The sequence below is a fragment of the Argopecten irradians genome, chromosome 11 (assembly GCF_041381155.1).
Source record: "Argopecten irradians isolate NY chromosome 11, Ai_NY, whole genome shotgun sequence".
In the NCBI taxonomy this organism is placed as follows: Eukaryota; Metazoa; Mollusca; class Bivalvia; order Pectinida; family Pectinidae; genus Argopecten; species Argopecten irradians.
In genome coordinates, this window is record NC_091144.1 from 37550084 (window position 1) to 37672532 (window position 122449).

The window sequence follows — 122449 nt, forward strand, 5'->3', positions numbered from 1 at the left end:
CGACGACGGGAAACATAAGACGACCCGCGTTATGAAAATTAATATTTTATTTATTTTGATTAAATTGATCAGAAAAACGGTTGATTAATAACTTTTGCAACTGTGCAAAATAATCGAAAACGATCGTGTTTCACATTCCCATTTAAAAAATTAAAAGCCGTTTCGGACAATCTGATTAAAGTGTAGATCTCTATTCCTCTATAACCACTAACGTTACGTTCAATAGAGGATCTGACAACATCCCATCGGGGTCAGCGGATGACCTTTTTACCTTTTCTACACATTGTTATATCAATTGGTAACTTCATTTCGTCCCAGTATACTTATATATTTAGCATTGCTGTGCTCTTTGGGCGAGTTGACTATATATACAGGAAAATAATTCTGGCACCTTTTTCAAACTATTTCGTCCCCAGTCAAGATTCTGGCAGCAACAATTTGATTGGCCATTTCCAAAGGTCGCCAGCACGTGACCCCTTATGGGATGTTGTTAGATCCTCTTATCAATAAGGATCTGTATTTTAATCAGATTGAGTTTCGGAAAGATAATTGGCAAGCACATGGACGAATTTCCAACCAGCGGTCAATTTATATCATAATGTATAGTAGATCTAGTGCCTGTTGCTGGGAGAAAGCGGGTTAAACATATATCATCCTCGACATTCCAGGGGTTCCGATCACTTACGATAGATCGTAGGTGATAGGAACCCATGGAGTATCGAGGATGAACATATATATGACCACACAGGCTTTTGATTCTATCTGCCTACCCTGACTGATAATTAGTATACATTCTGATCAGGGCGCGAAGCAAATAAAAAAAAAAAAAAAACAAAAAAAAAAAAAAAAAAAAAAAACCCACAGTAAACCAGGAAGCTCTATATACTAGATAATTTGAGCACCTACATGTACATTATACAGAGATAAGGAGGATGCGGTGGGGATATTAATTTATCTTTTTCACGTCGTCATGTCATATACACTGTAGTATGTCAGCGGCGTAGCTAGGTCTGGATAGGCCTGCATGCCTGGGGGTGCAGGGGGCGACAGCCCCCTGCTCAGGGTCCAGGGGCTAAGCCCCGGTAGGGGGGTATAAAGCTGACGGGAAATTGTTGCAATGTAGTAACCATTTTACTTCTTTGGTAACCTTTAACGTATATACCAATGGTTAAATGGAGGTCATGATATTTAGGTGATAACCATGCAAAACTATATACATTGTATACATACTAGACTCCCGTGACAAGTGCTCGAACAAAGAACATGGATTTTGGCTGTAAATATTAAACTAGTAAGTAATGGGAGAAAAACTTATGGAGAATATTTTAAACAAAATTAAAATTAAGTTTACGTGTTGTTTTATTTGTGACAGCGAGTCAAAGACCACTGTCAAAATGGTGGAAATTGCGTAAGAAGGGACCAGTCGTCGACCACCTCAATAAAAAAAAAATATTGTATTAATGACCTATTTTTCTACTTATTCTGTTCTATTTCTAACAATTACAACAACAAAAATTCTTTTCTAAATAAAAAATCTGTTCATATTCGACAAAAATAAAAGTCAACTATTTCGTGACACCGGAAATCACGGATTAACACGCGTTTTAACGGGGCGGGAAATGAACCAAAATTGATCAATTCACTTTTTTCGTTACTAAGGCCAAGAACATGTTGCAATTGCTTTAATTAAGTTGTTTTGCTATCATTTTTAAGATGATTATATGTTTTTAGAATATTTCTAACTTTTCATGCGATGTTGTTTATTTTGGTATTCGTAAATGTTTCCCGATTCAAAATCCACAATTGCTTGAGGGATTTTGGTGAAGAAGTCTTCTTCTTTAGTTTAAGTCTAATATTGTCTTCGACAAAAATTCAAACATATTTAACAACTTGGTAATCGGAAATATATAGACTATTCTAATAAATTTCGAGAATGGCCAATCTTCAAGAGTCTTTCAAATGTGCACAAAGTTATGTCAGGCATACAGTTGGGCATATCATATGTATTTATACATAATTTATATTCTGTAGCGTTACGTGTATTCAAATGTTGTGGTTTTTTTCTGACTGTTCAAAAATGTAAGTCAGATTATTTTTTGCATGCTTGAGCATGCAAGCATGCACGGGCGCTACGCCACTGATAGTTCATTATTTTTTTTAATTTTGTTACTCAGAGAATCTTTTAATATCTCAAATCACAATACATATGAGCGAAGGACATAACATATGTATATACTGCATCTCTCACTCTCATTTTCTCTTTCTATCCGGTTTTCTCTCCTTCTTCTTTCCTTTCTCTCTCCCTTTTTTCCTTCATTTTGTCTTAAAACACATGCATATATATATATATATATATTGCCTGGTGTGTGGATTAAGTCAACACGATAGTTGAAGAAAAATCTTGGTAAAGAAGGATTTCCGCCTCCCTTTTACCAGAAGCGTGTACCATATAATGCTCCCACTGTCTATTGTGTTAATTGAATTCATACAATAGTGTATGCACATACATGTATTTTTGCATTCCGAATGCTTGGGAAAAAAATCGATTGAAAATTGATTCTGTCTTGACAGTGATTTATAGTTAAGAACTATTCAATGGACTGTGAATATCAATGAAGACGGCAATGGGCGATGGTCATTTTAAGCCAAAAAAATGTTTGAGAACAAATGAGAGACGTGGGTGATATTACTTGTACGGGAAAAAAATAAAAGAACAAAAACATAAAATTCGATGAATTCTGCATGTTCTCACTATTTTTTGGTTTTCATTTTCTTCTTTTATAAATACATCGAAAGTGTAATTTATTTGGCTTAAAGTGAACAGTCGGACAAGGATGGCTTAGTCGGTAAAAATGGTGTGAATGTATCCAGTATAATTTCTTATGAAATGGAAAAATAAAATCTCTCGTCAAAATCTGTCTGCGTACGAAGAAATTAATTTAAAGTATGGAAATTCTAAAACGTCCTCCCGGCTCACTATGTCCGTGGTTACATTTCCACGCAGCCTCGCTTTCAATGCTTTCAACTTTTCTTTACTTTAATGGTCAGAACTGGGAAACTAAGCAGAACTTGACCGTCGTATTAATATGTGAGAACTTTTGGAAGGCCAATGAACGCATTTATACTGGTTTTCTTTGCCCGACTATTCACTTTGACATTATTATAATTTATCGTTTTATAACCCATTGCGAACCAAATCACATAATCTTATATGGCAACTCACTTTCGATTAGTCGGATACATTGTATATGTGCGCGAAAGGGCTAGAATGGGAGCTGGAATCCGGAGTGCCCGGAGAAAACCAACAGGACATGTGATGTCGAGAATATTACTAGGGCCGTTTTTGATTATTCGGAACAACAGATTCGATCGCGCGATCGTTTGTTAAAGTCATTATTTCAAGTATAAATCCTGACGGACCTGTAGTTGTTTTTTTTATACAGGTCTGTGAGGGCTTTGTCAGGGCTCTTCTGAAAACAATATAAAATTACCAGATCCGTATTTAATTTATAAACGAACAACTAGTTCCAACAACAAACAATATGGAAGCATATACATTGTATACCGTATCAATTATGAACAGATATCACTTAGCCTACTTTAGAACCAGACATTCATGTACACACATCTTTCTGATTCACATTTAAAAATGTTAACATGTTGAAAAGTATTATGATTTAAAAAACAAAAAAACAAAAAAAACTTAATCCTATTTGGACTTAATTTGTCACGTCACTTAGAAACATACGAATAAGCGCTATTTGTAAATAAAATATATTCTATAAATATCCTTTGAGTGGTGATATTGTGAAATATTTTCCGGATATTACACACCGCACTGGGTCAACTATTTTATTTACTTTGTCATTAAAACGTTTGAATCGTACAGCGGAAATACATTTGTGAAGCGTCAATAACACCAAGATTTATTGTTGTCCTTCTGCCATGGCATTTCGCAATTTAGAGCTGTAATTTTCGAATTTACAACTCAAATATGCTCGATAAAAGCCAAAGTTCGCCTATTATTTTCTATTTAAACTCCATCGGATTCCGTAAAAGTTTCAAACATGAATCAAAACGACCACAAATCAAATATGGCAAGGAAAAGTTCGAAAATGAAAGGTGAAGATGGACACTCTTCACTCGAGTATCTGCCCGATGATGTACTTTACGTTATCTTACAGAAACTAGACATACAGTCTCTTGGCAGAGTATGTTGCACGTGTAGGAGACTGCGGAACTTGGTGGAGGCGGATTTTGTATGGACCAGACACGGGAACAAGAAAACATTGATTCAAGAATCCAAATGGTGTGACAAGAAACAGAAAATTGTGTATGCATGTCCTTTCACCTGTTCACCTTATTCATAAATTAACTGATAACTCTTGTCGTTCCAATTATTCCGTCTTGTCGATATGATGATAAATTATAAATTCATGTTAACCAGGTGCATATAAGCTGTCTTGAAACGTTTAGTAAGATACAAGACTTGGTCTGTTAAGTGAGACTACTTGTAACGTTACATGTACATTGGACTTGTACATGTATATTTAATAATTGAATTTGGTAACCCACCCACTGTATATAATACATTTATGTAAACTCATATATCGACTTGAATAGTGACTACCTCTGAATAAAGAAAAACTGTTTATACAGACCACTTCATATAAACCTGGGCAAAGCAAAGGGATCTGAGAAGTAGGTACATATTACATAATCATGGACCCACCAGAGTGCCCTAAGACCATTTTTAGACGTTTTAGAGGTCTAGATTAGAGGGCGAGGCATCCGCTGCAATCTCTACAGTTGTATATCATTTGAATATAACGGTAAAATCCATATATATATAGACGCACAATGTCCCGAGAAGAGCGAATTTTTATAGCCGACAAATGAGATTGCTGCGGAGGCCTCGCCCATACATATTATATAGGCCACACAAACACTATGGATTTTAATTAGATGATATTCAAGAGACTAGAGTAATGTTTGTCATATTGGGGCTTAAATCGTCTTAATGACGGCACTTTTTATAAATGTGTAGGATGATTTTGAAAGGAAAATAATCGCTCTTTCCGACGGTAGTATCTGCTTTTATGAAGATGTGCTAGAAATGTGTTTTTATAGCTGCTAAAGGTAGGCGGATTAAAATTTTTTAGTCTTTTAGCTTGCCACCCTTCTCGTATATATAGTACCATGTAGAGTATGATTTTCAACGTTTTTTGATCTACACCTCTAAAACTAGTTTTAGGGTACTCTGAAATGACCATATACAAATGTAGCTGTACTGTCTAGAAAGAACATTTTCTTTTTCTTGTGGGTGGTTTTTATAGACTGGTTAGATTGTGCATGCAAAGGGACCTAAATATATGCTGATCCACGGGAGGTAGTCAGAAGCATTACAAGTATAATATTATAATCATTAATAAAAGATTTATATAAAGGTTATCTTAACTTTAATGTCACTAATGTTTTCTACAGATCAACACAGTCAGAATGTTCATATAAGGAAAAGGTGCGCCTCTCCTATAATTGGAAATCTGGTGTTTTTACAAGTACAGTCATCACACAGAATCATGTAAAGTAAGTAGTCATTATATTATTTACTATGGTAATATAATGGTATAGATATGACAGTGTATTTAAAAATAACAAATCAGTGACACAAAAATTCTGTTGAAATTATTTCAATACAAAAGACAATACAAATGTAGTAGAGGTATTATGATGCCTACCTTCTATTGAAAATAGTTTTGTTACTTATTGACTCCATGGTACTCAATACTACAGGGGTTTCAATATCAGGCGGTACCAGCTCTATTTTGCCTGTTAAACATCAAACTGTACGTGGTACCTTCTGATTTGAGCTAAATTACATTAGATAGCATACAGATAGTAAAGAAAAGTACCCCCTGAAATTGCAATTGTATTGCCTCTCCTGAAAGATAATGAAACCCCCGATACTATAATTACCAGGTATTGTCAAATTCCTTCTGTTCTATTAGTAAGAGTTACTTCCCTTTATTTCATAATGATTTGTGAGACGGTGAGATTTCAGAGTCTAGTTAACTTGATTTGCCCTCTTTTACTTCTAGACTACAACTTCTGATCCTTAATTTTTAGCTCTTATCATAAAAAAGACACAACTTGATAGACTTATAGTTTAACTCATGCATCCCTGAAGACACATTTAGAACCTTCTAAATCAAAGACTAGACCAGTCCATTATGACATTTCAGGGTTGAATGAGTTAGTATTATACAAAATCTCTGGTTTGATTTTAGACAGATGCCATGGTTACAGTATAATGAGACAGGACTATGGGCCTCTTCAGAACAAAACATCAAATGTTTTAACACCAAACGACAAAGGAGTTCCAAACCTCTTCATACATTGAGTGGTGTCAAACACGATGTCACACACTTTGTTCTAAAAGATGATTCTGTCATAGCAGGCTGTAGGTATGTGTGCTAGTGAATTTGATCTTTTGCGTATTATTTTATAAAAAACTGTATTGTACCCAACAAGTGGGTGTTTCTTAACTCAGTCATTGTGAAATTCTAAAATTGAGAGTTGAAGGCTTAGAAATTTTGTCTTTTCATTTTACACTTGTCTGTTATTGCAGATGCATCATTAGTTTATGTATTTGTGAAAATTAATTTTTCTTTGATAATCAGATGTACATTTGTAAAATTTTAATGTAATCAAGGTTCAAAGTTCACTTTGTCAGACAAGTAAAACATGTTAAGAGTTTATATTTTATTATTCACAGGGAGGGGGGGGGGCGGATTAAGGTAACTGCAGCTACTCATACGACAGTATAAAATGCAGTTACTCTAATCTAGTTCCCCACCTCTGATTATTGCGCAATAGTATTTATAAAAGGAATATCATGCATATTATTCCATGAGTAGATCTAGGATTCAAACATTTTATATATAATATTATCCTGTGAACTTCATTCTCTATTTTGTCAGCGATGGAAGTATTGTGAGTTGGAACAAGACATCAGAGAATCCAACATTTACTTATAAAGTACACAATGGTCACGTACACAAGGTGGATGTCAGAGAAAACCTGGTCTTCTCAGGATCTGCTGATAACACAGTCAGGGTAAGCTTTCTTCACGATATTGTCCACCAAAGTCACATTCTTTGTAGAAGTTTTGTTTTTATTTTGTTCAACACTGTATTAACAGACCAGGTTAAATTCTAATGAAAACCTTCAACATATGCAATACCCTCAGTATGTGTCTGTAGTTAGGGCTTTTTTATAGAAAGGAATAAACCTATTTTATTTTAATGTGAAAATCAATCTTAAAATGTCAGCCCACTCCCTATAAATATATATAAGCAACTATCCGTGTTAAGAACTCAGTGAATGTGTTAGCTTAAGAACACCTGGCAAATGTCCAGTAATGTTTTGAACTTGCAACCCAGAGTGGAGGGCTGCTAGTAATGTGTCATCAGTCTGAACACCTTTGCTGTGACCTCTGACCCCTCTGCAGTGGCTGTTGCTATTCATCCATTCTCTGTATCATTCTGGGTCACTGTGCCACGGTATAGAAGCTTTCGAGATATCTGACTTTCCACTACTTCATGTAATCACAGAAATTTTGTCCCACAGATCACTAACACCGACGAAGCAGCAGAAAACCGAGTTGTAAAAGTGTTTGATGTAAATGAACGAGTATGGTCTGTGGCTGCTTCACCAGATGGCAGGTCAGTATATCAAAGCATTTCTAGACATCCTCCATACTCCAGGGGTCATAATCACTAACGTTATATATCCATCTTGACACTCCAGTGGTTGCTATCACTTATAACTAACGCCTCAATACCCCAGGGGTAAAGTTGCAATCACTGTCAATCATTAATATATCCAACTCATCCTTGATACTCAAGGGATTACTATCACTGTTGTTATACCCAACTACATCCTCGATATCCTAGTGGTTAAAATCACTGTTGTTATACCCAACCCTTCTTGATACTCAAGGGGTTACTATCACTGTTGTTATACCCAACTACATCCTCGATACCCTAGTGGTTAAAATCACTGTTGTTATACCCAACCCCTTCCTTGATACTCCAGGGGTTACTATCACTGTTATTATACCCAACCATATCCTGGATTTTCCAGAGATCACTATCTTTCTTATAGTTATATTTCTGTTTTGCTTTTAACAACTAGACCTCAAAGTAGAAATCAAAATTAATGGATACGGTATACACAATTAAGAGTAATATTTGTAATAACAAATCAATCTGATGATCGCTTGAACACTTATTACGAGTCTAATTAAGAAGGACAGTGTAATTGATTAACCATATAATCTGTTTATTTAATAGATGTTGTGTCGGAGGCACGGCCGCTAGCACCAACGAGACTCCCCCGTTAGTTGTATGGGATGTGGAAAGGTTTGTTTCTTTATTATCATTTTATATCCATCATTGAATGAGCATTCAAATGTTATTTTGTGGTGGGCTCTTCATGTAGTAGTTGATGACTACCTGATCAAACAAGTGGGATTAAATACTCCATTGTAACAGCAGAGAAGCAGCCACAGTGACAAAGTGGTTTAGCAAATTTGACATAACCACTAGCCAACTACCTCTGAGATTTGATTTACAAAAACAGTTTCCACTTCAATTAAGCTGTGATAGTTTATGATGCTGATGAAATAGAAAAAATTTGTTTAAAAAATTCGTCTGTTGAATATACATTTTTTGTTCAATGTATACACTACAGTGTACCTTTGTTTCAGTTTGACAACGTTGTGTTACCTCGGAAAACAACACAAGAAAGGCGCGGGGGTGTATGACATGAAATTTGAGTCCCCAAACCTTCTACTCACCAGCGGTTATGATACAGTGATACGGTTATGGGACATGAGGACACATGACTGGTGAGTACGCATAGAACATACACATCATGTGCTAGCTCTTGATGTGTAATGGTATTTATTTCACTCTCCTTAGTTTTTTTCCCGAAAAGTTACAAGAACATTAGTATCAGTTTTTCTTTCCTTTAATTTCCAAAAATGTCTAACTTTAAAGTGAACAGTCGGGCAAGGAAAGTTAAAGTTGGTAAAAATGGTATGAATGTATCCAGTATAATTTCTTATGAAAAAGAAAAAAAAATCTTATGTCAAAACCTCTCTGCATGCAAAGAAATTTATTGTATAGAAATCCTAAAATGTCCTCCCAACTGAATATGTCGGTGGTTACATTTCCACGCAGCATCGCCTTCAAAGTCTTAGGCGAATTTATTTTTAGAACTTTTCCTTATTTCAATTGTCAGAACTGGGCAACGGAAGCAGAATTTGACCGTCGTTCTTATATGTGAGAACATTTGGAAGGCCAATAAACGCATTTAGGCTGGTTTTCTTTGCCTGATTATTCACTTTAAGAAAAGTGAAAAGAAAATACAGTATAATTTCTTATTGTTATGACTGTTTCTACCGCAATCAAAAGAAGATATATTTGAACCATTTGATAGATAATCCAATTTTTAGTTGTAGATCACTCTGTCAGTCCGTCAAACTAAAACCACAGAGAAACAACCAAAAAGGAGTTAAGCAAGCAAACAAAAATTAAAAAAGACATGCCAACAATTGGTATTTAATTTTTGAACTGTTACTTTGTTTACAGTGTATGTAATTGGGTGGAGCCATTCGACTACGCCATCTTCTGTATTCAGTCTGATAACAACATGGCCATGTTGGCTGGTACAGCTCGAAGCAGCATGACCCGCCTGTGGGACAAGAGAAAGACAAATCCTGTTGGTGTAAGTAATCTGAACAAATATCTAAATGAAAAAAACTAATTAAGTTGGTGTATATTTCTCAAACAAATGGCAGATCCAGTTGGTGTATAAAGGTATGTGAACAAAATCATATCTGGTTTGATAAAGTCATGCTAACAAAAGACTTTTCATGTAAGTTATCTTAAAGAATTGAATACATTTCAAGTTGGTGTAAATTACATGTACATGTATCTTTACAAATGACAATTTGTTGTATTAAGAGTCACAGAAAGGGAAAAGAGTGCTAATGTGGTATTAACGACAAATTTATGTCAAATTTGTGCTAATTGTTGTATTCTACAGATACTGTAAAGAGACTTTCTTTCACATGTGATCTACTTTCAAGAATTTTGCATTTAAAATAAATTTGTGAATTTTTATCTCAGCGAATGTATATATACCTTATAGTGATTCAATTTTTAAATACGCAAAATTTCATCTTCGCGATCATGTTTTGACATTGAAATCACATAATTTAGAAGCTGCGAAAGAAAGTTAGTTTACAGTACAAGATATTATGTCAATATGTGTTTTAAGTGAATTGTTGTATTCCACAGATTTACCATCCTCCATGCAGAAGACGAGACAGTCCAGTATACTCGATCGCCCATGACACTTCACGGTTGTTTGTGGCTCTCGATCTTAGCGTCCACATGCTTGATTTCTCGGTAAAACAATAAAAAACTCAGGAATAATAATTGACAACTAAATCAGGATACCAGACACGAGTCGAAATTCAATTCTGTATTTACCGAGTTATCTGCCCTTGCAGATAACTCTTTAGACTGAAATATGCCAAGATGGTATACATAGCTTTGTTGCATTATCATTTGAAAGATTTCAATTTTTTTCGTAAACAATATTTTGAATCCCCGCATCACAACTTACAGGTATAGATTCTCTTCCGAGTTTTCATGCTGAAAATCTCTTAGATCATCTTAGGATAATTTCTACAAGATATTTTACAGCAATATTCATCTTGTATCAAAGATAGGATACAGTCATTGTTATAAACATGCCTGGACTACATGTTTACCATTATTATATTAAAACTGAAAGCTCAAAAGGAAATTCAAACATAGTTCACTATATTGATTTGGTTTTGAAGGCGGGATTTGAATCTATGTAATCTTAAAATAAAGCTACATCATGCAAAATATTTATGCAGTTTATGTTTTTGATTATGACTTTGCCTTTATGTGAAGGAGAAAATTAAAGGAAGAGGTACTAGAATTATTTACATAGCTATATACCAGATCATGAATATTTGTGAAAACAAGTGAAGGCTCCCCCTCCCGAAATGTAGCCACTTTTAATGACTAAATATGCTGTGTCTGTGATAAGCATGTTCTGCTATCTTATAATTTATTCACTACTATATTTGTTAATAAATTATTACACTGACATACGATGTTGTTTGTTTTATTATACCACGATTATACAGTATTACCTGCCTTATCGACCACCTCTGTATAAAGACCACCTGCTTAATTAGACCACTTTCTTAGGGTCCCAAGTGGTCAATTATACCACAAGCCGACCTGTGTATAAAGACCACTTGGCTATAGAGACCTCTTTTCCTTTGTGGTCTTTCTAAGCAGGTTTGACTGTATTTTTTCATTTCAACTATAAAATGTATTTGCAAATTTTTCCAGAAGAAAATATTCAAATAATCAGACTATGTACACACATTGTTATATTCGTTTAATGTATCTGTGAAATAATTTTTAATAAAATCAAACTACAGTAGTATGCTTCAAATTCTAAATATTTTAATTTTAAAGCAAATTTTAGTTATTTGAAGAAAAAATACCATGATGAGCTAGCTTCGATTCCTGTTACAAAATCTTTAATTACATCTGATCCGGTGAATACGTGAATTACTCTGTAAATATAACACTATATACAACATCAAAGTCATCCAAGATCTTAGTAGAGGCTTATCAATTTGAACTTAAAAGGAATTTTTAGCTTATTTGCACAGTGCATTTTTCAGATGAAATTCTGTGTAATAGTTTCGAAGTAAAAGAGGTGTTCACCAAGGTGATGCCAATGTCCCCTCAATTTTTAATCATGAAGAGGAGACTACCATGTATAAGGAAATACTTTTTTTTTCAATAAATAAGTGAAGAAATAAATTGATGAATATGAAATAAATATCGCTAGTTCTGCGAGTATTGCATCATCATAATTGCCTGGCCAATTTTACTTGAGAAGAGCTTGACATAAAATTCAACAAAAAATTGGGTCTACCTTGCATGTAGAAAGACAAACGTAGCAGGGAATTTTTTTCGGATGCATTTAATTATCTTTTAATATTTTTATCTTGAAATAAAATGAGAGGCTCAAACTTTTCAATGGTGGTAATGGTTTAAAGCAAATAACTTTTGTAACTGAAGAAATATATAATTAGTCTGTTCCTGTTTTTGATAGAGAATTTTTTTTGTCAGCGGTGGAGCATATTTAATCGTGCATTGCTTATCAAAGTCATTCTATTGTTTTTAAATTGAGCCTAGCAATTGTTCGTTATTCAATAAAAAACATATTTTAATGGATTAAAATTGGTTAGGCGAAAAAAAATTATACTAAATTGTGTGTCTATTTAGAGTTGCATTGGCAAATAAAAAGGGTCGGTAGGTCGGGATTTTTTTTTTTTTTTTTTTTTGTGCACAGGGACCTGGCACGAAACTTTTTAACCAACATATTATATATATGTATATTGTTGGTTAAAAATTTTCGTGTCAGGTCCCTGTGTGTGTGTGTCTTTCACTCTAAAATAATGGACGGAACCGGAGTCTGAGATCGAAATCCCGACTTTTAACATTTTTTTTCTCGTTGAAAACTGGAAAAAAATTAGGGTCGGGGTTAAAAATCAGGGTCGGCCGGGTAACCCTAAACAGACAATTTAGTATATAACTAAGCACAAGCTATGACATTGACCTATGTGTAAGACTATATAAATACCAAACTAATGACTGATTTACGTTAACGTTTTAAACATAAGAATCTATAGATTTTACCCGCTGCTTTGTCGCCGTTTTCTTATCGTAATTTTCCCGCCATTTTGAACTTGAAACGCGAATGCTATCGTGTTACTGATGCTGATCCCGGACTATTAATGTTGATAATATCGATTGTTCGCTACAGAGCCAAGACGATTTAAATATAGTAGCCATGACGACACGTGAGCTTTGATCAGCGAGATTGTTTCTGCACACCTGCCCAATAAATGGCGCTCTTTAGGATCCTAATCGGGCGCCGTGATAAAGGTGTCACCACGCACCTGTAGCGACTATCGGCTGATGGAGTTTGACACAGATGTCTGTGAAAACCATCTAGGTATATATGATTTATGTTGACCATTTATGAATGATTGATTTGTCAGCGTGTATATCATGGCACTTTCATTTTCATATTTTCATTATCTTACGTAATGGCAATTGACTTATATTTTTTACTATTCGTGTGGGTATATTTTGCAAGATTGCATCATAGATGCTTAGCTAAGTCAAAGACCATAAAAAGACTTAACTAATTAATATCTCTATATCTACCTAGAGTAGGTGTACGACTAATTAATATCTCTATATCTACCTAGAGTAGGTGTACGACTTACATATACATGTACTTAATAGTGTTCTAAAAATCATGATTGCATCTTGATATTGCGAAACTTATGAACTGTGTCCAGGTCAAATTCTGGTACGACAGGCCAAATTCACAATCTAAAACATCTTACGAATTATTCTTCGTGCATGGCAATTATAATGTAAACAACTCGATTTCATTTAGATGCAATTCTTCTTACTCCGGATGAAAACGCGCGAATGGGTAACAGGTACATTGGGAAATCGAATCCCGTTCCTCATAATGCAAGGCCAGTGCTTATGTCACTCAGCTGTCGACCCAATTAATGTTGGTTTTATCAAATATTATTAAGAATCTTGTCCTATAAAATTACACAACTAATGTACAGTGCATCGTATAACATCGATCGATTGCAGCATTTAGTGGAATCTTTAGAACAAAGCATAATAGATATCTCTCTCTTTCGAAAGATTTGCTGTCGACTCCATTTCATAGTTGCTTCTGTTAAGAATGTACAAAAACCTAAGGAAATTCTTAGTATGCTATGCCTTATACATTTCCACAGAGATATATCAGACAGTTTTAAATTAACGATCTTTTAAATTAATAAATTACTTTAATATTTTCTATTTTTTTTTTATTTTTGAATATCTTTGGTAATGTCTGTTTATATGAACATACGTTCCTAGCAGAGGAATTTACGATGGTGTCGTACAGGGTTCTGTTTTGTCCCTAGTACATTTGTATGTAGGAAATAATCAATTAGTGGTTTTTTTTGTACCCTTTGACTATTGATAGTAATATAACTTCTTAAACGATATTGAATGTATTTTCTTTGGATAATAAAATCTAGATATGCAAATGAAAAATGTTGTATATAGACAATATTCCTTCACCTGAACCGAGGGGGGGTGGGGGAAGATATCTCACGCGAATTTCACATCACGAATATTGCCTCTGTATAATTTTACTGAATTTTGAGTTTAAAAGCGCATGAAAACGATCTATGGACACATGGATAGCTATATACTAAGGATCAAAGATTTAAACTAATTCAAGTCACCCGTACTCGCAGGAGTGATATAATCTGATTTCACTGACTTTACCGACTTAGTACTCCCGATAAATATCGGAAACCAATAATGTCTACTGAACCATCTGTCGGTGAATAACACTTCCGGGTTCCCGAGTACCGAGTCTGCAATTAGCTGTTCTGTTTTGTATTTAAGTATATATATATATATATGTAGTATGCCCTAATGAGGACGGTTTGTTTATTGGACATCGGGGACTGACTTGAGAAATAAATTAACGCTAACGTTTCAGCTCAAAAAATCATTGAATAGCGCCATAATTACATGTGCTGATACTCGTATTTCTACTTTTAGCAATGGGTAGGTTATTGTACGTGATACGAGACAGAGCTTCGCGAGGATTGTCGTAGATATTGTACAATTACGGACTTTCTGTTCAGTGTTTGGTTCTTTTATTATACTGCAACACGCATTCTACGTGTAAAATTAGCATGGTAATCCAACAATATGTCGTGTCTAACGATGTCGACATTGCCTATCAGAAGTTTCTCAATGTCTAATATTGGTCAGGATGACCTATTCAACGTCATCATGCACCGTCCGTCGTTGTGCGCCGTGTGCCGTCCGCCAGGCGTAAACTTTTCATTCAAACGACTTCTCAATAACCGAAAGCAAAAACCCAGGGTACTGGTATTTGGCCTGTAGCATGCTGGGATGAAGGGCTACCAAGTTTGTTCAAATGAATGACCTTGACCTTCAATCAAGGTCACATGGGTCAAAAAGGCTAAAATCTTCAAACAACTTCTTCTCAAGAACCAGAAGGCCCAGGGTACTGATATTGGGCCTGAAGCATGCTGGGATGAAAGACTACCAAGTTTGTTCAAGTGAATGACCTTGATTTTCATTCAAGGTCATAAAGGTTAAAAAAGCTAAAATCTTTAAACGACTTCTTCTCAAGAACCAGAAGGCCCAGGGTACTCATATTGGGTCTGTGGCATGCTGGGATGAAGGGCTACCAAGTTTATTCAAATGAATGACCTTGACCTTGAATCAACCCGGTCACTGGTCAAATAGGCTAAAATCTTTAAACGACTTCTTGTGAATAAATAAGAGGCCTAGAGACCTTGCACTGGGCTTGTGACATGTTCAAATGAATGACACTGACCTGCATTCAAGGTTACAGGGGTCAAGTAGGGAAAATCTTTAAAATACTTCTTCTCAAGAATTGAAAGGCCCAGGGTACTCATATTGGGCCTGGGGCATGCTGGGATGAAGGGCTTACAAGTTTGTTCAAATGAAGGAACGTGACCTTCATTCAAGGTCACAGGGGTCAAATAGCCTAAAATCTTTAAAACAACATCTTGTGAATAACTAAGATGCCTTCAGTTCTGATATTGGGCCTGTAGCATACTAGGAGAAAGAGCTACCTTGTTTGTTTAAGTGAATGACCTTTATGTACTTTTGAGATCAAAGTCACAAAATAATTTGGAAACTTACAGCTTCAAATAAGGGGTCTGTTGTCTTAATTGCTTGCCCCTACTGTATACTGTGACTACCTTTGTTTTGTGCCAAAAGTGGGCCTCTTGTTATACAAACGGTGGTAAGCCCTTAGCATTAAAGCTGCCGCGGAAAGGCATACATGTATACAACGAATGTCAAAATTAATATTGATAAAATAAACCCATCTGGAATTTGACAAAACGAAGCACCAAATACGTATCGAAAAATTAAAAAAAATCACACTTAAAACACAAAAACATTTCTGTATGCCCATACGGATTAAGGTATGATTCTAGACAGATTGTATATTTATATGTAAATGCATTCATAGATACTATAGTTGTGTTATGTCTGACATTGTATCGTTTGACTTAGAATGTACAAATCTAAAACTATTCAAAGGCAGTTTTTAATGAATAAGCAACCAATACACTGAAGGAAATCGAAGATAAATTCTTACCAGACTATCTGGTTAGATACGTATATACAGAACTCCGATGAAAACATACAACAGGCTTATGCCAAATTATTTTAGTAATCTATAAAATAGTAACCTAGGTATTGAGAGGTGATCTATAGGAACGAATACGGATAAAATTGACTCGAATGCTGTGAAACACAGCACATGGTTTGATAAAATCATATAAATTACTGAATCTGTCATGATTCTAACTCGGGACCTCTGGGTTACTTAAGAGAAGCTCTCTGTAGCCGAGCGGTATATTGCGGCTAGTAGTACACCTGCACGTGCACGTGTATGGCATATGAATAACAATCATCCTAATTACAGTTATTAGTTAGTATGACAGGTGGTGAAGCCTTTACAAACAACCTGATTACATTTATACAATCATCCAGTCATCCTCCTCGGAGACTTTAGTGACTAATAATTGATTTCTAGTTGTCCTGGTTATCGGACGGGTGTAATCACGAGCTTGTCAGTAATTCAGACAGTGTATTTTTAAAAGTGATGCTATCAAGGATGTGACAATTGCTGTTTATAGCATTGTTCGGGTAGAATTTCAAGAACGATGACCCATGTACATGTATATCAAAATGCATGATGTATCTGAGGCTAGCCATGCTCTGAATGACGCACGTGTGTCGATTCCCATGCTTTATATAGGGGGTTGGTCAGTGCAAGGTAACAAAGCACAGCAAAAGAAAAATGGCTTCACTTCCTTGCACACTTGAACTGTCATAACGTATTGCATAACCATCACGGGTTCATAATTTTTTAAAGTTCAAAGTATTTTCAAGATCGCAATCGTGTTGGCGATCAAATATGAATAAAATGTTCAAATGGACTAAATTGCTCTCCTGTCTCAGCACAAGAATTGGATTCTAAGTTGATGCAAATTTTAAATTTTTGCGTTTGAAACTCAATATTACAAAAAAGAATTCTTTAAACTTTAGCTTTTCGTAATAAAATGTTTGTACTTAAAGCCTTAGAATACATTTGTTAAGGATATTTATTTCTTAATCAAAGTGCATATAATGACGTAGTGTATTGAAAACGTCGTTTAATAGAATTTTGTGCCTCGTTAGTTGTTTTTAATAAAGGCGGAGATAACTAATTTATGTGTTTTTCGAGATTTGAGAACATGTTTAAATCATTTACAAGCATTCTAGTGACGAGCATTTTCATTGTCTTGAAAATTTATGTTATCGTGTAATGCCGCACAATTTTAAGTTGTCAATTGTAACGTTGTTTCTGATTTGCTGAAATAACAACAAAAAAAAACAAAAAAAAAACCAAACAAAAAAACCCAATGACATGAGTTCCAAGAATTTTTTAATTACGCGAGATTGGGCATAGAAATTTGATTGCTTACATCAGAGGAGTTACACAATAAATCGAGTGATGTTTTACTTTTATGTAAAGCCCAAGGCTTATTTTGTGATCAAAATATAAAATTAATCTATTAAACCGTGAATTGGGCCCAGTTTCAAGAGCATTCCTTTAACTTTGAGGAATCTCTTAACTTAAAATTCCCTATAGGAAAGCATTGCATAAGCTAATGAAAATCTTGTTTAGATCTGTATAATGCTTCCCTATGGAGAATTTTAAGTTAATGAATGTTTAAGGAATGTTCCTGAAACTGAGCATTTGTGATATAGTCGAGTAGCAAGCTGTTTTTGTACATAGCTCTGATACTGACGTTCGTCATTGCATTAGCACAGTATTAGACGTTTATGACATCATATATCGATATACTGTATTGGGAGGCCTTCCAATCAATTGCAAAATTAAACAATGTTATGAATTAATGTACCTGTTTTACAGGACGTCTTGTGATCTCCGACAACAATGTGTGTGTCGGTGTGTGATTAACATGCTTGTCGTGAACAAGGTGTTTAATCATTGTTAAACTGCATGATATATAGATATATAGGCTTTTACGTATATACATCAAGGGCTTTAATCTAATTATCGAGAACTGGATATATATCAGTTTTAGAAAATGGTCGGTGGATATTTGTATTAGCGGTTTTAATTGGAGGTACTTTACATGTCGGAGGATCGAGAGAGAGTTTATCTAACAGTAGTTAGACCGAGATATGGTATGTATTTATAGATAGAGTTCAAACAATGTGTATAATACTTTAAAATATATGTGTGCCATTTAATTAAACAATTGTAAATGTAATTAATTCTAAACACATAATATATTTTAAAAGAACAATGGGGTTACAACGGAGCATAATAGCTTCAGCTTAGAAACCCGTATACTTTTAGAAACATCTACGTACACCTATAGGCCCAATAGACAGTGTATAGTTCTTAATTATTCAGGAATAATTTCCAAACAGCAAGATACCTCTATATATCTCTTCTCATTATCACAAACACACACACCTCTTTCTCTTTCTCCCTTTCCCTTCCTCTCGCCCCCCGCCCCCCCCCCCCCCCCCCCACACACACACCTCTTTCTCTTTCTCCCTTTCCCTTCCTCTCGCCCCCCCCCCTTCCCACTCTCTCAAAACCTGCATCATTTCTCCTCTAAATTTATTTCTTTGTAAACCGAAACGTACCCGAGAAGACAGTATATATGCTTGTGAAGTTAACTAATTGAGTTAACGGGTACCTATAACGTTTACATGGGAAGATAGCTCAAGTCTTTTTGTATCTGTGAACTACTTGCGAATTTAACCTTTGGGTTAGTGTACTTTTGATTTTACTACAGTTGAGATATCTAAAATGTTAACATTGAAAATAATTTATACGTTTTACTGAAGTTTACCTGTGAAGTTTGCCTATAAAGCTTACCTGTGAAGTTTACCTTTAAAAGGTTACCTATAGTTTACAGGAACAATGGCTTTATTTACTTGGTTGATAGGAACTTATTCAATGAATATCTTACTGACTAATAAAAATATTGATTTGACAATGTACACCCTGGAAGAGCTTTAGCTTTTTATAATGGTGAAGCTTCGCTGTGGCAGAAGTGTTAAGGTATAACGTATGAATGAATATAAACAGCGAGCAAAGAAGTGGTTTGTCCTTGAGCATTTAATATCTCCAACAATTATTACTATCAACAAGTGACAATAACGGACTTAAGGTAGCTCATTTTCACCCAGATTGGCACTTGATACTTATCGCTACCAGTGCCATGTGAACTTTCGCCTCGAAATATACACCGATAATTCCACAGGGACCTGACACGAATGTCTAACCAATAGTATTTAAATGTTATATTATGCAATATAGATATATAATATATTATTGGTTATAAATTCGTGTCAGGTCCCTGTGGATACTTCATCAACAAAGTTCCTTCTTAGTGGTGGAGTGTTTATGAGTCGGTATCATAAATGACGAAACATAAGACAATTAAGATCTTTCGACAAGTTTTCAATTATTCTCTGAGAAAGGTTGATTATTTTTCTTTTTTTTTTTAATTAATTTTCTTAATTTAATATATAAATTTCGGATATAAGTTATCTTTTATTTTCGTCTGTGTGGCCAGAGTCACACGCCAAGGGGAGCTTTGTCATTTTAGCATATGCTTTGAAGTTCAAAATGTCTCCAATAATCAAAACCATAATGGAATTCGATTTAGTCGTTGTCTACATTTGTTTTTGGACATACTCCATTCACCAGGGACTATAATGAACATTGAATAATACTCTGAAGTGTACGTAATTCGACGTTGGGTCAGATTTTTTCTTAAACAATTACAATGTGTATAACACTATTTATTTGGCGAGAATTTGTCCTGGATGTAGGAACAAACAATGTCTATTTGGCGCGAATTGAATTTAACCTAAATTATGAAGTTGTCCTGATCATGAGCTCTGAACAATATCTCGTTCAAAAGGTCGGGATGAGTCGACCCGCTTATGACGTCACCAAATAAAACAAAATCAATTTGAATACCCATTCAAGACTGATTAAACACATTTAAATACCAGTTTTAAAGTCACGGTCGTCTAGTCCAAATAATACCGTTATGTTACCATTGACCGATTGCCATTACACGTGGCACGAAACAGATTCAATGCCGTGTCAATTTAACAATTTAAAAAGCTGCATTAAAACACACAAAAAAGTTCTCAAAAGTTCGTCACCAAGAAATACTTTGTCAACTCTTCCTTGCTTTAGTTAATTTCAACTAATTTTATATTTATATGAAACAGTTTTTAAATTCAAAAGATTTAGATGTGTCCTGAAAGAAAGAACGATTTTTTATGGTGAAGCTGACTGGGTTTCGAAGAGCAGGTAGCATTCTGTGAATGGAGTGTCTTTATTTACTAGTTACAGGTTTATTATTGTGCTCGAAGATCACAATGGTTCAGTATCAAGTACGGTATATCAGCGTCTGAGGTCGACACGACAGGATTGTCTATTTTATCACCAGGCCAAAACCTTGCCAGTTCTGGCTACCCCTAAAATAGAGCAGAACTGGCAACTAGAAATGAATTAATAACGCTTTGATTGATTCAATCATGTTTTATTAGTAAACAGAGACAAATTTCGTTAACTCGAATGAATCTGAACAATGGCGCTTCGAGTTATCCGAGTATTCGCAATTGGACAGGAAATATTTATTACAGTGTAGGACCGAAAATATACTTTGAATAAAACACGTTTCCATGGTCATAAACATTAGACTTAAGTTAAACTAAGTACGTAAATTCACATTGACAGAACTTATTGTAACATCATTTGTGATTGGCTAAATCAGACTTGTAGGTAAGTCTGTTTGATGATCATATGATCATGGAACTAGGTGTTCTAGTGAAACGAGTTCAAGTAAACGATGTTCTAGTAAACGATGTTCAAGTAAACGATGTTCTAGTAAACGATGTTCGATGTTCTAGTAAACGATGTTCAAGTAAACGATGTTCAAGTAAACGATGTTCAAGTAAACGATGTTCTAGTAAACGATGTTCTAGTAAACGATGTTCTAGTAAACGATGTTCAAGTAAACGATGTTCAAGTAAACGATGTTCAAGTAAACGATGTTCAAGTAAACGATGTTCTAGTAAACGATGTTCAAGTAAACGATGTTCTAGTAAACGATGTTCGATGTTCTAGTAAACGATGTTCTAGTAAACGATGTTCAAGTAAACGATGTTCAAGTAAACGATGTTCTAGTAAACGATGTTCTAGTAAACGATGTTCGATGTTCTAGTAAACGATGTTCGATGTTCTAGTAAACGATGTTCAAGTAAACGATGTTCTAGTAAACGATGTTCGATGTTCTAGTAAACGATGTTCTAGTAAACGATGTTCTAGTAAACGATGTTCAAGTAAACGATGTTCTAGTAAACGATGTTCAAGTTAAAATAAACATACGGATGACATGAAAACACGTTTCAAAAGTTTATCATTCTTCTTCAAATAATGATTGACCAGGCTGGTGTTAATCTCTATTTTGTTAGTTTGACATCAGCTGGGTGGTGTTGTCTTCTAATGTGCCTGATTTGTGCGCTTTTTGCGCGAGAAAAAAACGCTAATAAGGTAATTCAAAGAAGTGCATTTTATTTTTAACTGCAAATACCACGTATTACCTTTCTCAAGGAAAAAAAACCTCTCTAGCAGAAAAATACTACTTTTTCAAAAGAAAAAAATCTACTATGTAATAAACAAATCACATTTTTCTTGCAGTTGTTAAAGTAGATCTAGAGCGTATACGTGTACGCAGTCTTTCGTTTTTAATCTTGCCTAATGCGGAAATAGAGATATTTATTAATTAGTACATATTACATCTATGTAATGAAATTGGACGATGCATAGATTCTAATTAATGTCCACGAATTCCTTGATTAAAACAGACACAGATCAAAGCTCGCAGTGAACAATATACTGTGGTCATCATCATGCTTCTGTCTGTATGGTTCATTGTGCCATTCGCCAGCTGATTGTAATAGCCACGTGCTCTGTGTATATAGATATATATACGAATGTCTTATTTAATGTACATATAGCGACTGACTAACCATTGGAACGGAACAGCTATAGTATCTGTGACCCAGAACGATTGACAATTAACGGCATTACATACATCTACCCGTATATACACAGTACATAAAGCCGACACGCTCGTTTGTGCCTTGTCTTGTAAAACGTTAATGACATAGTTCAGAAATCGCCATCAGGACTAGTTCTGTATCGTGTCGTCTGCTGCGGAAACTTTGTGTACAATGCCATGGCAGCGACGAGTAGAGACAGTTACATAGTTGACATCAACATTTCAAGAAGTAAACAGGTTCACATCAGACGGATGCTTACCTGTATGTGTATACCAACAATGACGGATTTATGGCTATAACGTCGCGTACACCATGTTATGGGTAGGTAAAGATGGTGTTTATAAACACCCGTTATTTCTCTGATCAGTGGATGGGTTACCATGTTCTAGGGTTTTATGGACAGCTGTTCGTGATCGACAGTGGGGTTAAACGCTAAGGTAAACAGGTAAATAATCAAGTTATCTGTACAATGCACTTAACGCCTAGCAGCAGTGGTGTATTGGGATTTCTAAACTGTCGCATGTACCGTAAATATAACGGTACCGCTGTGATAGTCGCTAACGACAGGTGATCATGAGGGCTGAGGATGATAATGGTCATAAATTAAATCTGATCATCACCGAGTCTTACAGACGGGCATCCTCGATACTCCAGGGGTTACTATAACTGATGCTATATCCACCCCTGGAACAGCCTCAATACTCCAGGGGTTACTATAACTGACGTTACATTCGCCCCAGAATTATCTCATAGAAAAACTGAAGGCAGTTCAGGGAGACAATTCTGACCAATCACAAGGCTGCAGAGATATCCTTTGATGATCAGAGAGAGAGGATGCCTATCTTTAAAGCAACACAGTCAACCACAATGAACATTTATTCGATTCCTTCGATGTACATAAAAGGATCAAATTAAATGTGTCTTCTGTTGCCTTCAGTTTTTCTTTGACATATTTCAGGAGTGAATATAACGTCAGTGATAGTAACCCCTGGAATATTTAGGATGGTGTTGAGTAACAAAGTGGTATTCTTTATAAATTAATTTGTTATTTCTGTAAATCAGTTGATAGGTCAGTGAAAGTCTGTTTGTCCTGCTTCTAAATGAAATTCCTTTACAAGTTGATGTCTGGAAACTGATGCTTTTGTCTTAAATATTTTTTCTATTATTTCAAACCCTCAAAATAAGTTAAAGTTGGACAAATGTTTTGAAGAATTTGTCTTCCAACTTGAATAAGAATTTTATTATCACATTTGCCCCTGAAGACACTTATAGACTTTTCTGATTCAAAGGCTAGAACAGTTCATTTCTATTTTTCAGGGGTGTATTTATTCATTGTTCTACCCATTACACTGCATCACAGGATTCAGAGTGTGTATAAACCATTTTTAGACATACATTTGTGTTCTACACAGTACTATTATAGTACTACATGTATGTAGTCATAAAATGTTTAAAAGTGATTTATACCTCTGGTGGCCGCGGGGTCCATAATGATTTAAACTATTTAATTCTCAGATCCCTGTGGATATAAATGGACATTTGTGCAAAATATGACATATTCTTGAAATGTATTTCAAAGTCTGAACATTAATTCTGGTACAATTAAATGTAATTTTAGGGTTCAGCTATTTTGACACAAATTAAACACATGTACATGACTTCAGTTCCTTGTGAAACTGATACATTATAATACATTACATAGCTTATGTTAAGTGAGATTTCCAATAAGATAATCACAGCTTTTTCAATAAATTTTATGTAGTTAATGGTTTTCAACCCAATAAGCAACAAGGATGTGCAAAAAAAAGAATAAAAAATGTCATTGACGCTAATATTGATTGTAAATTGTTCCTTAAAGGACTCTTTTCATGTTTTTCATTAATAATGCTGGGAGTGGGTTTGTATTTAAAAGCAGGAGAATAGAGTGTAAAAAAGGCATTAGGTTTACATATACATATCATTACTCAATTACATTATGACGTCAATATTACTTAAAAGTAGCAGTGAGGGACAAATATTCAGCATAATTATAACATTGTATATCTGAAAGTCTCTGAAAAAGGTGAAGGAATATGAATGCTTATTGATTGAGCAAGGTAAACAAGTTTTCTGGCATTATGATTACAAGTCCATTGCAAAGGCCCAGTGGGCTTGTATCCTTCACCAGCTATCTTGTAATGATACTTAAGACATAAGAGAGTCAATAAGAATTTCTATGTATAACCCAGGTAATATAAAGTCTCTAGGCCTCTTGGAAGCCATTTGAAATTTCCAACCTATTTCACCCCTGTTACCTTGAATGGGTCAAGGTCATTCATTTGAACAGACTTGGTAGCCATTCATCCCACCACCTTTTGTGGTTTTTATAATCAGGTATGGATTTTCTGATATTTAATTCTTAAAAATGGGTTTCCACATATTTTTGCTCAATTTTTACTAGAGATGAATATTTACATGTCCTTTCAATTAAATTTACTTTAATAACTTTATACAACCAAGGAAAAATAATAATAATAAAAAAAAATGAGGGAATGAACCAATATGTTTCACAAAGACATGGAAAACTCCAAACCATTATATATTCATCTGTACAACTGGGTAAATAAATCTGTTCATTACAGACGTAGCTTGATTTGTAGGGGTTCAGTCAATGTTTAATCAAGAATTTTCTGGAAGATTTATTTCATTAAAATAAAAATTCAATGTCTGAATCCCTAAACCACTTGATTTAGTTTTACTATCGACTAAACATTAACCACCTTCCTGAACAACAATGTTTATTTTGCGTTAGTAATTCACAAGAATAGAATATTAAACTTGAGTCTGTATTGATTTTAACAGAACAGTCGTGAAGATCTATATTAGTATAGGTATATACACAACACTTGTAGGTATATATACAGGTATAATGGAAATTTCTCGTAGTCTATAACCCACAATGCCTATTTACCTACTGAAGTATATATATGATTTACATATTAGAGCCCATAGATGTTTCCTATTTAAACAACATTTATATGTATTCCATTTACCTTGTATAAACATATATCTGGGACTGTGTGGTTAAAGTGTTCTGACATATTACCTCTATTAGCCATCCATTCCACTTCAGGGATTCAAGTTCAAATCTCACATGTGTCAAGGTACAATTGCCATAAGATGGTGGTTTTTCTCCAAGTACTACGCATACATCAAAACCTGTCATGTCCTAATTAATGACCCCGACTGTTGATAGGCTGTACAACAAAAACAATACAAACAAGATTTATACAATATGATTGTAGAATACATGTACATATGATACATGTATTTCAGCATTAAACAATGTATTTTACTTCTATATAGATGCCAGAGCTTTGCAGACAATCAGCTCATAATGCGTGTGTGAGATGATTATCTGGTAAGCCCTAGCATCTGTATACCTAAAGACTAGGAAAACCATTTATCAACAACGTTATACTCTACAAGATTTGCTATGACACATTCCAGGGGTAGGTATAATGACTATGATAGTAACCCCTGGATTGTCAAGGATGGAGTTGGATATAACGACAGTGATAGTAACCCCTTGGGTATAAAGGATGGTGTTGGGTAGAATGATAGTGATAGTAACCCCTGAAGTAGTCCGCTAAACCTGCCTATTAGGCTTTTTATTTTTTTAATTTTTTTTTTTGCCTATATATTAAGCAAAACAAAAATTAATTAAAACAGCCTAATAATATCAGTATAAACTTTATTTTTTTTACATCAATTGAGAAACAAGTTATACAACTTATATAAACCTCTCTCGATGGCCTGGATGAAAGCGTGCGAGGGGTCTTCATGTGGGAGGAAACCGGAGTGCCTGGAGAAAACCCACGTGATCGGGCAGGTGACCCCTAACCTTTTCACGTCCGTGCCGGGGATCAAACCCCGGCCGGCTAAGTGAAAGGCGATTGGCTTAACCACTACACCACCCGAGCACCCCTAATAATATAGGCAGGTTTAGCGAACTACCCCTGAAGTATCAAGGATGGGGTTGGATATAATGATAGTGATAGTAACATCCCGAGTATCAAGAATGGGTTTGGATATAATGATAGGTGGGTTGGTTTGGATATAATGATAGTGATAGTAACATCCCGAGTATCAAGGATGGGTTAGGATATAATGATAGTGATAGTAACATCCTGAGTATCAAGGATGGGTTAGGATATAATGATAGTGATAGTAACATCCCAAGTATCAAGGATGGGTTTGGATATAATGATAGTGATAGTAACATCCTGAGTATCAAGGATGGGTTGGATATAATGATAGTGATAGTAAACCCCTGGAGTATCAAGGATGGGTTGGATATAATGATAGTGATAGTAACCCCCTGAGTATCAAGGATGGGTTGGATATAATGATAGTGATAGTAACCCCCTGAGTATCAAGGATGTGAATATAACGACAGTGATAGTAACCCCCTGAGTATCAAGGATGTGAATATAACGACAGTGATAGTAAGGATGTGAATATAACGACAGTGATAGTAACCCCCTGGAGTATCAAGGATGTGAATATAACGACAGTGATAGTAACCCCATAAAACGACAAGAGTATTGAGGGTGATCTTAACACATATATTGAGGTCCAAAGTATACAGTGGTTTGTAAGGCTTCCCAACACTAGCCTACATTAACCAAATTTAAATCTGCATGAGAACCCAATATCATACAGCTGCCATATCATATTTATGGTTGGGTGGTGTTTTTCACCAGTGAACTGCAGTTTTTCTTCACCCCCCTAATCTGGCATGCCTTAACCAAACCACATATATCAATATATTAACAAACTTATAATAGAGGCTGGAAAGATTGTACCAAACCTGATGTATCAATGTATTAACAAGCACCTTTTTAAAACAGAGGCAGACTCAGACTCGGAAGAATTGTACCTTGCTCACCAGGCAGCAGCTAATGGTGACACAACCCTGTTGATTCAGGCCATACAGAAGGACCCTAGTGTTATAGAGCAGGAGGACATTGATGGTGAGTTTGTCACTCCATCTCATTACATACATCTGTATTCGTCCCAATAAACGCCCCTCTCCCTTATTTTCGCACGGCCTGTGTTGACCTCACCCTAGTAAACCCTTTAATATAGTTAAAATACACCAGTAAAGCCTTCATATCTCATGACATGTGGTATTTAAAATTACGATCACAAGTTTAAAGATGCTCCACCGCCGACAGAGCATAAATGATATCCATCACTTGAACAATAATTGGTGTTTAATCGTGTATATAAATGTCTTATTAACACAACAAATAATATAAAATTATTCATTTTGCCTTTGGTGCATACGCAATCAGTACTTCATTCCATATAGGATATAGTGCCACGGATTTTTTCTTTTTCTTCGGGATGCAATTAATTATTTTTCGTAATCTTAACTTGAAGTAAAATTAGAAGCTTATACTTTTCAATGGTGATAATGGTGTAAAGTAAGTAACTTTCATAACTGAAGAAAAATATTAAATTCTCTGCTCCTGTTTTTGATAGTGAAAAAAATACCATTTGTTGCCGGTGGAGCATCTTTAAACAGCTCAAATACATTGTGTAGGTAACTGTAAGTCAAACTAGAAATGCATTTTAGGATGTACAATGTATATATACAGTATATACATGAATATCATATTCAACCCAATAAGTGCACAAAATTTGATTCTATTTAGTTCCTCTTATTTGGTTCAGGGCGGCGCTTATAGGATTCATTGGTTTTATTAGTTTAAGTTTTAACGTCCTTTTTACAGCCAGGGTCATTTAAGGATGTTTTAAGGGCGCTATTGGGTCTAAAACCAGGCTATCAAGGACACCAAAGGGACATGACAAAAATGTTCTATATAGACAGGTGTCCTTTATACAGATATCAATTATAAATTAAAATGCACTGAATTGTGTTGATGACTCTGTCCTTTATAGAAAGGTGTTCTTTATATAGAGGTCAACAATAAAGTAAGTTGCACCAAATGTGTGATCAGTCTTTCCTTTATAGACAGGTGTCTTTTATAGCAAATTAAATAATTGTATCAAACTAATTGATAAATTTTGATAAAATTTGCACAGAACCCTGACATAAGGGAAAGTTTAGTAAACTATATAGGGTTCAGTCATACCCCCTATCACTAAATTTGTGCAGCAGGAGGTATGAGCGGGCCACTCTGGTAACAGTTCTAGATATTTCCTGATCTGGAGGCATAATAATGTACTTATGCTACTATTCATTTTGTTTTTCTTTTTGAAACACTGATTCATGTACAAAGCTAAATTTTGTAAAAACTAAAGGTATTTCCTATAACGAATCACAGAATTGGCTTATTAATAATATATGATGCCAATAGATAATAATTTACACTACATTAAAATAAATATGTTTCCTATATTCAAAGAATGATATTTTTTATAGTTCTACATATGTTTTGGTACAGGCTATACTCCATTGTCACATGCTGTGCGTGCTGAACAGCTTGGAGCAGTTAAGCGCCTTATAAAGATGGGTGCGGATGTGAACTCCCGCGATGGTCAAGGTCGTACATGTCTTTCCACAGCTGCCTATCAGGTTTGTGGTCTGCACCACTGCTGTCATGTGATTAACTTTTTATCTGTGTTAAGCTGTCATCAATGGATCAAACAAAAAACTAAGAATTAAAACAGTAATCGCCATGAATGGCATGCTAGTATTTATATGAACCTTTTGTGTTGTAGGGTTGGTAAAGACAGGTCATATAGACCTTTTGTTTGAGTTGTAGAGTTGGTAAAGACAGGTCATATGGACCTTTTGTTTGAGTTGTAGAGTTGGTAAAGACAGGTCATATGGACCTTTTGTTTGTGTTGTAGAGTTGGTAAAGACAGGTCATATGGACCTTTTGTTTGTGTTGTAGGGTTGGTATATATACAGGTCATATGGACCTTTTGTTTGTATTGTAGGGTTGGTATATATACAGGTCATATGGACCTTTTGTTTGTATTGTAGGGTTGGTATATATACAGGTGATATGGACTTTTTGTTTGAGTTGTAGAGTTGGTATATGTACAGATGGACCTTTTGTTCGTGTTGTAGGGTTGGTATATATACAGGTCATATGGACCTTTTGTTTGAGTTGTAGGGTCGGTATATATACAGGTCATATGGACCTTTTGTTTGTGCTGTAGGGTTGGTATATATACAGGTCATATGGACCTTTTGTTTGTATTGTAGGGTTGGTATATATACAGGTCATATGGACCTTTTGTTTGTGTTGTAGAGTTGGTATATATATAGATCATATGGACCATTTGTTTGTATTGTAGGGTCGGTATATATACAGGTGATATGGACTTTTTGTTTGAGTTGTAGAGTTGGTATATGTACAGGCCATATGGACCTTTTGTTGTGCTGTAGGATTGGTATATTTACAGGCTATATGGGGCTTTTGTTTGTGTTGTAGCAGGCCATCTTGACCTTTTGTTTGTATTGTAGGGTTGGTTTATATACAGGCCATATTGACCTTTTGTTTGAGTTGTAAGGTCAGTATATATACAGACCGTATGGACCTTTTGTTTGTGTTGTAGGGTTGGTATATGTGTTGTAGGGTTGGTATATATACAGGTCGTATGGACCTTTTGTTTGTATTGTAGGGTTGGTATATGTACAGGCCATATGGACCTTTTGTTTGAGTTGTAGAGTTGGCATATATACAGGTCATATGGACCTTTTGTTTGTTTTATAGGGTTGGTATATATACAGGTTATATGGACCTTTTATTTGTGTTGTAGGGTTGGTATATATACAGGCCACATAGACCTTTTGTTTGTATTATAGGGTTGGTATATAAACAGGCCACATGGACCTTTTGTTTGTGTTGTAGAGTTGGTATATATACAGGCCATATGGATCTTTTGTTTGTATTATAGGGTTGGTATATATACAGGCCACATAGACCTTTTGTTTGTATTTCAGGGTTGGTATATATACAGGCCACATGGACCTTTTGTTTTTATTATAGGGTTGGTATATATACAGGCCACATGGACCTTTTGTTTGTATTCTAGGTTTGGTATATATACAGACCACATGGACCTTTTGTTTGTATTGTAGGGTTGGTTTATATACAGGCCACATGGACCTTTTGTTTGTGTTGTAGGGTTGGTATATATACAGGCCACATGGACCTTTTGTTTGTGTTGTATGGTTGGTATATATACAGGCTACATGGACCTTTTGTTTTTATTATAGGGCTGGTATATATACAGGTCATATGGGCCTTTTGTTTGTGTTGTATGGTTGGTATATATACAGGCTACATGGACCTTTTGTTTTTATTATAGGGTTGGTATATATACAGGCCACATGGACCTTTTGTTTTTATTTTAGGGTTGGTATATATACAGGTCATATGGACCTTTTGTTTGTGTTGTAGAGTTGGTATATATACAGGCCACATGGACCTTTTGTTTTTATTATAGGGTTGGTATATATACAGGCCACATGGACCTTTTGTTTTCATTATAGGGTTGGTACATATACAGGCCACATAGACCTTTTGTTTGTGTTGTAGGGTTGGTATATATACAGGCCACATGGACCTTTTGTTTGTGTTGTAGGGTTGGTATATATACAGGCCACATGGACCTTTTGTTTGTATTGTAGGGTTGGTATGATGGTGTTATGTACCTCCTTAGGAAGGGTGCCAAGCAGAACATCTCAGATAAATCTGGCCGGACCCCACTTCACGCCTGTACTTACGACAAGGACCTCAGGTAAAGATGTTTAAAACTGTCGTGTCTATGAAAAATTAATGGTTCTCTCTTCGAAATACAATTAAAGGCTTCTTGCAACTAATTGCAGCAAGTTCACCTTTCATCTTTTCAATAGATGCACTGTCAGACTTTTAGCTACACAGCTCATACGTTCACAAAATACCTTTGAGTAATTAGCGAAAATTTCCCCCTTGTATAATTTCTACATTTTCAGTACTGTCTGTACATCAATGTGAATTCTATAGTAAAGCTTCTGTGTTTGTTACAGGATTATTGGTGCCTTGTTACAGACTCTTACTGGATCAGAGGTCAATCAGCCGGACAACGAGGTATCAATAAAAACATTCTGTCATATGCTTGCTTTAAACAAATGTATTACATAACTTGCGAACAACTAATGACCTTGTCCATGTAATATTTACTCTGGACGTAATGCTTCGGGCAGGAAATCCATTGTGACGTCATGTCTTGACATCAGAAAATATGTCATGATTTGAGGGCGTCATGACAAAATGGCAGCCTCCACTGTAGTGCGACACATTTTGACATTGAAATTTTTCAAAATGTTGCTTGTCATTGTTGTTATGCTATAAAAAAGATATCTTAAATTTGTGATATTTTTAAATTCATAGTATTTTAATTTGTGTTAATTTTAATTTCATGACATTTTAATTTGTGTTAATTTTAATTTCATGAGAATTTATGTCTACAAAAATGTATGAAAATGTATTTTTAAATTCATAGTATTTTAATTTGTGTTAATTTTGATTTCATGACATTTTAATTTGTGTTAATTTAATTTCATGAGAATTTATGTCTACAAAAATGTATGATATCATAACTAACTTTTTTCCCCCTTGATTTAAAGAAAATGACACCGTTACATTGGGCAGCGTTCCATGACCGACCAGAACATGTACAGATGTTGATCATGCATGGCGGGGACATGACTTGCCAGGACGTGGACAATAAAACAGCCCTACACTGGGCAGCACAGGTCAGAATAAATATTGGTGACCACAGGTCAGAAAAAATACTGGTGACCACAGGTCATAATAAATATTGATGACAACAGTTGACCTACAGTGGTCAAAGGGAACTACTGCCAATAATGGTCACTTTTGTATCCACAATGAAACTTTAATGTTTAGAACAATAAGTTATTCTTTTTCTTTAAAAAAACAGGAGGGGGATGATTGCAATTGCAGTTCTGGCTCCAGTTGCTTCAAATGTGATTTTACAGCTCAATCAATTTAATGGTAAAATTTTCATTTCTGATCAATTGTTGCAAAACATGTGATTCTATCTTCGCTAAAGTCAGAAAGTAGGTAAAGAAATGAGTTCTTATATACGAATCCTAAAAAAGTTAGTTTTACAAAAGATTATTTTACCTTTATATGAAAATTGTTGTTAAATTTTGATCACCTTTTTGATCAACTGGGCCCTGAAAGATCCCGACTCCCCCTTAAAATTCAATCTTTTATTTCTAGTAGTTTAAAGCAACTGAATTAAGAACACTGCATTAAGTGATTTTATCTTATATAAGGAAAAAATTGCTTACAAGGACATGTTTCTTAGAAGAAATGTGTTGTGGTCAAGTTGAATGTACACATGTATATTTTGTTCATGCATTGAAATAAGATACATTTGTATACTACTTTTTATGCAGAAAGGAAGCATTGAAAGCTGTCGTGTACTAATACACTGTGCCAAAAATCAGCGTTTTGTCAACATCCCCGATTCCTCTGGAAAGACAGCTGTACATTATGCTGCTGCTGCTGGGAATGTGAATATCCTGGACGAGCTGGCTAAGTTAACAGGGTGTGAGCTGGAATGTGAGGATCCTGATGACAGGTGATTATCTCCCTTAATGTATGAACCACAGTGTGATTATCTCCCTTGTATCTACCACAAATTGATTATCTCCCTTGTTATTTGTATCGACCACTAATTGTGTGTGGCTCCCTTCACAATCCCTGTTTTGCCTCTTCTAGGTTAATATAGCTGTCAAGTTACATTATGGTGTGACATTCTTGTTGCTCCATAATGAATATGGAGTATAAGTACGATGTACCTAGTGACTTGGTTTTAACATTTTGTGCTCACTTACCTTAAAAGCTTGTGCCAAAGTGCAACATTCATCCTTCTTTTTGCCCATAGATCTGATATGGCACCTGTAGCATAATTGTTGCTGGATAAAGGATTTCCAAATTTGTTCACATGATTGACTTTCATTCAAGGTCACAGGGACCGAATAGCCTAAAATGTTTTATTAGAAGAACTTAAGTTATAGTAGACCTGTAGCTGGTAAGATAAATTTAGGGTTACCTAATGAATGACCATGACCTTCATTAAAGAGTCAAATAGGCTAAATCTTTTACAACTTCAGTAACTAAGAGGCTAAGACACCTTGTATTGGGACTGTAGCATGCTAGGATGAAGCACTACTGAAATGTTCAAATGAATGACCTTGACCTTCATTCAGAGTCACAAGGTTCAAAAAGGTCATCATCTTTAAATCAATATAGCAGACTAGCTATAGCTATTGACAAGAATTTGTTTAAAGATTATGGCCTTTTTGGTAGTGCTTCAATGTTTTAGACAACTTTTACCTTGTTATACAAATAATTCTCCTGTAGTTGAAATCCACATATTTAAGCCCTTCAAGTGATCATGATGCCAATGATTTTACCTTTTTTTTCTTAACTAGTTGGAATACCCAGTACATTTGTATAACTTTTGAATACCCAGTACTTTTGTCTTTAATTGTTTGAATATCCAGTCCATTTGTATAACTTTTCTCTATAAGTTTGAATACCCAGTACAGTTGTATTACTTTTGCCTTCACTAGTTTGAATATCCAGTACTATAGTCTTTACTGAGTTTGAATACATAATCATTTGTAGATAACCTTTGTTTTCTCTTCTTTGAAAACCCAGTGCATTTGTATAACTTTTGCCTTCACTAGTTTGAAAACCAAGTACTATAGTCATTACTGAGTCTGAATACATAATCATTTTTAGATAACCTTTGTTTTCACTTGTTTGAATACCCAGTACATTTGTGTAACTTTTCACTATAAGTTTGAATACCCAGTACATTTATATAACTTTTATAACACCATTTCCCCGTAACTGAGTGACAAACTTGTATTAACAGGACACCCCTGCACTGGGCCACAGCCATGGGGCATGTGAGCTGTGTCTCCCTGTTACTCCGTCAGAAGGTCACCCCTAACCCTGTCGACATTGAGGGTGGTACGCCACTTGATTACGCTCAACAATCAGGTCACAAAGGTTAGCAGCGTATACTTGATTATGATATTTTATATTTGATTTGCAACTAAGGAAATCCATGCAAAAAAGGAACAGCTAGCCTGGGTATTAGATATTGCCTTCAGTATTGTGCTTTAAAGTTGTGGTATCAATATTTCACTGATTTCTATATGGAGCATATTCGGGGAGGTAAAATTTTGTAGTTTACTAATTTCTTCAACTTATTGAACTATTTTCTTAGGTACATCAATAATTTAGGAATACATTCAATGGTCTTAGTATTTGTGGATTTCTGTAAAAACGCGAATATAACGAAAATAAACCCCTATGCCGTATAACCATATAGCAGTCATAATGATGTTAGAGTTGTCTGCCCTTTCAATTTCAGACTATTTATTTACAGCTAATGTGTATGGTGCATGTAATAATTTACTTGTTTCTTTCTGAACTTAAACAAAAGGATACTTTTTACTCTCAGTTAATTATCAGAGTTTTAAAGCTGTAAACATCTGTTTCAGGTGCTTTATATTAATACTTGTATTCTATAAAATGTATTTAAAATAAAGTATAATGGGCAACTATCAGATGTTATCTTTAACAGTTCCAAGCTCGTTAATTTCACTCAACAAAACTGTCATTATTTTTCTAGAATGCCAAGCTATGTTGGAAAAAGCAATGGGAATAAAACCAAACTCGCAAAAGGAATCCAAAACAAAACCATGGAAAAGAACGCTTGACACCAATTCTACTCGAAAAACATCTGTACGCAATCCAATATGGAAGTTGAAAGATCTGTTCCGACCTCGACACAAAAAGAGCACCGGTACCCCCACCTCTGATACAACAAACACAAGTGATTCCATAGAAATGAAAACTCTAGTCCCCGACAGTGCTAGTTCTAGAGACACAAGTGCTAGGTCAAGGGTCAGGAAAAATTCAATTGAACTTCGAACCCAGAGGTTAACTCATAGGTCAACTCAGGAAAAGACAATTATCCATCCTCCACCAAGTCAAAAGGAAACCATTCTAAATAATTCTCAGCTTCAAAGGGAGACAACTCTATATCGTGGCGCCGTGCAGAAGCCCGTTGTTAGAAGAACAATGACTATCCCTATACCTATATTAACTGTGAGTCAGCCAGATGAAGATGACGATACTGTTGGACGACCTATTTCAAGTGCAAGGTCACACCTCAGAAGTTCAAGGTCATTGAGATCACCAATGTCATCATTGGTTGTCGAGCATGCTCTGATCCACCGTGAAAAAGACAGTAGTGATAGTGACAATTCTCCCCCCAAAAGTCCCTGGGGTTCTCCTCCCCGGGGCACTACACCACGGGGATCACCCCCTAGGATATCTACACCTAGGGGATCCCCTCCTAGGGGCTCTCCTCCTAAAGAATCTCCTCCGAGGCCATTGGTTGTTCCTAAAATAGTGCTTTCAACAGTAACTGATTTAGATGCAGATCTATCTCCAAAACAACGAAGGAAGAACAGAAAATCTGCAAGGAAGGTAAGAAATATTCCAGGGTCTGATAAATGATAGCAATATCACGATGGTAACAGGATCTTGATCTGGTTACACCCTAGTTTGTGGAAAGTTTGATGAATTAAAGCTTGCACAATTATTGCTTTATTAAAGCCTTTCAGAAATTAATTAGCACTATCATATTCTAATACTAAGTTTCTAAAGCAAAATATGTTTAAATATTGTATTATTGTTGAAATATGCACTTTTACAGTAATTTGCATTATTTGTAACATTATTCCATATTAAACAAACAAATTCTTATTATATCCCCCACAATGAAGTTAAGGGGGGTATACTGGAATCAGGTTGTCTGTCTGTCTGTCCGTTTGTCTGTCTGTCTATCTACACAATTTTTTTCGGGGAACTCCTCCTAAACTACCAAACAATTTTGATAAAATTTGGTACACAGAACCCTGACATAAAGGGGAGTTTACTAAACTATATAGGGTTCTGCAATGTCCTCTATTAATGAAGTTATTACTAAATTTATGCAGCAGGGGACATTAGTCGTCCATTCTGGCTACAGTTCTAGTTTGAAATACTTCATGGAAAACATTGGTTTAACATTTACACCATCTTAAGTATGTACTAAAATATGCGTGATATTGACCTGTGTAAAGTATGACTTTGCTTTTGTTCCAGAGTCCTCGCCCCGAGCCCCTTCATATCCCTCTACCACAACCGTACATGACAACACAGCCTATCGGTGTTCCTGTATCGCCAAATCTACCCCCTGTCATGACCCCACGACTGTCACCAATGTTACCACAGCAACCACTGCCAAGGAAGAAACGAGAGGATCTGGCACCACTACGTATACCTCCCTCTCCGATACCTATTCCCATGCGGATGCCGGCTCCCACATCACCAGGTAAAATTGTGGTACTATCGAAAACTTGATTTTGTGTGCAATTTTTTTTTTGCGAACCAAAATAACTCCCGAAAGTTCTGTGATTAATATATACACCATTTATATTAATTTCCATTGAAATTTAAATCCGTGAATGTAAATTTTCGCAAACTTGTTTTGAAATGGAAATTGAAAATTTAGTAGTCGCGCATGAAGGTTTACAGTGTGAAATAACCCTAGTTTTTGAATTGACAATTTTAAATGTAATATATAGAATAATAGGATTTTAAAACAAGCAGTATGGCAATGTACATGTATATGTAAATTTACTTTTGTCAGCTGGTTTCCGTGGACGGCATGGCAGCAAACAGAGGCGTACCCCTACACCACCACCCACCATCAAACTCTGGCCATCTGAGTATGTACATTTACCTATTTATAACTACTGTAAAACAACTTCATTTTTGGTTTGATTTGTTTTAAAAAATGCAATCAATGTAGATTTGTGAAAGTTTATTTTTGTGAATGTATATGTTAGACAATTCTAAATTGCACCATTAAATTTAAAGATATCCCCATTCAATTTTAAATCCATGAAACTGAATCTCTGTGAAAATGTTTTCAAATGGAATTCCCGAAATATAGTAGCCATGAAAAAGAGTCTGTTTACAGTAATCTTCATTATCAGGAGTGTGTCAAATTGATATGGAGGAAAATTAGTTAGTATGAATCAAAATTTTGCAATCTGGCTTCAAGAGTATATGTAATATACATGTATCTTATATTTCAAAGATCCAATTTCTTTAATGATGTTATAATTAATGTACTACGAAATTGTGAAAATTATGCATATGGCACTGATATATAGATTTCTATGCTTATTGCTAATTTGTTAATAAAGAAATTCAAAGAAAAAAATACAGATTCATTCAAATAGCCAATAATGATATACATATACGTGTAAACCTTATGTAAAGAGTTAAAAGTAACCAGAAAGCATAACATCAAAATATTTGTTAGACATATACTCAGATTTTATTAAACATCGATCATTACAATAATTACGATAATGTTTCTTATTTTAGTGAGAACATTCCACGGCAGCCAAGTCCTATGCTCTCATCAAGTCCAATGGTGTTTGACTCAGACACATCAGAAAAGAAAAAGAGAACTTTACAACATCGATTCAGCGATTTAAGTGATATCAGCGGAATATCACGTAGATTTAGTGGTCTGAGTGATGTGTCACAGTTTTTGACGGTGGACGAGCGTGATCGATTTGGGGGTAGCGGAGACATTTTGTCCTTGTCATCAGGGTCAAGATTATCCATGCATTCCGGTTCACAACATTCAGGTTCACATAGCCCTCTGCCATCGGCACGGAGTGATGCAAGGGGCATACAGTTAACACCTCTGAACAATAGCTTCGGTTCAAACTCCAGTGGAACTCTTTTGTGTGCTTCACCCGTTCCCATGACGACTATGGAGAAGAAAAGTATGGATCGATCCATACAGAGCTTGCTTCATTGAGGAAATTTGTTCTATGATAATGTTACTTCCATGTAAGGAGTTTAATAATATTCTTGTTCATATAAATATTGTTTTGTTGAAAAACTAAAAAAATTCTGACCTTAAAAGTATGGAGATTTTTTTAAATTTCTTGCATTATATCGTAACTTGATCATAATATTGCTTCAAATTACCATTCTTTTATAGACATTTATGCTTTTAATAAAAAGTCAGGTTATATTTTTGACAGAATTTTGTTCTTGATAATCACAAAATATTGTGTATTACCATGAAGCCTGATAAATTCCTGACAAATGATAAATGAAGAGATAGAGTAAGGAAAGCTGGATATCAGTACTAATTCTCAATGTTTGGAATTGTTATTGTCTTTCTATTTCTAAATACATTGTAATGTAAAGAGAATTTTTATTGGCCCTTCTAAAATTCTACAGTCTGCTCCAATGCAAAATTTTTAAATTTAAGAGACTAATTTTTCCATGCAAAATCTTAAAACTATTGCTTTTTTATGGATTGATCACAAGGTTCTCCGAGCTGAATTAAATTGAATTAGATTATCTCCCCTTGTTCTGAAAGGTTAACTATTAATGAGTCATTTTTAGATTATCTCCCCTTGTTATAAAAGAGAGTAACTATTAATGAGAGTCAGTATTAGATTATCTCCCCTTGTTCTAATAAAACCAACTATAGATGAGAGTCAATATTAGATTATCTCCCCTTGTTATAAAAGAGAGTAACTATTAATGAGAGTCATTTTTAGATTATCCCCCCCTTGTTATTAAAGAGATTAACTATTAATGAGAGTCAATATTAGATTATCTCCCCCTATTTTTAAAAAATTGAACTATTGAGAGTCAACATTATTGGTAATTTTATATTATTTATGAACTGATGTATGTGGCTTAATTTTCTAGGATAACATCTATTAATTATTTCAGATTTCTGATATTATATTTTTTATAACATGAAAGTTTTACATTCTATCATATCAAATACAATCACTTATTACTTATGTGCCTCAACAAATAATTACAAGTTAATCAAAATGTAATTTTGTATGCTTTTCTTTTTTCATGATTGAGTAATTCACTCATTTAAAAACAGATTTAATTTCTAATTTAAGTAGATTGAAACATCTTCAGAATACAGTAGTATTAGAAGTTTCAACAATATTTTGTGGTTGATTTTGTATCTCATTTTAATTTTTGATAGTAAAACTCGAAGAGACATTACAAAAAGAGTTATGTGGAGGTTGAGATACATTAGTTGAGACTTATATTCTGGTTACATGTTTTAAAGTGTTTTATTATGAAAACCTGTATGATTTTGATGGAGGGCTGACAACATTATTGCTGTGATATTTATATAGATAATAATCGATGAACCATGAACTTGGGAGTGTGCAATTCTTTTCATCTTTTATCTCATTGAGTTTATTGTTTTTGCGTATTCCTCTTGCAATGACAAATAATGTGTGTTTTACATTTGTAACACACAAATATATGACTTGTTTAGTCTACTGATTGTACTGTGCTCAACAGCAGTATCAAAATGGTGTTTAGATTTCATATGTCGTTAGTTTTCAATTTTTGGAGTTTTTCAAAATATGATATATAGTATATGTTTCAGCATTTACAATCCAAGCATTTGTAACTGTCAAATTACAGAACTGACTGATAATGTATCTATCGATTACTATATTCGCCATAGTTAGTGCCCCTCTCCCTATAATCACCCCTCTCCTTTTCTGGAGAAGAGTTGAAGTTGTATAAGCACCCCCATCCCATGGATTTAACAATGTTTTACAATATGTGATACCTCTAACATCAGCATTGTATCCCATATCATATGAACTTGCGAGTCTTTCACATATGAATCACCACATGATTATGCGTTCACATGAGTACAGAAAGATGAAAAATATGGCAGACTTTTTTCATCCGTAACTTACATTTTGGTTCATTAATAAACTCATCCTTTGGTACTATTAATTAAGCACCTAGGGCGCTAATTACGGCAAATACGGTAGTTACAATATCTGTTTGATATGTAGTGCTCACAATGCCTTAATCATTGGTTTTAAACGGAAGTGTTTATTATGATTACAGACTTTGTTGTTTGATAATTCACCGTTGTTGCCATCATACCATTAGTATGAGACTACTATTAAATTAATGCATCATCTTATTGGTGGGATGACAAGATAATACCCATATTACTAGTCATACATTGCTTCTCAAGAGTCAAGAAGTTTTATTTAGAGTCGCATACATGAAGAACATAATAACATTAGCACTGTAGTGCTATTCTTGCGACAAAGAATATACTTACATGTGACAAAAATAAGTCCAAATAATAAAAAAAATAATTGTAATAATTGTGTCATAAATAGTGAAAGGATCACCTTACTGAACGAAGAACATTATAACACTTGCAGAAAAGACAAATTCCTTTTAACATTACCTCATTGTCTCAAAATAAACCCATCGCCAAAATAAACAACCCAATGTTTCAGTCATAGCCACACCATTTCTTTTGTTTACTGCATCATAAACCATTAACATTTCCAACTTCTTCTCTGTAACCATAACGCCCATAAATATTTGTGTACAGTATACAGTGAAACCTGCCTTAACAATCACCTCTGTATAAAGACCACCTGCTTATTAAGACCACTGTCTTAATGTCCCAATATTGGCCATTTATAACACAATGTGACCTGTGAATAAGGACCATATGGCTATGGAGACCAATTTCCCTTGTACCTTGGGCGGTCTCTATGTCCAGGTTTGACTGTATATATAATCAAGTTTTCTGGACATAAGATTTGAATAAAAGAGACAGTAGAATCTCTTTTTTATCACTTATTATCATTATTTTAAGGAAAAGTGTAGAAAATGTGAAATCACTGTTAAACAGATGTATCTTTTAAGCTGGCCTTAAAGATTGTAGCATTGTGTGAATGTGTTTGTGTATTGACCAAAATTTATCTTTGTTTTTTTCTCCTCTTAAAAACAGGGCATCCAGTATATCCTTGACTTTTAGCAGTCTCAGAAGTCAAATAAACCATTTTTCAGAAATGTAAAGAGCCAAACCATATAAAAAATAGACATGTGCTTCAAAATAAACATGCTTCAAAATAGACATGTGCTTCAAAATAGACATGTGCTTCAAAACAGACATGTGCTTCAAACACAAGAGTCAAAACTGATTTTTGAGAGTCAAAATCATACTTTAAGGGAACAACTGGATGCCCTGCTTAAAAACCATAGAATGCATTATTTTAAATGATATAATTTTCTATTTTTCATTGTTTGCAGAGCATAAAGTAAACAAAACCTATGTCATTAGTTGGTACTTTATGGATGATTTTGACTATTTGTACTGTTTTAAATTTAATGTACATCCTCTAAATTGCATGGTAACCAATTGATTGTGCCTTTTATGTTCTATAATGTAGCAACAAAATCAAAGCTACCCTATTTCAATATTTCTCAACCAACACAGTCAGATGTCTACACAATGTTTTTATTCACTGATTTTAATGAAAGTGGTAGATCCAGTGTTTCTTTTGTGTCATCAGAAACTTCCCAAACCCCATCCCTCATCCTCAGAGATTTTTTTAAGCTTTGAGCCCACAACTCCCAAGATAGTGGCTCTGGATCCAACACTGAATTTAATACTCCTCCCCCTCCCCTCTACCCCACCTTCCCCCTCATCCTGAGATGTATATTTTTTAAAGATTGGACCCCCTCAACCTGCTAGATGATTCGCTGGATTCAACACTGGTTTGTTTATTTTTACGTCCTATTAACAGCCAGGGTCATGTAAGGACGTGCCAGGTTTGTTGGTGGAGGAAAGCCGGAGTACCCGGAGAAAAACCACCGGCCAGCGGTCAGTACCTGGCAACTGCCCCACATGGGATTCGAACCCGCATCCCAGAGGTGGAGGGCTTGTGGTAATATGTCGGGACATCTTAACCACTCAGCCACCGCGGCCCCAATTCAACACTAAATTAGGATGTCATACGGAACACATATGTAACACAAATGTATTACATTTATTTTATTATAATTTACTTCATGTTGATGATTTTTATATCCAGCACTCATTAAACCATACTTAAAAACATGAACACGGAAATGACAAAATATATTAAATATTGCTTATTAATCAATTATCTTTAAAAAAAAGTTTAATCAATTCAATGATAGAACTGTAACTATGTTTTTAAGAAGCTGATGATTAATGTTCCCAGATAAGGGACTTTTGTGATTGTTCAAATACATATTTATTAGTCTGATTAGCTAATTTTATTTTATTTATATCCCATACTTTATCTGTGTTTAAAAGCCACCATGACCGATTGACGAGACCATAGCACCTCTGAGTGGCAAACAAACGATTTGACCATACTGTGATCTTTGCAGTAGTTACCCCCCTTTAACCCACATATAAGTAATACTGAGTACAAAGTAAAAACATCTGACAAACTAATTTTCTATGTTACTCCGACTTTCTAGTTGGTTGTTTAGCTATTAAAAATCAGTTCTTAACTGTTTGTTTCTGTAATAATTGACAATAAAAAGAATACTGTTGAAATCTTGGTGTTGGTACATTTATTTATGATAAACGAGCATGATTGAGGTCTCAACACATTTTGTATATAACAAATACTAAATGCGTCACACAAGGCAATGTTCAGAGCCCAGTTTCACAACTATTCCTTAAATATAAGGAATTCCTTAACTTAAAATTCTCCATGGGAAAGCATTATAGATTTTAAGGAAGGCTCCTAACTTAAGATTTTTCCTTCACTTTAGCAAGGATTTATAAGTGAGATATACGTCCTTGACTTTAGTAATGCTTTTCTATGGGGAAATTTAATTTAAGTAATTCCTTATTCCCATATTATGAGAGTCGACTGGTCAGTCGTTTTTGTATCGGACACTATTTTGCTGACTGTTAGACACAACGCAATATTTCAAAAGTGTCTCGTCGTGCTATACCTCTAACATTATTGGAGTAAGTGATTTCGGGATGTCTGTGAATGCTCTGGAATACGTTATGATTTCTCACAGCTGTTCACGACTTTTTATGTACAATCTACATGTTAATTGATTTTATGTGTAAAAGAATTCTTATACGACTACACAGATATATTTCTTCACAAGAACCAGGGCAAAAACATTGCCTGTGTAGTTACTTTATCCTATTCGACCCCTGTAACCTTGAATGAAGGTCAAGGTCATTTCACAAACAAGGTAATACTTGATTCTATAATCATTAAAGGTAAACCCCAAACGGTTACGATTGGACTCTATACATAAATTATACCCTTCTCGCATATGAGTTAATGAACAAAACCTCCATCCTCGATATTCCAGGTGTTCCGATCACTTACGATCTCTACACCCCTGGACTATCTCATAGTAAAACTGAAGGCAACAGAATAGAACAGGTAATTTAGTCCTTTGATGAACATCAAAAGAGCCGTATAACGGTGCACTGTGGTTGACTGTGTGGCTTTGATGTTAGGCGTCGCTCTCTCTGTAGTCTTCAAAGGAAATGTTTGCTAACCTGTAATTGGTCAAATGTTTTCCGCTGAGCTGCCTTCAATTTCACTATGAGATAGTCCAGGGGTGTAGAGATCGTAAGTGATCGGAACCCCTGGAGTATCGAGGATGCAAAACCTCGTGCATTTGGTGAAATTATTTAATAAACTGAAAAAAAAATAATTGCGGAAAAAGAAAAATTGAATTCAAATACGCCGGATGCTACATATACATACATACCTATTTGACTTTGTCTAAAATCTCTATTCAATCTGTGCATGGTAAGCGGATGTATCATTGACAAATCTTTCATTAATTTATGGCCTGTCTGCTGAGCCTGTAAGTAGAAAATTAGTAGTCAATACAATACGCAGACTTAATAAAACGATTGAGTGTCGTTAGTGGGAGATGTCAACGATGAGATGGTTTTTATTGGACTCATTGAAAGGGCGTCCCTTATTTTTTTATTGCCGAATTCAATTAAAGATGTTCCACCGCTGACAAACGTTATTTTGTCACTATCAAAAACATGAGCAGACGATTTAGTATTTTTCTTCAGTTGAAAAAGTTACTTACTTTACACAATTACCACCACTGAAAAGTTTGAGCTTCTAATTTTACTTTAAGTTAAAAATATAAAAAATAATTAATTGCATCCCGAAAAAATTCCATGTCGCTATATCCTATATGGAATGAAATACCGATTGCTTATGCACCAAAGGCAAATAAATTATTTTGTGCTAATTATACATATATATACACGATTAAACACCAATTACTGTTTAAGTGATATCATTTATGCTCTGTCGGCGGTGGAGCATCTTAAACGTTCTAACTTCTAAAATTAATTTCTTTTATATTTTTTTCCGCAGTGTTTTTTCTGCATCGGTAGCCTACGGCCAATAAGTATTATAGCATCCGGCTTGTGCTCGGAGGTCCAAGGTTCAAGCCCTGGTCTAATCTCTACAATTTCTCCTCTTGATCTCCTGCTACACCAATTTAAGTGCGTATATCAGTTGCATTAAGGGGAGTCTATGTGGTCACTTAAAGGTATATTGACCTCACTAAGTGGAGTGAATGGTCAGTTATGTATTAAATCCCTGTTACATACAACTAAAGCTAATACTGTACATTTACAAACGGCGCGATAAACCGCGTGGTGCCGTTACTACTTTCACTTCATAGGTCATGTGATGACGAGCTATAGCGATATTGACTGTTTATGTCACCCGGAAACCGCGCGGATCGATAAATAGGCCATATTGACAATGAAGCAAATATTCATAAAACATTAAAGCTGTAGGGTCGTAATACTTGTGGGAGAAGATTTAGCGGAGGCAGCGACACAGCATGCTGTCGTCGTAAATAGTGTGTATACACGAATTATTAGTCCTGTATACATTGGACGTATAGTTAGTCAGGTATTATAACTACTGCAGAACGATTCTCAGGATGACGAACAAGTGTTTGTATGATTTTAAATCTGGGATTTATTTTTCATTATAGACACACGTAGTTGAATTCTTGAACAAAGAAGGAGATTTTTCTGATATTATTTATGTCCGTAGTTAGCCCGAGATACTCTGGCCCTGACACCAGACTTGGACATTATGACAGATAGATGTCCGGTTTAGGGCCAGAGCGCAGTAGTACTCGAAAACCTGGAATAAGCCGACACCGTTTGGTATCGGGTCAGGTACTCTCCGATTCAGACTGACCACCGAGAAGCACCACTAACCTTAGTCTATACAACAAATGAATATCATATCTACCCAAATATAGCAATCTGTCGAGATTAAAGAGTGATTTGCATACTACGAGAAAATGGCGACGACGACGAGGGAAATTTAAAGTTGCGGAAAAGAAACTACTGTGTTGACACAATAGAACGTGCATGCGTGATGAAATGGATGGCTATGAGTAGATAAATTATTCATTTGTTGAAAAGACCAAGGTAAGTGGCGATTCTCGGTGGTAATATTTTGTAAGTTGTCTGAATCGGAGAGTACCTGGCCCGATACCAAACGGTGTCGGCTTATTCCAGGTTTTCGAGCACTACTGCGCTCTGGCCCTAAACCAGAAATCTATCTGTCATAATGTCTAAGTCTGATGTAAGGGCCAGAGTATCTCGGGCTAGTCCGTAGTATACGTAGCAAGTTGCTAGTGCATGTTCATAACGCGCAGTAGCACGCGCTGTGTACTGATACGGCTGCTGGACGACAATAGAAAGTGACGTCCTGGCACCAGTACATCACTCCCCATCCCCGGGGTGTACAAAACACGGAAACGACTACATGTTTCTGCTCAGAAACGCAGCAGAATTATTTATAGGACAATACTATGAGGCTGCGCTAAAGAACGAACGAAAGGACAAGTGAATGAAAGTGACAAGAACGGTATACAACTCGTACCATAGGGGTGAAAAACACAACTGGACGTTTATCTTCTGTAGTAAGAGAGAAGGGTGCACAGTGTATTGTACATTGTACATGCAAGTACATACAGCTTGACCGGATCAGTTTATCCCTACACCTTTACAGGACGTTAGGATTTCACTCTGCTCGTCTTAACAAACCACTACAGAGAAGACCCGTATGTATTGAACAGCCCGCCAGTATTTATTTACATTGTAGAGTTTGTATCATAATATATACATATACCCGCACTGAATAGCTTACATTTGATGACAGTGGACCGTGAGAGGTATTTGACCAGGTATAGAAGTATTTGACCAACTTTAGATCTGCCTTATCGCAAGAAACTACACCGAGGTTTTTATACACCGCTGTTTATTCAGCAATCAACACAGTTTAAGGCCTGTTAGAGGCTATAAAACACAATATTTGTAAATGATTTATAAGTTCAGTGTGTGATATTGGCTCAATACGGTACCCTACTGTCTTACGCTGAGGAACGTATAACAGGCAATTCATCAATACCGGGTATTGATTATTGATCAAAGATTATTCCAGAACAGCTCAGACGACCAGTTTGTGTCCTAAACCCTCATCAGGATGTCGTATTGCAAATAAAGCCCTTTACGTGAACAACGGACGGAAGCATTATTTCCATAGGGAAGTTTCAGTGAATTTCACAGGGGTGTTAGAACCCTATCGGAGTTGATGACGACCGTTTGTTGGTGAACGTGACCAGGAGTGATTAAGTGTTTTTACCTGTTTTCACCTGTGCATGTGCTAAGTGAACTGCATTCCTTAATAACCTGGGTATGCACCTCGTCTAGTCCTATGGAAATGTCTACGGGAAATATTACCGCCCACCTCACTCCTCCCTACCTGCTCCCGAAGATGAGGATGGAGCAGGAAAGAGTTCTGGAGGAAAACTTCCGTAAGAACAGAAACCCGACAGATCTTGACATCACATTGATTGCTGCGGAGGCTGGACTTATGGACGAAAATGTCAAGGTAACGTAACAAGACGTCGGTTTCTATAGATACCAAAACGACGTCGGTCAAATACGATAATCGTCAACAATTATTAATCTCATATTTCAGTAATTGTGACGTCATATTAATTTGACGTGTTTTTGACGTCACAGTTGCCTGAATGTGGGATTAATTGTATAATTGGTCCACGTTGTATTAGTATATCAAATTCCCGGTTTTAATTTTACGGTTTCATGTACTATCATTAAATACAGTAACTGTCACAAGTCGATCCTCGTATTAGCATTGAAATACACATAGAATTCCATTCTGCCAAAATATATAATTTTGATGAGAGAGGCCAGCCAGGGTACAGATTTGTTATCGGCCTAGTGTATACGTGTCATTAAGAGAAAAAAATGTTACATGCAGGAGACATACAAAGCGTTCGAAAACACAGAGATCAGAAAATATTCATTTTGATGAGAACACGATAAGAATGATTCGTAAAAGGATAAATCATGTTTTTACTCTTTGTCAGCGTTGTCTATTACTGACAGAAACGTGGTGACGTTGTCAATTGCGGAAGTTTTCGATAAGATTCATTTCCAATAAAAAGCGGTGACACATAAAAAAGAGAGAAAAACAGTAACTCTATTGGGTCCAAACAGACTATTAGTTAATAAGTTAAGTAGGTAATCGATAAGATCATAATTAATTAACAGACGATTAGACAGGGTAGCTTTTATCGTTGGCCAGTCTCCAGATTTTTTGTGATCGTCAAACCAAAATAATCAATACAGACATATAGATATCCACAACACTTTTGTTCTTTTACATTACTTTTGTCCAAAACAGGTACAAGTGTACAGGTTGTTCTGCCTTTTCGGGTCAAAATATCAGATGCTTTATATAACTACAAGAATCCGACTGACTCTGTACAAAATGACCTTCACGTTTGCGATTGTAATACAAAGAATTACTCAGAAATTCACTAGCAAATAGAAGAACAGCGACACTGTGTCAAACTGGTTCTGATATGGTAGTACCAATACCCAAAATGTATTTACATTGTCATCATGTATTTAGACGTATTCAGTGAACGAGTTCATTCATAAAGCGTAGTTTTTGGTTTGATCGGTCTAACATCCGGTTGTAATACAAAGAGTAACTCAGATATTCGCTCTTAAGCAAATACAGAACTCCGAAACTGCGACAAGCTTTCTTTCTGGTATGGTTTAGTTAGTAAGTGAAGCCCCCAGAATAATTATATAGTGTTTGAAATTATACTGTACTGAGCTCGGATATTCAGAAAACGTATGCAGTAAAATGTCGACATGAATAATTTGTTCTTGAAGGTATCTGCCGAGAACATGTCCAAATAGATAACATTTGATATCACATAAAATAGTCTACGGTTAAAAAGCCTGCAGTATTCCATTCCAATGCGCTTTGTTTGGAAACCCATTGGCCTTGTCATTTGTCGGCATGACCCTTAGAATCAGCACGAGCTAATGGTTCTTGCCATTGGCGGACAGAAGCGCTTGTAACGGTACGATAACCATCGGACCCATTTATCATCGACTTAAATAGTAGACTAGATATATAGTTCCGCGTTTAACTGATCCAGTTGAATCGGATACCCGATTTTATCATTATAAGTATCGATCTCATTGAATCTGTCCCAAATTATGTCCAACTTCTCTACAGACTACAGAACACATTAGTTTGTGACTAACTCGATATATGCAATCTTTATGACATTATACGTAAAGCTGATTTACCCGTATTTTTATGTTGTTATTGTTAGCCACAAATGACAGATACCTGTACGATTTTCATGTTAACATACTGAATTAATCAGCTATTATATCTTTCAACAAGAACTGTTGGAGAACAGCAAAGCTCGCCTATTCAGAAGAAGTTGATGTTCAAGTATTTACTATTTAAACATGGAAATATGACAAATTAACAGACTCAAGAAACCCCTAAAGGGCCCAAATTGGATTTATTATCACGTTCAGCATCCATACACATTAGGAAAATAAAATCATAAACATTTATGATGACTTATGCTTAAACAATTGACAAAATAGAAACTTGCTCCAAAAACTTTAACATGGAAATATGACAAATTAACAAACTCAAAAAATCCCTAAAGGGCCCCAAACTGGTTGTATTATCACGTTCAGCATCCATACACATTAGGAAAATAAAATCATAAACATTTATGATGACTTATGCTTAAACAATTGACAAAATAGAAACTTGCTCAAAAACTTTAACATGGAAATATGACAAATTTACAGACTCAAAAACCCCCTAAAGGGCCCCAAATTGGTTGTATTATCACGTTCAGCATCCATACACATTAGGAAAATAAAATCATAAACATTTATGATGACTTAAGCTTAAACAATAGACAAAATAGAAACTTGCTCAAAAACTTTAACATGGAAATATGACAAATTAACAGACTCAAAAAAACCTAAAGGGCCCCAAATTGGTTGTATTATCACGTTCAGCATCCATACACATTAGGAAATTAAAATCATAAACATTTATGATGACTTAAGCTTAAACAGTTGGTGAAACAGAAACTTGCTCAAAAACTTTAACGTGAAATGGGACGCCAACGCCGACGCCGACACCGACGCCGAGGTGACAACATTAGCTCCCCCTATTCTTCGAATAGGCGAGCTAAAAAGGGGAGAGAATCTGATAAAAAATTGTTTTAACAATTTTCAAATAAGTAGTATCAGGTATATTTTTTTCTTTAAAGTGCCATTATAAGTAATGGCCACTGTCATAAAAGGTTTGGGACAATGGAAGACAACTGACCTACTGCGGCCAGTTCCTGGCAACTGCCCCACGTGGGATTCAAACTGGAATCTTAAGAGGTGGAGGGCTTGTGGTAATATGTCAGGACATCTTAACCACTCGGTTATCAGAGCAAAATCATTACTAGAAAGTTTTAACGGGCAGAAACGTAATTTGTTTCAAAAATCTTATTTGGGCTACCAGTAATCAAATTTTAAAGTTTTTAATTTGATGTGTTTAATCTAGACACATAGACCTTTTGTAACATTAACCAATATACCTGATGTATGCGATATATGGCTCTCGATTACTGAAAGTATTGTGACTCAACGAAATACCTATACGAAACCGTCTTTTATGTGAAATTGGTATGAGTAATTTCGTTTGCACTTTTAAACATGGGGGTTATTTAAATAAAATATGAACCATCTTTTCAATTAGGCGGATCGAAGTAGTTATGAGATATGCATGTAAAATATCCTGCCGGTTTGACACAAAGGTTGCTAGAATGATCAGTATATATTGTAAATGATGCAATTCTCGATCTTTGATTGAAAAAATACTGACTTCTTGGATCAAAGGAGATCGGTGTATTAAACTACAGGAACTACTTTTACAGTCGAAGTTAACATATCGAGAATTTATTTATAATACGTCTGCCATCTAGACTATAATTTCACGGATGGATTCTTAAACAAAATTATCTCCCCTTGAAATATTGATTGATATTTTGAGTTGCTTAACTTCCTATTTCAAAGCAGCTTGGGCCATTTCCCTGTACGACGTGAACATCATTTTGCGTGCTGTCAATTTTTGGGAGACGTTTGTTATAGTTGAACTATTGTCAATTAATTTCATAGTGCTATATTATTGAACACAAAGCATCAAAACTACTACCAAAGACAAACACCCAACTACACACCCACACCCAGTCACACCATACTGATAAAGGGCAAACCAGTCCTCCAACTCCATATATGCTGAGCGCTAAGCAGAAGCAGAAACAAGCATTTCTAGACTTTGAATTGGTGTGTGTCGCGGTTAGGAGACAGAACCAAGAGTCTTTTTCACAGGAGCGAAATGTCATGAATGAGTGAGGCCGTGTATATGGGGAAATACAAGGAATATAGAGCAGTTAGAAAGAAAGGAGAAGTAAGATACCAAATTTAGTCGCATCTTACCATCATGCAGTTGGCAGAGCAGATGCAATTCTAACGATCTACCTTCAGGACGAGTCACGAATCATATGATATCTAGTTACGCTAGTAACGTACGGTCACCTTCCCATTTTACAAAAAAAAGAAGTTTTGTTGTTTTTGATCTTCATGTGCGGTATTGACTTCTCTATTACAAAGAATTAATACGAAATTGAAAGAAAATGCAATCCGCTGATCTGAATATACACGTAGTTGGACATCGTTTGAAAATTGAATGCCATGAAAGAATTTGACCATGGAGATAAAACCGCTATTCTTAATCGAAATGGAGTTGTGCGAAAAGTTTAACAAACCGATGATTTACCTATTTGAAGAGGATCATTTCCTTTGGTTGAATGATTAAAGCTTCGGTTGTCGGAAATAGTCGAGTTACAATTGAGAGATTACTACATCCCGAGGGTACCCAAGAGTTAATGTACACTGAAAGCTAATTATTTGTGTATTGTTTACACATTGTGGTTTGGATAAGGAGGTGCGAGATTTCTATCGATATGAAAGTGAATTTTATTGTGCGTGATAAATCAATTGAATCTTTGGGTGGTATTGAAGGGCTACAAAGGCGGATTTTAATTAAACTTGATACGAAATGCTTTCATAGTAAATAAGGATATGCACTTTTAACGAAACTTGTTTTAGAATTCGCTATTTTCTTTTCCTATCCATTTAATCAATAGCTCCACCTTTTCCTAGTCCTTTATTTATGATTTATACTATTCCCTTTTTTCTTGTATATTCTATAACTTTTTGCTTCATCTCATTTCCTATAATTTCATAGCAACACCTTTCCAAACTAGCCTCTATCAGAAATACATGTATAGGCCAAATCGGGGCTGGAATCCGGAGATCGCGAACCAGCAATTGGCCCTAATAGTTTACAAGCTTATAGATGGCATGTCCATCCGTGCTGGGTTATTTTCAGTCATTCGTTTAGATGAAGGTTGTCTTAATAATATAGATATGGTGCGTTATGCTAGATTATCATTACTTATGTAAAATCTCAACTTTATTGATAATACTGATGATTCAGAGATTGGTAACGAATTTCAATTTTACAAATCGGTTTAAGTTCCGACTCTCGCATCTATCGTTTTCCGTGCCATTTTTGTGAACAGCCTGAAGCTTGAAAAACGATGCGAGAGCCGGAGCAAAAGCATTTACCAGTATAATTACCCCGATCTCTGACTGCACCAGTCCTAGCTCTATAATGTATCCTGTATATATATAATGACCATGCAGGTATTTGGCTTTCTTTCAATATCGTGCTGGTGCTAAGTACTTGCCTTGGTGATAGACGATTTATATACCTTGTTGTACCATGGAAATATCACCATATGATAATTGCGCGTGGAATACACGGGTCGATGTTACAAACAATTTACCTGATTAGGCCGAGTAATCAAAGTTTATACCAATAGGTTTAATATATAGTTATTACCTACACGATGTTCATTTCCCATAGGTACTCTGTCACAAATACTCGCGAAAAACGGATCGATCCCAAAGTGTACACATTACAAATGTATATATTAGACATGTACATATATAATCAAATAATTTGTACTTGTATGTCGAAACAAAAACTGCAGTCTTCATTAGATATAGTAATAACAATCCAAAGAGCGAGTATTTTATGGGACGCAGTTTTGTCACAAGTACTCGCGAAAAACGGATCGATCCCTAAGTTTACACAACATACGTAAACATGCATAATTAATTCATTTGTACATACGTCGAAACAAAACTGCAGCTTTATTAAATATTAAATTCAATTACTTGTATAAGCAGAAAGCGACTGTCACAGATACTCGCGAAAAACGGATCGATCCCAAAGTTTACACAACACATTTCAGTACATTACGTTCTGTATTTGACGTTTGTATCGGTCAACATAGAAAACTGACCAATAATGCCATATCGGTATTTGCTATTCGAAATTGACGGTCATATGCAAATACCTTTGATTAGGAAATCTAACTCTTCGAACTCATTCTTCTTGGTCTTAGAAATTCTGTCAGACAACTCGCAGTCATAAACGTTAAATGAATTTGAAATTTGATGTTACATGTACATACTTTTTTGTGTAATTAGTACCAAGAAGATCCTGAAAATGTACTTATTTGCAGCTGTGATACGAACGTTAACAACAAAAGACCACAGGGACTTGTCATGTCCGAACACATTGTTTTTATGTTGTAAATAGGAATTATTAGCGATATAATACTGCGTCTGATATAGCTTTTATTCCATGCATTATTCGTTATAGAAAAGTTATTAGAGTGACCAATGTTGTATTTTTATCGACCACAAACTGGATACAAACCTTGATGTGTTGATATGTTCACGACTTCACGGCACTTAACGACTTCCAGCTACATACGGCCAATACCCTGTCGCTTTCCAAAACTGCAATCAGATTCTGTCGGAGAAACTTGACACCTGGAAAGTGTAATATGTTTGGCAGTAAAATATTAAAAACGATTCAATCTACATAATGTTGATAGAATATACCTGTTTAAAATGGGATTTGCTGTAAAACAATTAGATCTAAGTAGAGCAATACAAGTTTGACATTTCTGGGGTTTGAGCGCCGGTATCATTATCAAAGCAGAGATTTGTTTCACAAAACAAAAATCCCTATTAGGAAACGACCTCATTATTGGTTATAACCAAGTCGTCAACGTTGGATATTGGCGGGATTACAGTTTGTGAAACAAAACCGTTTGGAATGAAAAAGTTGTTCAGTAGTTACCAAATTGTTTCTGAAAATTAGGTGGAATGTCTTTATACAATCTAAACATGCTTTACAGAGAGTATACCACCATTATCTGAAGATGACTCCATTTTTCCACGTCGCCAGTGCGTTTTCGTTTAAACTGCCGTATCCCAATATGGTTTCATTCAGGTTCTCTGTCAGCTGCTTTCGGTCAGTTGTCGTTTTCCAAAACTGCAATCAGATTCGGTAGAAATGGATATTACCGGTAACGGAGGAAATTTTGTTATACATGATTAGCATCAAAATGCTATCTTGAATTTAACGACTATAATTTCAAGTTTCTGGGATTTGAGCGCCCGTGTCACTTTTGTTTCACATGACAAAAATCCCTACTAGTAGGACATGACATTATTATTGGTTACAACCAAGTCGTTATTGTTGGATATTGACGGGATTACAGTTTCTAAAACAAAACAGTTTAGAATGAAACGGTCGTACAGTAATCAAATTGGTTCTGAAAATTGGTGAGAAAGTAATTTATAATTTAAGACATGATTCAGTGAAAGTTTACCACCATTTAACCCATTATAAGAAGGTGATTCGACGTTTTTTCGTTGCCATTTTCATTCGCCTTCTGGCGTAGCCGAAACACTTTCAAACTTTTTTTGTCAGCTTCATTCTTCCAATTGTCGCTTTCAAAAAACTGCAATCAGATTCGGGAGAAATGGACAACACCTGTATCGGGGAAAGTGAAATACGAAATTAGCATTATATTGATTAAAAAAAAAAAGTATACAAATACAACCTCTGCGATTCTACATTGTACATAATGTAATCGGCTGAAATAAAAATCGCTTTCCAGGGCGATTACATACTAGTAACAAATGATAACCATGCACGTGTGCGTTTTCTGGGGGGTGAGCGCCTGTATCATTACCAGTGGAGTTATGTTTCACAAGACAAAAATCCCTATTATGAAACGACAATATTATTGGATATAGCCAAGTCGTCAATGTTGGATATTGGCGAGATTACAGTTTGTGAAACAAACCCGTTTGGAAAAAAATGGTCACTCCGTTGTTATCAAAATCATTAAATGGTTCTGAAATCTGGGAGAATTTTGTTGTTCAATTCACAAAATCGTCGTTCATAATTTAGAACATGATTAAATGAAAGTATACCACCATTTCACACATTTACAAGATGACAATTCGATGTTTCCAGTCTCTCAACTTTGTCCGCCTTCTCGTTTAAACTGTCGTAGATGAAAACTTTTCAAATATGGCTGCGTTTTTTGCAGACGACACCGGCCGTTTTGCAGACGAAACGCGTTATAATTGCACACGTGCTCAACATACATCACACGTGATTGGTCGGCGTCTTTTGCACTTGCACACGGCACCAATTACGAATCGCAGCATTCATGATACATTTCCGAAGATTGCCGGAAATTTCTCCGAGATGTTACGTCTCCCCTTTCTACCGGACGAACTAACAATTCTATGAAGTCTTTATAATTCACACTTCTGTGTGCTTTTAAAGTGGACAATAATATAAATAATCCAAATAGAACACAAAGATGCCAATGTTGTCATTATGAAACCACGTGGGTCTGAGAATTAGTTACAGTATATATTTTGTATCTAGATCCCTAAAACAAATGGTCCATGAACACTTTGTTGGGTCCAAATTGATATAAACTGTAACTAATTTCATTCCCAAAGCCTGTGGATGGAAATGCATGCGTAATTAGAAAAGTTGGTAAGGGGCATCCTCGATAATCAGGGAGTTACTATCACTGATGTCATAGTAACCCCTGGAATACCGAGGATGGGTAAGGGATTGCTTGTGAAAAAAAGTAAGAGAAAGGGTATAGGGTATGATAGACAAAAAAGCGACGCTATAACGAAATGATTGAAGAAGGGGATATGGGAATCGAATGTGATGTTAACACACTGGCCTTATTTATTCGTCGTGTTCTAACTATGGGTACCTACGGTCAAACCTTAGTATCATGTGTCGCTGTGGATGTGTAAATCAAGGGAGATAATCACCATACTTTGTATAATCTCACACACTGAGATGTCGGAGGTCACACTAAATCAGTCGTAAGCGACCATTTCACGGACAATTTATCGTCCAGAATAGGTCAGGGATGTACAGGCATAATGAACTGACCATTGTCCACTACTAAATCATAATTGTAGGGATCGCACCTATTCGCCGAACCTGTTGGAAGTTTTGGTCCAGAATTGACCCCAAGGCCATTATTTCCGGCCGTTGTCCGGTGATGACGATATGGTCAATCGTGCGAGTAAATTACAGCAAACAAGACGACATTTCCAACTGTCACATGTCGTGTTAATCACAGGAATTTACATGAATGTATTACTTCCGGTACACATGTACAATGTACGTTGGGAAACAAGGGGGAATGTTGGTACATTTATAAAGCATTGTACGTGTATGTAAGAGACAAAGCTATTTCTGTAAACAACCAGGACAAAGGATTTATTTGTTTGAAATTAGGTTTTTGTTATAAATGGTTTCAAAAGTTGGAAAACAACGGGCAATGCCACTTGAATATAAATTTGTAAATCATAGTGCAATCCTTATGTATAATTTAATCATTAAAATGGCAAATTAACTATTTCCGGTGTAGATTATTTATTCGAAATTGGAATAATGTGAAAACTGCCTATACTAAGCAAGGAACGCTGTTTAGTTAATCACACGTGAAATTGCTAACCAATCAAGAGACTTTTGCCTTTTCTGACGGCAGAGAGACTACATATATATACATGGACTTGCTATCTAGATCTACTCTGAACAGTTACATATATATGAGGAAGAACATTGTTCAATAGTTAAAAATTTTAAGTTAGTGTTTATGAAGTTTAAAAGAAAAACAATCATGTTTTCATTGAAATATTTACAGAAGAAACTGCACTTCAGGTTTTGAATTTATGATTTGATGAAATCAAATAAATTTGCTTATATTCATAATTCATGGAGCCAAAATGATATTTAAATTTTCTTGTTCGAAAAGATGTCAAACGAAAAGGTTAAACCTAATATTTAATGATAAAAAAGTATCTATACTTAAAAAGCACAAGAAAAATGCCTTTAAACCTGAAGTTTCATGAAACGTAGATATGGCGGGGCTTATTCCTTGGTTCTGAGAAGCCAGAGGTATTGTGTTAACTTCCAGTCTAGCCCATATATTACATCCCCCTCCCCCCGCTAGTTTCTTTTTTCTTCTTCTTTTTTTTTCTCTCTCTCTCTCTTTTTTTTTTTTTTTTTTTTTTTTTAACAAGCTTCTAACATGTCTAGATCACGGGCATTTCCAGACTAAAATTAATCTGACAGTATGTCTTGGTAATAATATATTATCAGAATTTTATCAAGATATCTATTATAATGTATTTATTAAACAAAATTCGTGATGCGACTATGACCTGTGTCGGTCAACCTCAACAGTTCGAATGTACAAATTTCACGTTTAAGTAAAATTTACATCGTGCTTCAGCAACGGTTAGTTCCATCATTTCCTTAATATCTGCCTTGATATTACCATGGGTTATAAAATAAAAATTATAAAGTTTTTTTTTCATTCAGTCATAACCCCATGTAAATACCATTGCTATATACACATTTAGGAATTCTACGAATTTAGCCGGGAGCAGCCGATCATTGTGAAGCTAAATTTAGACGGTTAGACTGATTGAATTGGTTCAATCGCATGATATCATTTATAGCTAAACAGTGCAAATAACAGTTTTATGATACATTTCAGTCCATTATATATAGTAAAACAATACATATGTGCAATTCAAAAGGATATGCTTACAATGTTGATTACATTTTGGAGTCTAAATATATGTAAATACATCAATTTGCCCGAAAAATGGCAAGCAAACTATTTTATAGTTTAGGCGATTGACGGAGATCTTCCCTATTGCGTTAATGCTAACGGTAAAACTTCACACAGATGACTTATGAGTTGAAACATTTAAATGATACACCGAAGAAACCAATATCCCACAGCAGGGAATCATCGGTATTCCGGGGGTTACTATCACTGACGTTATATCCACCCCTGCACTACAGTATCTCATAGTAATTTGTCTAAGACATGTTGTCAGATTATATGCCCGTGATTAGACTTATAAGAATGACGTTTCTGTAGAGAAAAACATGTTGGGTGCAAAGACTTTGACTGAACTTTAGCTGAACTTCGCATCGAAGGGAGCTAGTTGTAGCTTGTGTTGATGCCTCTTGATTATCTTTACGCGATGTAGCTGCGGTTGTCCCATAGTGGATAACTATACTGTTGTGGCGTAAACATACTGGTAGTAGTTTGTATACGTTTGTATAAGTTCTTTTAAAACAGACTAAGATAACACACTTGTACGTTGCAGCACCGGGGCCGCGATGGCCGAGTGGTTAAGATGTCCCGACATATTACCACAAGCCCTCCACCTCTGGGATGCGGGTTCGAATCCCATGTGGGGCAGTTGCCAGGTACTGACCGCTGGTCGGTTGTTTTTCTCCGGGTACTCCGGCTTTCCTCCACCAACAAACCTGGCACGTCCTTACATGACCCTGGCTGTTAATAGGACATAAAAATTAAAAAATAAACAAACGTTGCAGCACATACATGAACTTGCCCTTCCAGACATTTGCTGTGTATATAAATGTTTGCACTTAAAGAATGGCCAAGTGGAACGGTATACATATCTTATATGGGGTACCGGATGATGAGAGTACCTGTAGTTACCCGCACCCATGACTGCGGTAACGCAAAAAACGTGCCCTCTATGAGAACTTCCCCTTCATTCAGTTGCAAGCGTGAACACGTATGCAGTATGTAGTAAGCGTGGTCTAAAGTACCAATATAGGCTGTGTTGACATTCAAAGATGATTGTCTGTGATTTATTTTACTCGATGGAACACCTGATTTCGGCAGTTCCCAGAGTCTTACAAACTAGGGTTTGCCACAGGGACATGGGAATAAGTTTGCATGGACATACATCTAGTGTTCATTCACGATTTGGAACACAGAAGTCCGATAATTAGTTGTAGGGAATATCAATATGGACCCAACATATATACTGCCTATAGGCCTTTTTTTTTTTTTTTTTTTTTTTTTTTTTGGGGGGGGGGGGGGGGGGGACGTTGGGGGGTGCCTAAACAAAAAACAAACGCCGAGGCAAAAAAATCTTTCTCACCTAGCTTTTTCTAAGATTTTGAAGGGTTATAATTTAACATGCAGCATATATAATGGTAATTTACAAAAATATATGACTATTAATAGACCCGAGAAACGTTTAAATTGGTTCGCATCCATAAACCAATCTTAAAGTACATACAATACCCAAATTTTAGACATTTTCAGGCCTACTTTCAAACTCTGTAAAAACCATATCTCTCATGCTGCATAAAATAATAGGAAGAGGTCTAAATTCAACACCATATAGAGGTATGGCTGAGCAATCTTTTTTACCCAAGACCCTGAAACGTCATGACATATCTATGAACACTAAGATAGCTCCACATATATCTAAACTCTTAAGGATGTTTCAGGTCCCTGTGGTACAAATCTTGAACTACGTGGACACGTAGTTTTGGCTCTATATCAAACCTTACCGACACTGAATGACTTCCCGAAGTCATAAAATCTGGATAATCTCTTTTTCTATTGACTGTCACCAAGGCGGATCAACTGTAAGCTTCCCTCTCTTTAGTTCTCGTATGGATGACGGAGAGTGTCGATGGGTGCGATGTCTGCATAAATGCATTGTAATGCGTGTCTGATAGTTATGGGAGAAACATCTGAAAGGCGCTCTAGATAGGAGACAGCAATTTGCAAGAAATCAAGTCTTAACCGTTCGATAAACCTTGGCTTGATCTGATACTTTTCGAAAAGAGCAAATGATTTACACTCCATGTATAATGATTTTATTTTCAGTTCTTTCTTTCTTTTCTTCGTTGTATGTGTGTTTAAATGGATGGACAGATATGCTGATTACACGTATGATATATTCGATAATAATGTATTTTTCTTTATATTTCAGGTTTGGTTCGGACATCGTCTGGCATGTTGGCGTCAGCAGCAAGGATTGCCGGCAAACAGTGGGTCAGTGAAGGACTGACCATAGATACTGGACTGACCAACCAACTGGACAAAGACAGAAAGACATTCGGCCTCTATCTGGATTAATGGATCACGGATAGTCAGTCATTGTGTAACCATGCAATCATTCGTTCTACCTCTGCATCTTTCATAAACACGTGATTATTTATTGAGAGGTCACACTTCAATATTGACTTTTGACCTTGTGATGACTGTGCTTTGCTTTCATGACATTTTGTTGGTGACGTTTTTGGCAAAGGCTGCGGTATTCAGATCCATTGTGATCAGATGTGCATCGCATATATCCGGAACAGGAGACAGGCTCTGACCTTGACCTCGAACGAACTTAACCTAGTGACCTTTAATTTGAGAAAGGCCAAGGGTAGAACGACGTGACACAAATTTTGTAGTCTAAAGCTGACTCTTTGTAATACGAAGATCTGGAAATCCCAATTATGACCTTGACACCGTCTTAATTTGACCTTTACAGTGTCAAAGTTGCCTTTTTCTCATACTATACGTGGCTTAGAAATGTATTTACTTTTTCTTTCACTTTGTAAGTTCTAATGTTATTCAGAAGCTGGGTTTTTTCTGCAATGACATACAAGATTTTAAAGATATATTTTTACATTACATACATGCTGTCTTCTTCAATGATTCCAATGCGAAAACATTATACCTCTACAATACTATCATTTCAAAGGTATTTCCGGTAATCTTCGGAAGTAATAATTTCCGAAGATTGGCGGAGATTTATCCGAGGTGTTGCGATTGGATACACGAATATAATCAACCCAACAAGTTCTATCTTTTTTAATTCCGCCAGATATCAAAGTATATTCAATTAGTTTTATTTTTATCAAATCACGGAACAAAACAAATATAAATCAAATCATGGTTTAGAAAACGAAATCAAAATTAATTTTTGCCTAGTCCATGACTCCTTAAATTATTCTCCCTCCATGTTTTTAAAAACGCGTGTAGTTAATTCTTTTAGTGAAATCATATTTAAAATCAGTTTCTTCTCAGGGGAAAACGAGAATGGCTTATGTCTTTTTTTAAAGAAAAATATGTTTAATATATTCAATACCGCTTTGATTTGAAAAGGTATTCTTCAAATCATCCCTGCATCTTAATTTAAGCTTTTTCGCGTCATTCCATGGGCAGGAATGGTTGCTTATTAGCCAAGTTGAATTGCTTTATATTATTTTATCATTGAATACTTTTGTTTGACAAAGCATGCAAACCTATTCTAGTCAGATTTTTTGCATTATAATTCAGTTTCTCATTTTTATCTTCAATACAACAGAACAGATATATGTCATTGTGTATTGCACGAACTCCTGCTCCCAATTAAATTTGTTGATTATTTGAGAAATTTTATTTATTTGTTATGCTTCAAAATCACATGTGCAAAGACTCGTAATACCAATAGAACACTATCATCACTAGACCAAACAGGTTGTAGGTAACTGTTATCATGAAGTTACGCACCACCGACATGGCCGACGTCGATTGAGGGTCATATTATGCCCATGTTCATACCTAAACCCTTCGGTTTGCATTATCAGCTATGGACATTGAAGCATGTGACAGGTATTTGTGGTGAGGAAATTTGGAGTTCTTGGAGAAAAAATCGTCAATCGAAAGCCTATATATAATGCCTTGACCACAGGAACCCGGTACGAGTTTCTAAGCAACAGTAGTATACTACATGTATAATACACATACATTTGTATATATACTGTTGGTTAGAAATTAGTGTCAGGTACCTGTGACCTTGACAAGAGTCGGCAACGGTAGTTTCCTCTTTTTGGCGCATATATGACCACAACTGTGAAATATCAATATCAATATTTCTTCAGAACTCAAATGTCATATATATTGTTATTACTGTGGCAACAAACGCATGCTATTTGTTCTGGCACCAGAAAAGACTAATTAATTCGATATTTAATATCATTAGGTATGGAAATGGCATCAATAACATAACTCTATACGACTAATTGTGAAATCGGATCAAGGAGAAAATAATCAAAGGACGTATCTAGTCGAATATGGCGGCATTTCTCATTAGGAATACCAGAGCTATTCCAACGATTCCTCGTTAACATTTGTCTAATTACTTAATTAGGAATATATCCTTATTACCTATAGTAAACTTTAGCATGCTCGGTTTGTCCTACAATAAACAAACAGAAAGGGTCACATTAACACACAAGTATGTCGTTGTTGGCATTATGGACTAATGTTGATGGAATATCAGATTCATTCAGGGTCATTTAAGGACGTGCCATGTTTAGAAGTTAGAAGAAAGCCGGAGTACCCGGAAAAAAATCACTGTCGCGCGGTCAGTACAGGGCAACTGGATTATGATGAAACATATTTTACGCGCCTATACGTTTCTGGTAAGTCAGCATTTGTAGCGATTCAATGAAAATTGTTTTTTCTCCATACATACAACAGCTAGCTATACGATTACATATATCTTGTATAGCCATATTGCTAAAAGATGGCTGTGGTCAACGAAGGCAGGATATGATAATTCGTTATAAATATGCAGTAAATGAATGCATATGTGACATCTAAAATATCTTTTGTTGTCGAGATTTTCTTAATCAAATCTTGCCGTACCATTTGCACCAAAATACGTGTCTAAAATCTCAATATTCATAATCCCTAATAAATGGTCGGCCTTTGAATCATACATACAACGCATTGATCAGTATATTAGGAATGATACCTCGAAATACGTCTGTATTCTTCGATAAAGAGAACTGTGCTTATTAGCACAACATATTCTAGCGTATTGAAATATTTCCTCACAAATAAACCCCAGGAGATTTCCGAACAAAAAATATGCAAAACGTTAAAACGTCCATAATAATTGTCCTAATGGATGGGAAAAGATGACACGAATAGCTTCTAATATCTTTATGAGTCAAGCGTTACCGTAAGATACCTTGTAGTTTCTCGCACAGGGATTTGACATCTATTCGCAGTCATCCGTCCCATAACCACGACGTAGTTGGATACACAGGGGACTGGGAATTGAATTGTTACTGTTTTATATTTATTTGGACCTACCAGAGAGTGACCATAGACCCTTTTTAGACGTTTTAAGGGTCTAGTTTATAAAAACGTCGTTAAGAGAAGACTAAAACAGCTCGCAGGATGTTTAAAAAAATAACCCAACGAACCATTCGGCTCTTAAACATCCATCCTCGATAATCAAAGGGTTTCTACCATTTTCAGTAAATATAGCGACAGTGATTGAGTATCAAACATATTATACATCATTTAAAGTATGATTTTTACCGATTTTTGATTGGAGAAGCTTAAAGCCACTAAAAGGGTCTACGGACACTTTGTTGGGTTCATATATTTATATATTGACTGTGACGAATTCGTAATTAGTATGTGACAGGCCCCTGTGTTAAAACGATATTATAATGTAAACCAATATGACCGACTAATAACACACTTGTACCAGATCAACCTCAAATCGTTGTTGCGTGACAAAACAACAATATACGTTCCTTCCCGCTCTAGTGACTCTGATCGAGATCCTGTGATGTTTATTGTATGTAAATGATAATGAAATGAAATACGACCTCTCTTTACTCTGTAGTGATATACGGGGCCCATTATAACAAGATACATGTAGTCTTGGCTTTCTTTACCCAGCGACATGCCGTTTGATGTTGATATTGATTTTTATGGTTCAGTGATATCCTCCATAAATCCACTATTGACAGACAAACTGGGACAATATCTAAAGCAGCTAAAACTGTTACGTGTACTTTATACAAAATCTACCGAGCGGAAAATTTATTCATAATTCTTTTTGGCGGAACAAATAAAAACCAGTTCTTCCCGCTTTTCATATAAAGCATGTCTGATTAAAGGGACTTCAGCTTGGCATTCACCTTGTACTGTGATTTGAAGGTATAGGACTTCAGCTTGGCAGTCAACTTATATTATTAACTGTGATTTGAAGGTATATGTGCCATATAACTGGACGAAAAAAATTCCTTGTTATTTTTTTTCTTCAGAAATCCATTGCACATCGTAAGTTTTGATAGATTAAGCTGTGGAAATAATTCAAAGGCATGAACAAATACATACATAAAGTATGTATAATGCTTTATAAACATTTGCAAGAAGAAAAGAAAAAAATAACAAACAAAAAACCCGCTGTAATAGTTTGTTGACGTCAATATAATAAATTTTTGGCAGTACTGCCAAAATTCACGTTTGAGCTTTTATTTAACTTTGTAAAATTAAAAACCTTTGCATTGTAAGTATTGTCATTCTCAAAATCTTTATAACTTTTGGCGGTGAATAAATTCGTGAGAATGAAAATTATGGCACGTATGAATTGGTTTGGTAAAATAAGAGTCATTTTGAATTTATAAATGACAAACTAAAAACTTTATAAACTAACGTTAGTTTGTTTACATTACATGTAATATTCTGAGATTTATTGATTTGTCCCTTATCATGTTAAATAAATGACTAAACGAAGTAAATAACAAGAACTCTTTCGTTAAACTTCTCCAAATGATCTAGTTCTACCGGAGTTATGTCCCCTTTTATAACGCGGAAACTATGATAACAAGCTAAGCTTTAAGCTTGCGTATATAGACGATTTACAGGTCATCTTATCCTGACCTACATCATACATGTAATCATGATATTCCCATCCGGCCGTGTGCCAACTTTTCTTTCAGAAGACTTCTTCTCAATAACCGAAAGGCCCATGGAATTGTTGGCCTGTAGCAGGCTGGGATGAAGGGCTACAAAGTTTGTTCAAATAAATGATCTTGACCTTCATTTAAGGTCACAGGGGTCAAATAGGCTAAAATCTTAAATTTTGTCAATAACTAAAAGGTGTACAGAACTGATATTTAGCTTGTGGGATGCTGGGAACCGAGTTTGTTCAAACACTTCAACTGATACAGAACCGTTTCCATAGAAACAGAGGCCATATGATCCTGAATAAGAAATTATTTCTGTGGATAATAATTAAGACTGTTTGCCAAATTAATGTTACACATGGCCATGTTATGTTCTAAGAGGTTGTATTTCCATCACTTTGATGGGTAAATACACAAAGTTTGAAGTTTGTGTCCCTTATTATAAAGAACAATATAAGGTCTGGACAAGCTTTTTCTTAAATGGATGTCAAAGGTCAAAATTTAGGTCACAGTGTCCTGGATTTGAACACACTGCCTTGCCTAGGTGGACCCATATACAAAGCATGAAGTTTCAAAGTGCCTCAAATATTCAAATCAGAGGCCAGAGTTTTAGGTATGCGATACACTGCTCTGCCTAGGTGATCACACCAATGCATGGATGGACCTTCGGACACAACACAAATCAAATTTTTTCCCCTGGTTCAAGGTGGGGGACTACAAATCAGGAGCAGAATCTTTCAAGTAAATGAAAACACATGAAACAATAGCTGAGATATCCTTCCATAGCTATTGTGACTATAGCTCTTTAGTAATTTTCAAGTCTCTGTAGGCTTGGTCAGGATTTGTTTTTTACAAAGTCCAGGGATGGATATAGCAATTATAGTAATAGTAACCCAGGAGTATCGAGGAGATGTGCTTCCCTGAAAGTCTAGCACTATTTCACAAAAAGAGGAATAAAAGTCATTGCTAAATGCGTAAATATTGTTTACTGTCAATAGATAAGAAAGTCTTTTTCTGGTTTGTGATATTCGCTGTTTCATTTCAACATTTAGAAAAAAAACAAAAACTGAGGAAATGATGCTCTCAAAATTTATGACCACTATCACATTGGTATAAAATAAAGTTGCAAATACAGCACACAATACCTTTATGACATAAATCACAATACAACGTTTCAGTATTATATCTTTTATACATTCACTCATATAAATATTAAACAAATACAAACTTACAACATACAAGTTAGTGACATTAAACTCAGCAATGTTCATGATATTGTAGACTTTTATCACAATTAGAACTTTGTAAATTCGAGAAAAATTATCACATTTTCAAAAGTCCTTCAATCTTTCAATTTTCATTATGTAAATGTTCAATATTGTAAAAAAAATAATATCAGTCGATCGTGGATTCCTCATCTGAAACATTCTCTGTCTAAATCATTTTCCTGCTAATAAACACTGAATTCTATGCCTTGAGCAGCACAACTGGATCTATACAGAATGTCCTCGTGTTAAGTATCATCCGAGTGGTTCTGTCTCCCTCATCATCCAGTCAAGGGCTGCCTGTTTACCCTGCCTCCGTAGCTCACTGCCTATTTCATCTCTAACTTTACTGTGGTAGTTGTTCAGCCAATCAATCTGTTGGAAATACCAATACATTATGTATACATGTACATATATAATAATGTTCTAGCATGTCATATGATAATATTATAAGACTTTGAAGACAATCTGAGCAAATCGAAGCTCCTTACCATATGAGAAACTAAAAATTCAGAGTTTAACATAATTATTATTCATATCCACTTCTTGTTTGATTTCTTTTTAGTAGATGAAGAGCTGATCTTTAATTGACTTTAACCAATAAGTACAAAAACTAGGATTGATTTTGAATTAAAGCTTTTCTAAACAACATATTTTTGAATGATTTAATGCAAAACTATGTCTTTCTTTAGTATTAGTATTTTAGATTCCAAAACGAAAACTGCATAGAAATTCCTCTCCCTATCTACTCCTGAACCTACATGTACATGTACCTCAGTCTCACTAGTCCTTATGAACTTACCTCAGTCTCACTGAGCAGTGATGGACAGATCATTTTTGTCTGAATAGGCACCAAGGTCAAAGGTTCGAAGGTCAGGAAGCCTTTCTCTTTAAAATTGTACTGAAAAGGCAAAAACAAGCCTTTTATCTCTTGAACTAAATCACATGATTATTACAAATGTGATCTTTGCATTGTTGGCCCTGCAGGTAGGGCGTTAGAATTGTACCTGCTGCCCCTATTGCATGATCGTAAAAGGCGACTAAATTTAGTATCATATCTTTTCTCTTCTTCCTACTGACTTTATCTTTCCTAATGCCTCCCTCCTCGTGGCATCGCCTCACTTTTGGCCTTGAGTTTGCGTTCGCCCCTGTGTGGTAAGGGCTCTGGTTCTGTCCCCTGGCCGAGACACCACCCCACACACACAAGTCTATAAAAGTGGTGAATATGTTTCTGACACTCCTCTTAGTAATTTCCTGCTCAGCATACAGGGAGTGGGACCGACTCGGTTCGCTCCGTGTTGTCAGTATAATGTGACCACCGGTTCGGGGTGTGATTGCTTGGTGTCTTCGGCGGCACTATACAAGAAGACACAACACACGAATATACCGCAGTTCTCCACAAACAAACACGCACCTCGCACAACATACACGCAACACTACGCATAACTTGGGAGGCCGTCCTTACATGAACCATAGCTGTTAATAGGACGCTAATAAATCAAACAAACAAACACAAAATCTTTGCATTGCATATAACAAAAAGAAATTAAGATGTATAAAAATAGGTAAATATATTTATTTATTCTGTCTGCTTTAAAATTTCGTATTGAAATGCATTGATGTATGGAAAAACAAAATGTTAAACACAAGTGAATCTCTAACGAATTTTAGGCATAGTACATTGTACACAACCTTGACATGAACTTAAATCTAAAATGGATTTGTTGTCATGTGTACAACTATAATAAGAATGAACCTTACCTTAGTTTCGGCCTTTTTAACCAAGACCAGATTTTCAATCCTGACACCAAACTGTCCATCTTCATAATATCCTGGCTCTGAAACAGATAGAGGCTAAACACTGATACAAATATTCAAATATTACTACTTTGTGGTATATAAATTTTTTATATTACAATTGGTCATCAAACTGAATCTGTGCAGCAAGCAAGAAATTTTTTAAAAGCCAACATAACTGAAATAAATGGCATAAATTGTATACTTATAATTAATTTTTGAGACGATTTAAATGAAAAATATGTTTCAGTAACACAGGTTTTTGCTACTTTATCATGTAATTATATTTTCAAAATGAATACAATCGATGTTAATATATTAATATGCAGCAAAATTAAACATCACTTGATGAATATTTAAACCTAACTATATGTGAAAGTAAGTTTTATACTTTACTAACAACATTTTAAAAGATGGATTTATATAAAGATTGAGAAAATATAGACCAATGAAACCCCATACCGTCTGAGAGAATCATTCCCTCCTCCAAAGCGACGTCTGTAAGGGACACTCGGGAGCTTATTCCACATGGACCTATAACATACATGTATAAAACAGAAGTTGTATTGGATTTTCATTTCAAATATTTCATTAAATCAAATAGATTTAAGATGATTTGAGCAACAAGCAAAGCCTACATAAGCCTACTTTATCAAGTCTTCATACTTCAGAGTTTTTATTATCATTTGGCTTCAGCCAACCAGCAAATACCTTAGATTGTTCTCTTGTTTGGAGTGTATATCCTGAGGGGATAATTTAAAGAAATGTTTCTAAATTCCAATGAAATTAAAAATACTAGTAATAATACATTTCTTCCTTATTCTCTTTAGAAAAACCTCATACATGTAGTTGGTCAAAAGAAATATTGTGAAATAAACAAACATCTATTTCTATTTTTGTGAACACCAACAAGCTCACAAGTGTGATAAAATACTGTAAATCAACTTTCTTTCACCATTTCTGTTCCAAAAAATCTTGGAGATTAAGTTTCGCAGATTTAACATTGAATACAGATATTTATGAATTAAATTATGCAAGAATTGTGTACCTTCATTGTGAAATGAACGAAAATAAATTATACACGAAAGAAAGTTGGTTTCCAGTAATCTGTTGAATAAAATCGAAAGATTTGTGACCTCTTCTACTCATTTGAAATGGATCATTGCATTCTTTTAATTCAACATCAAAATAGAAATAAGTAGCTACCTTCATGTACATTAAGGAAGGCCCCAACACCGTGCCCTGTACCATGCATATAATCCAGCCCACTTTCCCAGAGTGCTGTCCTCGCCAGTGTGTCCAAACTGTGTCCTGATGACAAAATTAATACATACTGTTTATACATGAAATTGTTTTCGGGGAGAAATGAAAGTTAAGAGTATGCAAGCTGTTGCTATTTTGTATTTGCATATTACAGAATTATCTGCCCTTACGTGTAGGTTTTGATTGTGATATCATGTGTTTGCAAGCTTTTCAGAGGAAATATATAACAAATGTGAATTTCACTCACAATTTCACTCACATCACAAAATAATGACATCACAATGGAAACCTACTCACAAGGGAGATAACTCGGTAATATACAAAGACAGAATAACTCAAATTTGTACAATAGCTTTATTTTGTTTTTCTGTTTTGTTATTCACGAATGTGTTAGATTTAGGAAATAGAGAAAAACCAAAATGACCAAAGACCTACGGTCAACTTCATTATGGTCAGTACCTGAAAACTGCCCCATATGGGTTAAAACTTGTAGCCCAGATGTGGAGGACTAGTAATAAAATACAGTAAAACACGCTTATAACAAATACGCTTATAACAAATTCATGGTTGTATAAAATATAGTAATTACCCTGTTAAGGTTATTATAAGATATCTACAATATATATATAACAAACTATCCTTATAGCGAAGATTTTGTTGGTCTCCAGGGCCGTTTTCGATTATACGGTTTGACTGGTTAGACCGGGATATTTAGTTGTTCGTTTATGAATTAAAGAAGGACCTGGTGATTTTATATTGTTTTCAGATGAGCCTTGACAAAGCCCTCACAGACCTGTATCAAAAACTACAGGTCCGTCAGGATTAATACTTGAAATAATGACTTTAACAAATAGTCGAACCTGTTGTTCCGAATAAACAAAAACGGCCCTGAGGTACGTATCGCTCACCTGGTTTTTTGTTAGTAATTATCACAAGACTCAGACAATTAGAAAAATAAGCAAAATTGACTCCCAAAGTTTAATTTTGAATCACAACCATACAATGATGCTATTGATACCATACAAATATGCTATCCAATACATAGGTTCAGAGACAAAGTAATTTATATGAAAATAGTAGCCTAATTGACCTTTTGACCTCGCATCTATTGCCGTCTAAGGCCCCGGGGGTCAGCCCTATCATTTGTACAATTTCAAATCCCAACCCTATAAGGATGCTACCATTGCATTATAAGTGCTCTTCCATTCTTAGTTGCAGAGAAGAAGTCGTTTATATGGAAATAGCTAAATTGACCCCTTTTGACCCCCTTCAGGCCCCCGGGGGGTCAGCCCCATCATTTGCAAAATTTTGAATTCAAACCCTATAAGGATGTAACCATTGCATTATGAGCGTAATCCCATGTTAAGTTGCAGAGAAAAAGTTATTTATATGGAAATTGACCACTTTTGACCCCGCCCCTCAGGCCCCCGGGGGGTCAGCCCTATCATTTGCACAATTTTGAATTCCCACACTATAAGGATACTACCATTGTATTATGGGTGCTATAACGTGCTTAGTTTCAGAGAGTAAGTCATTTATATGGAAATAGCCAAATTGGCCCCTTTTGACCCCGCCCCTCAGGCCCCCTGGAGGTCAGCCCCATCATTTGTACAATTTTGAATCCCCACCCTATAAGGATGCTACCATTGCATTATGGGTGCTATCCCATGCTTGGTTTCAGAGAAGAAGTCGTTTATATGGAAATAGCCAAATTGAACCCTTTTGACCCCGCCCCTCAGGCCCCCGGGGGTCAGCCACATCATTTGTACAATTTTGAATCCCCAACCTATAAAGATACTACCATTGCATTGTGAGTGCTATCTCATGCTTAGTTTCAGAGAAGAAGTCGTTTATATGGAAATAGCCAAATTGACCCCATTTGACCCCGCCCCTCAGGCCCCCGGGGGGTCAGCCCCATCATTTGTACAATTTTGAATCCCCACCCTATAAGGATGCTACCATTGCATTATGGGTGCTATCCCATGCTTGGTTTCAGAGAAGAAGTCGTTTATATGGAAATAGCCGAATTGACCCCTTTTGACCCCGCCCCTCAGGCCCCCGGGGGGTCAGCCCCATCATTTGTACAATTTTGAATCCCCACCCTATAACGATGCTACCATTGCATTATGAGTGCTATCCCATGCTTAGTTTCAGAGAAGAAGTCGTTTATATGGAAATAGCCAAATTGACCCCATTTGCCCCCGCCCCTCAGGCCCCCGGGGGGTCAGCCCCATCATTTGTACAATTTTGAATCCCCACCCTATAAGGATGCTACCATTGCATTATGGGTGCTATTTATTCCCATGCTTGGTTTCAGAGAAGAAGTCGTTTTTATGGAAATAGCCAAATTGACCCCATTTGACCCCGCCCCTCAGGCCTCCGGGGGGTCAGCCCCAGCATTTGTACAGTTTTTGAATCCCCATCCTATAAGGATGCTACCATTGCATTATGGGTGCTATCCCATGCTTGGTTTCAGAGAAGAAGTCGTTTATATGGAAATAGCCAAATTGACCCCTTTTGGCCCCGCCCCTCAGGCCCCTGGGGGGTCAGCCCCATCATTTGTACAATTTTCAGTTAGTAGCCCATAAGGATGCTACCAGCCAAATTTTGTTGAAATCCGACCAGCGGTTATGGAGAAGAAGTCGATTGTTGACGGACGGACGGACGGACGACGGACGACGGACGACGGACGCCGGACGCCACGGTATGGCATAAGCTCACCTTGGTCCTTCGGACCAGGTGAGCTAAAAAAACGGCCCTGAGGTACGTTATAACCGTGTTTTACTGTAGGTTGAAACATCTTTAGCTTCTCACGGCCCTTTAAGTTCAATAAAATATCTTTTTTACCAAAGTGGTCCTTTGATCTCTAGTTTAATGTCCATATGTAAATACCTTTAGGCTTGTATGTTATTTCATAAATTAGAAGTTTCAAGATGTTGAGATTTTAAAACATTTTTCCTTTCAAACAAAAATAAAAAATACAGTCTTAGTAATGACAAAATCTTCTGATGGTTTCATGACAGGGGTCATAGCACAACTTTTTACAATTATACGCCTTGATTTATAACAAGGAAAAAATTAACAAAAAATTACCTTTGACTCCGTTGGGGAAGACAACATTGGCCAAGTTTATATGTCCCTTTAACACTCGGGTAAAACATTCCTAAATTGAAAACATAGAAAACACAATTAATATAACCGTTAGGATTTCACTATTTGTACTTGATTTAACTCTTATTATTTCCTTTGTACTATCAAATATTCCTAGTCAGGTGTTTTTTGTGTATAATTGATTACCCTTTTCACCCCTGAAAATTAACAATGGACTATTCCAATAAATTGAATTAGAAGAATCCAAATGTGTCTTTAGGGGTGAAGGAGTAACAAATACATTATGCACCAAGATAATAATTTTGCAAATTATCTAATTAAGAATATAAACACAGCTGTAAGACTTTTTACACATGTCCTGCAACACAGTATTTAACATCACAAAGGGTTTTAACAATAGACTTGGTTTGTAATTGGAAATCTTGACAGTAAAATAAAAAGTCCAGAAATGAAAATAAATAATCCTCACTTTTTGGAAATCTGACGGTGTACCAAAGTGGATAGTTCTAGTCACATCTGTGGTTCCATCTCTGAAAACAAATATACACAAAATCTTTTCATGATTTATCTTAGAAATCACTGAAAGCCCTCATGGCCAAAGAGACAAACTGGTTACGGTGTCGGACATTCTATAACTTGCTCTCAATCTACACCTTAGTCTAAATGGAGCAGTGGCCAATTAACTTATTGTACCCCTAAGACTGTACACATTGGTTTGTGAATTTCTTCAATAAACTAGATATTTATTCCATAAAACAACTAAACAAATGTATATTTTTAACCAACTTTCTTTCGCAGCTACTAAATTTCGTCATTTCCGTTTCAACATTTTCGCAGATTTACAATTGTATGGAAATACATTTGAATTTAATTCATGGATATAAACTTTTGCAAACTTATTTGGATCGCAAAATTTAGGAAAATAAATCGTACGTGAAATAAAGTTGGTTTACAGTAAATTACAATGTTCCTTACTTGTACTGAGCTCCTGAGTCACATAGATACATTTCCTCTGTAGTCAGTACTCGGTCGGTTTCTGCCGTCGGTCTGTAACACAAAGTCCATCAACTCATATCTTACAGGAGACAATGGTAATATATATAGTGGCAGAATATTGTGGATTAATTTGTAAGATAAAAAATAATTTTCATTCTGGACTCAGATTTATATCCTTTTCCATAAAACGTTGGATTTTCGAGGTCCCAAAACAATGGGATAAAATACAATTTCCATCGATTAGCCCACTTTCCACTTATTATGACATCACAAAAATCACCTGAAATGATGACGTCATAGTCAGAGGATGATGGGACTAATCGAGGCACATTGTCCTTTACCCAAGCAGCCGTTTTGGTATTTAGAAAACCTGTGTTATTACCATAAAGCCAGATATTTTCGCAATGTCACAAGACATTTGCTCTGATCGTGAAAATTTAATCAGTGAAATATCTAAGCATTAAAATGCTTTCCATATATTGCAGATCAAAGGCATATGAACGACCATTGCATTACAGGAAAATAACATGAACCATGCTATGATCTGTACAGGAGACAAAGTTGTATGACTTACTTGTAATGTATAACTGCCCCATGCTCTCCTGTGCTTGAAATTGTTGTAAAACTCAAACTAACGTAGTCTTCTTGCCCCCTATAATAAAATTGATATTAATATCGCAATTATTACTTTCTGAAATAAGTTTGATATACCTCTAGGCAGGGATAGACTTATATTACATGCTAGAATAATGGTATCCTTTATACTACATTTCCCTATTTGTTCAAAATTAAAAATTAATTCATTATCAATTTTGTTAATTAACAGGAGAAAACTTTTCAATATTTCATGTCTCCAAGATATATAATAAATCCAAGGTTTTAATAAATCATTAAACCTGTTTCATGAAATTAAATTACGAACTTTAATGAAAACATTTACTGAATATGAACTTAATATAAATAGATCTAATCTAAATTTAATTTTAATTGCAGACAAAACTGTACATCATTAAGTAAAGTTTGCTATTTCATGTATTGTTTGATTGTTACCGTTTAATTTCCTCTAGTTTATCAGCAGCCGACACCTCGGTGATGTTTCCTTTTGGAATCTATAATAAAAACATCAGTACTCATAATTAGACCACATTGTTAGCGTCACAGAAAGGACATAATTTTCTTCCATACTTGACAGTCAGTCGTTAGGGGAAAGATTAATAGAATCTTACATGGGTCTGTCAAGTGGACAGGGATATCTCAACCCGAGTGAAAGATTTTGGCTGGTCAACCCAAGGCTTGCCGAGGGTTGGCAGCCAATATCTTTCACAAGGATTGAGATATCCCTGTCCATTTGATAGACCCATGTTTGATTCTTTTTCTCACAAACTTTAGTTTTTAGAAACATTTCCAAAGGAATGTCACAGTGCGTCAAAACTAATGAGGTCGCCGACAATAGGCATGTTGTGATGGCGGCACTTCATTGTCTAGCACGTGTGAACTGTCTTTTCCCTACCCCGGTAAAAGACAGTTATCTTTTCTCTAGCAACCGCGGGATAACCTTGTCAAGTATGGGAGATAACTCTGTCTTTCTCAGGGGTAAGGAAAAAAGACAGCTCACACACACTTGAAAATGACTTTATCTATACATATGGAGATTACTCTTGTCATTATCATTTCTAAAATTTTATTTACAGTATGGGAGAAAAAATAATCAAACATTGGTATGTCAAGTGTACAGGAATATCTCAACCCTTGTGACAGATTTTAGCCGTCAACCCTAGGCAAGCCTCCGGTTGACTATGGCAAAAAACTTTCACTCGGGTTGAGATATTCCTGTACACTCGACAGACCCACGTAAGATTCTATCAATAAAAATCACTATGTATTAAAGTTGTCATGGTTTACATCTCTCCAATAGAAACTGAGACTCCTTTTTCAGCTGTGATCCAACGCACATGATAATTTGACATATCTACATTGGCAATGGCTAAATAAAGAGAGTATTGCATGTGATCATTTTGAGATAGCTAAAATAGGCTATACCTGATGCCAAATTTATTTGCTTATTACATTATAGGATAGATTGAACACCATAGGTATTTTGTTTTTTTTTGTTTTGTTTTTTTAATTTTCTTTGCTATTTGTTTCATGCTAAACATAATTTTGCTTCCACAGTGACTTAATATTTGCAATAAAAGGTGATAAAATTTAAGTTTTTTTCTGGTAAAATATGAAAAAAATAAGTAATCACAAACAAATATCTTTTAGTGCCCAGTGTATGTGGTTAAAACATAAAGTGGAAAGTAAAAAAAAAATATCATTATACAATAATTTACTCACCTCTCTTTCTAACCAGGAGAAGTACTCACAGAGTGTCACAGCATCTTTGATCTAGGAAACAGATATACAAATACAGTGAAATCTGTCTTAGCAACCACCTCTGTATAAAGACCACCTTCTTAATAAGACCACTTTTCCAGCGGCCAAAATGACCAATTTTAACACCATTCAACCTGTGTATAAAGACCACCTGGCTATAAGGACCATTTTCCCTCTGTTCCTACTACGCAAACGTATCAGTGATTCTAATGATGGGTTATATTTGCCTTTTTCTATTTCTTAAATATTACTTGTGATCAATTGATAAATTGCAGCTTTTCTGCATCTGGAAGCTCTTCCATTTGTAAGCTAGCTGGAAGATTCTTTTCTTAGGAGAGCTCATTAACTCATTCACCCCTGTAGACACATTTAGACTCTTCTAAATCAAAGACTAGACCAGTCCATTATGAAGTTTCAGGGATGAATGAATTAGACAAATAGAGCTGGTCAAAAACACTATTGATACATTTTGCAGTCAGACTTATGAAGTCGTGTGCATATAAGGGGAGATAATCCCAGCTTTAAGATTGTTAAGGAAAGCAAACGTGCATACTGTTCATTGATTTTCACTAATTGGTTGATTATAATTCACAATCTATCAAACATACTCACATGTGCTCTCTTCATTCCCTTAACTTCCACAAGATTTTTCACAGCTTTCATCTGAGCGATAGGTGACGGTAGGTTTACCCTTAAAGTCTAGGTAAAAAATAACAACGTATTGGGTACATGTAGTTAGCTCATTTTGTTACTGATAACTCATAACAATGCATCTGTATTATATATCCATTTCTCTTTTTTTTTATTTCCTTTTTTATTTTTAATAGATCAATAATTATTAAAATGGAATTGCAAATAACAATGTAATGTGATTGATTTTTCATTTGAATTCTTTCTCTTTCAATTTTATTTTTTCAAATTAATAAAAAAAAAAAAATTCTTACCTTTGGTATAGAACTAATGAGGGCATAGCTCGACTTTGAACTTATCTGTGTACAGAAAAAAAGAATTATATCCAATCAGTTATTGATTTCATTTCACCAGAATAGTATTAAAAGTATTCAGAATATGCAGTCTTATTTTAAGTTTCATGATACAAAGAATACTACATCGCTGATATTGCTCTGATAGAATTACAATGTTTCATTTTAGAGAAATTACAGAGCCATTTTTAGAATAGATATATATTACCATAAATAAACAAATTCTTTGATACATGTATTGCCTGTAATTAAGATCCACAACAAAACAATATCAATGGTAAATCATTTCTATAGATGTGTAACTTACCCATATTTTCCCTTCCACACGGTCTGGTAGACTAGACACAAACTTGCCAATGTCTTTGTAATCGTGAACTGTAACCTTGATATCGTTCGGAACACTCGAGCCATTCAGCTGTAGATGCTGTTTTACAGCCCCATCAACTTTATCCTCATTTATAAATAGACTGTAAGGAGGGACAAGCAGACAACATTCAGGGTTAAATTCCATTTCAATGATATAGTTCAATACATTAAGATTAATTCTAAATAATTTTCTTGAAATCGGTTTATACATAGGTCTACTATGCACTATAAAAATTTCACTGAAGTTTTAGGCAAGCTAGGGCCATTAGGAGTACTTAATGTTTAGCTTATGCAAAAAAAGTGTTTTTCTGTCGTAAGTAATTTAAAAAAATAAAATAAAATAAAAGAACATATACATATATCATTACAAAATATTCTACAGAAATTCTACTGTAAACATATTTATTTTAGCACAGCCAAATTTTAGCAAAAATGCAAAGGAAACTATAAATTAGGATTTATAAGTGCAGAATCTGATATGAATTAGCCTCATGCGGTGGTTCAATATTGAACTGGGAATAGCATAGATATTACATTAAGCGCTCTGTACATGAATTAGCATTTCAAAGAGAGGCCAAACAGCGCTAAAATAAAATAACTGCTAAAATATTAGTATGATACTGATATAAATACTACCGATTTGTCCGTATGTAAGTGTGGATCCATCAGATCCTGTATATAATAGCATATACTTACTTAACACTGTCTTGTGTGAGGACAGCATAGGAAAAGAAGACAGGGTTGTACTCAATGTCAGACCCTCTTAGGTTAAATAGATCTAAAAGGTAAAATCATGCCTACTTAAAATAAACATTTTAATATAAGGTATACTGAGGTTAAGAGTATTCATAATTATTACAGTAAAAAACATTTATATTCAACAAACTTACAAAGAAAATCATTAAAATAAGAAGAGCTTACAGCTCCTGAGCAACAAAGAATTCATGGTAATAACACAATAATTTTCAAACCTTGACAGGATTCCTATAATACCTTATTCGGCCCAAAAAGTGCCCATGTCCCTGTAAGCGCCCCTCCCCCTTTTATAGGCCTTAATTTCAATCGTCCACGCATAAATACAGACCAATACTTCACAAAACTTTCTAGATTTGCAATAATTATGTCTTATTAGCACCTTTTCATTATTTCAATTTTTTAAACGCCCTGGGCACGTATTGGGTCGTATATCTGTAATATGTGTATAACGAGCTATGCTTACAACAAAAATGCAATCATTGGTCCCCATAGGTATAAGAAACTGAATGAACTGTCTGACAAGCCTTGTATGGCTGATGTTACAGGATTACAACCTCTTTTCTACCACCAATACTGATAAGATATAAGACTGTACTCACATGCCACCTCATCCAGAGCTGTCACAACCAAGGCTCCACATTTTTCCTTACTCATTTTCCCTCGGATAGCAGTCACTTTGTCTTCCCATTTCCTTCCTGGAAAATCCAACAGTTTACATGACATGTATATAAAGGTGGATTCTTACTTAAGAAACTGTAAAAATCAATATGAAAAAATCATTATTGGTTTATGAGAATGCCTGGCCTAATACTATCTTAACTTTGAACTTTGACCCGTGTTTGACCTCTAACTGACATAAATATGCACACTATGAAGCTAGCCCCTTACATGAAATTCATCTCTTATTAACCTATAGATGTAGCCGACCCTGACCTCTAACTGACCTTGACAAGCTGACCTATGACCTCTTACCTGTGTAGTTGTCCTGGAGGATAAGAAGTGAGTTGGTGGGAGGGTCGGGTTGATCGTCCCACACCAAATCCACCAAGTTCTGTGTGATAGGCACCATACTACGGCCTGTACTCTTAAGGTATTTACACATCGGCTTCCAGGCATCTGTTCAACATCAAAACTAGCCTGCTTATTACAGAGTTATCTCCCTATTACACAGACAAAATAGGTGTATTACAGAGTTATTTTCCCATTACACTGACAAAATTCGTGTAATTCAGAGTTATCTCCCTATTACACAGACAAAATTTGTGTATTACAGAGTTATTTTCCCATTACACTGACAAAATTCGTGTAATTCAGAGTTATCTCCCCATTACACAGAAAAAAATTGTGTAATTCAGAGTTATCTCCCTATTACACAGACAAAATTTGTGTATTACAGAGTTATTTTCCCATTACACAGAAAAAATTCGTGTAATTCAGAGTTATCTCCCTATTACACAGACAAAATTCGTGTATTACAGAGTTATATCCCCATTACACTGACAAAATTCGTGTAATACAGAGTTATCTCCCCATTACACAGAAAAAAATTGTATACAAAATTATTACACAAAGTAAGCCATTTTTCAATTGAAATCAAAGAGAGAAATCTTTACCATTTTCATAGTTTCAGTCTGTGTTTTATTCAATGTAAAGTGAAATTGAGGCCTCAAAAAAGGGGGAGGGACACCTTTAGGGACACGGGGGTGGGGTGTGTGGCTTATTGGGTCAAATAAAGTATAATTATAAACATACTTAATAATACTGATCAAATGTTCTCTACACGTAATTGTTATATGCTCTGTTGCCACAAATTTGGAACCAACCAAATTGAAAATTAATTTTTTTATTAAAAGCACAACAACACAAAAATGTACAAATAAACTTTCATCATCCAATATCTAAAATTATGAATTGATACCCTGCTTACCTAACGACATGAGATAGGGATCCACTCCAACCTTTCCTCCAACTGGTAGCTCCTACAGCGAAAAACAGCAGAAAAATGTCATGAACATGTTCTTTTTTATAAACACTTCTAAACAGTGAAAATACTGAATATTATGGCATGTATATTGCAAGGTAGCTGAATGATACTAAAATAATATAATATTAAGATAATAATAAAAAAACTTAGTTACCATATGAATGAAGAAGACAATAAATTTATTAAAATATTAATACAGCAAAACCTGCCTTAGCTACCACCTCTGTATAAAGACCACTTGCTTAACTAGACCATTTTTTCCAGGATCCCAAATGATAAAATTCAATGCAAGCCAACCTGGCTATAAAGACCACCTGGCTACATGTATATATAAAGACCAGACATCGCAAAAGTTGGAAAAAATGGTCGGACATTCAGAACGGCAAGGACTGTGAGTAACCCGGACCGAACAAGATTTTGCCGCACAAAACATTAGAGTGAATTTTTTAAGTAAAGATAACTTCCTGCTATTAGTATCCAAGCAGCTATTTTCATGATTATCTTATGCAGTTTACTTCAGAGATGCCATTTTTACCGACTTCAGGTACTCAATAATTGCCGGACCGGATTATATATAATAGGCGGTCAAAGTCAAATTTTGCCGGACATGTCTGTTGGACCGGCAAATTTCGCGATGTCTGATTAAGACTATTTTCTGCTATACCTTGGGTGGTCTTTATAGACAGGTTTGACTGTTATTAATATTCTACATTTGCTCCACCACTGACAAATAGTATTTTGTCTCAATGAAAAACCAGGAACAGAAAAATTAAGTTTATATTCTACATTTGCTCCACCACTGACAAATAGTAAATTTTTTTCTCAATGAAAAACCAGGAACAGAAAAATTAAGTATTTTCCTTTAGTTACTTACATTACCACCATTAAAAAGTTTGAGATTCTTAAAACTAACTTGTTGACATGTTTAATTCTGTGGCACTATGTCCTATATAGAATGAAGTACTGATTGCACATGCACAAAAAGCAAACAAAATTATTTTATATTCTTTTTCCTGTTAGACATATATATCAACATGATTAAACACCAATTATTGTTCAAATGATGTGTATCATTTATGCTCTGTCTGCGGTGGAGCATCTTTAAGTGAGAATACAACAGTAATATATTGAACTTACCTTCGCCAGCCATTCAGCTTGAGATGGGGTGGTCGCCAAACCTGTCTCAGTAGAGAAAAGGAAATCAATAATTAACACAGTCCCGGCAGGTTTATAATATAATAAAATGACTTGTAGATCTGCCGGTAGGTTTTAAAAACAAGATTTTTCCTGTGTTCCTGTTAAGGATGCTTGTCTCTGAGGTTTCACTTCAGCTGAATTAATAAAGTCTTGTTTGGACCTGGGTTGAAGTGATTTTGAAATTTTCACATAAGAATTGTCAACATTTGTAGCAATGCTATTTGAAAATGAGTCAAAAATTATTTCTAACTTGTAATGCTTTCCTATGGATATTTTAAGTTTAGGAATATTCATGAAACTGGGCCTTGCTTGTCATCAATATAAATATTTCGTTACGATAATTGATATAGTTTCCAAACTGACCCATCTTCATCAATGTCCAGTTGGAGTCCATTTGTTTCTCCGCCTGTAAAAAGTAACGTCCATCTGTCCACATAGCTGCCTTGGTTTCCGTGACAACAGCAGTACCTGGAGATCAAAACAAATAGACATTTTTTTATTGTATTCATTCAAGTGTATTCTATCAAGGCATATTACAGAGTTATCTGTCCTTCTGGGTACATTTGTACATGTAGCTATAGGTCTACAATGCGACATCAATATTTTGTGTCCAACAATTTTTTTTTATTACTCAGAAAAGATGATGGTCACAAAAACATGATGTAACAATCAAAATTTTCTCTCAAAGGCAGAGATAACTCTGTACTGCGCAAAAGCAGAATAAAGGACTTGCCAGGGAAAATTTAAATTAAGGAAGCTGTCTTAGCATTTTTCTGATAAAAATATACCTGATGATCCAGAGAAGCCAGAAACATACATTCTTCTGCAGTCACAAGGGGCGATATATTCACTCTGCAACAGCAATGATCACTTAGAAATGATACAATAAAAGTAATACAAAATTTGACATAAGAAGGAAATATTTGCTACATCCTATAATAATATAGGGAAGTCTTGTGGCTGTTATAAGAATAAAAAAAATCATGGTAAAATTAAATAAAACTCGCAATCATCAATCAGATTTGGTGCAATTTACTAAATGATTGACGTCTGACTTATAAAGGAATTGTTGCTATGTCAATCCTATTTATTGATGGCCTTTGTTGATAGTTATTGCATTTTAATTTTAGACTTTAGTATATCTTGTTTATAAATGTACAATATTTTCTATTTGACTTAAAAATCTAACTGTACCTGATGTGCGTCCCCAGATGGAATGATGTAAGCCTGAACAGGCTCTGGTAGAGACTTCATTGCATTCCGCAAACGAGCCAAAATAGCTGTAGTATTTTTAGCTGCCATGGTGATTGGACTAAATGAATGGACCTGATTTACTTTGGGCGCCTCTCACAGACACTGAAAAATAAAATTGTTTTTTGTTTGTTCAATTTTATTGTTAGATAATATGGTATAAATTATTAAATACTGAATAACCTGTCAGTCAGTGTTATATGAAAAACTAATCATTTCCAAAGCAACAAATAAATTATATACCAATGAAATGATTGTCTAAACTGTGAACTTGCTAAATTTGGTAACCATATAATACTTATATCATATGACAATGTGTAACACTCCTGCAGAGAGGAAAAATGTAGTGGTTAATAAAACTGATGTTCAAACCCGGAACAAACACTAGCCTAATACGGGGGTTTTGAGACCCCTTAACGACGCGGGTAAAGTACTATTTATCGTCGATTAGTGCCACCTTCCGCTGATTATGACGTCACAAAATTCATGTCAAATGAAGACGTCATAATCACCGGAAGGTGGTACACTAATCGACAGTAAATAGGACTTTACTCGTGTCGTTTTGAGATCTTGAAACCCCCGTTTTGCTCTTACTGACTGAGCTACAATTCGTACATGGTCACTAATGATCGAACCAGTCTGATACAGGGGTTTCGAGATCCCAAAACAGCTTGGGTGAAGTACAATGTACCGTCAATTAGTCCCACTTTCTTGTGATTATGTGTCATCTGTTGGCGTGAATAACTGAATTTTGTGACGTCATACTCACCGGAAGGTGAAAATAATCGACGATAAATTGTACTTTACCCACATTGTTTTGGGACCTCATAACCCTCGTAACCTACACACTATACATGTACATCACTATGTAGACTAAAGCTGGGAAGGGAAATGTCAATGCCAATGGTTTGTACAGACTGTACTTTGATTTCCTCATAGATTTATTGTAAACTATTTGAGGCCGTTTTAAGGGTATCAAAGGGGCATGAGAAGAGTATTACTATTAATTATAGACTAAATTTATACAGCAGTAACCCTTTTATTAGTGCAAGTGCTGTTATACAAGTTTTACTTTCGGTTTTGCATTACGTGCAGTGGCATGGCATCATCGACATGAAGCCGTGTACATCTAATTGTATCTATTGTATACCTTTTATGTCAGTGTTTAACTGTGTTATGGTTTATCTTTGATTTAAGTTAAAAGAAGATGGTTTTGGTTTTTAAAACAAGCATATATACCCAACTTTAATCAGTCGCCGGCCGTCGATGCAGCTTGTCGGCACGTTTTTTCATAACGGATCGACGTTTGTTAGACGCTTGTAACTTGAGAAAATCATTCGGAGTTACGTCCCTTCGACTGGAGTATTTGCAAGTTGGGCGTAACGTGTGGGAATATATCTAGCTACAAAATGCCTCTAAAACGCATCCCAAATGTCCTCTCACCGAACCTATTACACGTGATAGCATCTATGGGACATGGGGATGAAATAGGTTTGTAGAACCATAACTGTCATTTCGAGTAATTCATTGTATTGGAGATCTAATGTTGGGCTAATAATCAGCTGATGTATTATATTGTACATTGCAACTGAGTTATGTACATGTACATGGCTCTTTTGATGTACAGACAAAGGGCTAAAAAACCTGTTCTGTTCTGTTGCCTGCAGTTTTACTATGAAATAGTCCAGGGGTGGATATAACGTCAGTGATAGTAACCCATAGATTTTCAGCGATGATTATAATTTAACACATGCATATCACATTTTCAACCCAATACGCACACCTTCATTTTTGTTATTAAATCAAATACGGTATACAGGTATGCATGCACTTACAATTAATTTGCTTTGAAATTCCTGCATGATTGAATACCAATATACATGTATGTTATTATATAACCTGTACATATTTTATTCATCATTTCAGTTCTGGCAGATGCTAATTTTCCAACAGCATCAGTTTGCAAGTCTGGACCTAAAGAAGTTCGAGCAGATGGTAAGTTCAACTTCACCAAGCTGGAAGATTTCTTGAAATTACAGTCATTCAGTAAAAAAAAACCTGCCTTAACGATTACTTCTATATAAAAACCACCTGTGTAATAAGATCACTTTAATAGAGTCCAAAATGACCAATTTCAAATGATTTGACCTGTGTATAAAGACCATTTTTCCATTGGTTGGTCTTTATAGACAGGTTTGACTATAATTTAAGTGAAATTATAGAAAGATTGCTAAGCTTATAATATGTATCTGATGTAGATTCTGTTCCTAACCTTTCCAGGTATTGATATCCCCACCCTGATGGATGCTATCCTACAATTATTGCCTTTGGATGCCTATGTGGAACGTCCTGTAAGCCCTTATCTATATACCAATTTTTGACGGATATGTAACATTTTAGACAATATCTGAACCTTCTTTACAGAAGGATAGACCTTTTCTATTTTCATTATACCTGCTGACATTTCTATCTTGTTTATAGCTTTTTTAAAAAGAATGATCACTTATGATCTCTGCGCCATTGGACTATCTCATTGTAAAACTGAAGGCAGCTCAGGGAATCAAAACTGAACCAATCACAGGCAAGCAAACATTTCCCTTGAAGACTACAGAGAAAGCGACGCCCAAATTCAAAGTCATACAGTAAACCACAGTGAACTGTTGTATGGCTCATTTGATGTACATCAAAGGACTAAATTACCTGTTCTGTTCTGTTGCCTCCAGTTTTACTATGAGATAGTCCAAGATTATACAGATCGTATGTGATCAGAACCCCTGGAGTATCGAGGATGATATAATATATCAAGTAGTAAAACTTGCTTATTACATCTACCTCTTTATCAAAGCAACATCTGTCAACTGCACATCAATATTGATGACGTCATCGCCATTACACACCACATGAAGTTATGACATCACTGAATTGTTTTAATGAAACTTAGGTTCATAAACTAGCATGTGCAATCTGTTCTACCCTAGTGGTTGACAAAGTAATCTCTCATGGCTAAAACCAGTGACAAATCGGTGAAAGGTAGGAGAATCTGCAAACATATTCTTGTTTAAAAGTACTGCAATCTGACATTAAGACAATTTCTATTAGAGTTACTTCCCTTTGCTTCAGTCGGTACCCTCATGTGATATACAGGTACAATGTTTACGTTGTAGATAGCACTCATGGACCTGGTGCCCAGTGACAAACAGAGAGGATTACAGACGCCAGTCTGGGAGACGTACAAAACCATAGCTAACAAACATGAGGGCAAACAGGTGCTTCATTAAAAATATTGTACCATTATTGTCTTAATTAGCATATGATAATTAAGAAAACAAAATTATGTTTAAAGCCTGAAAAATCTTTAAATAAATATCTGAAGTCTAAAACTTTCTTAATGGTGTCTTTAGTCGTAAATCACAGATTTTAATTGGCATAAAAGTTGACTGTCAAAATTAAGTGAAAAACACCTTTTGACTTTTCTAGACCAAAGTATGATGTAAGGTACTGCAGCCAGATGGCATATTTTTTCTTAGTAGCAACAGAGATTACTTAGGGTTTATACATCAATAATGAAAGGTAAAATAAAAGTATTTTACTATTTTAAATTCTTTAGGTTGATGTACAGTTGGTTGAGCGATTTGCGTTTTACGAACGAGCTAAGAAAGCCTTTGCAGTAGTCCACACAGGGTGAGTTATGGTTGGCTAGGTGTTCATTGGTGCATGCCCTCTATCACGAGTGAAGTCATCCTCAATACTGCAGGGGCTGCTATCACTGACATTATATCCACCCCAGGTTTATTTCATAGTAAAACTGGAGGCAGTGTACATCAAAGGATCAAATTAATTGGCTCCTGAATTGCCTCCAGTTAATTTTTTTTTTAGTATACTATGAGATATTTCAGGGGTTGATATATAATATCAGTGATAGCAACCCCTGGAGAATCGAGGATGGAGTGAAGTGGGTCAAGATTTTGAAATGTTTAATCCCTAGGGGGTTTTATATACTAAATGAATATTGATACCATTGATACCTAGTATTCATGGAGACAAAGGAAACTTTTGTGAGGTAGTGAAACCTGACTTAGCGACCACCTCTGTATAAAAACACCCTGCTTAGTAAGACCACTGTTTGAGGGTCCATATTAAATTGAAAATTTACATATACAATTAAGCCGGTTTATAAAGACCATTTGGCTGTATTATTCAAAATTTATTTGCAAAAAAAAAAAGTTTCTATTCAGTAGCTAATTTCTTTTTTTGTTTTCATTTACAGAGAAACTGCCTTGTATGGAAATATCATTCTAAAGAAGGGAGTAATAGGCTAAGGACGTAGACCTAGTTAATACACAAGGAAATAGCAAACAACGACCAAAAAAACATTCTCAGGCTTTTGAGGACATGATGTAACATTCCATATCTGTGATTTATTCATTTTGTGAAAGCTTTTTGATTATGATATTAATATTATACATATCTCATTTAATTTTTAAAATCATGCATTTAATGTTATCATGATGTTAGAATTACATTTGTAGAGCCCCATTTATTTGTCATTTTATAATAAACCAGATCAATACAAATGAAATATGTTCATAATCAATAATTGATTTACAATACATTTACATTTGCTGGCACAGAGGCCTGTTGTATGAGATTGTCTTTATGTAATTAATAAATTACATGTACATTTAAAGTACAATAACATTGTTTATCCTATTGATTTCTGTGTAATATACGGTATATAGTTAAAGGTGCTGGGTGAAATGAGGGGATTTTAAAATTGTTTGACCAATATTTGTGTTCAAGGGCACAGGGACCTGGCACAAATTTCAGACCAATTACAGTATTCACATATATATGAATATACTATCATAATAATACATACATGTATGTATTTGTTGAAAATTTGTTCCAGTCCCTGTGTACAAGGGTAGTAGTAATGAATACAATGTAGCATGGTATACAATATAATAATTGCAATATATCGATTGGTATTTGGAACTTCATCTGTGGCATATTTTAATAAAATCTGTACTAACAGGACAGACATGGATTGTTGTAAATTTTTCATTCTTGAATACCATGTTTCCGGTATTTTCGCCAGGTTGATGTTTTCGTAATTTTGTGGGCCATTAATTGCCTTGGTCGCAAAATTGTGATCCATGAAACATTAAGTATCAGCTTAAATATATACACTTCTAACTGATCGCAAAATTTTGATTCACTGAAATTTAGTTTTATAGTTTTTGGTCCAAATAAAGAGAATTGCAAGGTTGGCGAAAATAACCAGCTAATACGATAAATCTGGAGATTCTCTGTCCGACTAAGCAGTCAAGGAGCAGCTTAATTAATGACATCTGAGATGATATTGGAGATGATCTATTACAATTGTCATTTATTGTCCATCGTCCATCAACTGCTGCAAGGAATTACCATTTTCAATTTCTTCTCAATAATCATGAGGCTTAGAGACTAGATATATTTGCAAGCTAGCCCATCCTCGACATTCCAGGGGTTACTATCACTGTTGTTATATCCTCCCCTTTTAAAGTAAAACTCAAAGCTAAGTGTGTGACAACAGATAAGACAGGTAGTTTGGTCATGTTCATCAAAAGAATTGAATACTGGTACACTGTGGTGGACTATGTGGTTTTTAAGTTGGGCATCGCGGTCTCTGTAATCTTCAAAGAAAGTCTCTGCAGGACTGTGATTGGTCAGTTTTTTTCTCCTGAACTGCTTTCAGTTTGCTATGAGATATTACAAAGGTGGATATAACAGCTGTGATGGTAACCCCTGGAGTATTGAGAATGGTATATAAGCAAGATTGATGACTAAGATCATGATAAAAGTTATCAATGCAGCCCCATAAAACGATCTGAAAAGTATCAATATCAAAGATGATCAAGTCAACAGTTTTTATTTTTAAAGAAATAATTTTTTTTTTAATATCACTTAAAATCAGATGGTTTTTATTACCTTAACACATGACACATTATACAAGTAACCATTGAATGATAACTCCATACATTGCTTGGTTTGGTTTGTTTAACATCCTATTAACAATGGTGGAGAAAAGCCGGAGTACCCAGAGAAAAACCAACCAACCAGTGGTCAGCCACTGCCCCACATGGGATTCAAACTCACAGCCCAGAGCACGGATTCTCAAAAAAGTTTGCAAACAAATTTTTTTTCATAACCTGTTGAAATTTAAAAAAAAAATAGTGACATAAATGCTTATAAGAAAGTTTTTAGACTATTTTTTTAATGTACAATACCATTGGTGTTTCAAGGATTCTTTTTTCCAAATCAAGACACAACGCTTATGTTTTAATTGTGAAATCAAATTGATTTTTATAGTATGGGTATGAAAAAAAAGAATTGGCCAATCAGAAAGTAAGTTTTAGTATGAAAACAAAGAAAAGGTAATTATTGGTACATGTATATGTATTACATTTATATAGTGTACATAGATGAGTGTACATACAAAACAGGAAATGAAGAATTTTCTTATCATTAAATGCATGATTCAATTAAGATACAGCTATTATATTAACTTTGACAGTCTGAATCTAACGCATGTGTCCTTTTGTGGATTTGTACCAGTTGAGTGTACCGAACTGATACGGCACTGCCTAATGGAACACATTTTAGTTTTTCCAACATGGAGTTACCTGTATGAAAGATACGCCTCTAATTACAAAACTACTTATTTTCTATCTTAACAATACTATGGATATATAAAAATAATACCTTAAATTTTTTCAAAATGCATTGAAATACATGTACATAGTAAGTCAAATTTCAATGTATATAAATCTATTAGATTTTGTTTTCAAATGAAAGGAAATATCAATGACAAATGAAATACATCGGGTCCACCATCTTCGATCAAAGTGGAATGCTTCAAGAAACAAACAACGCACCGTTTACATTCGGTGAGCACATGGCAAGTGATCAATTTAACAAACATTCTATTGCTACAAAACATTCAATATGATATTCATATCTAATATGAATTTGTCATCTTCACATTTAAAGCCGGGATAAAATAAATAAATATTCTCCAAATATGACTCCATGAAGTACATGATGATGGTGGGAAAAACAGATGACTGGCAACAACAATGTGCATTTTTAGAACATTTCACTCAGCGATTCACTCCATCAGAGTTACTTCCCTTTGTTTTTATCCCACCAGACGGAGTACAATGAAGGGATTTTAAAGTAACCCTGACAGATCAGAATCCGGTAACAACAAACTCTCAAACATAACAACCATTTTCAAATAACAAATCACAATAATTATAAATAATATATTGCACTGTATTAATTGTCATAAATCAATAATACATGTATATATAGTTCATAAGCAGATCTCTGTAAACAACTTCACATCTAACATTCATAATAAAATGCATGATAATATATATAATGTCACTTCTTACTGAACTAAAATATCAGTCATATCCCACAAAATATGCACACACACTGTCAATCTAGTATTCACTAATAATTCACTTACAATTTACACACAAACCACAGGACTTTGACGTTCTGTCAATAATATACATATGATAGCATAAATACACCCTATATATATATATTGGGTTTTATACATTCATGTTATATATTATTGACAGAACGTCCAACTCCTGTGCATAAACATGCACACAGTCAACATATCACCATTTCGAATGTTTTATAATTTAGTAAACATAGTAGGTGGTATACACAGAAACACTTAATACAGTTCATAGGTCTATAAACATGTATATATGAACATGAACATTGTTCTCAAAAGTCTATTGGTTTTTTAATATATACCCTGGTAACCCATCTAAAATTATGAAGTTGAATTATCAAAGTTATAAATGCCTGTTGTATCAAGTAGTAGGTCAAACAACTGGTGATAGAGCTACAATTGTGGATAATTAGTTCAAAATCTTTTAAACAGACTAGGTCATTTAAGGGCAAGCCAGGTTAAGGAGTTGGAGGAAAGCCAGAGTACCAGGAGAAAAAACACCATACCGCTGTTAGTACCTGGCAACTGCCCTAGATGCATGGAATCCGAACAAAAATTCAGAGGTTGTTGACTTGTGGCAATATGTCAGGACATCTTAACCATTTGGCAACCTTGGCTCTTTGATTGATAGCTATCATATCAGCCTATATTCTTGTAGCAGCCACATCATCAGATAATAAACTATTCTTAATTGAAATTTGTCTAGTAGCAGTCAAAGGCCAAGTCAGCCTTGACTAGTTTTTGTTTTATCTATCCCAAACACATCCTCGATGCTTTATGGGTTACTATCACATTGTCCAGGGGTGGACATGACAACAGTGACAGTAACCCCTCGTAATTGATAATGCCACAAACATGATATAAACAATGCAGATCTGCTGTTGATCATTGTGAAGTAAATGCAGCCACAACGTAATGATAAGCATGTTAAAACATATAAATCATTGCTAGTAAACCTAAATCAATCAGAATTTTTTTTTACAGTAAATACAGCCATATATTAATCTATCTACATTATTAAAAAAAATATCATTACATTGCTTTAAACTAACTCACTACACATAATTTAAGAAAATATTTCTCATAAAACTTACTTTATAAAATCAAAAAAAAAATTAAGTTCAAAACTTGAGTAATTTAAATGAAATGTGTTCAGAAGGTAAAACATTTCCTATTAAAACAATGATAATGTCATGTTTTACTCATTACAAGAAATATAGTAAAACCAGGCTCTGTCATATTCAGCTGGTAAAACTAGAGTTTTAAAATACAATTTTTCCATTAAAGTGGAATGTGAAGGTACATGAACATGTATTTGAAAACAAATAGCACTAATCAAACTATTAATATCAATGTCAGAAAGTTTTAATCTATCTTGTTTTCTTATTATTATCAAAGGCAAAAGTTTCAGTGTTGATATATTCTTTTTCCATGGTAAAAGTAACGGTTCAAAACTGATGGTTATCTCCCCTTCTCACTTAATTATCTCCCCTACCTATAGATTCAAGGACAGATAATATAACTTCACAATAGAAATAGTATGATACATATCAATATAACGAATCTTCATTGAACATTTCTCTAGCTCAATGTTAGAAAAATACCTTACTTGGCAAAAACACATTCTTCAAATATATATCTTTAAAGAAATATTATAATGAGACAGTTAATAAAACTCAATACTTGAAAATTTACAATAAAAATAAGTTCCCTATAGCATTGAGAATGCTGTCTAATGTCATGATTATAAATTTTCTTTGATTAAAATAATATTTATTACAAATATATATATCCTATCAAGATAAATTCAAAATTTTCTTTGATTAAAATCATATGTCTTAGCAGAAACATATATACATAGAGATTGGAAACTCCTTCTTTGTCTTTGTTGACAGGCAGAGGGACGTCCAGTTTATAGGCATTTTGCCTTGGCTAACTACTTTTAAGTGTATTCTTTTAAACATTAAATTTTTGCATCAACACAAAGTTTAAACATTATACCATGTTTTGATGTGATCAGTTTTCCCGATTGATGTTATTTAATATGATTTTTTATAGCATGAAAATAAGCAATTTTACCTGGTTTTTCGAAAATCATGCATTCAAAACCGGAAGTGTTCTATTCATAAATACAAGTAAGTTAAAATATCATTTTTTCTATCCAAAATCGTACTCAAACCATCTAAAATTTAGTGAACTTTTACAACATATCAAAGTCATTCTTTTATATTCAACTTTTTAAGAGTTTATCTAAAAACCCCTAAGCACATACAGAGGTACATCTGCCAATCATGAAATTGGAGGAGTTGCTAATCTATATGTATATATGTTTCTGGTCTAAGTATCACAATAAATTCAAAATTTTCTTTGACTAGAATGATATATGTTATCAAGATATTTGAATCTTTTTAACTGAAGTTGGTAGTTCCACAGCACTAACTTTAAGTGGCCACATTCCCCCAATGATGCCTGCTTGGACGGACACCCCCATTGCCACAGCCAATTCTGGATCTACGGAAGTGTTTGGATCCTTCCCGAAAAAACTCTCCTATAAGTTCTCGTACCTTAGGAATTCTTGTCGACCCTCCCACTAACACAATCTCGTCAACTTCCTCTTTAGGCAGTTCTATAGTTTTCAAAACAGTTTTAATCGGAACAAGAACTTTTTCAAATAAATCTTCATTTAATTTTTCAAATTCTGATCTAGTTATCACTGTTTTATACACAACGTCTGGTCCAAAAGACTGAAGGGGAATGACAACGTTAGTACTGGACTGGCTTGTGAGACTGATCTTTAGGTTTTCCACTCCCAGCCGAACACTCTGTAGATCTTCCTTATGAGTTAGTCGACGGTTGAACTGTGTAGCTATATTTTCCAGTATATGGTTATATAATCTTAGATTGAAATCTTGTCCTCCAAGGTGATTGTTCCCTGAAATTACAAAATAGGTTTATACATGTGTAAACCGTTAAGCTTGTTACTGGAGTTGTTTCCCTTTAGCCAATTCTGTGGTCTAATCAACAAAAGTTATTAAAAGAATTGGTTGAGGAGGGTCGGGAGTGATACCCACTGTCTACAAATGCTGGTCTTCCTAATTTATGAATGTGCCAGAAGCTATGAATTTGTGAGGAAAAATATTAAGATTTACAGGAAAAGTTACTATGCTGACAATTAATGGCAGACAAACAAATTAGCTATGACATCAAGTTCAACAAAATGGTAAATGGAAAATATCTTATTTCTGTTCACAGGGATTTTAAGCAGATAAATCTCAGGTTATTCAGAATTAAAGGGCAATTGCAAATAATGGTCAGGATTCATGACAGCAGTTGCCAATGTTGCATTTTGTTAAAAAAAAAAAAAAAAAAAAAAACTCATTGGTGATCAACTTTGTCGATTTTTTTTGACAACTGTAGAAAATATTGGTAAACTTTAAACCCTGGGTCACTCTCTATATTGAATTTAATGTTCCCTTACCTGCCATAGCCTGAGTAAGGAACATTCCTCCCTGGACATTGAGGAGGGAGACGTCCAGCGTTCCACCTCCGAGATCGACCACCATCACATTCTGTAGACTCGGCTTGGTGTGAAGTCCATAAGCCAAGGCAGCGGCAGTCGGTTCATTGATGACTCTGAATACTTCTAATCCTGTGGTTACGAGGACATTCAGATAATTAGTAACACTTCTAGAAATTTAGAATTGTCTACAGAATTATGCTAGTGATTTATAATTAGGGTAGTAAAAATTTTGCCAAACTGAATTTTAATAATCCTGGGACCATACACTCTAGCAAAAGGCAATCTTACTGAAGCTATGATAATTAATTCCCTAAAATAGTTTGTGATTCGTGCTGCCTAAATTTACATTAATGCTACCACCTAAACAACCGCCTCTGTATAAAGACCACCTACCCAATAAGACCGCTTTTTTGGGTATCAAATGACCCATTTCAGCACAATTTGACTAGTGTACCTATCAAGACCTCTTGGCTATAAAGACATTATTTTCTTTGTCCTTTGGGTGGTCTTTATAGACAGGATTGCATGGCTGTATTAAATAATGTTAAATCAAAATTCTAATATCTTAAATGAGCTACCAGTAATAAACATACCTATTTAAATATACTGTAATATATTGTCATATTCGTCTAAGACAGCATCTATTGGCCCTTGGGCTTTTTGCAATTCTTGTTAATTAAATAAAGAAATATAACAACATACCTGTCAAGCTTGCAGCTTTTTTGGTGTAGTTTCTTTGTAGGGGGTTAAACTCAGCAGGTACAGACATAACGACCTTTGTGACAGGAGCACTTAGGTTGGCCTCTGCTGTGTGCTTTAGCTTGTTTACGATCACTGATCCGATCTCCTCGGGACGTAACCGTAGCTCAGTGTTGTTCACAGACATAACAAATTCTACCATACCAGGTTTTATCTGCTAGTATCTGTAACATTAGAGGAAATATCACTTTTATACGTGTAAGTTGTAATTCATCCATCGCATTAAATACTTCGACTTTCTTAAGTGCAGCGTTGAAGTAGCTACTATTGTAGCAGAAAAGATAACAATTCTGACTGAATTTTCAGAAGTGATATGGATTTTTTCCGCTACAACAGTAGCTAATGTTTGAATGGAAAATACATCAGTGATATTTAGGTCACAAGAGACAAAGTCCTCAAATTAACAGTGAAATAGTCTAATCGTTTTTTTTTTTGTGACAAGGTTTTATCTGTCATCATCCATCGTTCGACCGTAAACAATTTTAAATTTTCAACTTAAAAGCTTCTTTCTCCATAGTGCTTCTCCAAATGTGCTCAAGCAAATTCAATGAAACATTAATATATGTGAGTTTTGAATGACTGAGAATCATGAGTTTATTATTTTGATTTGTGGAAATGCTTTTCTTGAATTCATACCTTGAACGGGTAGCGCTTTTGTGCCTGTACTAGTTCTTCTTCAGAGACAGTCTTGCCTATAAATCTCTTTGCATCATAAATGGTATTTTTGGGGTTGTGTTCTGCCTGAGCGACAGCGTCATAACCAACTAAAACGCCTTTACTAGTGTAAGCAACAACACTAGGAATACACTGATGGCCGTCCTGTACTTCTAAAACATCTACTCTGCCCGATACTGCATGGTAAACTCCCACGCAAGAATAGGTCGTCCCTAAAAATAGACATTATCGGTAAAATTAACAGAAAAATAAATAATACTATACTACTTTGTGCTAGCTAATTGATCCAATTAATCAATATTACATACAGGAACTAGCTCTATAGTAATAACATAATATTTATTTATTCACATGATTTTTTTATCAATAGATTTGTATATGTATGATTCTGTGGTCGATCTCAATCTTAATAAAACTTGGTTGAAATGTTTATTTTGGTGTAACTGAACAAAAAAATAATTGTGTTGTCACTAATATTTCAGCGCATTTAAACCTATTGTCGTTTCTTCTTGTTAAAAAGTACGACCCCATGTACATTGTATCACAATTAAAAGAAAAACTTACCCAGGGTCGATTCCAACTATTTTGGGAGTCGGAGGAGGTAAATAGTGTTGGGCAAAAATACCCTGCATAAATATTGCCATTATGGCAGTTCCTGAAACAGCATGAAAATTAAAAAAAAGATTTGATTTTTCAGTATATCTATTTTAGTGAATCATATTTTTTTTGCAATTCATTGGCAAATATGCACATTACATTATTGACTCGAGAATTGAGTGAACGGAAAGTTGAACCTATCGGAGATATTATTTCTTACAGGATTTATTTTAACTTTCCTTTCTGTTTCTTATGTTTATTCATTGCATACATTAGCCTATCATTACGTAAACGAACATCGTAGTTGTAAAAAAATATCGACTGATCGAATCCCCCCATGGTACAATTTAAACAATAAAACTTTCCCTCCGAAAACCTATTATTCTACATCAAGTATGATCTATTTTCGTTGACAGATTATACGTACCTATAATAGATAATGTGGCTGTCCCAGTTACCAAATGTAGGTACGACTTTGTCGAATGATTTCATAAGATTACAACCACAACATGTATCCCACTATGATCAATCCTGAAATACCTGACAGCAAAACCGGATAAATCGTACGTGTACAAATTCTAAGTCACACAAACGCTTAGAATGGATACTGTAAAAAGACAAGACTAGGACACGGAAATGGACCGGACTATAATAAAGAAAACTGAAAAATAGAGCTTAATATTTCATAAAAATTTACAAAATACAATAAAAATAAATGTCAGTTATGTGGGGTTAAACAGGGAGGTCAATTTTCTGTTTTGTCCAATTTTGCTTGGAACCAAATGATATTTTTGAATGATTTTTTCGTGAATTATAATGCATTGATGCTGAGAATAAAACAAATTGAAAAGGCCTACATTGTTATGCCCCTATAAAATATTGACAAAAATGCCAATACATAAACTGTTCCGTCGAGCGTACAAACAAATGTTAAAATCGGCTGTTAATAAAACTGTTGCTGTAGGTCGGAGTCATGTAAGTCACGTACAATGTGGTTATACGACAAAACCAGATTGGGTCGCCTCACACATTAACTGGTTGCCCTCGGCCATCGGTCTCGGGGATAATCATTTTGGTCTTTGGGTTCAACCATGAAAGGGTAAATTGAAAAAAATATACTTATTTATTTCTCTGGTTCAACACAATCATTTGGTGTCCCTCAACTCTCAGTTCAAGAACTGTATACTATCTTCTTCGTTACAGTGGACTAAAAGATAGAAAATTTGTTATATCATGTCATAGGCCCCAGCCGATCCACCAGGGCCAACGCAAATGGTTCATCTATGTATCTAATAGCAGAAACATTTATTCACTATATGGATTGGGAATACTCTCGTCATATTGGTCCGTCATGTTTGATCAGTCAGCGTGACCATCTCATGGTTTATTAGCGCGTTTCCCTTTGGGCTATAATCTACTTTTAATGTGTATTCGTTTTTAAAACTATGAAATTTTTGCATTAACTCAAAGTTTAAACATTATATCATGGCTTGATGTGACCAGTTTTCCCCGAGTGATGTTATTTAATATGATTTTTGAAAGCATGAAAATCAGCAATTTTACTACTTTTTCGAAAATCAGACATTCAAAACCGAAAGTGAATTTTGTTTGATTAAATATAAGTTAAAAATATTATTATTTTTTCTATCCAAAATCGTACTCAAACGATCTGAAAATTACTGAACTTTATAACATATTAAATTTATTTTGTTGTATTTAACTGATAAAGAGTTTATCTAAAAACCTCTTAAGCACATGCAGAGATACATCCGCCGATCGTAAAAATGGCGGAGTTGCCAATCTCTATGTATATATGTTTCTGATAATAGTCACTCCTCCCCTTTTACACTCTATAATAAAAATATTACTTAACTTTGATGTAATACTCAATCAGGCAGATGTCTTGCCTTCGCATTGCCGAACCTTTGACTTAATAATGTTCGACCATCGTTAACGAATTTAAGGTTCGACATTTTCATATACGCATTGATGTCTGACATTAACTGATGAATAATGTCCGATCTTACCACATGTTAAATGCCCACACCAGACCCTAATGATTCCATACGATATTTGTGTAGATCTGGTCCGGTTATCTCGGCAGAATTAACTGTGTTTATGCTGGGTATCGTGTGTGATTGTGGACACCCGACTTGTCAGTTATTTGAATGTCGACAATCTGGTCTTGGGGGTGGAGAGGGGGGGGCGAAAGTGGAAACCGCAAAGCATCCCTATCATAAGAAGCACTGTGTATATGCAGCAAAAGCCATACAGCAGAGATCGACGTTGATTGTTAATTAAAGTTTTTATTTATTTGATTTCAAAAAAAAAAAAAAAAAAAAAAAAATTGTGATCCTGCACATCCCGGCCATGAAACTGTAGCCTGCGTGTACGTAGCTGTTAGCCCGAGCTAAGGAAGTGTACAACGAATTATTAATATATATAACCGTGTGTTGAAATTCGTTTCAAAGCTGTGTTTGTGTTTTTGTGATTGCCATTCGTACCAAGTCCATGTAGTACATACCGTACTATACTATATTAAAAGAATGAATGAAAAAAATAATAAAAGAAAAGATTTTTTTTATGTTGTATTTTCTTGTGAATCCCGAAAAATACCAGTTACGTAATTGTTAAAAAGCCATAAACTGTCACTAGTACTGGTTACACAATACACATTGGAGGAACACCAGTGCTTTACCTTGTTAAGCCTTGGCCTGGTTCCCATATATATATAATAATACATAGATCATTTGAACATCCCTCAGATACACTTATATAAAGGCTCAACGAATTTTTGCTTACGTCTCTAATGGTCTAGTACAACCTTTGGACACCCTCCATTTTTCCCCCCCACCCAACCCTCAATATTTTTTTATATATATAGATATATTTCCCCCCCCCCCCCCCCCCCCCCCCCCCTTTCTTTCGGCTAAAAATCCTCCTGGGGACGACGGTTTTTTTTAATCTTCCACAACATCGACGATCTACCTCTGCATTCTATTTTTCTTGAGTATAAAACTTGATTTCTTTGTAGTACAAACCGTAGATATAAAAGTCACGTGCTTGGATACCGGATTTCATAGGCCATAGGCCGATATTTTCAATAGTTTTATGGCGTATCTAAGTGAATCACGTGATTTTGTGATTTACTTTTCCAAAATATCGGTGATAGATTGCTTGCATTACATCGTGGGATAATTGATTATTTGAATATAATTAGACTACGATATTTACATAATTAAAATATGCATGCAATATCTCAATATTGATTTGCAAATATGGACTGTTTACTTACCTATTAAAAGATGATCTGGAATGAGTAGTAAAACACGCCATTTTTACCGTCCGTATTGGAATTAAAAGATACAATACGATTGAACCGAACTATTCAATAGGTCTAACCGTCTTCTATATCAAAAATCAGCGATCAAGCATTCGCATCCTCAACGGCTAAATTTCGTAGAATTCTAAATTTTATATTTATATAAATTATCTACCATGCTTTTAGGGTTTACAGTAACACTATAAACGAAATAAAAAAGTAGAATAGTAGGATAAATAAGCACTCTTCTTCAACAAAGCATTATTATGTGAATTAATTCCAGGTCCAGAGTAATTTACTCTATTTGAGATACAGTTAAACTACAACGACTCATTGATGAATGCACTAGTACCCACTAAATACATTTCCATATTGTATTTAAGCCAATGGTCATGGAGAGAGTATGAGGTATAATCCTCGTGACTTGTTTTACAACGTTTTACTACAAAGGAACGCAGCTTGTTTTTGTACCTCATTATTTCTTAGGGACACAAATCTCCGCGGATTCGTGGTATTAATTCCAAACCAATTTGAATATTGTTGGCAATACTATCATATCATTAGTTTTAATTATTGTCCACCTAATTGAACTTCAATAAAATCCAGTTTTAAGCCTTCCGCTTGCCACCACTTAGCTTTTTGGGAATCTAATACATACATGTATGTACACATATACTAAGAAACACACGGGCTTATGTGCTTACATGGCAGCTTCCCGCCTGGTAAATTTGGACCTAGGACCTAACTCATTATTTGCTTCGGTAGGTTCCGTACGAAAATGTATCATTTTGTTTGTCAGAATAACTCTTCATAGATTGAAAGGTCTCAAGGCCCTCTACCAATATTGTGAATTTCATGGCCCTGGGGTCTCGGAATTTTCCCCAGGGGATAGGGTCTGTACCATAGTTTATATAGGGAAACACATTTATGAGCATTATTTGCTCAATTTTCATAGGAAACAGATGCAATTGAATCAAATACTCTTCATATATTAAAAGGTTAAAGGGGTATCATCACTGGCTGATTTCATGGGCCTGATAGGCCAAAATTATGGTGCTCATATACAGTGTATGAATTTGTTTCATTATTTATCCGAACTCGGGTGACCAATCAGAAAAAAAAAAACATGCATGGCTGACAGGTGGCTATGTGTTTTGTTATTTTTCCTGCTATATAGACTTCATTTTTAGTTTTCCCATGTTATAAAACATTTCCAAGAGGAAAGAAAAAGGTAAAGAATAACAGAAATAGAGAAAAGATCCATCTTTTATTGGCATGATTGACATCAGTCAGTAGTGGGTACCAAGTTCATTAAACTTTTTAAAATGTGCAACTGCAGGGGCGTAGGAAGAAAAGGGTCCTCCTGCACATTTTTCGTACTTCATTTTTAGAAAATTTTGCCGCTTTGCGGCGCATTTCCTAAAAGTTCAAGCACGTAATGTTCAAACCTTTAATAATAATAAATTAAATACACATGAACTAGACTAAAAATGTCCATCAAGGGATTCTACTATTTCAAAAATGTTTCTTAAAATATTATATTGTTTATATGTCTAAGCAAGACAATGAAATCAATTCATTATTTTTTTTAGTTAAACAACAATGTGCTGATGGTGTGAAGTCGTATGTTCAGATCGAGCAGGGTTGCATAATGATATGACGACATTCACAATTATAATTTCTAAATGCAGGTAAATGTAAATTGAAAAATTACCACGTTAAGAACGCATTAAAATCCTCAAAATACACCGTAAAAACTCATATTTGGCCATTCCAAATCGTAATATTTTTCGCGGGGAGACCCCCGGACCCCCCAGAACACCAAAGTCTCGCGCATTCGGCGCTCGCAAAATCATCAAAATCGTAATTTTTTTTCCGGGGGAGATCCCCAGACCCCAAAACACCAAAATCTCGCGCATTCGGCGTTCGCAAAATCATCAAAATCATCAAAATACATCGTAAAAAATTATCTCAGCCATTCAAAATCGTAATATTTTTTTCCAGGAGATACCCCCGGACCTCCAAACACCAAAATCTCGACCCTTCGACGCTCGCACGCCATTTTGCATATTCATTAATTTCCTGTTAGCGTCGCCATTGATATGGATGTATACAAGGATTATATGTAATGATTTATGAGAAAAAGTATATAAAGTATATATGGTTGTGTGTTGAATTAATCTCCCCCTGTGTGACCTATTGCAATTGTCTTTTGGCCGGCAACATCCAGTGTCTGTTGTGAACAATTTACAATCTTCTTAATAACCAAGAACCTCATACATGGACATGTTATTGGGCCATAGCATGCTGGGATGAAGGAATACAAAGTTTGTTCAAATCAATGATCTTGACCTATGTGCCAAGTCACAGGGCTGAGACATATTTATTTGTTTGTTTAAAAGCAAAACATTATTTATAACTGTGCATATCGGAATTCAGGTGACTGTTAGACATATATATCCTTGTTGCCTTCTGCTCATTCTCAACTCTCATCCATTTGTAAACAATTCAAATTTTTAACAAACTTCTTCTCCACAACACGGTTTTTCTCATTTTACAGCAAGTACAAAAACAACAACAATCAAATTACAATCATGAATATTTTGTATTGATATTATTTTTTTTTTGCAAATTTTCAGCAAAACAAACATGTTTCAAATTAAATTAATACACATATTTGATTGATATATTTGATCTGCATTCATTATTGAATTAAAAAAAAAATGAAAAAAATTCAAGTTTTGATCAAGGGAGATAAATCCGTTTTGAAGGATTTTCCACAAAGTGGAAAAGTTAAGATTAATCAGAGATTTACTATTTAAAATCTCTGGATTAATTCACTTACCATGCATTATTCAACTAAAATTTAGCCTGGTACATTAACACAAATTTATTAGATGAAGTAATTGTCGAGTATATATACATGAACTTTGACATCTGCCATGGCACAACATGTAATCTTCAATTTATCAATGTTTCACAATCAAAGTCTACTCTAAGCCTTCTGTTTCAAATGGTGGAAATGAAACCACGATCCGCGAGGATTTCCCCACATAATGGTACAAAAACACGCGTTCTTTGTAGTAAAACGTAGTAAAACAAGTCACGTGATTATACCTCATTTCATGCCATTGGCCGAAATAAAATATGGAATTGTATTAGTGGGTAACTAGTGATCACATGAGTGTGTGTTTACTTCCAAATAGAATGATTTCTCTGATCTGGTATTTATACATAATTAGGCCTTTTGAAGAAGATCTTTATTTTCTCTGTGTTATATGAATATATTCTGAACCCTAAAGCAGGTAATAATACATATAAATATAAATTTAGAAATTCTACGAATTTAGCCGGGAGTAGCCGATCTTCGCTGATTTTAGATTAGACGGTTAGACCTATTGAATTGGTCAATTCGCATTATATTATTTATTTACAGAAAACGCGGAAATGACAGTTTTATAACTCATTTCAGTTCATTATTTATAGTAAAATAATACATATGTGAAAGTCAAAATGATATGCATGCAATATTAATAACATTTTGGAGTCTAAATATTTTCAAATAAATCAATTTCTCAGAAGAAATGGCAAGCAAACTATCACCATATTTGGAAGTAAACACAAAATCACGTGATCACTAGTTACCAATAATACAATTGTATATTCCGGCAAATGGCATGAATGAGGTATAAGCACGTGACTTTTTTTTTTCTACGTTTTTACTACAAAAGATAGATGCAGATACAATGTATATCCCGAGTTTGGAGCTAAAACCGCGTCCCGCGGGAGGATTTTTAGCCCAAAGGTTGAATCTGGCCATTAAGACCGTGACAAAATTCGTTGTGCCTTTATTTAAGTGTATCGAGGGATGTAAATATTTATGTATACATGTATATATGGACAGGGCAAGCTAACAAGTAAAGCTGGTTTCCAAATGGGTATTGTGTATCTGTACTGTGACCTTTTTGGCTTTTAAATTACGTAACTGGTATTTTTTCGTGATTCGCAAAAAAATGAAATCTTGAAAAAATCATTGTAATATAGTATAGTAACGGTATGTACCACATGGACTTGGTACGAATGCTAATCCACAAAGCACAAACACAGCGTCGAGCTTTTAAACGAATTTTCAATCCACTGGTTATATATATTAATAAATGATTATGGCCAAGAAGATGGAAATTTGTTGTACAAAGCAGAGTCCTTTTGCACTCTAACTTCCTCAGCTCGGACTAACAGTTACAATGTGTACATACACGCAGGCTACAGCTGCATGGCCGGGATGTGCAGGATCACAATTTTTTAATTTTGAAATCAAATAAATAAAAAACTTTTCTTTTCTGAATTAACAAAATCAACGTCGAACTCTGCTGTATGGTGCCTTGCTGCATATACACAGTGCCCTATGAAAGGGTGGCCTTTGAATTCCACTTTCAAGACCAGATGTCGACATCTTTTAGTTTATAATGTCGACATCAATAACTGACAAGTCGGTGTCAGTCGACATATTTCTTCTGTTTATATGTCGACATCTTCCGATATGATGTCGACTTAATGCCTTAATTATGTCGACATCATTAAGTCGTAAAGTCGGCAACTCGATGGCAGAAATATGCCAACCATAATATGGTATAATGAACAGACAGGAAAATAGGGACAATGCTCCGTAATAACACCAAGCAGAATGAAACGTTAGAGCATAACAAGTCCACTCGTGTCTGGTACCCGTTTTTAACTTAATCGATATCATCATTTGGAGGATAGTCATGTAAAAAACGCCGAAATCGTACGGAAGCGCAGTTAACAACCGTTGCAAGAGATTTTTCTCTTGAAGTTTTAAAGTGACGGCGACACCACCTCACACTACTACCTAACACATCGACAGTCATTTACTCGGGTTCTTACTTTTATTTTGGATTCTTTGATGGTTATCCCAGGACAAGAATTACATGTCACATAATTTGTGTAATATACAGGCCTGTGATTAGGTCAGTTTTTTGTTCTCATTGAATCTTGATTCAGGTTTTCAATCAGATAGTCACAAGGTAGATTTAATAACGACTTGCTGATATGCAACCCACTTGGAGTCAGTGGGTTGGAATTCAGGTCCTTGGTTTGATTATTTACAACACAACATGTTCATACATGACAATATAATTGCTGCAAGTGCTTGATATTCTTATCTAGTCCGCTAAAACTCCTGCCATATATTATTGGGGGCTGTAAATAAAAATTGCCTAATATATTATGATTTTTTAAGGGAAAAAAGCCTAATAATACAGGCATGTTTAGCGGAATAACTCTTATCCACTTCGCGTTACAAGATGTTAAACATAACAAAAATCACCGAATCAAATTAATATCAAATAATTTATTGACTTTAGGCTTTGACAGTCCATTTTAGTACTAAAACAAATATAATGCATTTGTATATATAATAGTAATCTAATTCATAATTGCTATATTTTTTTACTCAACTAAGTAGAATCATAAATGTATTTACATAACATAATCAAATTCTTTTTAAAGTCTAACACGATTATTTTACCACATTTTCTATATTAGAGGACAGTAAATGCAGAATGGATAATCCTAAAAGAAAATTTGCGTGCCCATGACTCATGAGTTCAATATATTTTTAAAATAAGGTTGTACAACGACTGATGGTAAGTTTTTACATGGCTTCGATCAGAATTAGAATGCTCCATTGTTGGAATTTTGAGCTTATAGTTGTTTTGACATTTACTCTCTTCCGATGTCCATGTAATGCATGCTTGGAATTTTTCATCTTTTATGTCCCTGAATGCCACCAACGTTTGGCGTAGAGCATTTAGCGATCGGGATATTTTCCCTTTTGCATGTTTATGTGTATGTCCAAAACATTCATCTGACGCTTCGCGGAATCTTTCCATGAAAAATTAAATAACTATATATTCAGATGAAACAGCAGTATATTTTTAAACACTAAAAATTTATACCTAAATCTGTAAATTTTGTGATACCCCCATTGCGCAAATTCCCAATTTCAGGAAAAATATATACCATCCATCACTAATTTACCGTACAGAGGAAATCTTGCAATGTGTGAGGCCATCGATTCAAATTTTTCTTATGCAATCCGTTGTTTTAAGAAAAACTTTAAAAATTTTGTTTTGGAAAGGTAGAAATGTAGAAAAAATAAACCCGATATTTTTATTTCATCAGTGCAAAAAGAGATTTTTTTTTACATTGGTACACTTATTGTAAAATACTTACTTTTGCAGTGAGACCGAGGTTGATTGTCTGTGACGTCAAATCATGTTTCTTGTGACGGGGCACCACTTTTCCTCATTTTCTCCTGTACCGAAGTCTGAAGGTTAAGTTAGTCTCAGTTATATTACTGAATTTTGTCTAAATTCTGTATATAATCGAAAAATACATTAATGTTTTTTTCAGACAGATTTTATCCATGGAATTAGCAAAGAGGTTGAATTTGAAACAAATAACATACATAAAGTTCTAATGTTTAACTAGAATGAAATTTATTTCATATATCTTAGATCAATAGTTTAAATATGTACTGTAGATGTTAGCATATTATAAATTCAATGGAGGAAAACAGCTCAAACCTTCTAGGAAATTACTATTTTGATCATCATTCATTATTGACAGATGTAATATATCTACATGTAGGCTTAGTATTATATCAATTTTTTAATCTACAACCGCGTTTTAGTCTTGCGGGGATTTCCTTATTATTCCGCGCGTGCAATGCAGATGGGCATAAGCTCTGTCATCAGGTAGCAAAGTGAAAGAGAAGAAGGAAAGATGGTAGAAAAGAACAGAAAAGAAAGACCAAAATGAAAGAAAGTTAGAGAGAGATTAGTGTACAAAATGTAGTATAGCGAGATAGACAGAGTAAAAGAGAGAAAATATTGATAAAAAAGCAGAAATACAGTAGAATTTTTCTTCAAACCCTGACACTAGATTTCGACATTCTAATAAATTGTTGAAGCCCTGTTACAGTTTCAAAGAAAAGAAAGAAATAGTAATTACTCATTGGGAATTTCCGACAATATCCGCATCGTTTCACTGGAAAGTGGCGGAGATTCCGATTCATGTTGAAAGAAGTAAACACAAATGTTCTTGCTAGTTAAACGAAACAACGGGATGAAGAGTTTCCGAATCTGCTGGGGTAAGGTATAGTTTCCAAATTGTTTTCACAGATCAATTCAATTGTCTCGCCAGAAATCTGTGTCCTTTTTGACCTCTTTCTTCTGCGTCTATAAAATTACAGCCAAATAATTTTTAAAAATTTTGCCAACACATTAGAACGATTGAAATACGTATAAATCAACTTAAAAAAAATCAGATGTCATGAATTAGATTTAATGAAATTTAACGTCGTAATCTTACCGGTTTCGTCTTCCACTTTTCCTTCGTTTTGCAATCGGTTCATCATCGTCAACAACATACATATACGTCTTCTGGTAGTCAGGGAAAGAGATGGAAAGATGGAATGAAGGAGTGAAAGAAGAGAGAAGAGAATAAGAATAAATAAGACAGAAAAGAAAAGAAATACTGAAAAACTAAATAGAAATAAACATAATGGGAAAGTTAAGTCAGCATTTAAAAAAAAAACACAAAAATAAACCCACCACCGAAACGTAATAAGGAAAAGATTGAATTTGGTTTCTAAATATTATTTTTAAAAAACCGTCGTATTAATAGCCACGGCCATTTAAGGACGTGCCAGGTTTGTTCGTGGAGGAAAGCCGGAGTACCCGGAGTAAAACCACCGCTCAGCGGTCAGCACCTGGCCACTGGTCCACATGAGATTAGAACTCGTATTGTTCAGATAAAAGCTGCAGTTTACTTACCGATTCGGTGGGATCAGCAGGTTCCGGAGATTCTGATGTGCTGTTTAGATTTTTCTGATCTTTAATTTGTTCTTTATCAGTTGTTTTTCTGATATAGGTAAGCCAGTCATCTACATGATCTCCTAACTTTGTATCTTTAATGTCGACTGGACATTGTGGTTCCTCTGATTTCTGCAATGAAAAATAAAATCCAGGGCTTGCTATATATCGAAGTTTGGAAACATAAGTTTTAAAATTCAAATGAATTTGATTTTTTTGAAGAAAATTGGTCCAGTCCAATGCCTTGTCGATGCACAGAGGAGGGGATTCATTCGACAAGAAAAAAAATCGTTCTTTAGTTAGACATGTACAATGTACATGTATCGCAGGGTTAAGACATGCAGAAAACGGACTGGCTGCGAAAGTAAATAAAATGTGCAATTTGGAGCTAAATTTGCCAATTTTTATGCGGAATCAATACAAGTTTACATGGTTATTCTTCTAAATTCTGAAAAAATACATCTACAAGATGAAATCAAGAACTCGCAAAGACTCTCCTCCCCTACCCTCCCCACTCTGATATGACCTTATATACCTGTCCCTTTCTTCCCCGTCCCTCCCACGGAACTGCTATTTCCCGGAAACATTGGTTAGTACACTTAAGTTTGTGTCCTTACTTTCTTCCCATTGTACTCCTGTGATATAATATATAACTGTACTTTCTTTCCTTTACAGAGTAACATCTCCTTCTGTCCATGCAAGCCAGACACAATATGTATAATTATGTATATGTACAAATGTATACTTACCCTCTTTTGCCCTGCCCCCCGGACTGGTGTAGATATACGTTCTGGGTGCGCTCTCTTAGCCCTCTTGCCGTCACCCATTCTCTATTAATTCTGTATCTGATCTGAATCAAATGAAACAAATTATTTTAACATATATTTAGATATAGAAGGAATTTTCTTCAGTTAAGGAAATATTGGTGTAAACAGTCCTAGCTATCGTTGTTAAAACACATGGATTTAAACAGTCGAAAAAAAATCATAACTGCGACATTAATACTATTTTCAATCAATCATCACAATTGACATACTTTTAATTAGGCCTTTTGTATAACGTGATTGCTCTTATAAGGTCTCAAATGTTACTGTTAGAATGCTGTTCAGACTGGAAAATAATTTTTCGTTTTTTAATGGCTTTGGTGAAATTACGCGCTCGCTGACAAGGCTGTCGATCGGGTTGTATGAACAAAAGCAAGTACAAAAAAAAAACCAGATTGTTAAGGTAGGCGTCACGTGCACCAATTACAATGACGATCTACTGTATCTGTGACGTCATCGATCAGTCTATTGAAGTAAATCAAGAGTTACGTACCTTTATCTATAGACATAGTTCGGTGAAGGGTTTAGGACATATTTTAGTCAGAATAATAAGAAATTAGAGGTTTCTTTTATTTTTTCCTTCTACACAAACTATATTTGTCATCCGTTCAAAAGGATGTCCATTATTTTGAGATGCCAAAAAATCCTCAGATACAATTTTTTTTTTTCTCGTATAGATTTTTGACAGCATTGAAGCATTGAAGACAATTAGAAGAACATCTATTTCATTTTACCCGTACTTGAGCTACAAAACACATACATGTATATTAATTTAACATGATATGTGACTTAACGGGGGAAATTATTATTTGGATCATACATCAAACAAATTATAACGCACTGTTCTAAAATGTTTCTGCTATTTATGAATGTTGCAGAATGAAGAAAATACCAATCACACATTTCATCACATAACTGTAACATTTAAAAACTTTGCACAGGCGTTTGACTTTATACTCAGTATATATGTGAAGAGTATGTCACACACAAAACCACACACATATAACTATATACAGAAAACATATCTATAGAGTTGATCTTTATGAATTCCCATTATCCGTAACGGATTTGGTATGCGCCTGTTGTAACTACTAGCTACCCCTCCTGCTATTAGAGTTGTTTCCCTTTGCACATTAGTTGATCTTTAGTGAGCGACTCATGCACAGGCGTTTGACTTTATACTCAATATAAATACGAATATTTGTGTCATACAAAATATAACACACGCATGATTTTATAGAGAAACATATCTATAGAGTCAAACGCCTGTGATTGACTACTATCCTTTATTGGCTTCATGTTTTTCGTGATCAGCTACATAATGTAATAAATAAATTAGCTATTTCTTTGTTTACACTGTAATTGAAATTCCATTTTCTGTAACTGATTTGATAAGAAATGGACGTTATCCGCCTATCATGTTAATATTTCTATTGCGATAAAAATTTCCGAAAAAAGGATGTGCACGTGGATAATGGAAATAAAACTATTTTAGGTTTTTGGTCCTCTGAAGTATTTCCCTCTTTTCAGAGCGCCTCCTCGAAGGCCGTCCCTCAGTTTTTGCAGGAAAAATAAACCAATTTCATAGAAATTTTGTCACTCTATCTATTATTTTCAAAGCAAATCACTGTAGGCCTGTGATCGGTGGTCAGTCTGTTTTCTGCTGAACTGCCTGCAGTTTTACTATGAGGTAGTCCAGGTATGGATATAATGACAGTGAAAGTAACCCCTTGAGTACCGAAGATGCTGGACACTAACTCACATTAGTTTGTAGAATCTAACTGAACTATGTAGATGAAAGGGTTAGTAAGGAGTGATACGGGAGTCAATGAGTGGATATTTCGTGAATACAGTCGTGTGTAGTTTGTAAAATGTTATTTGGAATAACTGTGGTTATTTGTTGGCGATTGAAGTGGAGTGGGTGCGTATTTCCACGTGGCGGAATTGCCAGAACTCAAGCGCCTGTGGGTTCGGCTGGGATTCCGGTACGAAGGCTGTGATTGGTTGGAGGTGCAGGAAGGAGTTATTCAGGGATCAGTCTTGGAGCCACTCCTTTTAAAGATTTTGTTTTACATGTTTTTGTGTGTGTAAACTTTAAAACAAGTGTGGAAACTTATTGCTATAAAAGCTTGATTATCTGGTTGATAAATGTCAGTCCATGTATATTGCAGGCAAAAGCCTGTTGGGAAAATGACATTGTTTGACAATGGAGATGTTTGCAACAGTCAAGTAATGTCAAGGGTGATTCGCTAATGAACTTTGATCTTCATATTTCGGAATTTTTTTATAGAATTGATTCATTTTACACTGAAAGGAGGGAGCGCAATGTAATACTCTTATACAGTTTTAAATTTTAAAATTATACGACATGGTCGAATTAAGCGTACCATGGGAAGACAGGATGGAGGAGGCCAACGAACGGAAGCAGCAGAAATATCAGCGGCTGGCGGAGGAATGCCAACAAAAGATGGAAGACATGATGCCGAACTATAGTTGTCGGATGCAGATGTTTCCCCTGTAAATCAGTATGGAAGGCATGACGCCTATTAGGGGTAATTGGAGCAGACCGGCGGAACTTGATAGCAGCAGTAAGCAGGCAGGCACAGGTTGCTTCTAGTTGGATCTAGAGAAAGAGGGAGAAGTGATTTGGTCACCAGCAACAGTGCTAGTAACGAGGCGACGAATGGCAGCAAGATGGACATCGTCGCCCGAGGTGATGAACAGACAGAGAATAGGACAATGCTCCGCAATAACACCAAGCAGAAGCGTTAGCTAACCAGTCCCTTGTTGGACCGTATTAACTTAATCGACTTACATTTGGAGGAAGTCATGTAAAACGCCGAAACGTCGGAAGGAGTATCAACCTTGCAGAGATTTTCTTTGAAGATTACAGAGAGGTGACACCCAACTCCAAACCAACACAGTCATTTACGGTCTACTATTATGAGATTCTTTGATGTATATCACAGGACAAGACTACATGCTAATATACAGGCCAGTGATTGGTCAGTTTTTGTTCTCCTGAACTGTCTTCAGGTTTACTATCAGATAGTCTAGAGGTAGATATAACGACAGTGATAGCAACCACTGGAGCAGTGGGTGGAATTCAGGTAGGTTTATTTACAACACAACATGTACATACATGAAATATTATGCAAGTGTTGATATTCTTATCTAGTCCGCTAAACCTGCATATATTATTGGGCTGTAAAAATATTGCCTATATATTATGATTTTTAGGGAAAAAAGCCTAATAATACAGGCAGGTTTAGCGGAATAACTCTTATCCACTGCGTTACAGATGTTAAACATAACAAAAATCACGAATCAAATAATATCAAATAATTCATTGACTTTAGGCTTTACAGTCCACTAGTATACAATGGGAAGAAAGTAAGAACACAAATTTAAGTGTACTAACCAATGTTTCCGGGAAATAGCAGTCCCGTGGGAGGGACGGGGAAGGAAAGGGACAGGTATATAAGGTCATATCAGAGTGGGGAGGGTAGGGGAGGAGAGTCTTTGCGAGTTCTTGATTTCATCTTGTAGATGTATTTTTTCAGAATTTAGAAGAATAACCATGTAAACTTGTATTGATTCCGCATAAAAATTGGCAAATTTAGCTCCAAATTGCACATTTATTTACTTTCGCAGCCAGTCCGTTTTCTGCATGTCTTAACCCTGCGATACATGTACATTGTATATGCCTAACTAAAGAACGATTTTTTTTCTTGTCGAATGAATCCCCTCCTACTGTGCATCGACAAGGCATTGTACTGGACCAATTTTCTTCAAAAAAAATCAAATTCATTTGAATTTTAAAACTTATGTTTCCAAACTTCGATATATAGCAAGCCCTGGATTTTATTTTTCATTGCAGAAATCAGAGGAACCACAATGTCCAGTCGACATTAAAGATACAAAGTTAGGAGATCATGTAGATGACTGGCTTACCTATATCAGAAAAACAACTGATAAAGAACAAATTAAAGATCAGAAAAATCTAAACAGCACATCAGAATCTCCGGAACCTGCTGATCCCACCGAATCGGTAAGTAAACTGCAGCTTTTATCTGAACAATACGAGTTCTAATCTCATGTGGACCAGTGGCCAGGTGCTGACCGCTGAGCGGTGGTTTTACTCCGGGGACCCCGGCTTTCCTCCACGAACAAACCTGGCACGTCCTTAAATGGCCGTGGCTGTTAATAGGACGTTTTTTTAAACTAATATTTATAAACCAAATTCAATCTGTTCCTTATTACGTTTCGGTGGTGGTTTTTTGTGGTTTTTTTTTTTTTTTTTTTTAAATGCTGACTTAACTTTCCCATTATGTTTATTTCTATTCAGTTTTTCAATTTTTTTTTCTTTTCTTTCTTATTTATTCTTATTCTCTTCTCTCTTCTTTAACTCTCCTTCATTCCATCTTTCCATCTCTATCCCTGACTACCAGAAGACGTATATGTATGTTGTTGACGATGATGAACCGATTGCAAAACGAAGGAAAAGTGGAAGACGAAACCGGTAAGATTACGACGTTAATTTCATTAAATCTAATTCATGACATCTGATTTTTTTAAGTTGATGTATACGTATTTCAATCGTTCTAATGTGTTGGCAAACTTTTTAAAAATTATTTGGCTTTAATTTTATAGACGCAGAAGAAAGGGGTCAAAAAGGACACAGATTTCTGGCGAGACAAATGAATTGATCTGTGAAAACAATGGGAAACTATACCTTACCCCAGCAGATTCGGAAACTCTTCATCCCGTTGTTACGGTAACTAGCAACATTTGTGTTTACTTCTTTCAACATGAATCGGGAATCTCAGCCACATTCCGTAAACGATGCGGATATTGTCGAAAATTCCCAATGAGTAATTACTATTTCTTTCTTTCTTTGAAACTGTAACAGGCTTCAACAATTTTTTAGAATGTCGAAATGTCAGGATTTGAAGAAAATTCGACTGTTTCTGCTTGTTTCAATATTTTCTCTCTTTTACTCTGTCTATCTCGCTATACTACATTTTGTACCCTAATCTCTCTCTAACTTTCTTTCATTTAGTTCTTTCTTTCTGTCTTTTCTACCATCTTTCCTTCTTCTCTTTCCTTTGCTACCTGATGACAGACTTTGCCATCTGCTGCACGCGGAAATAAGAAATCCCGCAAGACTAAAACGCGGTGAGATTAAAAAATGATATGTACCTACATGTATATATTACATCTGTCAATAATAATGATGACAAAAATAGAATTTCCAGAAGTTTGACTTTTTCCTCCATTGAATTTATAATATGCAAACATTACAGTACTATTTAACTATTGATTCTAAGATTATGAAATAAATTTCACTAGTTAACATTAGAACTTTATTTGTTTTTGTTCCAATTCAACCTCTTGCTAATTCCATGGATAAATCTGTGAAAACATTATGTTTTCGATACAGAATTTAGACAAAATCAGTAATATACTGACTAACTTAACCTCGACTTCGGTTACAGGAGAAAGAGGAAAAGTGGTGCCCGTCACAAGAAACAGGATTTGACGTCACAGACTATCAACCTCGGTCTCACTGCAAAAGTAAGTATTTTACAATAAGTGTACCAATGTGGAAAAAAAAAATCTCTTCTTGCACTGTGAAAAAAAAAATATCGTGATATATATATATATATATATATTTTAATTTCTACCTTTCCGAAACAAAAATTAAAAGTTTCTTAAAACAACGAAAATTAAAAGCAATTTCGGAAAGAAAGTAGGCCTAATTGAGACCGCAGAACCAAATGATTTCGCTATATACGATATATTAACGTTTGCCACTGTCCAGGTTAAATGGAGTTTTCAAGTCTGGTCACCTGTCACTAATTTTGAAGAATGGCATCTGGCATACCTGTGAATAAAAAGAAATAAAGATCTACCATCTTGCTAAACTTTTATGTGGGGGGTTCCATCTTATGTTGAATTCCGCACCAAAAATTGACCAAAATATTCATGAAATTCCAATATTGATTACCTCCCCCTGTCAGACACACACTTGACAGAATTTTAAAATTTCTTTACATATTTTACATCTACATGTATTGCCCAACCCACACATTAAACATTTAAAACTGATGCGCCCTGAATACCCAATCAGCAGGCTCCGAAACATTCACCTCTCTATGAAATCTTGTGCCCAAAAGCGGATTTCCACGAATCTATTTTTGGTTTGATTCTGCGGTCCCAATTAACCTTGCGATTTTATTTACATTGATATACTACTTTTCATGAATTTATTGTATTATTTTTCAGGAGAGATTCCGCGAAGCGCAGATGAATGTATTGACATACTCATTCATGAACAAGGAAATATCCGACGCATGCGCACCCAAAGTGTGCATAGGACAAAAGAGAAAATTCCATGAGATGGATTATGACATCGAAGAGAGTCAAGTCAACAACTTAATCTCAAAATTCCAACAATTGAGCATCTAATTCTGATCGAAGCCAGTAACATCTTATCAACAGTCGTTGTACACCTTATTTGATAATATATTGAACTCAGGGCACGCATTTCTTTGAGGATTGGACATCTGCATTTACTTCCTTTTTTATAGAAAATGTGGTAAAATACTGGTTTAACTTTAAAAGATTTGATTATGTTATGTAAATACATTTATGATTCTACTTAGTTGAGCAAAAAAATATAGCAATATGAATTATTTACTATTATATATACAAATGCATTATATTTGTTTGTACTAGTGGACTGTAAAGCCTAAAGTCAATGAATTATTTGATATTATTTGATTCGTGATTTTTGTTATGTTTAACATCTGTAACGCAGTGGATAAGAGTTATTCCGCTAAACCTGCCTGTATTATTAGGCTTTTTTCCCTAAAAATCATAATATATAGGCAATATTTTTACAGCCCAATAATATATGCAGGTTTAGCGGACTAGATAAGAATATCAACACTTGCATAATATTTCATGTATGTACATGTTGTGTTGTAAATAAACCTACCTGAATTCCACCCACTGCTCCAGTGGTTGCTATCACTGTCGTTATATCTACCTCGTGACTATCTGATAGTAAACCTGAAGGCAGTTCAGGAGAACAAAAACTGACCAATCACAGGCCTGTATATTACACTTTTTGTAGCATGTAGTCTTGTCCTGTGATATACATCAAAGAATCTAAATAATAGTAGACCGTAAATGACTGTGTTGGTTTGGAGTTGGGTGTCACCTCTCTGTTATCTTCAAAGAAAATCTCTGCAAGGTTGATCCTCTTTCCGACGTTTCGGCGCTTTACATGACTTCCTCCAAATGTGAGTCGAAGTTAATACGGTTAATGTGTCTATTGTAAAAACTGCAAAAAAAAAAACCAGCTGGTGAAAAAAATAAACAGTAATTTGGTATTTTTGACTAGTTATGACAACAACAAAAATACAAAAAATTGAAGGTTTGCAATAGCAAAAGGCACAACTAAGACACTTGTCTGATGTATACACAGAAAACGCGTTTCGCAGGGATAATAAAATCCGATTTACTGAAGGAACGAACGGACAAACAAACAAAGTATACGTAACGAACGAGCAAAAAAGGACGCACGGAAGAAATCTATTTTTGGTTTTACCAGACTACTTTCGTATGAAACACTTTATGATTTAATGGCTGAATCCTTTGGACGTGTGCATAGACAGTTTAACAGACGGACGGAAAGATGGACACGTGGTACCCGTAAACACAGCTGGATATATAATATGACTGAATACAAGGTCTCAAAGGGCACAGACAGATGTACGATAGGTATAAAGAAAATGGCGGCCACAAACTAAAGCTGTCAGTATATTCGATTGAATTTTCAAGATTGATTTTTTTTCTTTTATTTTCATGTATGTGATACCTTAGAAGTGCTTCGCACTTCGTGCCCGGGCACGGAGGGCTGCGCACTTATAATTTTGAATATCTTAGCATTATCAGCAGATAGATATACATTTAAGATAACTATTTCCGGTAGATCGTTCACGAATATTACGGACAGTAGTGGGCCCAGCACGGATCCTTGAGGGATTCCTGATGATACATCATTACAAGGATTTCAAAAACATCTTTGGTCTTGCCAATAGGAATGCTGTTTAAATAGATGTAGTGCAATTAAACAACTGAAATGTTATATGACATCACAGTCAGTAAATTATGGAGAATTGGATATAAGCTGTTTAATAAAAATGAACACTTGAATAAGCATCGTTCGTTTCGCCCTGTAGATAACATCACGGGAGAGATTATAATGTTAATGAATTGGTATAAAAATATAAGGACATCAATATTTATTTGATATGTAATAAAATGCTTATCTGTAAATCGAACACAAAGATATTGTGTCTCCTCCCTCAGGGGTGAATAGAATAACATGATAACAAAAAAGAAATATCATGGGTAAATATTATTATGCATGAGTATTGAAGTATAAAAGTGTCTAAGACTTTACTTTTATTTAAAATGCGTAATAATTAATGGTTGCATACTTGATAATAGGGTGTGGTGTTTTTTTCGGCTTTCCCCGATATATACTTTGATATGACGAAGCTACATAATGTATATATATAACAGATACCAAACGCCAGGATTACAAACTTACATGTATATAAATTTTAATTCTTTTCTATGATGGTAATTATGTATCGGCTCCGTTGCTCTGTAATATGTTGATTTGACTGCGCGAAATGATAATACTGTCCCTAAGTTATCCGTTTTTATTAGTGATTCAATTTTTTTAACCAAATTGTTATTCCAAGCCGTATACTAATGAATATCAAACCAGAATGTTGTGCGTACCAAACACGTACACTCTAGTCATGACATGCTCACTAAATATCATCGATTATGGCACAAAGGGTGAATTTATGATAAATTTGAAGTGATAGATAGTTTCTGTTCTATCCAAATTATTCATTCAACATCTTATCTTAAAGAAATGCATCCTATATCTTGAGATATGTATCATCATATTTTCACGTATTTTTCTCAGATTTGTACGGGAATACGATCCAGGTTACATGTATGAATACAGAAAAGGAGACTGTGTTCTCATTTTCACATATAATTGTTGGGCATATTAAAATTTCAAGCTTTCACTGTTCTAATTTTTGATAGGTTTCAATAACCAAATGAAATAATATCGAGTTTTTAAAGCGATTAAGCGCGTACCCCTCTCATTTTTTGGGGTACGATTTTCCCGGAAGTAGATACCAAATAACCGGGGCCGGACCCCGTTACCATACAGTGTCACTTAGGAATAAAAACCAAGTCCCGGGAGGATTTTTAGCCCAAAGGTTGAACCTGGTCTGAAAAATCGCAATAATAATTCATTGTGCCTCGATCGTTGTGTAACGGGGGATGTAAATATTTTTACCGCATGGCTCCTTTGTTTGATTGGAGTTGTTATTGAACGTATTGTCCGTTACAATGCACGAGCACAGTATTTTAATACTAACCTGTTTCGAGCACGTGCGCGAGTTAGTATTTGGTTATCAACCTGCGTTCGTGCATTGCTGTAGGGTATGAAACATGGGTAAGACCACAGGGGTTTGTTACGTCGAAAGGCTGCATGGGGCCTGGATCACAGGGGCACATAAAATCAATATAAGAGAAACGGAGGTTCCTTGCATCATTTAAAACGTAGAACACGTTCCTGAAGTCTTTCCATTTTCTTTGCACATATAATATTCAGTAAAATGTCATATAATTTTAAAATTTAAAACTGTATAAGAGTATTAAATTGCGCCCCCTCCTTTCAGTGTAAAATGTATTAATATTACAAAATGTTCCGAAATATGAAGGTCAAAGTTCATTAGCGAATCACCCTTGACATCACTTTACTGTTGCAACATCTCCATTGTCAAAAGATTTATTTTCACCAACAGGTTTTTACCTGTAATATACATGGACTGACATTTATCAACCAGATAATCAAGCTTTTATAGCAATAAGTTTCCACACTTGTTTAAAGTTTACACACACACAAAACATGTAAAACAAAATCTTTAAAAAGGAGTGGCTCCAAGACTGATCCCTGAATAACTCCTTCCTGCACCTCCAACCAATCACAGCCTTCGTACCGGAATCCCAGCCGAACCCACAGGCGCTTGAGTTCTGGCAATTCCGCCACGTGGAAATACGCACCCACTCCACTTCAATCGCCAACAAATAACCACAGTTATTCCAAATAACATTTTACAAACTATACACGACTGTATTCACGAAATATCCACCCATTGACTCCCGTATCACTCCTTACTAACCCTTTCATCTACATAGTTCAGTTAGATTCTACAAACTAATGTGAGTTAGTGTCCAGCATGTTTGATACTCAAGAGGTTACTTTCACTGTCATTATATCCACACCTGGACTAACTCATAGTAAAACTGCAGGCAGTTCAGCAGAAAACAAACTGACCACCGATCACAGGCCTACAGTGATTTGCTTTGAAAATAATAGATAGAGTGACAAAATTTCTATGAAATTGGTTTATTTTTTCCTGCAAAACTGAGGGACGCCCTTCGAGGAGGCGCTCTGAAAAGAGGGAAATACTTCTGAGAACCAAAAACCTAAAATAGTTTTATTTCCATGATCCAAGCACATTTTTTTCGGAAATTTTACCTCAATAGAAACATTAACGTGATAGGCGGATAAGTACCATTTCTTATCAAATCAGTTACAGAAAATGGAATTTCAATTACAGTGTAAACAAAGAAATAGCTAATTCATTTATTACATTATGTAGCTGATCGGGAAAAACATGAAGCCAGTAACTGAAGGATAGTAGTCAATCACAGGCGTCTGACTCTATGGATATGTTTCTCTATAAAATTATGCGTGTGCTATATTATGTGTGACACAATCTTCATATATATATTGAGTATAAAGTCAAACGCCTGTGCATGAGTCGCTCACTAAAGATCAACTATGTGCCAAGGGAAACAACTCTAATAGCAGGAGGGTAGCTAGTAGTTACCATAGGCGCTACCAAATCAGTTACGGATAATGGGAATTCAATTACATTTATATGTAGCGGTTCATAAAAAACATCAAACTAGTATACTTTGGCAGTGTATCAGTCAATCTCAGGCGTATGACTCTATAGATATGTTGTATGTATAGTTATATGTGCGTGATTGTGTGTGTGATATACACTTGTAGTCTTCACATATATACTGAGTATAAAGTCAAACGCCTGTGAGTCAATCTACGTACCAAGGGAAACAACTCTGAAAGTTTTTAGTAATATTACAGTTATGTGATCGCACAAATACAAAAATGTGTGATTGGTATTTTCTTTATTCTGCAAACATTCATAAATAGCAGAAACATTTTAGAGTGATATTGTTATAATTTGTTTGATATATGATCCAAATAATAATTTCCCGTTAAATCACATATCATGTTAAATTAATATACATGTATGTGTTTGTAGCTCAAGTACGGGTAAAATGAAATTGATTTTCTTCTAATTTTCTTCAATGCTTCAATGCTGTCAAAAATCTATACGAGAAAAAAAAATTGTACCTGAGGATTTTTTGGCATCTCAAAAATGGACATCCTTTTGAACGGGTGACAAATAGTTTGTGTAGAAGGAAAAAATAAAAGAAACCTCTAACTTCTTATTATTCTGACTAAAATATGTCCTAAACCCTTCACCGAACTATGTCTATAGATAAAGGTACGTAACTCTTGATTAACTTCAATAGACTGATCGATGACGTCACAGATACAGTGACGTCATTGTAAGGGTCACGTGACGCCTCCTTAACAACTTCGTTTACACCGAGAGTTGCGGGCGGTTATTCACCAAGCCACTAATTACGATAATTATTTTCAGCGCATTTTCAAACAGAACTTTGAACCTTATTACAAACACGTATACAAAAGGTAAGTAAAAGTTTTTTGATGTTATTGAAATAGTATTAATGTCGCAGTTATGATTTTTTCGACTTTTTAAATCCATGTGTTAACAACGATAGCTAGGACTGTTTACACCAATATTCCTTAACTGAAGAAAATTCCTTCTATATCTAAATATATGTTAAAATAATTTGTTTCATTTAATTCAGATCATATACAGAATTAATAGAGAATGGGTGACGGCAAGAGGTCTAAGAGAGCGCACCCAGAACGTATATCTACACCAGTCCGGGGGGCAGGGCAAAAGAGGGTAAGTATACATTTGTACATATACATGATTATACATATTGTGTCTGGCTTGCATGGACAGAAGGAGATGTTACACTGTAAAGGAAAGAAAGTACAGTTATATATTATATCACTGGAGTACAATGGGAAGAAAGTAAGACACAAATTTAAGTGTACAAACCAATGTTTCCGGGAAATAGCAGTCCCGTGGGAGGGACGGGGAAGAAAGGGACAGGTATATAAGGTCATATCAGAGTGGGGAGGGTAGGGGAGGAGAGTCTTTGCGAGTTCTTGATTTCATCTTGTAGATGTATTTTTTCAGAATTTAGAAGAATAACCATGTAAACTTGTATTGATTCCGCATAAAAATTGGCAAATTTAGCTCCAAATTGCACATTTATTTACTTTCGCAGCCAGTCCGTTTTCTGCATGTCTTAACCCTGCGATATATGTACATTGCATATGCCTAACTAAAGAACGATTTTTTTTCTGGTCGAATGAATCCCCTCCTCTGTGCATCGACAAGGCATTGTACTGTACCAATTTTCTTCAAAAAAATCAAATTCATTTGAATTTTAAAACTTATGTTTCCAAACTTCGATATATAGCAAGCCCTGGATTTTATTTTTCATTGCAGAAATCAGAGGAACCACAATGTCCAGTCGACATTAAAGATACAAAGTTAGGAGATCATGTAGATGACTGGCTTACCTATATCAGAAAAACAACTGATAAAGAACAAATTAAAGATCAGAAAAATCTAAACAGCACATCAGAATCTCCGGAACCTGCTGATCCCACCGAATCGGTAAGTAAACTGCAGCTTTTATCTGAACAATACGAGTTCTAATCTCATGTGGACCAGTGGCCAGGTGCTGACCGCTGAGCGGTGGTTTTACTCCGGGGAACCCCGGCTTTCCTCCACGAACAAACCTGGCACGTCCTTAAATGGCCGTGGCTTTTTTTTTTTTTTTTTTTTTTTTTTTTTTTTTTTTTTTTTTTTTTTTTTTTTTTTTTTTTTTTTTTTTTTTTTTTTTTTTTTTTTTTTTTTTTTTTTTTTTTTTTTTTTTTTTTTTTTTTTTTTTTTTTTTTTTTTTTTTTTTTTTTTTTTTTTTTTTTTTTTTTTTTTTTTTTTTTTTTTTTTTTTTTTTTTTTTTTTTTTTTTTTTTTTTTTTTTTTTTTTTTTTTTTTTTTTTTTTTTTTTTTTTTTTTTTTTTTTTTTTTTTTTTTTTTTTTTTTTTTTTTTTTTTTTTTTTTTTTTTTTTTTTTTTTTTTTTTTTTTTTTTTTTTTTTTTTTTTTTTTTTTTTTTTTTTTTTTTTTTTTTTTTTTTTTTTTTTTTTTTTTTTTTTTTTTTTTTTTTTTTTTTTTTTTTTTTTTTTTTTTTTTTTTTTTTTTTTTTTTTTTTTTTTTTTTTTTTTTTTTTTTTTTTTTTTTTTTTTTTTTTTTTTTTTTTTTTTTTTTTTTTTTTTTTTTTTTTTTTTTTTTTTTTTTTTTTTTTTTTTTTTTTTTTTTTTTTTTTTTTTTTTTTTTTTTTTTTTTTTTTTTTTTTTTTTTTTTTTTTTTTTTTTTTTTTTTTTTTTTTTTTTTTTTTTTTTTTTTTTTTTTTTTTTTTTTTTTTTTTTTTTTTTTTTTTTTTTTTTTTTTTTTTTTTTTTTTTTTTTTTTTTTTTTTTTTTTTTTTTTTTTTTTTTTTTTTTTTTTTTTTTTTTTTTTTTTTTTTTTTTTTTTTTTTTTTTTTTTTTTTTTTTTTTTTTTTTTTTTTTTTTTTTTTTTTTTTTTTTTTTTTTTTTTTTTTTTTTTTTTTTTTTTTTTTTTTTTTTTTTTTTTTTTTTTTTTTTTTTTTTTTTTTTTTTTTTTTTTTTTTTTTTTTTTTTTTTTTTTTTTTTTTTTTTTTTTTTTTTTTTTTTTTTTTTTTTTTTTTTTTTTTTTTTTTTTTTTTTTTTTTTTTTTTTTTTTTTTTTTTTTTTTTTTTTTTTTTTTTTTTTTTTTTTTTTTTTTTTTTTTTTTTTTTTTTTTTTTTTTTTTTTTTTTTTTTTTTTTTTTTTTTTTTTTTTTTTTTTTTTTTTTTTTTTTTTTTTTTTTTTTTTTTTTTTTTTTTTTTTTTTTTTTTTTTTTTTTTTTTTTTTTTTTTTTTTTTTTTTTTTTTTTTTTTTTTTTTTTTTTTTTTTTTTTTTTTTTTTTTTTTTTTTTTTTTTTTTTTTTTTTTTTTTTTTTTTTTTTTTTTTTTTTTTTTTTTTTTTTTTTTTTTTTTTTTTTTTTTTTTTTTTTTTTTTTTTTTTTTTTTTTTTTTTTTTTTTTTTTTTTTTTTTTTTTTTTTTTTTTTTTTTTTTTTTTTTTTTTTTTTTTTTTTTTTTTTTTTTTTTTTTTTTTTTTTTTTTTTTTTTTTTTTTTTTTTTTTTTTTTTTTTTTTTTTTTTTTTTTTTTTTTTTTTTTTTTTTTTTTTTTTTTTTTTTTTTTTTTTTTTTTTTTTTTTTTTTTTTTTTTTTTTTTTTTTTTTTTTTTTTTTTTTTTTTTTTTTTTTTTTTTTTTTTTTTTTTTTTTTTTTTTTTTTTTTTTTTTTTTTTTTTTTTTTTTTTTTTTTTTTTTTTTTTTTTTTTTTTTTTTTTTTTTTTTTTTTTTTTTTTTTTTTTTTTTTTTTTTTTTTTTTTTTTTTTTTTTTTTTTTTTTTTTTTTTTTTTTTTTTTTTTTTTTTTTTTTTTTTTTTTTTTTTTTTTTTTTTTTTTTTTTTTTTTTTTTTTTTTTTTTTTTTTTTTTTTTTTTTTTTTTTTTTTTTTTTTTTTTTTTTTTTTTTTTTTTTTTTTTTTTTTTTTTTTTTTTTTTTTTTTTTTTTTTTTTTTTTTTTTTTTTTTTTTTTTTTTTTTTTTTTTTTTTTTTTTTTTTTTTTTTTTTTTTTTTTTTTTTTTTTTTTTTTTTTTTTTTTTTTTTTTT

The 122449-nt window shown here is 34.6% G+C and overlaps 8 protein-coding genes and 2 long non-coding RNA genes across 11 annotated transcripts in view; 7 read left to right on the forward strand and 3 right to left on the reverse strand.

The window, feature by feature from the left end:
• The first annotated feature begins 3919 nt into the window (after positions 1 to 3919).
• LOC138335475 (F-box/WD repeat-containing protein 4-like) lies at positions 3920 to 11216 on the forward strand. Its single transcript, XM_069284580.1, has 9 exons — positions 3920 to 4333; positions 5485 to 5586; positions 6288 to 6464; positions 6981 to 7116; positions 7630 to 7724; positions 8355 to 8423; positions 8771 to 8911; positions 9657 to 9792; positions 10368 to 11216. The coding sequence occupies exons 1-9, from the start codon at positions 4068 to 4070 to the stop codon at positions 10488 to 10490; spliced, it is 1245 nt and encodes a 414-aa protein (XP_069140681.1). The 5' UTR covers positions 3920 to 4067; the 3' UTR covers positions 10491 to 11216.
• Positions 11217 to 18277: 7061 nt separating this feature from the next.
• LOC138335476 (uncharacterized) lies at positions 18278 to 42965 on the forward strand. Of its 2 annotated transcripts, none has more exons than XM_069284581.1 (12): positions 18278 to 18497; positions 27308 to 27430; positions 28871 to 29001; positions 31072 to 31181; positions 31450 to 31510; positions 32050 to 32178; positions 32851 to 33035; positions 34341 to 34477; positions 35106 to 35968; positions 36629 to 36857; positions 37176 to 37254; positions 37922 to 42965. In XM_069284581.1, the coding sequence occupies exons 1-12, from the start codon at positions 18446 to 18448 to the stop codon at positions 38364 to 38366; spliced, it is 2544 nt and encodes an 847-aa protein (XP_069140682.1). In that variant the 5' UTR covers positions 18278 to 18445; the 3' UTR covers positions 38367 to 42965. The 2 variants fall into 2 exon arrangements, with proteins under 2 accessions (XP_069140682.1, XP_069140684.1); XM_069284583.1 differs by lacking the exon at positions 18278 to 18497 and adding an exon at positions 22376 to 22736.
• LOC138335480 (uncharacterized) lies at positions 25197 to 54192 on the reverse strand. Its single transcript, XR_011210289.1, has 4 exons — positions 53659 to 54192; positions 44159 to 44255; positions 33292 to 33355; positions 25197 to 25651 (listed from the first exon to the last, which is right to left on the reverse strand). It is a non-coding gene; the product is annotated as an uncharacterized lncRNA (long non-coding RNA).
• On the forward strand, positions 46039 to 61565 carry LOC138335479 (homeodomain-only protein-like). The gene is made up of 2 exons (XM_069284586.1): positions 46039 to 47340; positions 60129 to 61565. The coding sequence occupies exons 1-2, from the start codon at positions 47164 to 47166 to the stop codon at positions 60204 to 60206; spliced, it is 255 nt and encodes an 84-aa protein (XP_069140687.1). The 5' UTR covers positions 46039 to 47163; the 3' UTR covers positions 60207 to 61565.
• A 4289-nt stretch (positions 61566 to 65854) lies between these two features.
• On the reverse strand, positions 65855 to 83549 carry LOC138335477 (xaa-Pro aminopeptidase 1-like). Its single transcript, XM_069284584.1, has 23 exons — positions 83472 to 83549; positions 82176 to 82337; positions 81770 to 81833; positions 81345 to 81449; positions 80922 to 80962; positions 79728 to 79779; positions 78773 to 78916; positions 78400 to 78495; positions 77741 to 77822; positions 76986 to 77145; positions 76640 to 76684; positions 76308 to 76394; positions 75657 to 75707; positions 74370 to 74428; positions 73894 to 73971; positions 73299 to 73370; positions 72793 to 72853; positions 72306 to 72375; positions 69156 to 69260; positions 68412 to 68483; positions 67914 to 67990; positions 66955 to 67053; positions 65855 to 66527 (listed from the first exon to the last, which is right to left on the reverse strand). Exons 2-23 carry the CDS (start codon positions 82281 to 82283, stop codon positions 66408 to 66410), a joined length of 1848 nt encoding a protein of 615 aa, XP_069140685.1. The 5' UTR covers positions 82284 to 82337; positions 83472 to 83549; the 3' UTR covers positions 65855 to 66407.
• A 14-nt stretch (positions 83550 to 83563) lies between these two features.
• LOC138335478 (fucose mutarotase-like) lies at positions 83564 to 87269 on the forward strand. Its single transcript, XM_069284585.1, has 6 exons — positions 83564 to 83723; positions 84159 to 84227; positions 84513 to 84583; positions 85397 to 85498; positions 85840 to 85913; positions 86500 to 87269. The coding sequence occupies exons 1-6, from the start codon at positions 83642 to 83644 to the stop codon at positions 86549 to 86551; spliced, it is 450 nt and encodes a 149-aa protein (XP_069140686.1). The 5' UTR covers positions 83564 to 83641; the 3' UTR covers positions 86552 to 87269.
• An 858-nt stretch (positions 87270 to 88127) lies between these two features.
• On the reverse strand, positions 88128 to 94909 carry LOC138335481 (heat shock 70 kDa protein 13-like). The gene is given in 5 exon segments (XM_069284588.1): positions 88128 to 92290; positions 92292 to 92680; positions 93227 to 93397; positions 93971 to 94191; positions 94664 to 94909. Coding segments are annotated over 4 exon segments (912 nt in total). The 5' UTR covers positions 94170 to 94191; positions 94664 to 94909; the 3' UTR covers positions 88128 to 92137.
• A 14802-nt stretch (positions 94910 to 109711) lies between these two features.
• LOC138334620 (uncharacterized) lies at positions 109712 to 114011 on the forward strand. The gene is made up of 9 exons (XM_069283260.1): positions 109712 to 109860; positions 110001 to 110110; positions 110380 to 110453; positions 111224 to 111394; positions 111795 to 111865; positions 111997 to 112120; positions 112469 to 112521; positions 112842 to 112920; positions 113632 to 114011. Exons 1-9 carry the CDS (start codon positions 109712 to 109714, stop codon positions 113812 to 113814), a joined length of 1014 nt encoding a protein of 337 aa, XP_069139361.1. The 3' UTR covers positions 113815 to 114011.
• Positions 114012 to 119144: 5133 nt separating this feature from the next.
• On the forward strand, positions 119145 to 120323 carry LOC138335431 (uncharacterized). Its single transcript, XR_011210280.1, has 3 exons — positions 119145 to 119260; positions 119443 to 119543; positions 120159 to 120323. It is a non-coding gene; the product is annotated as an uncharacterized lncRNA (long non-coding RNA).
• Positions 120324 to 120375: 52 nt separating this feature from the next.
• LOC138334621 (uncharacterized) overlaps positions 120376 to 122449 on the forward strand; it is a 20604-nt gene continuing 18530 nt past the window's right edge. The window contains exon 1 of the mRNA XM_069283261.1: positions 120376 to 120410. Within this exon, the coding sequence (XP_069139362.1) occupies positions 120376 to 120410 (35 nt within the window). The remainder of the gene's footprint in view (positions 120411 to 122449) is intronic.

Bases quoted from the DNA above. Each gene is read 5' to 3' on its own strand.
- LOC138335475 (XM_069284580.1), top strand. From the start codon at position 4,068: ATGAATCAAAACGACCACAAATCAAATATGGCAAGGAAAAGTTCGAAA. The intron at 4,334-5,484 runs GTATGCATGTCC...TGTTTTCTACAG, and splicing joins GACAAGAAACAGAAAATTGT to ATCAACACAGTCAGAATGTT. The intron at 8,912-9,656 runs GTGAGTACGCAT...CTTTGTTTACAG, and splicing joins GACATGAGGACACATGACTG to TGTATGTAATTGGGTGGAGC.
- LOC138335476 (XM_069284581.1), top strand. From the start codon at position 18,446: ATGTCGGAGGATCGAGAGAGAGTTTATCTAACAGTAGTTAGACCGAGA. The intron at 18,498-27,307 runs GTATGTATTTAT...TTTTTAAAACAG, and splicing joins AGTAGTTAGACCGAGATATG to AGGCAGACTCAGACTCGGAA. The intron at 37,255-37,921 runs GTATGTACATTT...TTCTTATTTTAG, and splicing joins ATCAAACTCTGGCCATCTGA to TGAGAACATTCCACGGCAGC.
- LOC138335479 (XM_069284586.1), top strand. From the start codon at position 47,164: ATGGAAATGTCTACGGGAAATATTACCGCCCACCTCACTCCTCCCTAC. The intron at 47,341-60,128 runs GTAACGTAACAA...TTTATATTTCAG, and splicing joins TTATGGACGAAAATGTCAAG to GTTTGGTTCGGACATCGTCT.
- LOC138335477 (XM_069284584.1), bottom strand. From the start codon at position 82,283: ATGGCAGCTAAAAATACTACAGCTATTTTGGCTCGTTTGCGGAATGCA. The intron at 81,834-82,175 runs GTACAGTTAGAT...TTGCTGTTGCAG, and splicing joins CATCTGGGGACGCACATCAG to AGTGAATATATCGCCCCTTG. The intron at 76,395-76,639 runs GTAAGAATTTTT...TTTTTTACCTAG, and splicing joins TCATTAGTTCTATACCAAAG to ACTTTAAGGGTAAACCTACC.
- LOC138335478 (XM_069284585.1), top strand. From the start codon at position 83,642: ATGCCTCTAAAACGCATCCCAAATGTCCTCTCACCGAACCTATTACAC. The intron at 84,228-84,512 runs GTAAGTTCAACT...TAACCTTTCCAG, and splicing joins TAAAGAAGTTCGAGCAGATG to GTATTGATATCCCCACCCTG. The intron at 85,499-85,839 runs GTGCTTCATTAA...TAAATTCTTTAG, and splicing joins ACAAACATGAGGGCAAACAG to GTTGATGTACAGTTGGTTGA.
- LOC138334620 (XM_069283260.1), top strand. From the start codon at position 109,712: ATGGTCGAATTAAGCGTACCATGGGAAGACAGGATGGAGGAGGCCAAC. The intron at 110,454-111,223 runs GTAGGTTTATTT...TTTTCATTGCAG, and splicing joins GAGCAGTGGGTGGAATTCAG to AAATCAGAGGAACCACAATG. The intron at 112,522-112,841 runs GTGAGATTAAAA...CTTCGGTTACAG, and splicing joins TCCCGCAAGACTAAAACGCG to GAGAAAGAGGAAAAGTGGTG.